Source organism: Melanerpes formicivorus, unplaced genomic scaffold (genome assembly GCF_026170545.1).
Source record: "Melanerpes formicivorus ecotype bairdi unplaced genomic scaffold, bMelFor1.0.p_v2 SCAF_98, whole genome shotgun sequence".
Lineage (NCBI taxonomy): Eukaryota > Metazoa > Chordata > Aves > Piciformes > Picidae > Melanerpes > Melanerpes formicivorus.
The window spans coordinates 568086-689981 of record NW_027142450.1 but is presented as its reverse complement, the minus strand read 5'-3'; the positions used below and the strand labels follow the sequence as shown (position 1 = coordinate 689981).

The window sequence follows — 121896 nt, the reverse complement described above, 5'->3', positions numbered from 1 at the left end:
GGTACTGTTTTCTCATCCACACATTCTGTCTGTGGACGACTAACAGGATGTCCTTTGTCTGGTTTCCTAACTTAATATAAGTTTAATGAAGGCATCCTGAGATACTACAACATACATGAAAACAAGGGTTTACACACCAAGAAAATGGAACTCCCAGGTATGTTAAGAACAAGACCTTCACAAGGTAGGCTTTGCTACAAGCACCACATAAACAGCTTGAAGGGCTCTCTACACCTAGCTCAAGTGAGAGTTAGAAGAATGAATCAGTGCAAGTTTCACTTCACAAATAATCCCTGGATCCTCCCTGAAGGGAACACAGCTGTTTTGCTTATCCACCCTATTCCTTGACATGGAGTCAGGGGACTTGATAGAGTATCCACTGAATTCACTAGGAACGTTCTCTTCTGGAAAAGTATTTTCCTAGGGAAAACAGGTTCAAATACAACACAAAACACAGAGATTAATACTACATTTGTTTGAAAACTAACTTTTTATATTACAGATTAAGTTAATATACTCCAGCAGTTTGTGTTTTAAATAAAATAGATTTATTATAGACAGCAGTATTTACAGAAAGAAAAGTATTTACAGAAGTAATTTTGGTTTTAGGTTTAATCTCATTGGAGTAAAAAAAAAATCTGCATGAAGTTTCTACCCACAGGAGATGTCATTTTCGGTAAGAAGTCAGCCTCTTTAAAGGATTATTGGAGACAAACCTTACCAGGGTCAAGTTATGACTCAGTGAGGAAACGCAACAGGCTGCTTATCTGCATTAGATTGTAACAAGACTGCAAAACCTCAGGGAGCCCCTTCCAAGTCCAGACCCTATTCTTCAAGGAAGAATGGAAGGGAATCAGTGAGCACCTTCCATCAAATCTGCCTCAGACACAGGACCAGGATAGCATACAGCATATTCTGATAGACCTCCAAAGTTCTTCTTGCTAAACTTTGGGGACTCTGACCCAAGCTTAGGATCCCATTGTACAGCTACTGTATAGATACACAAAGGCTGCCACACAGCCTAACAGCCACAGCAGACCATGGTGGAAGAGACTGATTTTATAACAAGGGGGAGTAACAAGGGAGACCCCTCATCACACAGAGGTGAGACCCTGAGCTGGAAGTCAAGTTTGTTGATTCCCAGACAAATATTGACTTATGTGTTCCCTCGGATTGGTTAGCAAGTCCCAGGGAGACTTAAAAGGAGGTCTCTGCATTTGGTAAGGCTGCATAAAAAGAAACAGGGTAAGAGTACTCCCAGGTAATGTATGAGCTGCAGGTGGTAGAAGCCTCTGCCCTTAACTCTAGGCAAACTCCCATCCTGAAAGGTAGGGGGTGTACATCCCCATTGGATCATGCAGTCAAAAATAAGTAAGGTTGTGTTACTAGGAGACCTGCACCCAGTCCTGGATTGAGGCAGGATTATCATGCATGTTAAGTATTGGAAATTCTGAGCCTTGATATACAGAATGAAACCTTAATGTGAACAGTCAGTGTTCCTGTTTTTATTGATTTCTTCTGCTGTAGAGGTAGTCAAACAGCTCTCCATGCAGGCAGCATATCCTCCAGAAGTTCACAGTCGTTTGAAAGCCAGCCTTGAACACCTTTCCACACAGCCATGGTGAGGACACAAAGGTGTGAAGCACAGCTGATTTTTCTGTCTCTTCTGCCCTGTGAACTGAAAGGCCATCTCCCTTTGTATCTTCAGTAGTGAATGGGGAATTGAATCCAAGTGCATGTCAAATACGGACAAAAAACAGGTCTTGCTAATGACAACCACAGCTTGTTGCCACCATGTCTTTATAATGTTTAAGGACCACATTCTCTTTGTCATCAAAATAGAGAAGATTGAGGGACTTCAATTCATCAGGCACACAGCAGGGCGTGCTGACATCTTGGGACAGTTTAAGCGTATGGACTATAGACTGAACTGTAGCATGGTTTGTTGCATTGAGATTTTCTCCCAAGGGGAAAATACAGGAGCCTCTGCAATAAAATGCATTGTATCCACTGGGGTGAATAATCCATCCTGACCAGCCAATAGCACGGAAGTCAACATAGAGTTCCCTTCGATGGCATGACGTTACCTGGCCTTTGGCAGAAGGGATTACAGCAGCTCGAGGTCTCCTGCTCACGCTTGTATTGCTGCTTCTGATGATCCGAGTTTCAGCACCATTTTTGGCAGGGTTCATTTCTAGTTCTGAAAGAAAGTGCCACGTTAATATTTCTCAAAAAAAAAAAATTAATTTCACGAGCATTCTGTCTGAAAGACTAATCCACAAATCTACACCCATGTCTTCAGAGTAGATTTTAAAATGGCACTGAAACTGTGAAAGTGCCAGAAGGGGTGTGTATTCAGTTGCCATTTTAGCCATGTTTTAAAACATGCTAAACCTTGTGTTTCACTTTTTGGCCTGAAAGGCCCCAGCTCAGCTGAAATATGAAGTAATAGCTCGATGATGATAAAACACATTCTGTTCACAGGCCCTTTTCAAGGCTGAATCTAATCAGAATGGTATGAAGGATCTTTATATGGCCACTCGTATGCCACACATCACACTGAGCAGCACTAGCACATAGTGGAGATCAGTCTCTTCCTCTCTCTAGTATTTTCCTCTCAGAAACACTCTTGCAAAGCAGAGTGTGCTCCTCTAAAGTAATATTTGTAAAAATATTTTACAATGTTTGGATATGAAAAAATTCTACCAGGATTATGGAACCCTGCCAGAGTAAAGCTTACTGATGACAGGCCTGCTTTTTAAAAGCATCTTCTGAGAAGCCTTGATAAACGTGCACTGAGACCACAGGATCCATGAACAGAGGCTGAAAACCACTGAAACATAGGATGGTAGAAGAACAATCACTGGCCACAAAACAGTAGGCAGGTCTAGGGACTTTCTTCATCGAGAATGGGTATCAATTTCTCGGACTTGCCATACAGAACTTGACGTTCATTAAATTGGGATTTAATATTTCATTAGATATTTTTTTTCTTTCAAAACCAAACAGGCTAACCTATATTTTTTTAATAACTTCCATCACCTAGTTCTTAATCTCGATTCAAGATTTCTAACGTGCAAATCCAAAATAATTTTTGCCTCTCATGCCAGCTTTTGCTGTTTATATTTATCAGGCTCTAAAATCCAGCCTCAGTTGGTTTTACTATAAGACCGGTAAGAGAGGTGAAGACACTGTGTTTTGCAATTTAAGGGGTAAGGGCGTTGTCTGTGATGAACGCAGCCTTTAGTCACAATGCTAATTAGTCACTGAAGTTAAACAGGTGCTTAAAAACCAATCCAAGGACAGAGAGGTTTAATCATCTTGTTTAACAGCGTCTTCCATTCTTGAAAACTACACTTAATAACTCTACTTTACAAGCACTTTCACAAGGTTTTACAGGTGACTGAGGTTTTTTCAGCCTAAACCTTATCTACGACTTTCATGTAAACTTCACCACCACAAAAATAATATAAACAGTGGTTGAAAAAAAGAAAGAACTCTCAACCCTTTACGAACAAAGCAAACCAGACTCCCCCTAGGCTCCATGAATAGTTCCTGTAAACACCATTTTTCTGAGGAAAGAGGCAACTTAAGGTGCTGGGTGACCTCCTAGCAAGAACTCTCAAACCGACAAAGCTGAATTTCAAACCTGCTCAACAATGCGAGTAAATGCTTATATTAGATACATACGAGGCAACAGAAGGTAACAGAAGATGAACAGGGAGTTCATATTCTAAAACACAACTATTGCTCTCATGTGAACTTACTTGTGGAAGAGAGTACAAAGCTGGAAGATCTCCGTTTGTTACTCTTGGTGAAGAGGACAAGGAGAGCATTTCTACCCTCCTGCAAAGCACCGTGGCTCTTAGCAAACGTAATCAGGTTGTGCTCAATTCTGTTGTCGAATACACGTGTTGTAGTTATCAAAAAGCCATGATTGGAGCTGCCATTCCCGACCCACTTGGAAACCTGGTAATGAGAGGGAAATGAAAAACTGTTGTTTTGATATTGCATTACAATTAAGCAATGTTTCTATTTGGAAAAGAGAGCAGGCAGCAAGCCACGAGAGCATAAGAACCTATATTAACATAGAGAAGAGGTAGCTGTATAGCTGAGACTCAATTGAGTTTAATATTTAAAACAGTAAATCACCATTTTAAAAAAGCAAATACCATATGCAAGCCCCAAAGAGATATTTACAGGAAGATAATAAATTTCAGAGAATTTACTAGGAATGGATTATTCTAAAAGTTAAATTAATATTAAAATAAACCCTGACTTTTATCTGAAATTTACTTTTCATAACAATCTTACAATAATATGAACTCTCCAGCCTTTCCATACCATTAGAGCTCATTGAAATCTACCAAACATAGCATTTCAAGAGATTAATTCACAATCAAGTAAATTTTCTTTATCTACTTGCTACAGTTACAGACCAATAGATAAGGCCAGGCCATTCTCCAGTAGAGCTATCCTGACTTACGATGCAGCTCAAACAATCAACCAAGCTGCTCAGACTGATAATAAATCTCAGACAATGGTAAACATTGTCTGAGAGCACAGATTTAAACCCAAGAAACTGTTTTAAACCACATTTGCCTTTTTTGCCATGGAAAGGCATTCATATACTGTTACTATTTGAAGGACATCTTCAAAACAAATCATGACAAATTCCAGAAACACAATGTCAAAGTACACTGCACACCTGCTCTACAGTAATATCACTAGAATTAAAAGCAGAAACAAAAACCTAGCACACAATCAATATCATCTCCTTTAGCAGCCTAAAGGACTAACACATTTTAATCACAGTGACATACTTGGCCTGATGTCCCTTCTAGCCACTAGGTTTGCTAGCAGCTTATAAATGCTTTCCTTTAATTCAGAGAGCACTAGGTGTACTTGTAAGTGTAGAGCAAAAGCTTCTCCCTCTACTGTCCTTCAAGTTTGAACTGACCACAAAACCCAAGTCACCATTGAAGTTATGAGCTGTCATCTTAAGAGATTTACAATTAACGTCAGAATTCTCTGCTTACTGTCTGTGTGACATTGAACACTTCCCAGCCTTCTGTGTACAAGGACAATAATCTTGATGCAATGAGATGCTTCTGTCGCGGCTTACTTCCACTCTCCAAGACCTCATACACCTCCACCTTGATGGGAGCAACACAACAAAACAGTTAAGAAATAAAATCAAAACTTTTTTTTTCCTCTGAAAGAAAAAGTAATTTGAAGACTATGTACATTTCTGCCACATCATAGCTGTAAAACTGTATTATCTTTCTAACTCAGGCAAAAATAAATTTTTGGATAGCTTCACAGAAAAACAAGTACCACTACATACATCTACATGTCCTCCGAAGCAGGGTACTGCATAGCTTGATACTATAGAACAACATTCACATCAGCCCTTTTCTGTCTAGCTGTAACATGACACCGTGGAAGTCTTCTGTTGTTCCACATCTGTGTCTTCACGTTTACAAAGTCCATTCCCTTCCTTATGCCGTAAGGACTGATACACTCAACGTCAGAATCCACACCTTTCCACAACTGCTCTTATTAATTTTTTTAAGCGGCTCAAGCAGATAAATTTCGATTCGAATTTCAAAGCATTTCAAACCCCAGAAAAGTATGGTATGAGATAGGCTCATTGCCATAACGCACAAAGGCCATCATACTGCCAAAGCCTTGCATCTACTTCCGTGCATACTGGAGGCAAAGAAAAAGTGAGAACAAAAATCAAATAACACAAAAAATAAATCGTGTTTATATGGTAAGTGGTTCTACTCCCCATTTTCACAATTAATGATGAAACACAAGTAAGTGTTTAAGTGGTAGACTATTTCCTCACTTACTCTGCAAAAGTGTTTCACGTCAGACCTGCTAGACGCATGTGTCCTCTTCAGTTTGAAGACCCTGAACTCAGCTTTCAGCATTTGTTCACCCTTCTCCATCGCACTGATATCGAAGTAGAAGTAGTTCTGGTCCACGTGAACTGGAAAAGAGGCATCTTTAGGAACAAGGCGACAACCCGCAAAATCAGCTGTACACCCGCGCTTTCCATAGCGGTGGGGTTTGCGCAAATTTGCCGGTGGGGACGCGGGGCGGGAGGTGAAAGGGCTCCCGCAACCGCTCCCCGGCTCGGGAAATGCCGCCGCTGCGCTGCTGCGGGGAATTCACCTCTTGGCTCGGCTTCCACCGTCCCGGGCCCCAGCCTACCTCGGTCTTCGAAGCTGCGCACGACGTCCCCCTCCAGCAGCCCCGGATCGCGGGTGATGCCGTTGGCGTAGGCCACCTTGTTGAAGAGATCCACCATGAACTGCGGCGGCTTCTTGTGGGGCAGGAAGTCAGGCGGCAGCTCCTCGACGTCGAAGACCTCCCGCAGCCGCTGCAAGGCTGCTGCCAGGACCTCGTCTTGAGGGCCTGGGAGTAGGGGCAGGGTGCTCGCCGCCGGCAGGCTCAGCAGCCTGGCGAGACCTAGCCAGAGCCAGAGCCAGCAGGCTTCCATGGGTGACGAAGCTGGCTTAGGAAGACCACCTCGAGTACCCCGTGTCGCTTGACGACCGTGATAGTAGCAGGATGAGGGGACAGCGGTCCTTCCGCCGGCCCCGGCCCGCCAGTGCTGCAGGTGGCGAAGCGAGTGTGTGATTATTCACCTTGACGGGGTGCTCAGCGCGGACGGCCGCTGCCCCCAGGGGTAGGCGGCCGCGCCTCGCCCGGGCCATTAAGGCCCCTTAAAGGCGTCAATGAAGCATTGCCGCTCGCTAGTTGACAGCAGAGGGCTGCCGGCCGGGGCCCGGGGGAACGGCTGTTAGTTTCAGGGGAAGCCAAGTGTATTGAAAAAAACCTCTGCACCTGTGAAAATCTTAGTTTTTAAATTTTATTTAAATCTGAACCCAGATGCTGTTTCTTGTCAGTGTCAGAACACCAAACCATGCACTTGAAAATTCACATTAGCCTCTAATTCCGGCCCTGCAACTGCCCAGAGTGAGGGTTTAGGGACAGAGTCCGGGTGTCTGTTACTGCAGTGCAGGAAGAGCAGTCGAGCTTCAAAATAACTACAGATGGGGGGAGGCACGCACATTCTGGAAAAGCTATTCTAAGGCTTAAATAATTCTCAAACGGAAACAGCTTTTAATAGTGTGGCTCTTTTAACCCCCCTTTGATTGAGTTCCACCTCCACTCCGAAACAAAACAGAAAACCTAAACCGCACCCAGAACCTAAGCATCCTGCATACATGTCCTTTTTAAGGCGGTCTGGCAACTTAATGAAAAGCAATTGTACGTTCCTGATGGTTCAGGCAGCAGTGCCTGTGGTGCACGTGCCACACACAGGCCTATGTTTCAAGTGGGAAAGCAACGGGAGGTGGTTTGTGGGGCAGAGTGGTGAGAGACTACAGCTCCATACAATACCAAATCAGCCATTTGAAGAGAGAAAAAACAAGGTTTAATGTGAATTGTACAAACAGCTCTTACTCTGGAAGCACTCACCTTTTGCTTAAGTTCCTAGGCACTTGGCTACGTGACTCCTCAGCTCCAGAACCCCTCCTACTGTCACGTGTTCCAGCCTTTTTTTGGTACTCACTTATGAAAAACCCAAACCGAACCAACCAAGCAAAACACCTGCAAACAAGCAAACAGAAAATAAACACCCACAAACAAATCACCAGAAACCCAAACTTTGGATCGTTATTAGTATTTACTATTTCTTTTTTTTTCTTTTTTTTTTTTTTTTTTTTCACCAGGAGACAAACTGGTGACAAAAGATACTCACAGGAGCCTGATGATTCAGTTTGCCACACGAGATGCAGAGGATGAAAATGAACGGCAGTGATGGATTAATCTGACCACTATAAAGAGTACTATTGCTTCACATAAAGCTACAGCAAATTTCTCAAAATTCTCCAGTTGTCCTCTAAATACTGTAGGTATCTCAGTTGATGGCTTAGAGCAGTGCTGTCCACTCAACTATCTCTGCCTGAGAGCGTTGAAAGAGACTTTCTCAGTCATCCTAAAAGCTTTGCTTCCTCGCCGGAGCTTCTTCACATGCTTATCCTCACAAACCCCACCCTGCCCTTGGGCCTCTTCATTTTCTTCTGGTATCCTCCCTAAGCATTTACCTCAATTTTTACTCTCATGGTGCTGCTTTCAGACATTAATGTCTGGAAACACATAGCTAGGGTTCCCAAACAACCTTAACTCTGCCCTAGAGGCAAAGACTTATGAAAAATCCTCTCTGTTTAATATAAGCTGGGACCACAAACAACGAAATGCCTCAATCATAGTAACACAACTACAGAAATTCTAGCTTACAGTTAGCCAAACGTAACCCACTGAGTGCTGTGTTCTTTTATTTTCATATTTCTGATTAGGCAAACAACATAATGAAAACCTCGCTCCCTATTCTTTTGTAAGACTCTGTGACTCATCACTTATGTAAGCCTTATGCAGAAGTTGGTCATAGCTCCACTGATGATACTATGTACTGGTTTGCAATTAGTGCAAGGCTTCAACCTCCCTGTTCTATACAATAAAAATAAGTTCTCTCAACTTACATGTTGTGAGAAATGTGGCTTTGGGAGCCCAGGAAAAAACAGGGAATCTGTAGGGAACTATGACAGATGGTTAACAACTTAAAAATGTAGGTGGATTCTCTGAAGAGTTCAGCATTGGCATTGCTTTTCTTTTTCCCTCTCTCAAATGACATCTTGGAACATCTGAAGTGTTCGAAATCAGCTGGCTTTCAGGTATATCTTATGGGTGATAACAGTGGGATTTATTATATGGCCTGCTACATCATCTTTGATACCATTGTAAATAATAAAGGAGAGGTACTGAAAAAGCTTGGTTACCACATGGTATCATCAGAGAAGACAAATCAAAATTTGCTTTTGAGCTTTCACTGCATATTTCAGAACCTTAGTTTGGACTTAAATGCATATCTAGTCCTGCCATTTGGAAATGAAGAGCTCAGCTCAGAATATATTCTCCCTCTTCTATTAATTTCCTGCTAGCACAAACAATAAGAAACTAATGAATAGAGCAGGCTGGGACCTACTTCTTTCTCAACACAGCTGCCTGACACTTCTTCATACATTCTCTGCGTAGGGTAGTTCCTAGCTTAGTGTCTTGTAACAGAGCTCTTCCTTCTGGGGAAAAAAAAAAGGAAGAAGAAAAAAAGAGCTTTTTTGCTCCCTGAACCCAACAATGATGCACTGCAGTCTTCATGTGGCTTTTGCAGGCACGGAGCACTCATTTCGTAGCAGCTGTCTTAGGCCCCTTTAAAAAAAGAGACATGACCCTTGCATGAAAGATGTCAGACTTCTCTTTACCTCTAATGATAGCAGAGGCAACAAAACCAGTTACCAACAAAAGTGAATCATTACTAAGGAAAGCTTAATCTTCTAAATCTCAGCTGAAAGGAAAGAACTATATCACATCAGTGATGCCATGTGAAGTAGTAGTGCTGACATCACCCTAGAGCCTAGAATAACAATCCCTTGAGGATTGGGTAGATGGAGAGAGGCACCGAGTTCATAAACATATTCAGCATTTAGCTTGAATGTTGGAGCAGGGAAACTCTAAATGGTCCTAAGTAGCAGAGAGTGGTTTTACCATGTATCTTTTTATATAAATACCTCTCCCAGAGGAGACAGACTCCCAAGTGCAGACTTGCAGCATGTCCCAACTTGTGCCCTACTCAGGCCCTTCAAAATCTGAGCTCGCAGCATTTTTTAATGATATTTTTGTATAAACTACCGTTGCTGAATTAATGATCTAGACAATAAGATGTCAGATTATTTCTGGTTTACCAACTAGGGCTTCTTTGTATGATGCTATAATTTCCTGAAGGACTTAAAAGATTTCATGCCTTCCCTGAAAGACTAAATCAAATGGGGAAACCAACACAGCAAGAAGTATAGTACTGCATCCAGAGTCACACAGAAATTTATAGCAGGAGAATCCAAGTGTCCCTGCTCCTAAAAGACCAAACAGGCAGATCACTCTAAACCATCTCAGTAACTATGCTACCTAACTTAATTCCTTCCTAATGTTTCCTCATGGTTTAAGTAATTTCTGTGCCATACACTGGGAGTAAGCCGAGTTTAGATAAAGCTGCCATGGGGTCTCTTCACATCTAATCTTTTCATCATCTTTGTGTGTAATTAGAGAAAGCACAGCCACCATCAGCACAAGAGACATCGTCCTTTCTAGTGGAACTACTGAGATATGGCTGTTTCTCAACACCTCACAACAGCTTAAAATGTTATTGTTAGATTTGACATAAGAATCACAGCAGTATGCAAAAAGAATGCAAGTTAGGTATTATCCCACCAATTTTATTACTAATCTATCCAGTTTCTTGTAAAAATAAGTATTTTGTTGGAGAAGAGCATTTCCAAAGAATATCAGTCAAGATACTGCTTTCTCTAAGACCATTTTGTCAAATTAATTGCTTCAATTACTGTTTCCTGTGACAGCTTTCCCTGAAGGATACATCCTGTACCTACTTTAATACTACTTTTCTAGTTCTGTGATGCCTGCCTGGATAACTTTGAGAAAGTATGGGGGATCATTATAGGTAGGGAGGTTTTTTATCTTTTTGTTTTGGTAGATCTCAATGTGCAACATTTTAAAAGCTACTGGAAAATTCCCTCCCCACAGGATTCCTCTCTGATTTTCACAGTTACACAGTTTACCGAACAGATTTTGTGATATGTCCTTAGTCTTTACATAGGCGAAACACTGTCCCTTTGTGAGGAGCTTTTTCCTTACATACCAGTGAAGAGGCATTTTGGGCCCCGCAGTATTCATTGTATACCAAACTGAGTTGACTGGCAGATGTGAAAAAAAAAGTCCTGATTCAGTTGCATAATTAAGCAAGTGCACTTCATATGTAACTGTGACTGGGGAAACAAGACAGAAAGGTATTTTTGGATGGCTACTAAAATCATTGCCATCGTCTACCTCCATAATTTTTGAAAAGCATATATAAAACTGTTATCTGAAATTCAGCCCAAAAATGGAGCCTATGAGATCATTCTTTGTGGAAAATCAACCAAAATCAATCCATGCTACAGGCTATTGCTTTTTAGGAAGACATCTCACCTCCAACTGTCTTTTCCATGAAGCAGTACCAATATGCATGCATGAACTGGAGAAAGGCAAACGTTCTGTGGCTGTTTCAATCACATTTGTACAGCAGCCCAGAAACACACTTTTGGGCTCTGATGAAGGCTAGTGTCAGAAGGCTAGCTCCTTGAGGGACAGTATAAGCCCATCCATGTCAGTGGGCATTTACAACAGCTGAGGAACTGGAAACTTCTTAGTCCTAATAGCTCAAAGAAGGGAATTCCTGCAAGATTCGAAGGGAGGATGTAGCCAGGTGGGGTTTGGTCTCTTCTCCCGGGCGGCCAGCACCAGAACAAGAGGGAGAAGTTCTTCATAGAAAGAGTGATTTGCCATTGGAATGTGCTGCCCAGGGAGATGGTGGAGTCCCCATCACTGGGGGTGTTTAGGAAGAGACTGGATGGGGTGCTTAGTGCCATGGTTAGGTTGATTAGATGGTGTTGGATGATAGGTTTGACTCGATAATCTCAAAGGTCTTTTTTAACCTGGTTAATTCTATTCTGTTCTATTTTATGAAGAATAAAATCCCAAGTCCTTTTGAAAGTCTGGACACACAAAGTGACTACTACAAACTGGAGCACTGCATACTTGGGAAAGTGAGAAGGCTACAATATGAGCTTTAAAAACTATTACATATAGTTTACCTTTAAATAAATGGTAAACTACATAAAGTCAGGAATTGTTTCAGATATTCTTTGAAGATGTGAAAGGAATTCACTTTACACAAGTAAGGCCAAAAAATGAAATAAAGAGAATCAAATAATGCTTTATGGAATAAAAATAGGATCATTGTGAAATAACTCTTCTGCTTCAAAATGTATAGTAGCTGTATTATATTACAGAACAACTTTTAGCTATAAATCAGCCTGTAGACCTTCAATCACATACACTTTGGAGATCAAATACTTAAAAATATTATTTTGCATATTTTGCTAATATATATTCTGTTTTTTAAACACTGTGAACAAAAGCTAGCACTGGAAAACATCTAGTCACTAGGATGCAGAATTTGAAGTTGCATGGAAAATGGAAAAGTACTTAAAACAATAACATGACTCATTCAGTAAAAGCCATGCTATGCAGGAAAGGATGGCCCTCCCCAACATATTTTCCTTCCCACCCTCAAAGAAGAGTCTACAACAGACTTTTGAGTTTGCTTTTTTAATAAGTCCACAAAAGTCAAGGATTTATCAAAAGCACATGCAAGTCTATTTACATAAACAGATCATTGAGAAGCTGCGAACTTCCATTAGTACAGGACCTTTGTCTTTAAGATTGGAAGCAGTATCTAAAACAGGACACCAGAACTGATCCCTGAAGTGGCAACAGCAGCTTTGCTGACAGTTGAGTTCCTGGTGTGTACCTGAGGCATAGGGATGCATGGGAGCATGACACCCAAAGCCAATTAGAATTCCTTGTAGCTTTGGGGAGAACAGCAAAATTGGTTTGTTTTCATTCCTTTTTGATCCATTTTAAGTTCCTATCAACTGATCTACAGTTTTTGAAGTGTTTTGTAATTGCAGCCCATATTCTTGGTTTCATCTTTCTCCTGAGAGAAGGAATGTATGTGAATATAAGTGGGATCAGGAAAAGAAGTGTGAGGAAGAGGTGCAATGGTCCCACCTTAAAATGCCATGAGGGAAAAAAAAATCATGTTCTTGGGCTGTATGCCCTCTCCAACTCCAGTGTGTGAAAAGCCAGCTGACCGGTTATTAAAACAGTGAGGGACCACTTTTGGAAAATCTCTACAGATTCTTTAGCACTGAGCAAAAACAAGAGGAAAGAACACTGGAAGGATCTTAGAAACTTTCTTTATGAGATTAAATTAACAGTGTGTATTCTTGCTCCACCATACATGTGCCAATATTTGTACTTTCACTTGAAGTAAACAGGACACTTTGCACTGAAAAACTAAAAGTAGCTCAGCTTTCCCTTTTCTCTGTTGCTTAAGAGACAGGAAAGGCATTAGGTGTTACGATTTAACTGTTCCTCGTTTAAGCCATACAGCAATTTAATGATGCTACCAGAATGTGCATGAATGTGTTTTTTCTCAAAATCTATCAGTTTTTACTCCCTTAAGATTTCAATATACAGTACACTTTATAGAGAGACCCAATGTACTACTTGGGTTTGATACAAATAGTCCAGTCCTTCCTTCTGTGGAAGAAAATAGGTATTAGAACTTGTGTGACTGTCAGGAAGACCAAGGTTTTCCTTATCCACAGAATAGGTATGACTTGTAACTTCTGCATATGCTCCAATTATGTCTCTGGCCAAGAGTGATTACGTTTAGTAAATTACAGTGAAACCATCCCCCCTCTGACCAATAAACACCTCAGTCTCTGCCAAGGTATTTAAGTGCTAACAGGGAACTGGAAAGTTTTTGACATAAATTACAGTGAGACCCATGAACGTTTCATGGGATTTTAATTATCAGTTTACACTCTGTGACAAACATAAATTACTATCACCTCAGTAGTAAGAAATATCTTACCACACAATTGCCAGTGGTGTATGGGACTGTAACTGAATTGATGATTAAAGTGTAAATGTTTTTTTCAGTAATATAATAAGTTTTCCATAATAATCAACTGTCAGTCATCTCAATATGCTGCCAGACTTTCCCTTTTTTGTTATTAAACCTCCGTGGCAGTAGAATTATTTTCCAAGTTAATTAGTGATCTAAGTTACAGTATATATGCTAGATACTGGCAACAATGAAAGCACCAACATTAAAACAAAATTCTCACGGCTGAGGGGAGTGTCACACAATGGTTTTGCTGTACTTGTTGGTACAAGTGAATACTGACCACTAACCATTTAAAACATTTTTTTGTTTTAAGTGGCACACCGTGTGCCCCATGACTATTCAAGGATCATACAAAAAAACTGAGGGAGAAGTTCTTGTAATTTCATAGAAATCAAATAAAAAAAAATCTTACAACCCACGGCAACATCCATGGTTCTTATTGCAATAAAAAGTCAGAATGTACTCTTCATCCCATTTATATTAGAATTTCTTCTAAAAGAAAAGGTGCTGACATTTTGGGTTGTTTCATCTGTGAGGTAGATGGCACTTTCATATAAATAGTGTAAGTCAGAAATTAAGTTGGCTCTGAGCTTGCAACAAGCACTGCACACCACTGACTGCTCAAGTCAGTTATGAATATGAAATAATTCCTCATTTTAAACAGCAAGTCTTTGAAAGGAGAGTAGTGGTTGAGTGCACAGACAGGTGCCTTCCCTTGACAAAGGTCAGCGGAATTCTGGCTTCAGCCTCCAGACACCTTCACCATTCGGACTCCTGTGGAAGGTGCAGAGATTACGGAGCAGTTCTCTAAAGATGCAGGAGTGCGCTGCAGGCAGTTTGGACTCAAACTCATGCAGCAGTTCCTGAGTGCTTGCCTCGCCGTTCCCGCGGGCCTGGAACGCGATGAAGTTACGCACGCTCACAAGCAGCTCATCATATTCTGTTGAACATGGGGCTACGGTGGATGCTTGCTGATGATTCTCATCTCCCTCGTTCCCTGTCTGCCGCGGTAAAAGAAGGTGATTTCTTGCTCTCATCTTAGCTAATAAAGATGAGGAGTCCAGTGCACTGGATGACGATTCTCCAGATTTTCCATCAAAGTGCCCATTGGAACTACCCTTCTTTACATTTTCTTTCTTTACTGTATCTGCATCCTGCAAATAAACACACAGACTATGGACAAAGTTGTTTAGACTCAAACAACAAATCTGAACACTCAGAAGTTAGTCATCTGTAATACAAAATAAAGAGATAACTTCTTCTGGCCTCAACTTCAGAACTTCAGAAGCAAAAGTAAAGCTTTGCTGATTTTGAGACAGGTAGTCAGACCATGTTGCAATTTGTGACTGTTTTGTCTAATTAGACTTCAGTGACTACTCTGTCAAAACATAAAAGGTCTAATTAATGTTTAACTAAAAACCTCTGAAATTCTACATAATTGTATAACAAACGGGCATGATACATCTACAGTATAAATCAGATTTGTTGCACAAATCAGAGCATTTCACATATATCAGCTATTACAAGAGAAGTGTTAGTTTGTGTCTCTTACCTTGCACTTCTTTGCAGGTGATGCACAAGTAGAAGGTGAAGAAAGCAGCCTGGAGTTTCTTTTTTGACCAAATCGACTCCTAGAAACCCACAAAAGAATTAACACTATAAAACATCCTTCTCAAAATGATTAGGGTAGCTTTGCCAAAAACACTGACTGGGTTTACATTTTAGGGTTCTCAAGAGCCCTCTGCCAAACTCTCTCTCCTCTACTGTGCAACAATAATGCTTTCTTCGTACTTCGGAATGGACTTCGTTGGCTTGTAATATGTCCTCACATCTTGATTAAATATAAACTGAAATTCCACTTTGATATACTGTGATATACTTTGATTACTGTGAATATCAAGTGCCAAAAAATGATAAACCCATAGCATTATAAGGAACTCTTGTTTTTGGAAAAGCAGTGTGAGGACTGAACTTACTTTATCCCTGACGGTGCACCTGAAAGACCACTCACGCCTGTCCATGTTGGCACACCAGAAGCAGCTCCTAAACACCGCTGTCGAGAGATTTTTAAGGCTCTTAAGGCATCCTGGGCCACTCTGCTTGCTTCTGCTTCCACCAGCACATGATCTGAACTGGAAGCTTCCATGATGACATCATGCTTCATAACACTATGCACCCCTAAAACACAGATGATACATAAGAAGGTAAAAGAGGACATCTGTTAGCTTACGTGGTTATCTGTAGAATTAAATATTCACTGTTTCAGTGAATGCCAAAATCACATTTTTCCCTTTTCAGGTTGATTACATTCAGTACTTCAGTACTGTAATTTCTAATAGAGAATTCCCTTCTAGCAAACAATCAATTTGACAGCAAACCACTTCTGTTGTGCTGACTGGGTCATTATTCAGAACAGACTTGGCAATTATGTATGTAAATTGATCACTTCTATTGGTAAGGGCAGGGTAGACAGAAGTGAAACCCTTGTGTAAATTAAAGTTTGTTACATCCTTATTTCTAAAAGAAACACTGCACTGCTTTTATATCCAGAATTGTTTCTGGAAGGCTGAAGATTTCTCTGAAATGTTTGTGCCAAGGCAATTAGCACATTCATAACTGAAGCATTTCAATGATGCTTCATTTTAATGTTTCACCACAGTAACAGAACAGATAAATCACATTTTGTATTGTAGCACCAGAATAACATTTGCCTAAGTTTGATACAGCTTTGTTTCAATGCCTGACACAGCTAAGCAGCCAAGTATCAATGGTTACCTGATTTTTTGAAAAGCTTCTCCAAGACATAATCATCATTTTGCTTTGAGTCCTCCTCCTTCTCATCACTGTTCTCCCTTTGGTATCGCTTTTGTTTCACTAGATGAGGAATGCGTTCTCCTTCAAATTTGGCATCTTTGTGATGTTTCTTCTTAGACTTATCTTTGTGGCTCTCACGTGACAGCATATCCACCCTGTGCTTTGTTTTTGAGGTACATTTAGAATGATTATCTAATTGCCCATCTTCAGTTTTAGCAGCTTGCTTTTCCGAAGAGCCATCAGCACCACATGTAAGGCTAGAATCTCTCTTGATATTTGCATTAGCTGCTTCATGTACTTCTTCAGCCACTGTGGCATTCACACATTTGGCATACTCTGAAGACCCTGCATCACCTGGCAATGACTGGGCCAAAGATTTCCCAGCTCTTTCCAAGCTTTCCTCCTTGCTTTTATCCAATGAGTTTATATCAATAGAAGCTGGTGTATTATCTTTTGTATAGCTATTTTGGTCAAAGGCTTCCAAATTTCCTTTGGTTTCCTCACTTGCCTCTATCTCTTTAGTAGAAGAATTTGTCATGTGTGTGGTTGAGTAGGAACTGGATGACTTGCTGCACTTAGGTGAGCTGCTTTCTGTAAGATCACCTTCAGAAGTGACATTATCAGGTGGCTTTTCAAGCTTTCGTTTCAATTGGCGTTTTGGGACTTGAACATCTGAACCAGTACCTGAGGCATGAATGAAATTAGTACCCATTTATCAAGCACTTCAAGCTTTTTTCTTCTTTTAAACAAACAGAAAAATGTGTACCTGCAAAAATTGCACTTGTTTCTGTCCCCTGAGACACATCTGGGCTGCTCAGAGTAAAAAGCTCATAAAGATCATTGGACTTGAAAAAACGCCTCTGTTTAGGGTCCTTCAACACTCTGTTTGTTAAAAACTGTTTGAAGATTTGTCTAAAAGAAGAAAAGAGACATACTTTGTGCATGCAACAGATGTCTACCTATGTTAAAATACTGAATACAGTACTTTTTTTTCTACAGAAAGTAAGTACAAATGTTACCCTGCCAAACAAGTAGGGGGAAGATGATGTTATTTTCCAAAAGACAACCTTGAGTTAGTAACTTTCAATCAACTCCATAACACAACAGGTAGCTACCATCCTGTGGCATCTCTTAACTAAGCAATAAATAACTTGACAGATAGAATTTTTTTTTTTGGTCCATTAAAATGGAAAAGATAGAATATATTACAATGAAATGATCAGAAAGCTCCTGAAAGAAAAGCACAATTCATGTCAAACTGCTAACATTTTGACAGTTTGTTTAGTTGGAGGAATCAAAAGCAGTGGAGTAGCTCAGTGTTACGGTGATAACTGGATGAAATCACTGGACAAGAAGATGAGACTCATGGCTGAGAAAGAGGATAAGAAGTGTCCCTTTGCAGAGGACTGAAAGGAACAAATCTGGGGGAGAGCTAAACTGAAAGAAGTCTCCTAGGATTGGTACATCTACTTCTGTGCCATGTTTGTACTACACAGAAGTTCTAGGCACTGTTTTCCTGTACAAAACCCACATCCCTAAATTATGATGGAAATCGGTTCTCAAGAAGCGCTTTTATCTTGGTTTTGGCTGTGCAGGCATTAAGCAGGGAAACTTTTTTTAAACCCAATTGACAAAAAAATAAGTTTAAACATAGGTCCCAGATACTGTAGTATAGCCATGAGAAGACTTTAAAGCTTTTAAGAATTAGCTAAGCTTCACAGCTTCTTGCAAGGCTGATCACATGTTTGTAGGGAAGAAAATACAGGAAGAGAGAAAAGTCAACTTGCTTAAAGTTTGAAGTGTAGTGGCACTGTTCTAGAAATAACTGAATTTTTGATGGCTGTCCTGACCCTTAGAGCCCACTTCCTTGATGTGGTCAGTGCTATTTAAATACTCAAGTATGCCAGAGGGACACCAGCCAACCAGCAGCGGATGCTTTGTGTCCATGTGGTAAAACAGATTAAACAAAGGCACTTAGTAAGTGTGGGTATTTCATTATTTAGAGCTTTTCATTCATCTGTGTTTTCAAAGAGGGTATTCCAGTTCTAAAAAATAATGCATAGAGAGAGGATTCCCATGTACATTCATTTGGAATTCATGAGAGTGGGGCTAACTACTGAGAACTGACAGAGAAAGCAAACCAAAAATGTTTCATTGATTTCAAAATACAGCCACTTTAAGACTTTAGCTACATTTTGGAATAAATAACATGAATATGACTGGTAGTTTGGGGGATTTAATTCTCTCACTTTGGAATGACTTGGGAATAAAGTCAAATTGGGTTTGCGGAATAGTAAACGGACGCGTGTACCACATACATCTCTATATATCCTAAAGGCAGTGTAGAGAGCTTGCTGATTGCCATTTGCATTTCAGGATTGTTGAGTCTTATCTTCTGAGTAAGGTGCTCATTTTTTCTATCTGTACGGCTCATACTCTCTCATTTACAGTGAATTCTAGATGGAATGGGTACTGAGCATCTGGGTCTTTGAACTAGAGCAGCCCTGCAGCTGGGAATCTAATTAGAAGGCCTGTTTATCAGCAGAAGTTTTAGAAAGTTTTCTGTGACGTGCTCTCAAGGCTGAGGGTTACAGGTTATGCAGGCAGAGGCACAGGTGTGTCACTGTTACATCACTGCAGATTGGCTAAAAACATTTTCTTGGTTGTATTCAAGCAATTGTTCTGACTGACCTGTGGTAGATTTTCTCTTCGATAGTACCTGCAGTGAGAAGTCTATACACAGTCACCTGTTTCTTTTGGCCTATTCTCCAAGCACGTTCTCGAGCCTGGAACACAGAAGGTTTGGTTATCACACATCAGTCTTAGACATATGTTTGACAGAGCCATCAATAGTGCTGTTTCAAGCCTAGTTTGGACATTGAACAGACAGTTCAAGAAGTTACACAGCTGTGGTATTTCTACAGCACTTGGACAAATTAGCTGGAGAAGGAGACAATTTAGAAAGTTTACATGTGTAAAAAGATAAATCTCCAATTGTACCGAGAAATCTATGCAAAAAAATTCTCAAAACAAAAGAATTGTTAAAATTTGAACTCATATCTAGGATATGTACTTCATATAGACTTATTCCAAAAGGGATCTATTTCACAGAAGATCTTTAATATACAAATTTCCTTTGAACTTTTCTTTTTTTTTTTAACCAAAAGCTTTCCTAGAAACATCTGGAACCCACTGTTAAAAAACAAACCACTCTACATTATACTACACACTTCCAAAATAGTTCTTATCTCTCAAAGATGTAAGCCTCATATACTGTTAGTGGATCTGATAAACCAGACTCTCACTGCACCATCAGATAAAGCACAATTTCATCAGAAGCTTGCATCAGAAATAGTATGGCCAGCAGGAGCAGGGAAGTCATTGTGCCCCTGTACTTAGCACTGGTTAGGCCACACCTTGAGTACTGTGTCCAGTTCTGGGCCCCTCAGTTTAAGGAGGACATTGAGACACTTGAATGTGTCCAGAGAAGCGCAACAAGACTGGTGAGAGGCCTCGAGCACAAGCCCTATGAGGAGATGCCAAGGGAACTGGGATTGTTTAGCTGGTGGAAGAGGAGGCTCAGGGGAGACCTTACTGCTCTCTACGACTACCTGAAGGGAGGTTGTAGACAGATGGGGGTTGGTCTCTTCTCCCAGGCAAGCAGCACTAGAACAGTAGGACACAGTCTCAAGCTGCACCAAGGGAAGTTTAGGCTCGAGGTGAGGAGAAAGTTCTTCAAAGATAGTTTTTAGCCATTGGAATGGGCTGCCTAGGGAAGTGGTAGAGTCACTGTCCCTGGTGGTGTTCAAGAGGGGATTGGACATGGCACTTGGTGCCATGGTTTAGTGGTCATGAGGTCTGTGGTGACAGGTTGGACTTGATGATCTTTGAGGTCTTTTCCAACCTTATTGATTCTATGATTCATAAAGGTACTTAAACAGCTTAGCAGCAGTTTATAAGCTTCTTCTAGCTACGTACCATTATTTAGTGACAAAACCAATTTAAACAATACTTGTCCTCCTTCTCCTACCCTGCATTGCTATCATGAACAGTCATGTCTGTTCAAGAGCTCACACAACTCTACTCTCTCTTCAGCAATGTCTAGTTGATTTATATGAAAAAAAACCAAACAACACAAAAACCTTACAAAACCCAGGCCATTTCATCTGTCTGCTTGGCTACACTCTAAGCAGGCTATATGAATCAACAATACTGCAGAGTGGTAAGGTATAACAGCATAAAGGGGATGTGGTGGGAGCCTCTTAGATTGGCTTCACCACAAGAGTAATCATAATGTGGAACCACACCCTAAGCACCTATTTCTGGGAACAGCGACTTAGGGAATAGTGACATAGTGGTTTAACAGTAGTTGAGGAGATAAATGTCACTCTGTCTTCAGCTCTATTTCAACTTAGCTGGTAAATAGAATGTAATGAACCAAGCTCACCTGTGTGTCAGTACTGGGATTCCAGTCAGGATCATAAATAATTACCCGGTCAGCACCAGTCAAGTTAACCCCAATGCCACCAACACGAGTTGTTAGAAGAAAAATAAATATGGATTTGTCCTATAACATAAGAGAGAATTTAAAGCAAAAAATTTAAAACCCAAGAATTGACAAAGTACAACACACCTTTTTTTTTTACTTTAATTTTAAATTTCCTGGATTCTTCTATCAGAATTTTTTGCTGGGTTCTACACATTGGCCACAACAACCCCATGCAGTGCTACAGGCTGGGGTCAGAGTGGCTGGAGAGCAGCCAGACAGAGAGGGAACACACTTTTGTGCTCCGATGAAGGCTAGTGTCAGAAGGCTAGCTCCTTGAGGAACAGTATAAGCCCATCCATGTCAGTGGGCATTTACAACAGCTGAGGAACTGGAAACTTCTTAGTCCTAATAGCTCAAAGAAGGGAATTCCTGCAAGATTCGAAGGGAGGATGTAGCCAGGCAGGGGTTGGTCTCTTCTCCCGGGCGGCCAGCACCAGAACAAGAGGGAGAAGTTCTTCATAGAAAGAGTGATTTGCCATTGGAATGGGCTGCCCAGGGAGGTGGTGGAGTCACCATCACTGGAGGTGTTTAGGAAGAGACTGGATGGGGCGCTTGATGCCATGTTTTAGTTGATTAGATGGTGTTGGGAGATAGGTTGGACTCGATGATCTCAAAGGTCTTTTCCAATCTGGTTAATTCCATTCCACTCCATTCCATTCCACTCCATTCCATTCCACTCCATTCCATTCCACTCCATTCTTAGCAGAAAACTCAAGTGTGAAAAAAAGATCATAATTTTCCCCTTCTCACAAAGAAAGTGACTGTATTCCCCAGTTTTGTGTCTCAAATCTGAATCAGTATCCTTAATAACAGACCTAAAAGGAGTGCAAGAACTCAATAATAGGCATTAGCATGTAGGGTGCAACATCTCACCTCATTGTATCTTGTTATAAGGGGCTGCCTGGAGGCTATTGTTGTGGTACCATCCATCCTGAGGTAGGAATAGTTTCTGTCTCTCACAAAGACTTCAAGTATCTGCAGCATCTGTTGTGAAATCCAGACATGACGAGTGGGCAACTGTCTGATCAAGTCATAAGAATTTGATACTAACTGCAGTGCCAGTCAAACAAACAAGATGATGACCGAAAACTGGTTAAGATTAAATGAGTAGAAAATTCATTATTTTACTGCTGAATGCATGAGTGGAATGTTTGTGATTGTTTTGGAAATACAGAGCCATGGTCTCCAGACAACTAACCAGGTAAATGGTGCATCATTCCAAGGGAATTTACAGAAACAAGACAAAATTGTGAATACTTAAGGAAAACAAAGGAAGGTCATTGTCTGTGATACAGGCCCAAGCACACAATTCTGAGGATTAGATATGCAGGTGCACCAAACAGAGCAAGCAACTGACTACCAATTCTATCCTGAAACTACACAGTATGGACAATGTATGTATCACCACTGTTTCAGCCTGGCATTACATAGGCACAACCGGTATAACCTTTCAGCCAGTGAATTTGGGCAGCACTGTTACAGTGCCATGTCATCCTAGTACAGCTTAGTGAACCTGAGAACTGGTCTCCAATTATTCCCAAAACAGTAATTTTTTTAAAGCTTTGTTTGTTTGTTTTCAAGATGATGTTAACTTTCTGAGAAGGACTACAGAAAAAGTGGTTCTAATTACAAGTCTTGTTGAGACACAGACACGCATTTTTAGTTTTCACAATAACTAAACCTGAAAGCAATTAGCTCATCTTACCTGTCTTGACTGAGTAAAAAACAACACTCTGTGACCTTGCTTGTGCCATATTTTCAGCAAGGATTCTACCACTATCATTTTTCCAGAACGTTTCCAATACCCAAATTGATCTGTTTCCTCCACCTCAGCATCTGGTACACCTTTCAAAATCTTGGGACCACCAGAGAAGAGGTCAGGGTGGTTGCAAATCTTTCTCAAAGCTACCAGTCCTGAGAAAATCTAAAGAATACAGAAGAAAAATATTTGTATTTTATTGGCAAATAATTGTATCTATATAGGTTGTGGTTGAGAAAAATAACCAGCAATGGATGAATCCAGTCATCACTAAGAAGTTAATTTGCAATGTGTTTTGCTCTTTAGGGAAGCCAATAGATGCTAATACTCATTGCATGGAAAATTTTAGGGAAAAATGGTGCAAGAGAAGATCAATGAAATGTTATATTATTGTGAGCCTGTTCTGGTGACAGTGTTAAGAGAGTTCTGCAGCAATTAAATTTCCACATTGTCAAAACCAGTTCCTAGATGTAACTCACAGTCAATTTTTTTCCTATTTAAAAGGAAATTATTGTGTCCTTCCTTCCAGCTCCTGCCATGTTTGTAGAAACTTACGATGGACCTTGAGGACAGCAAGAATACCCAGCAGAATGTGTGGTAACAAAGAACAGGCAAGTAAACATATTTGAACAAACATGTGAAGCTGAAAATTACCACTCTGAATGCCATGTTAAAAGGGTTCTGTTCAGTTGTTAATTAAAAAAAATAAATTACAACTGTTACTTATTCTTCTGACATAATGGACACTCATATGAATGAACTAACTTGAAACAGCAAATCTTCTACCACTACAAGTTGGAGTGCTCAGAATTTATGGTTTGTTTGTACAATGGGATTTTTGTTTTTCATCTGGGATTCATTGCTGTAATCACAAAACATCTAATAAAAGCATTGACATTTATTGGTCAGAATTTTAAGAATGCTAGCAAATATGATAACCCATTCTGTAACATAAATTTGTGCAGATGGTCTTGTACAAGCTGTCTCTTGAAGACCAACCTCCTTAGAATAATTGTCATCGGGATAACTAAAACTGCTAGGCACTTGAAAAATCTTGGCCACTATAACTTTGTTAAGATCTGAATAAATTAAAAAGTCAAAACAGTGATAAGGTGAAATTCTTCACAGAAACAGTGATTGACCATTGGAATGGGCTGCCCAGGGAGGTGGTGGAGTCACCATCACTGGAGGTGTTTAAGACACTGGATGGAGTGCTTGGTGCTATGGTTTAGTTGATTAGATAGTGTTGGGTGATAGGTTGGACTCAATAATCTCAAAGGTCTTTTCCAAACTGGTTAATTCTATTCTATTCTAATATCTGCTTTCTATGGTACTGCAACACATGTGGCTCTGCTGACTACATAACTAACTGGAGCTACTGGGGGTAAGGGGAGAAGGGATTTCACAGTACAGAAGACAAGGAAATAACGGTAAAATTACACATTATAACCAAGACATACAGTTTTTCCTCTTACAAACAATAGGTCTGTATCCTGCAGCTAATATGTGAGTGACAAACGTCCATTCGACTTTTGTGTGTATGCAGTGGACCAGATTAATGCACTGTAGGAGTCACAGGGAATAGACCTCCTCACACAGAGGAGGTCAGAGGCAAAAGATGTTGAAGCGACTAGTAAGACATAACAAGGATGCTTGCTATTTGCTGTGCTCTATGTTAAAACTGTGTGAAATCATCAACTGTTCTCATACCTGAATGGTACTCTTAGGACAAATTACTCTTTTCCTTTGGTTCACTTTTGCAACAGGCTAACAGCCTGCATAGTTAACTACAGCAGGTCATACAAGCCGTAACTTGTTACCAAGAACACAAACACACTGCAAAGCCTATTCCCTTGCTACTTTTATCTGGCCATGCCACTATGCATGGAACACTAACTTTACATATCCCATGGAACTTTTCTGAAAAAAAAAGAAAAAAAAAATAGAAAAACAGAGCAGACATCCATAAAACCAGAACGGAGATCAGCTTATTTGCTTCCCTTTCTGCTCAGAATCCAGACTGCAGAATGCAAAGATCAGTCCATGATTTATCCATCAAACTCCATCTGTATTAACCTTTAATAATGCCAACCTGCATTTCTCCATCGAGAATCTGGTAAACTTCTTTAGAGTTGATGAAATTTTGATAGACTTGACGCTGCTCATCTGTCAAACGGCAAAAGAGGACCTACCAAAACAAACAAAACAAATTGCTCAAGGCCAAGCTATAAACTCCCAAGTATGTTTTACAATGTGCTACAAAGAATCTTCAGAGATCTTTGACAAACTTTATTAGAATAGAATAAGAATAAGAATGGAAGACTTATTGCCATCTACAGCTACCTGAAGGGAGGTTGTGGCCAGGAGGGGGTTGGTCTGTTCTCCCAGGCAACCAGCACCAGAACAAGAATGCAGTCTCAAGCTGCACCAGGGGAGGTTTAGGCTGGATGTTAGGAAGAAATTCTTCACAGAAAGAGTGAATGGCCATTGGAATGTGCTACCCAGGGAGGTGGTGTAGTCACCATCACTGGAGGTGTTTAAGAAGAGACTGGATGGGGCGCTTGGTGCTATGGTTTAGTCAATTAGATGGTGTTGTATTGTATTGTATTGTATTGTATTGTATTCTATTCTATTCTGTTCTAAAGTAAAAAGATACTGCATAGAAATTACTAGGAAACAAAGAAGCCCAGAAATGTTATAGAATGAACCTAATCATTAGGATGGGATTTCATGAGTTTTTCTGTGTTCTTTCCTTGTAATTATTCCTCCCCGCCCCCCAAATTGCTTTAGTTTTGGAAATGCTGCCGTTTTCTAGTTTTAATGAGGTAACTGTGCAATGTTAGCATTCTCTTAAAGCTATGTTTATAGCAAACACTTTCCATTGTGTATCTGTTATGTCCCTTAAAGCTTGCAAATTCTTATTACTTCATGGAAAGGTTAGCACACATAATTTGTTCTCTCATTAGCCTTTGAAAGTAATGATTTTTGAGATGGTCTTATGGGCTTAAATAGAACAAACACACATTCCTTGCACCATGCAAAGAAGCCAACATTGTGCCGTAAGTCAAACTTACGTAGTGCCCTGTGACTGACAAGAACAAAAATCAAGTTTGTTTAATCTGTTTATGTTTGTGTTCTTTAAAGTAGCCCAGACTCATTAAAGTATTTAGAAATCATAAATTTGATTGGAAAAAGACAATAGAGTGCAGTGCAGAAACTGAGTATGGCCCACTCATTTACTAAGCACCTTGCAACACTGTCTTAAAAAGGCTAGCATGTCTACTTCACATTCAGAGGGAGGAGACAGGAAGGAAAATAATGAGAAGACTAGTAAACCTGAAACACTGAAAGCAAAGGAATCTAATACTTACCACAGTATCTAATAAGGAATCTAATAATTACCACAAGGAATTTCGGTTGTTTTCATAATCTTTTCCATCTCCTCTACTTTGAATCTAAGTATTTCCTCTTTGTAGAACAAACAGATTTTAGATCAAATGATAGTATTTTGGGAGTTTATAAGAATGTACAGGCCCAGGTATCTTGCAATATGAACAACTGCCATCAAGTACTTATCTACTATTTGCTGCCCAAATGGACCTTTTTAAAGCAGGAAGTAATGTAAAAATGTTCAGGAGATGTACACCACAGGAAACACTCCACAGACAATTCATTTGTATGCACCTGAGATATCTAGGAGGACAGTATTAAGCAGACCTGGCTACACTTCACAGATCCTTTGTTTTTTAGATGAGAGTGTAATTGTAGAGACCCTGAAAGAATATGACTATTTAATACTCAGAACCCATGGGGAAAACAACATGCAACTTGAAAGCTCTACATCTTCTCTTTAGTTAAAATAGCATTTAATCTGTTATTAGCAGAAATTTTTTCCAAATGTCCATGAAGACCGGATTTTGGGGAGGGAGAGGGTTCAGATTTAATAGTAAAGATAAACAAACCTGTTCATTTTTATCTGGAAGTGAAACACTCATTTTCACATCCGCCTTCATTCGTCTCAGCAAATAGGGGTTTATAGTGTCCCGTAACACACAGGCACATTTGTATGCAGTTTTGACCTGAAAAAGCAAAAGTTGTATTTCAGTTCTTGCTATTAATTTCAGCAACAAGCAAAATTCTATAATTAGTAATAATAAAATCCTGCCAAAATGAGATGGTTTCATGATTTATATGGACCTACAGTTACATATTCAACATAACATGAAATGCAGTAAAATTCATGTTAGCAACAGTAATATTGAACAAGTAAATCTTCCTCAGATACCATTGTTTATCTTTCCCAATTTAGTGGACTTAAAAAGAGACCATTATTTATCTTTGCCAATTCAATGGACTTAAAAAGAGACCAGAAATGAGAATCTTCTTTTAGAAGCCAGTCCAGGAAGTGAGTATAAATTTGCACAGAATCAAAATCCTCGTGGAAAAACTTCTAACACATACAGTGAAGATCAAAAAAGGAGCCTGCAGCAATGGTAGTTACTAGACAATAAGTGAAGATTAGAGCCCAATGGGAATATTATTAAGAAAAAAAAAATCAGTACAAGAAAATCCTCATGATCACAGAAACTAATGGTCACTCTGGCCTTAAGTGGAACATATGGTTCTATAATGGGTAATGGATGTGTGAGACGGGTATTAACTGCACATAATGGCTAAAAATACCTTAATTTCTCTTAAAGCAAAGCATATAATAAATTATTGATATGTAAAAAACAAATTGCCTGTCCAATTTAGTAACTTACTAAGCTTTAGACAATGGAAGAACTTAAAACTAGAAGAAAAATAAACTTTAGAAATATATGTAGGTAAAACATTGGAAAGAATATTTATAAAGATACAAGTTTGATAGCATTTATATGAAATTTAGGCTGCAGATTATGCAGATAATTGATCTATCAGCTAATTTAAAAGATATTTAAGAAGTCATAAATACTGAGGACTACAACTAAAGACTAATAGAAATATTCAAAATAATATTCCAACAGTTTTTGCTTTCAAAGTTAAATGATTTATCAACTTTCAGACTTCCAATATCTACTTTAGCTTTCTAAAAGGAAAACAGTTTTCAGTTTTGTTTTAAGGATTCCTCTATTGCTTGATACCAAACAGAAAAATACAAGATCAGTCACCTCCTACCCCAATTTGCTCATGTTTACATCAAGCAATACTTCTAATGATTTAAACTTCAGGGCTTCTGAGAAGAAAACTTTGCATTTAAGCTATACCCTTGTATAAATGAAACAGTCTAATTTAGTCAAATGCTTCTTTTCACACACAGCAGTAAAGCACATAGGCAACTCTCTTTGGGGTTTTTGTCTTGAATATACAGCATGAAGTATATTGAAAGTCAGTTTAGAAACAATGTAACAGTTTTCTTCAAGCAAAGTGATATTTTTGATGCATTTACCTGGACAGGAGAGGCATTTGCATATCCTCCCATGGTTATTGGAACAGAAAATTGCTCCATGAACACAGGTAGTGTTCCCAATTTCCCTGGGAACACAAAGTCAAAGAGGGACCAGAGCTCCTTTAGGTTATTTTGCATAGGGGAGCCAGACAAGATAATTCGATGGGGTGTACGGAACTATTAATAAAAAGAACACAAAACCAAAAGAAAGTTATTTTCATGGTTCGTGGTGTAACTTGCCTCCTGCCTCAGGGGATATTCAATTTCACCACCAATGAATTCTCATTTTAAAATATGTGGCCATATATTACTGAAATAGACAGCTGTCTGCAATATATTGCCCATAAACTGTTAACAGACAATGAACACCAGCAAACTAACACTTTATCCCCCTAATGGTTAATTACTGCACAATTTAAAAGTTCTGATTTTGTTTCTGTACCATCTCTCTGTAAATTTCCTGCTGTAAACTCATCTTAAAAATGTTAAATAAATGAAACAGTCAAATACAGACCATTGTGGCTTATGCTTTTATTCTTTATTAATGGTCAAACATATTTTTTTATGATAAAGTAATACAGCCTATTAGATTTTGGAACCTCTACCTAGAGTGGTGGAAATGTTTATAGTTGTTTTTTTTTCAATGAAGTACCTGCTTGCATGCAAGCGTGACTGCAGCATTTGGATTTCGGATTTTGTGACCCTCGTCCAGAATCACATAGTGCCAGTCGTAGCTGTGGATGTTATCCTGCATCAGTCGGATGTAGGAATAAGACGTGATTAAAATTCCATGGCACGCAGCAATTTCATGAATTAGTTTCGTCTAAAAGGAAGAAACGCATGTTGTCAGTAACCATGAGACAGACAACTGCGACCTGCTGAACGACAGCCTTGCTGTCCAAGGTACATGTAAAAAGTTTTGGAAAAGCAGGTATGTTTTCTTCGCAAAGTAAATGATAAGTACAGGCGAGGTTTTGATTATATCATTCTCAGCTCATCTGTAAAAGGATAAAGCACTTGAAAACTGTGTTGTAATAGAAGTGTGGGCATAAGGAAACACTGATTGAATTGTGGTGGTGTCTTTTTTTTTGGTGGTGTTCTTTTTTCCCCTTCCCCCTACCCCCCCCCCCCAATGTTTTTTGTTGTTGCTTTGGTCTTTTTTTAATGTAGTACAATGAAACAACATTTTTTTACAGTAACCAGTTTCTTCAAGTTTTCCTATATTCACCACACACACTCAGCTTTGTGTACTACTAGAATATTAAAGGAAAATTAAACACATTAAAAATGAGGGGGAAGACAAAAATCTATTTGGTTTATCCTAAATTCTGGCCAACCTTTCTCCTTAATAGAATTAATTAATTTCTTACTAATCTTCAAATTCTCTGCTTCTCTTGTAAGCTATATACTTTCCCAAGTTTTTACTAGCTTTTATAGCTGTAAATTATGTTGAGCAGGTGCAGTCTATAAAACACATTCCACAGCATCACAGTATATACGACTCATCTTTCTTGCATTTATCATACATATAAATATAGAAGACTTAAACAGGAGATGATGGGCTGGGAAGCAATTCTGGATGAAACAGACATACCCCATGGAAAAGAAAAAAATGTAGGACCACCACAGAATTTGTTAAAGACAAAACTCTTGTTACTAGAAGTGCCTTTAAGAATGTAACAACAAAAAAAACCCCCAAACCTCAACAACAGAGTGCAAAGAGAAACAAACCTAGTGAAAACAAAATGGACAAATCTATCTCAAAGACTCAGATAGTGTTAAAAGTCTACAACCTCTTACTATAAAATTTCTTACACTCCCCCCACCCCAAGATTCAAAAAGCTGTGCTGCACTCAAGAATTTCTACTTTCTGATTATTACCCCCTGATAAAACCATGACACATTATTTAATGTTGACATCATGATTCTCAAGAGAACATGTAATCTTTAGAACAATTTGTATTACAGAGAAAGTAAGATTTCTAGGCAGGCGTGGACATCCAAACCTTAATTTTATGTGGTACATTACCCATAGTCTACAACCCTGTCCTAGAGTCTCAGCAATGGCCTATCAAAGAATATTGTAGACATCACTACCCAAACACTTAAGACAAATCATCTCGGGCGATTTCAAATTAAAAGCTTGTAAAATATGTAACCTCTCCTAGTTTTTGCAATTAATAGGGTATGTCTGCAATTAGCCTGACTTACAGAATGCTACACTGTTGTCATTAAAAGATGTTTTGTGAAAGTGCTGCTGTTATTATGGAGGCTCAAGAGACCAATCCCTCCTAGAGGGCAAACAGTGGACTAGTAGAAAACAACAGCCATAAATCACGTTGTCAGGTAGCAGAGAGAACAGAAGTGAAACACAGGCACATGAAGGCCATTCACTGTAAACACACCATAGCAGAATTCTAGTCAGGATTTACTGAACCTGTAATTAATTAAAGTTTCCTTCAAGCTAAATTTTTAATAAAAAGGATTTGTGCTGACAATGAAGAAATACACCACCACAATTTTATCAACTCACACAACAGATATTAACTCTCATTTTACTGCATTGGATACTTTCTCAGCGGTTGCCTTCATTTTAATTGCAGCTCTTGCAATAATTCAAAATATTTTAAAATGTGGTAACAGATTTAATATTGGATGCACACTGTTGGCTGTGGCATTTCTGAATTTATGTTATTTTATCATAGATTCTTCAAGTCATAACTCCTGTTTAGTTTGATTCAGGCATAGTTTTGTTTTTTTTTGTTTGGTTGGTTTTTTTTCCCTTTCTTCCCTCAGGAAATACTCTCTAATGAAGTATTTCAGGACATGCACTATTAAACTGAAATAACCAAACCAAACCAAACCCCAAAGTGGTTAAGAAACACAAATCCTACTAATGCCAGAAGATTACACAGCAGTTACCTGGCTTTGAAATTTAAAACTCAGGCCTTTAAAATATGCTAATGAATAGACAAATATGTGAGTAGCCTGAGTAATTCTGATCTTGTAGTTCTGTTCAGCACAGTATTTCAGGTCTTTACAATTCAAGGGCAGTATTTTCCCCATACTTAGGGTATGTTGATTGTGTTGCCTTGTCTTCACTGGGATACTGCAATATACAAAGACTGGAAGATTTTTGGTAAGTATGGAGAAAATATTTATGATTTATTCTAATGATGCACCTCTAAGTGAAAGTGTAAGTTCCTGCTAGTACCTTGCTAAACTTACAATTTTGTTCCTAAAAGTACAAAAGCATGACAGTTTTGACTGATGCTTACAGAAATGAGGTTTATTTTTATTAGCAGAGACTTAAAAAAAATTTAATAGGACCTGAATTATTCTGTATTATATATTACAAATGGTAATTTTCTGAACAGAAATGTGTGTTAAGACTGAACTTGAAGAATTAGACTAGTGACAACTATAAAATTCTCTGAACACCTTCAAGGCAAGTGTGAACTTGAGAGGTAATGTCTAGTCACACAACCACATATCACTTGTGAATTGAAAATGCATTCTTCAGCAGGCTTATCACTTCTCATAACTATCCATTAAGCCCAGAGATCCATAAATCCAACCTATAAAACCTCTTTATTATTTCCCCACCCCCAACAAAACAATATAAATGGCACCAGGAAGAGGCTTCAAAAGAACACATTACAATGTTTAATAATGTAAAACTTGCAATAAAAAGAGCTAAAGTACTTACTACATATTTAACAAGAATGCTACTTCTGTAGTGTGATACCGAGTTTGGTCCTGAAGTCAGAAATAGTGCTTTTGGATAAAACAGAGGTTCCATATGCACTCATGCCAATACCTGCAACCTCTGCAGCTTATTTGCTTTACACACAGAGATTGAATAGTCTATTGTAAGGATAAAAGGTCAAAGAGCTTCAGTGTATAAAGTCATCTTCAAATAGGTGGTTTCACAGGTGCAAGTATCATGAACTGAGTATTACTTCTGAGGGCTGTGTTCAGCATTTGACCAGAAAAAGGGAAGGTAGTTATAACTTTAAAAATAGCATATTATTAGTACCAGAAAAGATTGTTAAGCATAATTATACCTGCTCTAAAGAGCAAGAAATGAAAGTTTCTGCCTTGATCTCAAAAAATAACACCTGTCTTCCATATGCAATATTTTAAACCAGGATAATCAAAGTTTGTGTTGCCTCTCACGTTGTGTGATTTACAAACGCTCATGTGTCATCTTTTCAAAGAACAGAACAAACGCTTTCTACAGCAGGCTTTTTTCTTATGCTTACAGAGCTCTCTCTTGTCACTTATCTTCTGTTCTATGCCATAAATAAGCCAGTATTTGATAAACTGCATTAGATTTCTTATTTATTTTCTCCCATGCTTGGAGGTCTCAGCACTTGATCCTTACAAGTCACTTCAAGCTACATCAGATTAGTGTAAACCATAGTACGGGTTATCAAACACTGGAACAAGATGCCCAGAGAGGTGGCCGAATCACCATCCATGGAAGTATTTGAAAGACTCATAAATGTGGTGCCAAGAGATGTGGTTTAGCACCATGCTTGGCAGATTTAGATAATGGTTGGACTTGATGATCATAAAGGTCTTTTCCAACCAAAACAATTCTATCATCCTTTGATTTTATGTTAATATCATAAGACGGTACCGCAGGACATATTTAACCACAAATGGTTAAATATGTGCAAACTGAAAGCTGACTTCACAGGTGAAGACAACCACTTAAAACTGGTTTTTTTCCCCCACTGCTTCCAATTTAAGCACATCTATCGTTATAGAAGCAGCAAATAACAATAATACCACCTCCCCCCCCCCATGTTTTACATATCATCCAAATGATTCTCATTTACTTTCTGATAAACTGTGATATGCTAACAGAACAGCAGCCAAATTCTGGAACTCTCAGTTCAATTCCAAACAGGTTTGTGCAATATTAAGATCACAGGTGCACAGCAACTTGGCTTTTTGCCATGTAACATTAACCTCAAAGAACAAATGTATGTTCTTATGCAGTCTAACATCAATTTTCTTTTTTATTTCTTAAAGCTTATGCCTTGTGCTGGAGCATATGGGTAGCCTGGTCCCTCAATGAGTAATATAAAGTTAATATGTGCAAAAACAGTTTTCTGTAATGCCATAGGTTATCAGGAGATGGAATTGTCACGAGATCAGCACTAACATATTCACAGAAAAAATGTATAATGAAAAGAAATTCTCAGCAAGAGTAAACCACCTGGCCTATACTTTATATGATATATTCGGTGTACAGATGTAATTTAAGATAATAAATTAGTAGTAACCTTTTCTTGCAGGTTTAAGAACAAGAATGGGAAAGTTTTGTGTTTGTTTTGTTGTTGTTTTTTTCTATAATCATAAGCATGCTATTCTCTAATTAAGAGGTATCTAGGGAAAAAAAGTGAATGAGGTGAAGACTACACCAGCAATGACATGTTTAAAGAATCCTGTTACAGCTCTCAAAACAATGAGGCATTAGGCAGAATTAGAGAACTGAGCCTACCTAAAGTGATCATATGTTATCCAAATTGCTTAATTTTAAGTTGTTGAGTAGGCATTTCTGGGAGAACAATAGAAAGTTGAAGTCCTGAAAGCCTGACTGTTCCTGTAGATGGAAAAAATTCAGCCATTCTGTCAAGTGCATTAATTAACAAATACCCCCAAATAAGCTCACGTGATTTAATTTAGGAAGACATGAGAACATGTTATTGAGGGCAACAGACTTTTAGGGTTTGAAAACATACCAAGTTAATTGAACAACAGGAAGCTATTAGCACATTAGAGCCTGCCATGCCCCTTTTGCCATGTACTGTGACTGTGTCAATTACCTCTGAATACATTTAATCAAGTGCAATTAAGCACCATATTATTATAATGTTATTACAAGAAATTCAATAAATATTTAAAGAGAAGTTTAAAAATGCTTTACTGAATCCTGAAAATCCATTTAAGCTAAGGGAAAACAAAAACCTAAATTTTCTTTGCTTTCTTCCTGCAACGTACCAAAGATGGAAACTTCAAATGTCAGACTTATCAACTTAAGAAAGGGAATAAGAACACACATATTAATATATTGGCCATGAACATTAAGTCAGAAAAGGCACTGCTTGAAAAAAAAGAAAATTAACAAAGTAACACTGTCACTGAAGGTGGTATCAACTGACACACTGACCAACTGAAGAAAAATTGCCTGTGTAAACAAAACATATTTAATATTAGAGCAATGACACTGATGCATGGAAGTGTAAGGAAAGAATGCAATGTACTAGAAGCATATTATCATGTATACAAACAATCTAGTTATGAACTTCTAGCATGGGCTACAGTACAAGCAAAGATCAAGCAAGAGGCATGTTACTATGTTTAATGTGTCCAGGCAGTTTTAGTCTATATCATCATAATACAAATTTAATCCCTCTCATCCCCTTTTTATTCAGTTCCCTAACAAATCTACAGAAGACACTGAACTTTTTCTTCTTTTAAAACAATCATAAAAAGAGCACAATCTTGCACAGAGACATTCAGTAACAGAAGATTATTATTTTTTAGCTAGGACACCAAAAAAGAAAAGGAAAAAAAAAAAAGGGGAAAAAAGGAGAAGCTTCTGGAATTACAAAATAGATGTCAACCGTTACCTTCTTGTTGGTGTAAGAACCAGTTTCATGGAGAATGGCGACTCTAAATGGAGGCCACCATGTGTGGAACTCTTTTACCCACTGATGCATCACAGTAGTTGGACAAACAATCACTGTTGGACCCAATCCCTGGTACCTAAAATGAAGAATTCCAGAAAAAAAACAACAACAACCTTTAACATGAAATAAGTGCTCTATATAAAGTGGCTCATTAAATTACACATACCTAAATGACACATTTTATAGTTCAAGTGGATTATGAGAGCTATGGAAATTAATTGGAACTTTGTTTTCCGGAAGTCTGCCTTATAAAGGAAGAGGAAAAAGGTACTGCTATGAGAACCCATCCACTGAACAGTTAGTGGATGCATCTATCAAGACAAACACAAAAATAGAAAAGCTGCAAACAATAAGGCATGAGGGAACTTCCTCCTGTGGTAATACAAATCAGGTTTGGATGACTGCTACTTCTATAAGAGAACAGAAATCATTAACCAACAACTACTTTATTACTTCTATTAAAAAGAATGTGTAGCTAGAGTATCACAAATGGATTTTCACACAGGTGTTCTGCTTCTTGTTGGTAATATACTGCACAATTACCACCATAATTTACAGATAAAACAAGGGCTCTAATGCAGCAGAATATATCATTCATGCAAGTTAAGGTCTGAGCTAGGCTTAAACTGCCTTGTAAGTTTCTTAATCATATGATTGTTTCCAAGAATTACCAAGGATGTTTGAAACAAAGTCTTCTGTAGCTCAAGTTCAGAGCTACTCTTAAGGTTAAGAACAGGAAAAAAAAAAAAAAGAACAAAAATGTCTGGCGCACAGTCAAACAAGAAATATTACCATCACAAACACACACAATCATATGGGAAATATACTAAGCAACAGTTACTAGTAGGTAGTTTTTCGAATACCTACTCTCTGAAAAACAGAGCAAAAGGACTTTGCAAAGAAAAGCGGTAACTCCAGTTTTCACACAGTGACCTGTGTCTGGTTCACTATGCCCTATTCACAGAATCACAGAATCACCCAGGTTGGAAGAGACCTCAAAGATCATCAAGTCCAACCTGTCACCACAGACCCCATGACTAAACCAAGGCACCAATTCAACTGGTAATAAATAAAACAACTCAAAAGATCACAGTAGACATTTAAGATCATATATGCACATAGCAATAAAGGATTTCCCAGACACCAGCCAGGGTATCTTCTTTGTGACATTAAGAATTAATATTCTTTATTAAAAACTTATATACATGCAGAATAACAACCTAGATGATGCTTGTCTCTTTCATTGAGAAAAAAAGTACTATATAACAGCCATGCACAGGCCATTTAAAAAGCCCCAGCAGTCCAAGGGGAAGTAAGAAGTTGGAGATGCAAAAAAAAAATAGCTTCAACTATGCTAGAAATCAAAATAACTATTACTACTGCTCTTAAAAATATCTACAGAAAGAATGTCAGCTTTCCCAGAATATACTCATTTTGTCATCTTCATGGGTAGTGATAAACTACCTGTTTATTCTCCTCGTCTGTAAACAAGATCACTTATTAGGTTTATCCTGTTTCTTTGTTTTTTCCCCTCTGAGCTTGTACAGAGTTCACACTTCCTTTGATCATTTTCCTGAAAACCCATCCCCTCAACTCAGTTGTGTGAAGCCTCTTCTGTGTCTATCCACCTTCCACTAGCCAACATTTTATTCTCCTCTTGAGAGTTTTTATTTCCTTATATAAAAGAGTAATCTAACTTCTCCCAGTCTGTAGTGTTTCACAAAATTAGACAAATCACACACTTCTGGTTTCTGCACTTATGAGGCATCCTTCCTTCTCCAAATCACTGCAACAGATTTGCTCTGCTGCCCATCCAATCTATATTTGCTTTCCTTGAAAAAAGTGACACAAATAATATTCCAAACCAAAGACTTACTGGTGCCTCGTACCAGGATACTAGTACTGCCTTACTCCCTACACCAAGTATATTGTTATAATGTGTTCTGTCCCTTTTTCACAGTTGCATTACACTACTAGCTTATGGTAAATATCATACATGATCAATATGCCCAAATCTCTTTCTTCTTCTGTGCGTCTGGTTTATAAAACCCAAATTCACAGCAGGTATCCTTTATTAGTTCCTATTTAATTGGATGTGATTAGAATTGCAAATAAGATCTATTCCTGCAACTTACTATCAAGGAAGCTGTAGTCATGCTGTATTTATAATCTTCAAGTACTCAAAAATTTAGCAGAGGAAAACACGTTGGATTAAAACTAACTCTGCTCCCAAGACCTGGCAAATTATGCCTTCAAAATGAAACTAAACCCTAGTGAAAATAAAAGAATACACCAGTCAGAGCAACACAAATTTTCTGGGGCAATGGACTTTTATTTATGTAAACACCATGGAAATTGATCCCACTGCCAGTCATAGTAGATACTGATCCTCTGTGTTTAATGTGTATGGTTATATCTCAGCATCTTGAAGAGCATGGATGAGTAAATAATCACTATATAAACTTTATGACACAGCTTTTCCTCTGGTCTCTCAGATCTACAAAGTCTGCAGTAAAAGGTAACATTGTTAAACAAATTACGCATTTGGAAACAAGAAAAACTTGTCAACTCTCAAAGGAGAAGGTCAACAGAGTTCAACCTAGATACAGTCTAGTTTAGAGATGGGCTACTTGAAGTTTGCTCTTGCTGTGTTTTTTCTTGTGAAGGAACCATTGGTTTGAAAGTTGTGCCTTGTTCCAGTTATCTCAGCTTGTCTAACACAAGACTTCGCCCCTCTAGCTTCCTTTATATCCTTACATCAACATTATATTCTTACATGCAGTATTTCTGATATCTCAGCATGACATTTGGGTTTCCCCAGCTATATGGCCAAGTAACTGTTAGAAAGGAGACATTTTAATGTTTTTTTTTTTTAATAGCTACATTCTATATAACAAGTAGTTCTTTAGCTAGACTTCAGGCTCTTTTAAACACAGCAGAATGATGGCATCAGAAGTGGTTTACAAGAAGAAATTTCTATTTTGTTGATATTCAAAATATTTAGCTTTATTTTCTATCACTGAAATTTTATGCAAAAGTAGTCTTTAAGGGGAGTAGAAATTGTCTCCTTCCACGGAGTTACTATAATGATGGACTTAGTGACGTGCATCGGTGAAAAAAACAGAAACTGAGCAAATAATTTGCTATACATAAAGAACACTGTGAGTGCAATTGTATTTTGACCTTTTCAAAGTTTTATTGTAGTTTCACCACACTATTGCACAGTTACAGCTTAAGACCTAAGATAATGTCAAAGAGATGTTCTTGAAGGATTTCCATCAACTCAGTGGTCCACCAATGGGGGCAGGGAATACACCTACACAAAATATAGATGTGTGGTAGCACCCTTAAATCAGGCAGCCATACCAAAGTTAATCAGCTGCTCCCAGTGATAGAGGACCTGGAGTTTTTTACATAAATGCTACAGTAGAAAGCAACTGGAGAAAAGACTTTCGTATTCTCTCCTGTAAACATTATTCATGTACATGCTGAACATAGTTTAAATATGCCTCTACATAAAGTTAATGATTTTTGTTTAGTACAGTACTATGATATTTACTTAATGGGATGCAGAAATTTACCTCAGTTAAACAGGCCAGCAGAACTAGAAAAATCAGACAGTATTCATGCATGCATTTGTAAATCCAAAAAAATACCTTTCCAGGAATTTCATCTATGAAGAAGGAATTTTAAAGCATTGTTCAGTATCAATAAAGCATAAAAGATCTTGTAAGAAAGGGCAGTAACTCTGACAGTTTTGAAAAGCAACAACAGCAACAAACAAAAGCAAATGGGAATGCCTCTGTGTAAGTTACTGGTTTTACTATTACTACTATTTTTTTGGCATGGGTAATTCCCCTGCTGATCAGAAACTCTAACTTTCACTGCAAATCAGCTTGCTACTTTCTGTAAAGCATTTACCTGGTGGCTTGCCAGAACAAATATTTTAATGTAAAATTTAATAAATGGAATGAAGGTATTGCATCCAATTTAAAATTCCATATTGTGTAAACTATTGATATTAACGTAATTGAGTTTGTAAACAATCCATTTGTGGAAGCTAACCTTAGACACTGTATTGACCCAAAATATCTAGTGTGGCTCATCTGCAAAATGAGGCATCAATGCCTGGAATTCATTAAAAGTGTTACATGTTTAATTTTTCCTGCCCTACAGCTCCATTGTCTCGTAAAATTTTTCCTTTGATGTCCCCCACTAAAAGAATTAAAGGAATATTGTAATTGAAATGTCATTAATAATTCACAGGACCCTCCTCCACCAGCAATACATCTGATGAAATATTAATTGAGCTCCACAGACTGACAGTCTGCAGAGGAGCACTTGCCTGTAATTTGAACCACGAGTCCTGATCTTGCTGTAGCTCAGACCTGCCAAGAAGGCAATTATCTGGATGGTCTTGCCCAATCCCATCTCATCTCCCAGAATTCCTCCTGCCTGCTGGCAATGCAATTCCCAGAGCCACCTAACACCTGTCTGCTGGTACCTAAAACAAGGAAAAAGAAGATGGCAAATGTTTGATAATACAGATCATAACAGAAAGTACTTATGAATTAATCATTTGGCAAGGACAGACCAGGACATTATACTAGTTACAGTAACATGCTGGATGTGTGTTTTACACGAGTGCTGTATTTTCTACGTCATACATTTTTGATGCACTCACACATTACATGTGACTTTCATCCTTTATGAAACACTAGAACATTTCTAATAAAACTGACAGTCACAGTAATTAGAGAGTATTTTATTTCATGTATATTTTGAGTGTTAAAAGCAGCTTGGAAGGCTACTCTAATGAGGCATTATCTTTTGAAAGTAGACTACACACAGTAAATGTTATTATTTAGAATATACACCTTGATCTGAAGGAAAACCTTGACTTGTAAGGGGTACAGCCTTTATACTCCACTGTGAAAACAGATCACATCTGCCAAAGCATGCTTTCTTTTTAGGCAAATTCATTTAATAACACCCAGTCTCTTTCAGTGAGGAAAAAAGCCAACCAAGGCAAAATGTTTTGGAAAGCAAAACAATAGAAACTATTCCAGTGAATGGAATGCAGCACGGCATTATTACATGATTGGATCAGAGCAGTTTCTACTCCAGTCATTCAGAGGAAATTTTGTAAGCAACAATGCAATATACATTCCAGTTAAAAAATGGGGACTAGAGAGCAAGATTTACAATGAAGCTCAAAAGGTGGAGATAAGATGCTGGACTTTCAAATGGCTTTAGGATATGGTTTTTTATATTGATAAGAAATAGTGAAATCATTAGGAATAATATGCCATGTGTGTGGGTTAAATTGAAAACAGCAGAGGAATAAATGATGAAACAGTGTATTTAAAGTATAATAATAAATAAAAAAGAATACATGTTTCAGCGTTTCTGTGCCTTGTAACTTAGCCAGTATAATTTTTCTGGATGGCATGCATTCCTGGAGTGCAGAGCACAAATAAGAGCAAAACAGAAGTACTACTTTTCAGTAGAACAGGGATTGGTCATTTCAGGGCATTATCTTGCATGCATTCCAAGAGCATTCTTTGAAAAAGTCATATTTAGGACTACTGACAGCTAATGGCACTGGTACTATGAAAAACTACTAAAAATGCTAAACAGAGACAAACAAATCACTTGAGTAGTTAGAAAAAGATGATTAAAGAACATGTCTAATGGTTCAGACATTATCTGATTGTGTCTCAAATGCTTTATATCAAGAAGCCCTTAAAACTCCCTTTTATTAGAAATTAATTCATCTTACAAATGCAGCAATATAAAAACAACTATGACATGGCTTGTCGGATTAGTTATAATTGGTTTAAGATGCTACCATTACCATTTTATGAAGATGAAACATATTCTGATGGCAATATTAAGGAATTGGAGATACTCTAGTTCCAGTCAGAAGTGGCTCCCCCACACTACTGTTCAGCATCTTTTCAGAAGACAACCATTCAAGAACTTTATGGCATTGTTTTGTATTATTTCTTGGGATTACATCCAGTGCTTAACAGGCAGCTACATTTATAAGAATCTTTCTCCATCTCTCCCCTTCTCCTGAGCAAGCTTTGTAGTACAGAATTAAATGTGAAATATTCTACTCCAAGGTTATCTAAAAATGGGAAAGACGCAGGTGCTTTCTCTGTATAATCATACAAACATGAAATAATTGCAATTATGAAAAGGTCAAAGCAAAACCAAACCCCACCAGTAATTTTTTATGGTTATATGGAGAGATAATAAATTATCTTTAATCTTATCCTTTCATTGCACTGATTTTCATTTTATTTTATTTTTTTTACTCCAAAAATACTGTAGAAGTAAAATAAAAATGTCACCTGGTCTTGCAGAATAGCTAGGTTTGGATTGTATTTCACACGAGTAATCATGCTGTGACCCACCCCTCAAAATTCACCAGAGTTCAGCTGCATTGTTGCTGAGAAAACATCACATTTTGATGTATCGGAGAAGTCACAGACTGAAAACAAATAATGAAGGAATATGGTCCCTTGTATATACAGTGTTCTCTCAAGCTATGTGCATACAGCTTAATGCAGTGTTTGAAAGTCAGTCTTGATCACTCTGGTTTTGTTCCATGGAAGCATCAGTGGTGTTCTTACTGAATGTTCCTCAAAGCAAACAAGTATATAGGGAAGAAACAGATGGTCCAATTAAGCAAGCTTACTGACAGACAAACATAAGGGTCTACTATTTCTAGTGTGAGCTGACTTCCTTGGAATTCAATTCAACCACACAGGAAGATCACTTACAGCATACTGGTATACACCTTGGGTCAATACACTTCCATGTTTTGCACTAAACTTGTTCAGAGCTCAATGTTTAATGCCTATTGACTATGGGCTTTCCTGCATTGGAGATTTCAGCATTTAAGTTACAAGATGAATCATTAAAGTCAATTGATCTTTCTAACCACTTAAGTTTTGTCAACTGACTCATGCTTGCAGGGATACCCTTCATTAGTGAGGCTGGTATCTCTAAAGATTAATTTTTAGTCATCTGCTTTATTTCAATTCCCTTCAAGTTGCTCAGACCACACATCCGTCCTCTGGATGATTACTTCTGCAGTGCCTTTGCATAAACAACTGGAGACCACATATTGGCTGGGTATTGTCCTGGCAACCAAGTCATTAATTCAATTCCATTTTAGAGCTAGTGTTTTCCTTCTGAGGAACTGCAGGACAACAGTAATAATTTCTTTGAGGTTAAGACTAAGTGGTTTAGTTGGAAGGGGATACCATGCACATCCATTACCTACTCGGGCTTCCTACTCACTAATCACGAGATTTTATAGAGTTAGCATTTAAAGAGTAGATATTTTTCCTGCTGCATGGAATGTTACTGACAAAAACTCAGGCCTACTATGCATGGAACTTAAGGGAGAGATTAGGGGTGAAGATAATGTAGGTGCTAGCTTGTTTTGTCTGTGTTTTGTAAATAGCTTATTAAGATGAACTTGAAAGTGTGACTGGGAGCCATGGTCTAAAAAAAAGAAAGCAGTCATGTCCAAGTCTGCAATGCACTAAGTAACTAAACTGTGAGTTGCAGAGTGTTTTCCACCTGCTAAAGAAATGAAGAATTCACATTCTATCTTTTACGACTCTATTGTGCAAAATGTTTAATAGTATTTTATAACGTATTGTAAGTAGTTACTTTGAGCAGACTTTGAGTAGCAATTTCAGTAAGAAGTCATGTTATTTTTTTATTGGCAGAAAATCTCCACCCTATCACAGAAACACCCATGTTTCTTCTTCTCATTTATCACAACTTGCCAACACAACTTCTTCACAATACAGTTATTCAACCACTCCATATCTGAATTAAAAGCAAGCACTGATTAATAAAAGAAATAATTTATAGAAACAGATAAGCAAAGCTTTTTAATTTGTAGTTTAGCTAAACAGGCATTCACAGTATTCACATCAGCCAGTTGTATTTTCATGTAACTGCCTTTTGTATTTGTAATAAATTAGTTTCTTTAAAGTTTGATCCTGAAGTTTTTCTTTTTGAAGAAACAATCCTATAGAAACAACTGGAGTAGAAGCTGAGGCATCATTCACTGAAGTAAGAGTTATGGCAAAGGGCATCCGGAAATCACCATGACTATTACTACTAATACTATTAACAGCATACAACATCATAATATTAAACTTAACTACACAATACATACTTAAAAAGCTTTTTGAAGAGAAATCCTGGTACTTTGAAACCCTCTTCAAATTCAGTGTCACTTTCTTCAGAAAGTTCCTCAGCTGTTTGATGTTCTTTCTCCTTCAGTCGTTCTTTTTGCCACCTCCTAGAGTAACAAAAAGAGTCAACATTCAGTTACTGCATAGAAAAGAGACTACACAAACTACACTGAATTTGCCATCAGGTAAAAACCCAACAAAAATGCATTCTCTGACAGCAGGATTTAAACAGGAATCATTTGGAGGAGAAAATTATGCAGGTAAACATTCAAAATACCTGACATATTAAAAGGTATATGCACTCCTGCCTATTTAGTTACAAGCCTTCAGAATTCATAGGTAGTTACAATTTTCTGTAGAAAAAATATAATGGAATCAAGAGCTAACAGCACCAAAAAAAAACCCCAAACCCAATGGTTACCTTAAATTTCTAAATCTCCATTAAAAATAACAAATATATAAATAATATTTAGGTATTCCAAAGCTTAATTAATGTAATCATAAATATATAAATACATGTCATGGAATGAAAGGCAGAAAATTCTGGCCAATACAAACTAAGTTAAACCCCTAGCACTGCAATCCACTGTATTAAGTAACAAACAGCCTCTTGAGTGAGATGCTGGAAAACTCATCTGCCCAGTCTTTTAAGTTTACATTGACAAATTTCTAGAACAGTCCTGGATGGAGGAAAAATTAACAGGATATAAGAATGTTCCACTATACCCCCAGTTTCTGAATGAAAAATATTACAGGCAAGTTAATATTCATTTACCCATTCTTAAGTTGCCTTTGTAGCAGCACACAAACCAAAACAAACCCCAAACCAAACACCAAAAAACCCCCACAACAAATCAAAAGGGCAGGATAATGGCTTCGCGCTATGTATTGTAAGAAAAAAGATTACTGAACTATTTAAAAAGGGAGGAAATACACATTCAATACTTTATTTCCAGCCTTACTATGCCCAATCCAGTGTGCTTTAAGTTTATGTGCTGAGTGCCTTATGTTTTCAGAACTACTAGCCCAATTTTATCCAGATCAGGAAAAAGAAGCATAATCATAAAAATGTTATTTAAATCTGGCCCAAAGTTGACAATGTCAGGTATGGAAACATAAAATGTGTCATTGTCTTTACACCAGGCAAATAGAGTGAGTTAGAAACACAGTTTTTCTCAAACAACTGCCCATAAGACAGCAAATCATCCCTGGCACTTCCAACCTGGCAAGGAAACCAGAAGACACTGTAAAACATCTGAAGTGCTGCTCAAAGTCTTTAGGACTTCAGGCATGCTGCCATCTAGCTTAATCACGTTAAGGACAGACATGGTTGACACAATGTAACTCCACCCAGCCTGATATAAGAAGTTCCTGTGGTCCCCTTGTATGTTTTAATTACATAAGTAGTTCTGGAGGCAATTAAACCAATGATGCCTACCTTCCTAAAGGCATTATTTTGCATTCTCTGGCATGAAATAAACTGAGACCACTTAAAAGAAACTCTTCTTGTGGTTAGGTCATTCAAAATCATCTTCCATGGGATCTGCAAGCTTGTAACACGACTCAAGCACAAGCTGCATTTTCTCTAGAGGCACTATTAGTAAGAGTTTCTCTGGTCTTCCTGACTACTGATTTTAGTGAAACTTGTAGGAAACTTAGACTTGAAGGTTTCTTGGTCTCTGGAAAAATTGTTTAATAAAAGTTTGGTTAGGAACTACAGGGAAGAAATTCAACACTTTATGTAGTTCATAACTATTCATCCAACCATGTAACCTTTCTCACAAGAGAAAGATAATTATGGCATATTTCTAGATCAGCTTTCCACTAGTATTTTTTTGAGAAAATACAGTCTGCCTTTATGGAACCAGTCACAAACTTAAAATTTAGTACTGTTTTATTATGTGAAAATGAACACCACCATCTCTGATATACACAAGTTACAACAGTTTCCAAAAATGACGGTACTGAAAAACTGAGTAAGATAATACAATGCTGGATAGGTTTAGAATATATTCACTGACATATACTCTGATCTGTTACAACAGGAAATCTTCAGAAGCAAAAATAATGATGAAGAGAAAAAGCAGCTTATGCAGGAGAAAAACCCCAAGGACAAAGATAGTTAAGTTTTCTGATTAAAAACTGATGTGTTGCTAGGTTTATTATCAGACTGTTCTTACACCATTATATGAAATTATCATAGAATGGTCTGAGTTGGAAGGGACCTCCAAAGGTCATCCAGTCCAACTCCCCTCTGCAGTAAGCAGGGGCATCCTCAACTAGATCAGGCTGTCCAGAGCCCTGGTGAGCCCCACCTCCCTGGGCAACCTGTTCCAGTGTTCCACCACCCCATAGCAAATAGCCTGTTCTTAATATCCAATCTAAATCTGCTCTTTAGTTTGCCCCTCGTCCTGTCACTGCAGGCTTTTGTAAACAGCTTCCCTCCACCCTTCTTGTAGGCCCCCTCCAGGCACTGGAAGGCTGCTATTAGGTCTCCTCGGAGCCTCCTCTTCTCCAGGCTGAACCACCCCAGCACATTCAGCCTGTCTTCATAGCAGAGGTGCTCCAACCCCCTGATAATTTTCACTCCAACAGTTCCTTCCTATATTGAGGCCTTCAGATCTGGACACAGTACTCCTTAAGCAGTAAAGGGTACTTACTAAAAATATATTAAGTGCTGAAGTTTTCTCCACAGGTATTTTTATATATCTCTCCGAACACAGGAATGGAAATTTCTGTTTTAGACTCTACTCTTGTTAAATGTTTGATTTCAGAAAACACCGTTCATGCACTGGAAACTAGAAGGCAGATATGATACATTCTAGAGGCACAGTGTAAAACTGCACTTATTTTTGTCCAGTGTTGTGCTATCTGCCACAGATGGCAAACTAGCCTTCTGAGTTCTAGAAAAAGATTAACAATTCAAACTAACAAATGCCAACAGTCATTGCTTCAGACTGTGTCATTACTGGAACTGTGACATGTCAGAACTTTATTATTTTATCTGACTGGATTATGAGAAGACTCAAACCAAGGAAGAAAGCTACTTGCCCCACTAAAATAAAAACAATTGTACATTACAAAGCTTCTGAACCAGCAGTTTGGTAAAGAGTCCATATTAAAGTTGAGGACGGCAATAATTTGCACAGTAGTTTGCTTCTAATTCGATATTCCAACATCAATTGACAGTAGCCAACACTGGAGCTTCAGGCTCCCCTGGGAAGAAACAGATTGCCCTCTAGTGTACATGAGAAAAAGTGATCCAAAACCAAACAAGCAACATTTCTGACATTAGTTTGTAGCTGCCCAGGAATTGAGGCACTTCACCCCAATATAACTACTGTAATTTCTGCAAGAAAATTAAAATATTAGATCTGTAGATGTATATCTACAATTTGAACCAATAAATATCATACTTAATTGTCTTAAAGAAAAGTTTATTTTATGAACATGGTATCTGTTCCTTTACTGAAGTGTATAGTTACACAAGGCTCTAGAACTACATCTCTTGCAAAGATCTGGAGGTTCTTTTCCTCTCAAATACAAGTTTAAAGGAAAAGTAGCAAGTTTTGGTTACCATTACCAACTTTCAAAGTCTGAGGAAGCTAATCAGTTTCTGAAAGACTTTCAGACACTGCATGAAGATATTCTACATTAAAACTTCTTTCTTTTATTTTAAAAAGTGTAAAGATGTACAATGGCAGAAGCAATGGCAGGACAACCACTATTTGCTACATCACACCTGCCAGTTATCAGTTTGGTCTTGTACCTTTCCCAGAAGTCAAACTTTGGAAGGAGAAACAGTAATATGTTAATATTTGACTTAACTACACAGTAACATATTAACCATTTGATCAATATATTCCTTACCCACTTCAGTTGAACATCATTCATGTGCTTAAACAATCAGAAGATACAGGTTTTATAATATTGGCAAACCATCTTGAAAAGAAAAGCCTGACCTTTAAGAATTCTGTTTAATGTTGTTCATGGTCACTGACATGAATACAATTTTATCCTGAAAGTGCAGTATGAAAGCCATATATCATACAATTAGATCTTCCTCAATATAAGGATGCATTCAGATACTCAGCCCATTTCCCACTTACTGCAATACCCTAGAAAGAAATTCTGCATCCAAAACTGTAATGAGCACAATTTAAAAAACAAAATAATAAGAATTCCAACCAACAAACCAGTCATGAGCCAAGCTGAATGTTTAATATAGCTTGCACTTGAGAAGCACAATATGTTTTCTATTTTATATAGCTAAGAATCCCTTACAGATTATTCTAATTTGCTAAATTGAAGCATTCAGCATTACTTTTCTGATTTAACTTTTTATGGCCTATATGGGTGAATTTAATTGGTACATCCTAACAGATGAAATACATGCAGTTAGTACCGCAAGTCTCCATAAGAAAATTAAGAGTGATGTAGATAATTACACACTTGAGTTTAGACTGAAAGGTGTACTCAGCGAGTGAGCCAAAATATATCTTCATTTGCGTCTTGGCTTTGTCATTTTAAAGAGCAGTTAGGATGCTCTAAGAAAGTGTCTTTCAGGAAAGGTAATGTTTAATCCTTTTTTAATTTATAACTCTGAACCATCAAGAGATTCAGTGACAGATACTTCACACAGAGCTAGTGCATGAAACCCGATCTGAGAAAAACAACTTATTTGTAAGCAAAATTTTTGTTTGATTCTTTATATCAACTGCTTTGTGCACTGATAACCATGATTTCCAGCTACTCAGCTGCTTGGATGTCACTTGGGAGACATGGATAGAAGCAGCTTTCCTAGCCTTCCCGCTGAGCACTTGACAACAATTGAAGAACTCAAGCAACCGTACTCCACGAACTACACGGAACACACAAGAGAACACAGATACAGCATTTATCTCCTACAGCATGACATGTAATTCCTTCCTTGAAGCAGCAGGCAGATGCATACTGACAACTGCTATGGGAATAGTGACCTTATAAGGCTGTGATTTTTTTGTGTGATGATAATAATGTAATGCATTAAGTACGTATATTATAAACAGTAAAAATTGCTTGGATATACTTTTGCATTGCATTTTAACACATGCAAATGGAAACTTTCATACACATGCAAAACAGTCCCAATAAACTGCAGTTTCCACATCTGCAAAGTCCTGAGAATAATACAAGAGAACCATGCAGTTTTCTTGTTGAGAACAAAGAAAAAGATTTATTTCCTATGCATTTAAACTGCATAAAAGAAACTGAAAACAGGGGCATTTTCAGTCATTCCACAGATCTCAAAGAAACTGGCTCAGCCATGACCTGAGAAAGCAAAGACCCATGCAAGGAAAAAAGAACTGAAGCTACTGAGAGCATGAGATGAATTCTGTATATTTAAGTGGCACTTTTTTTCCATGTTCTGCTGGTCACATCTTACTTTGAGTGACCAGGCTGACCACTGAAAATCATCCGTAGAAGGACAGAGTCAGGTACTCTCCTGGCTGCCCTGTCTACTGCAGATAGCACCAGCTCCTGTTCTGAAAACAGTTTCCTGTTCCAGAGATGCTTTGCAGCCCTGCAGTTAGCGAAATTATCATGCTTTAACAACACCATTGTAGTTTCCCCTTGACACAGACCAATCTCTCCAAGTCCCATCTCTGAAAAGTTTTAATGTTAAGGAAACTAATTTTCAATCTTTAAGAATATAGGACTGCATTGGTGCCAAGCACAAGACTAGATGTTCAGAAGATTAAAGTAATCCTAAAGGATTTTCCCCTGCTTCTCTGAGGTAAAATATACTATAATCTCACCCATTTGTTTGCATTCACAAGTAAAACTGACATGAAACAAGATATAAATGCAAGCAAATGACAGCATTTCTATAGCATTCTTAATATGTTTCTTAATTCACTACATTTTATTTTCTTATGGCATTTCCCATAATGAAGATTACCTGGGGGGTACCAGCATAAACACATCAATGTGGACAGCTGCAGCTTAACAGTCACAATAACTGTAGCTATGAAATTTTTAAGGGATGTAGTGTTTTGGTAGCAATTACAGTTACTGATATTTCTAAAATTCATTTAGGCTTTTATTGTAACTTTAGTAACCAAAAGAAATGTAGTCTGTGATATGACTTTGCTAAGGATAAATTGTCACAATCTTAACATTATTAAAAAACGTGTTTGAATGAATTTGAACTGCGAGTCATATTAAAACTTTCAATCAAAATAAATTACTCTTGATGAAAACACTGAATTAAAAATGATTTAATATTGGTCTAATTTAAATGTGAAAAGTATAGTTTTATTCAATGAAATAGTAAATATTTTACCCATTAAGTACAATTAATTTTTGTTAATGCAACCAATAAAAAAAGTCTTTCTTTTTGACCCTTTGGACACTGCTTACATAAGCCTCTTGCTGAGCTCTTCTATTCAAGCAAAAAAAAACTATGTTTTCACCCTGAAAAGCAGCATCCTGGCACTGCAAACCTATTGCCTCATACTGGCTGCTTATCTGCCTTTGTAATACAGGATGTGAAAGTGAAGCTGGACTCTTCCTACCTAAGCTTTTGTTACCAGTAATTCTACAACTGTGAGAACCTCTGCTATCAGGAGGCATCTCTTCATTCACAGCAACTCAGGTTCTCAGCACAGGGGAGGACGGTGTTTATGTCTCTACCTGATTCTCTCTCTCATACAGTTTCATTTAAATCCATAAGATTTTATATTTTCATAGAAGTGTAAAGTTTGTCTCTCCCATGTATTAATCAAGTCCCTGTGCTAGGACTTATCACTACATCAATCATACTTCACTGACTGCCATCATATATATTCTTCCTTCCATTCCAGAGCAACTGTTTTCAAGCTGGAATCCATGATTTTCTAAAGGACTATAGAACTACTTGAAGGTAGCTAAAAAGCAAGCATGCTATCAGCAAGCTGAAGTTCATTATACAAAGCTCAGTCCTTATACTAGATGCAAGAAAATATGCCAGTGGTTAGGGAATGATTAAAACAAAACTATTTTAGTGATCTTGATCTTCTGACTCCCAGTATGCCCAGAAATGTTTTTCACTGGTACGTTAAACTGTTAAAACACTGACCAGACATGTTACATGTCACTTCTGCAGATTCAAAATGTTTTCCAGGCAGGTGTGAAAACAGAGACATTGCTCAGTTTCAGGAGCTCAACAGCTGTACTACCAGTGGGAAAAAACCCCACAAACACAAGCCAAAACCAAGCAAAACTCACTCAACAGCACACTGCAGCTACAGAGAGATCATCCACATACAGGTTATAGAAATTTCATAAATCATGGATTAGCACAACATATTTCAGCTGCCATTAAAAAAACCACACCAAAACCGAAAACCAAACAACTAAGCTGTGTTCTTAACTTCATTTCCTCACTTAACACCAGATTTTCCATAGAAACCTTACTCAGTTTATAACCTTAGGTAATCATCATAACAGAAAACATCACTACTACCACCACTGTCACTATCTCTTTAGATAATGGTGTTTTTTATCCCTCACTTTCATCATGAACAGAAAGAAAAAAAATCAGCAAACAGAGTAGTTCTTAAACCTCACTAACAGCAATATAAGTGTCCAATCTTCATTATTTGTATCTTCTACTAGAAGTTGGACAAGAGATATTGCATGCTAATGATCTAGGTATTGTCCTTTCCAGTGTAAATTATTTACAAGTTTAAATTAAAAAGATTTTTAATAATGATTTTTCAAATAAACCTGTTAGCCATATAAACTCTATGTAATTACCTTGTATTTCAATAAACTAACAGATTATGCAAAACCCCTATGCAACTATAGTTTACTCAAATGATTTCCTCTTGACGAGCAGTTAATTACTTAAAGCAAAAAACTCAGCATCTCACCCCATTCCAAACCAAAGATTTCTCTCTCAGTGGAAAATTGCCATTCCTCTGAAGAGAGAGGACATTGTATGCCTGCACGGTAACTTTGCCTATCAGACAGAACACATCATCTTTTTACATTTTGAAAGGTATGGAATGGGCTGCCCAGGGAGGTGGTAGAGTCACTGGAAGTGTTTAGGAAGAGACTGGATGGGGTGCTTGGTGCCATGGCTTAGTTGATTAGATAGAGTTGGATGATAGGTTGGATTTGATTTCAAAGGTCTTTTCCAGCCTGGTTAATTCTATTCTATGTATGATCTACAGACAAAGGCAACAACTTAAGTACAATGTTGCCAAGTAATATGTTGTTTTATATACATACATTTTGGGCACATTCACAGTTCTACAAACAACAAGCACCTACTGATACTCACATAACATTATTGAAGGACCTACAACAAGCAGAAAAATCTACGAGCACATTCCTTGTAATTAGCAGGCATGCCAGGTTATGATCCTTCTGACTGTCTCCTTTTCCTTACTTCAGTTCCTAGCAGTGTATTATGGACATTGACCTTTGCATGTTCAACATCATTTGTTAATGTTTCTAATAATGTCTAGGACTAACCTTAGTCTCTGTTTATAATAGCCTTCATCTCCATCATCTCTCCATCTCTTTACTTTGCGCTTCCCCAATGCATGCTCCTCTTCTTCCTCAGAGCTTGGAAAGAAGTCAGCATCATCTTCAGCTTCTTCAACACCTCTCTTTGCTGAGTGTTTTCTTTTTCTTGACAAATTCCCGAGTTCATAATCAGAATCATTCTCAGCATGAGAAGATGCTTGCTCTTCCTCCTCTTCTGCTGCTTCTGGATCAAAGAGCTCCTCATCAGGTACATACTCAGACTCTTCACTATCATCCTCCTGCCGACACCTGAACTTCCTGACCTCAAAATATTTCTTTTCTTTTGGGATCTCTGCCTTTGATTTGATCTGAAGAGCATGCTTCTGAAGCTTTCTCATGTGTTTTTTTAGGCGCTTATCTGTTTTTGACAAGGCTTTACCCCCTTTTTCCTTTTCAGTCGATGCAGGAGCTACACGCTTCACATTTTTAGCTTGTGCTTTCTTCTTTGCCCCTTTGCGAAGGGATAACTTTTTTCTTTCAGATGACAGCTTGGCTTGGTCAGCTAAGTACTTCTCAAAATCAGATGCTTCATTTAGCATTAATTGTCGCACCTTCTTCTCTGGCTTCTGAGGTATTTTAGTCCCAAATGGTGTCATCTGGCCAGTGCGAATAAGCTCTTCCCACTCTGTTTCCTGAACAGGCATAAGCATGCTGCCAAGACACGATGGACCAGGTTCTACAACAAAAATCAGAACATCCAGCATGCCTTTAAAACCTTCAGAATAGCTCAAAACATGGGAACAAGGGTGTGTTGAGAGTCCCCCTTCTAAGATTTATATGCACTCAGTTCAGTTTGCACATTCAATTTAAAAGCATTACACACGATACTTGGAAGTTCAAAAAAGGCAAAACTCACACTGAAGTGAAAGTTGCAGCCTGACTTTTTTGGTCTTCTAACTACTCCTCAGACTTCATATAGGAAATATTACACATACTATCAAAATGCAAATACTTTTGAAACAACAAAGGAGCAATAACAACTACAAAATTACACACCCCCATGGCACATGAACTCTAATGTGCCCCCTAGGTTTTCAATTCCAAACAGGTCACCATGTTCAGTGCAAGAAACTACAGCATTCCCACGTGCAGCAACATTGTCCCTTTCTGTGTTATTACTGCTTTTTAAATCCTCATAAGCTTGAAATTTGACATTTCCAGTACTAGGACAGACACAAATATTACAGAACACACAAAAGAGTGTCTTTCCATGTTTCAACCTCCCCCTCTTCAAACAACAAAACAAAATCCATCTTCCTACTCTAAAATACTAATTAGGATTATGACTTTAAAAGCCAGATTAGCTGCACAGCACCTTTTCCTAAAAGCACACTTTGGCTGAACTGCATGCACAGTTACTATGCTTCTTAATACAAATTATAATTGGTATTTGAAACCAAAGAGGGAGACAAAAGCTCTTGAATTCAGGAAGCTATAGGTGAGTTTCAACCTGAAATTTATTAAGGTCCAAAATTTCACAGTAACTGTACCAGAATTACCAGCATGGCACACAATTGTGTGTGGTCATATTTAAAGCAATGTATTGATCACCAAAACACGTTTAATGAGTACTGATGATGTATTTGACACAAAACTCCTCCCTCTCCACCCCCTCAATTTCTCAAACTACTGAAACTATTCAACACTAGTTCTTCTGTCTTGGGCTCCATTCACCTCATAGCTACATTTCATCACACTGGGTACTTGAGGTTTTTCTGCATGAACCCGTTCAAAGGCAAAGGTTGAAAGGTATTTTTCTACTAAGAGAAGTCTACTGAGATTTTGACCCCTGTAAGTTTTGTTGAATCAGGACAGAAGCATGAGCTCCATGAGATGTGGACTCTACTCCAGCCACACCTTCAATGTATAAATAGCACAAGGAGTTTACACCTCTGCAAACAATGTAACCCCAAAGTGACATGCAGATGTCAATGAGGTCCAAATTTGCCCTGCAGAATGCCAGATTAGTGACTGTGGCCAAGACAGCCAAGCTGGAGCTACAAAAGCCAATCTCAGGCTGCAGGCAGCAGTGAGAGAGAACATCTAGTGAAACACTGAAAGAACAAATACCCTGTTTTGGAAGAAGCCTTATTGGTTTTCTTTTTTTTGCAATTGCATTGCAGCCTGAAAGAAAGAAGCAGTTCCCCTTTCCATTTCTAGTGATACTTCCCAACAGTAAGAAAAACACAATTTTGTTACTGCTGATTGATAACATCCAGCATATAAAATGTAATTCAATCAGATGTTAGCAATCTTTATCAAATTAGCTGTGAAAAAATGTTAGGATTTCCAATTTATTAAGCCCAACACTCTAATGTGCCTCAGCTATCCCTACTGAGCTGAACATGGAATTAATATCCATTTTCTAAAACTTCCCACGTGAATATGCCAAGAGCTGCAATTCTGCAGGTGCAGAGAATAAATGTTCTTAGCTCTCTTTTTGAAAACAAACCACTGAAATTAATTTGCTTATTGGCAAAGATCTTGCAAACCAGCTTTGAACAAAAAAGGCATTACATCAAAGTACAACAGAACTTTCAGCCTTTTCCCATACCTTCATCTTCCTCGAATTCAATCTCATTTACTTTGTCAAGAATCTCTGTTCCACCAAGAAATGACTGCAGACGCTTTTGTTTTGCTTTGATCTTCTTTAGCTGTTGCTCCTTGAATGACAAGTAGATACATATGGTTTGTAAACTTGGTATCCTTTTAAAAAAGGCTTAAATTACTACACTATCTTTTCAGTATCTCATATTCAAATCTTCACAACATTGCACTTGAGACAAGAAATGGTTGGACTTGATGATCTTAAAAGGCCTTTTCCAACCACAACTATTCTAAGAAAAGTACAAAAACACATCACTACAACACAAGTTTTGGAAGGTTTTTGTTAGAAATTGAAATTGCCAATTGGTCCATCATCCTAATATACCGTTAATGCAAGAATGGTCACAGCTAGTTTAGCAGCAAAAACTATGAAGTGGAATGACTTAAAAAAATAAAAAAAGAATCTCAATCTTACAGGTGCTCTAACAAGTATAGTTCATTACTGCTATGAAAATAACTCATAGCTGGCTCTTCTGTTACACCTTCTACCTGATTGTTATATCCTCAACTGTGTATTTACTGGTGATGTTGTGATTCACTGGTATTGCTAACTTTCATTAATGAAATGAAAAATGCCACACAGTGAAACAAAGACAGAGGCAATGTAACTTCCCACATTTGTAACTCTGTTCTTTGACAAGTCTCCCTCACCCAGAGAGGCAAGCACTTTGGTAAAAATCGAGTTCATGCCAAAACGTGCAATTGTTTTTTTTTCATCTTTTTGGTGAAGGTGGTTTCATTCACCTGCCAATGTCTTCAGGCAGCACTTTTCAAACCACAAAAGGTACCATATTCAGGTGTGGTGCAACATATTATTTCCTATTTATGCACTATTATCCTTGCTCACAGAGAATTGTGCATCATAAAACACTCACTGTACTGCAGCTCTAAGAAAATACTTGCACCAGTCATTAACTGCCCATCTGTCTCAATAATGGGAGAATTCCATCATCTTTGACCACTTGGGTGTTTTTTGAAAAGGCACTTCTCCACATAGAAAGCAGCTCAAATCCAGGACTATCTTTCTCCAAACACCCTTCAAAACACTCTTGAAGTTATTAGGACCACTTTTACAGATTGCAGATTTCATATAGGGATTTATTCTTACACTTCATGGTTTAAAAAACATCTGAATGAGTCAGTGGCAAATGGCCTGAGATTAGGAAGTGTCAGAGGGGAAAGGGCAGTATATTTTCAGTCAGGTTTATCATTAAATATTCAGGTGAACTTCTATCAATGTACTACCATTCTGACCAGCAGAAGTTTTCTTTCTCTCCAGTGTCCTCTGTCCTATTTACAGCTGTATAGACCTATTGCTTGCATTACCCTGATGCCTGCCAAACTGCTATGCACCTTTAACTTACTACTAAGGCAGTAGTACTTACTACTGAAAAAAAAGCTGGAACAGTTTCTGACAAATCAGCAAGTTAAAATGGCTCACAGAAAGGAATGACATGTACTGGTACAAGATAGATACAGACAATGAAAGAAGATGAAGGAAAGGAAGGTAGGGAATGAAGATCATGAGCGCTGAGATTTAGGTCAGCTATTGAATCACATGCTAACGATGCTTGCTAATTCTCCCAATACTACTGGGAGGGATTGAATAAAATTAATGCACATCAGTCTTCTGAGTAGGTTCTGGAACTTCTGTTTTATAGCTTATAAACTTAGAATTGGAAAAAAAATAAATTAATCCCTCACTTTCATATCTTTACCTAAGTTATTTAGAATTTTTGTCTGAAAATGAAACCATTTAAAAGGGAAGAAACAACAATTGTAGACTGACTCTGAACTATATAAACAAGAATTACGTAATCAAAACCTTAAGACAAAGTACAAGCTACCTACTGTCAGCAGAAATACAATATAATCACCTTGTTATATTTTTGCCGTTTTACAGAATCTAGTTTTCTGTTTATGTCTTTGTTGTTGGCAGCTTGAGGGGAGAGCTGCTCAATAATTTTGTTTATTTGTTTCAGAGAAGTTGTACACGATCTGAAAAAAAAACCCAAGAAGATACTAGTCAACTCCAGGAAGCAAAATAACACATTCTCAACAATTTAGAAATCCCAAGAGACTTACTTAAGATTAAAAAAGGTCTAAAGTAAGTTTTTAAATAAGGAGCTTGTATTTAAACAACACTGAAATACTAAGCACTTCAGAAAGTTGTACATCGTAAAATATTTGTAAACAAAGTTTTGCTGATACCAAAGTTCCACAGGCAAGGAAACTGAACAAACCACTGCAATATTCAGTACTGATGGTTGCAATAACCAAGTGATAGTGCTTGCTTCTATTACTCAAGATAGACAAAACACACATGAAAAATGTTTCATTTTCTAGAGCTGTTTGATGCCATTATATAAGGAAGCTCGACCCTTTTAGCTTTATAATGTCTTTTACAAAAAGAACAGACTACAAGGTATGAATACAGTTCCAGGAAGACAGACTAAATAAGATCAAAGAATTAACGGAGCATCAACATTAAACTTTCCTTACTCACACACTACTGTTTTTCCTGCTTCCATATACAATATGAAATGCAGGTCGAAACACATACTGTAACCTAATATGATCTGTATCTGCTGTTGGATTTGTTCGCAAGGATAAAGGCGCTGCCCCACCATCAGAAGCAACAGGTCTATGTTAATTCTGATAGCAGACCATTTCATACGGATATGCAACTAAGTATCTCAAAGCATTAAAAAAAAAGACAAAACCTCCCCTCTTTACAACACCTGCAAAGCAGCCATTATTCCCCTCCTATGCAAAGACATGCACTATGTAAGTATCCTCAGTTGTCGGGGGGAAATTGGGCTATGTTTCCCTCCAGCTTTAATCTGGATTCTACCACTGCTCTTCCACAAGACTTATTCTATTAGCTCTCCAGCTATCACTGCCACATTCTGTTTCAATGCTTTTCAACGATCTGTTCCAACTTTCTTAGTCTTCTGTTCTGTTACTTTGAAACAGTTCTTCTTGCATGTGTCCTACCTTTCAGCTCTTACTTCCTTGGCCTCAGGGGTTTTTGACACAAATTGCTACTTCCCTTTTCTACAAGGCTTTGTTTAACCAGACAGTGTAACTTAAACCAGGATTCAACTTGAACCATTTTTTATTCTCCTTCTGTTCAAATTTGTGTGTCTATTACAGAATCATGCAGCTTCTACTATGAACTCCATGCCAAAAGAACCCCAAATCTTGCTTCATTTTACCTCTAGTCACACATTCACTGTTACAGAACTTTAAGTTACTCTATTACCAACTCTACTTCCATCTTTACTTTCATCAGTCAGTCCCTCTGCTCAACAACCCAGCTATACCTCTGCTAATTTTTCCAAAGGCCAACTCTCAGACTTGCACATTACATTTCACACAGATTGCCATTTGGATCCCCTCAGGCAAATCTCATCTTACAACTTTTAAATGGAAGGTGAAAATACAGGGGAATGAAAAATCATAGCTGTTTCATAAAGACAACCAGGAAAACATCAACTAATTGCCAGTACTGTGCACCACTCTCTTGGTAGCCACATAATCTAACTGCAATGGTTACACTGCAACATTCTTCCTTGCAATGACCATTGTACTTATCATGTCTTTCTGCTGCATAACAGCTGAAATTAGCTTCTAGTTCACTTCTCCACACCCAAACTGAAAAACCAACAAAATGCATAAACTTCAGCATACGCATAACAAGAAAGCTATGCAGAAGCTCCTGTTGGCAATAATAGGCCCACGGCACTTGAGCACTAAAAACCATCATTACTGCAACATCTATCTGCAGTTGTTCACAGAGCAGCTCTACAATGAGGCTAGAAACAGAAAGGGAGATCTGAGAGCAAAATTCAAGACTAATGGCTACTCAAAAACTTCTACTATCAATATACCATGTTGATTAAACATTTTTTTATGATGTCATTAAGTATTTCATACAAATGCTTGTAACAAAGCTGTTTTTCATAGTTGTACACTCATGATATGGGGTCACCAAGTTACAGAACACACACAACCAGAAGCAGATAATCCCATGAAGCATACAGAATTGAAGCAGCACTACTTCTGACTATTACTTTGAATAAGAGAGTATGATGCAGTTCTCCATTGCCCATAAACCAGACATGCATGTTGGCAGTGTAGGAAACAAAACAGAAAAAGGAGAGGCACTGTCCTCTACTGCCTTGATGCATGACTGGACTAAACAAATATGAGCAATGAAGCAATGCTCTGATGTGAAAAACATTTTTTTGTGTTTTAAAAAGGTGAGTGACTCAGAAGAGTACACACCATCTCGTGTTTCAAAACATCCTTTCATCTTCCAGCTTCCAAAAACATGAAACACTGACCTTCTTTAGATAGTCAAGTAACAGAAAGGCACAGTAAAAAAGGACACAACTTACCTTAAATCATCCAGCACTGACTGATATTCTTTCTCTGCATCTGCTTTTTTTGTTGCTTTCTGAGCTTCGTTAATTGCATTATCTACTTGCTGAAGAACTCCTTGCTCCAATACATCCTGGTCATAGACATCGACTCCTAAACCTTTCAGCTCAGCAGCCTGTGCATTATGTGAGACGGACTGAATCTGTTGCCTGTCAATCTGTAAAAGGGGTTGTCCTCTTCTGGGCATCTCCAAAGGGACAGCCATGAAAGTGGATGACTGGCTGGTAGAGCTGGGAACTTTATTATCCAGGTCACTGTTACAAACGTCATTTTCTTGTTCATTTTCCAATTCCTCAGCATTATGCAGGCAATTATTACTTGAAGTAGTAAGAGGATCTTGTTCTTGGATATTGTCTGGCAGGTGGCTGTTGTCTGTCGGCATCCTCTGCTCAAACGCAACAAAGAACCACATTATCCTAAGATCATTCACAAAGTTCCTCATGAAGAACGTGCCCCAATAAAAGTAATCAAAACAATGAACAGGTTTCTGTACAAGAAAGTCTTGTTTCCAAACTCCTAGTAGTCTGCTCCTCCATGAGTCCTCCCCGAAAAAGCTTCTCCACACTAACTCCTCCCACAATCAAAAGGAGAAAGTGCCCAAACTTTCCAAAAGGAACTATATGGAATACTCCTAGAAAATCCTGCTATCAGACAAATAAAACAACCCGTAAAAATTACTCTTTTTGCCAAAGCATAAGCTTAGTCTTGTGTGTGGTCATGCTACAGAAGACTACAACATAACAAAACCATATGCAGCATAACACATCCAAACATCAACAAACAGAAGTGTTTGAAACAGAGTATATTTTAACCAGTGAATGCATTGATGAGAACAGTTGGCTGTTTGTTAGTTCAGCTTTGAAGTGGTGCACGAAAGCCTCTTGGCCAGGAAATAAACACTGGATTGACTTACCAAGGCAATAAAGACTGGACTGACTTACCAAGGCAAGCCTAGCACTGGTATTGCTTGGAGCTCTCAGCGTGGGACTGTCTTTTAAAAGGACGAATTTTTTACCAGTTTCAGGGAGAAACAAGGGTTATTAAATTGCAGGAAGGCATTAAGAAGGCAAGTGGGCTTCATTAGCAACCCCTCCGAGTATGGCAGCCCGTAGTTCTCAGTTCCAGCTCATGCGTCTCTTCAATCAGCTCCGACCGCACGCAACGGGTTTGTCCCTGTGTTCAGGCAACGGTTACTATGACAACCCCACACCGGACAGTTCCCCTCGAGGGACCCCGGACCCCATTCAGCCCCCACCTACGCCAGCCCCCGAATTCCCGTGCTTCACCACCTCTCACTGCGAGCAAGCCAGAGCCTGCCGGGCCAAGTCAGGACCGCAGCCGAAAGCTGTCTCTCGCGGATGGCAGCAAGGCCTGGCCGGGTCGGAAAAGCACCGTCTACCCACGGCCTCTGCCTGGTAGCCCTGGGTTACAGTCGGGGGGCGGGAGAGGCCGCTAAGCGGTCCCCGATGCCGACGCAGAACTCACCTCCCTGCCCGGCTCCCGGAAGGCCACGGCGCGCCTCGCCACCCCCCTGCGCCGAGGCACAAGCGTCACTTCCTCAGGGTCGCTGGCTTCAGGGTTGCGCACGCGTGGCAGGGAGGTGGCGCGCAGTGAAGCGTTCTCGGCTGTCGTCCCACGCCTGTGCTGAGAGAAGCTGCGCCCAGCTGTTTCGATATCGCCGACAGCCGCTGGCTTTTTCCGTCAGCTTGTCAGGCTGCCCTGTAAATGCGTTTTTACCTGACATAAACCCGGCGTATGGACCCAGTGTGGGCTGGTTGCTACGACACACCGGTCACCTGTGGATGGTTAGCGTAGCACATTGGTTACTCCGAGCTGGCCACCCTGCAGAGAGTTGACGCTTGTGGAACAAATGCCTAGAGACCAGAGGAACTACTTACAGGGGCCATTTCAGGAGTTCGGTTTTCTGTCCTGCCATACTTCAACACCAAGTGACTGTCCTTTGAAAGGCTGGGGAAAGAAAACATGCTATAGTGGTTGCAAGTTGTCACTGAGCAAATAGTTTGCACTAAGGTTCCTTCAAGGGAAAAAAGGTGCTCTGCAGCTTGGAATTTAGCAGAAGGGCTGCATTATACACAGCAAGTGGGACAAGCGGTCTGATAAGGGCTACAGGTCTTCTGCCTGCTGGGATCTGTAACAGCACTTTAAGTTTTCTGCATTCTTTTTTGTTTTGTCCCTAATTCTGTGGTAGTGACAAAAGCAGAAAACTAGATGTTTGCCATGGGTCCTTTTGCTTTCTCTACCTTTCCCCCCATCCTAGTGGCAGGAGAGTCACAAAATACATCTGTGCAGCAGAACTGAATTTATTGGCTGACAGCCTTGAGCCGACTGCAAGAGGTTAAATACATAGCAGAATACATTTGGAAATATGTTGTTAATTAAATGGTGCAGCAAATAGGGTTTAATTCTTTGCTTTGGGGTATAAATTGTGATTCAGTTTGACCATGGAGCTGCTTTCTTCAATTGCCTTTCAATTGTCCTACTCTCTGTATTCTTAATGTCATCTCTTTTTTCTAGTGAACAAGATGCAGATTGAAAAAAACCATATTACTATTTTGTAAATTATGTAGGGTTGAAGCCAAGGCATATTTAGGTAAGCACAAAGGCATGATACCTCATGCTTCTCACTCTTAATTTCAACAAAACACTACTGACCAGCAATACATTTATAGTGCACCTTTGATTTGAAGAAATCCCTGATACTACTGCTTAGTTACCCTGGATGTAGAAAATTGTGATTGTAGCTGTGCAGAAATGTCACAGTTGTTTAACTGAAGAATAGCAGAGGTAAGTAGATGCAGTGTTTAATCATGAGACTTTAAGGATATGGGTTAGGGTGTGTGGGAAGAGAAGATAACTTATAATGCATTTGGGGCTTTGTCTTTACACCTTTAAATATTTGTACACATTGATGTGATCTCTTCCTTTTTCTTTATATTATACAGATCCAGCTCTTTTCAGTCTTTCCTCAGAAGGGAGGTGGTCCAGTCCTGACTCATCTTACTGACCTGGACTCTGTCTAGTAGCCCCATATCTCTTCTGTACTAGAAAAGTACTAGTTTCTTTAGGCATCTGTTGTCTGACATTTTCTCAACTGTATTCCTACAGAGAAAATTCCTACAGTAAAGCACTGTTGATAAATTATATACTCAGCGATTCAAGGCTTTCAAACATCATTAAATTTTTCTTTTGCCAATTTTTGGTCATACTTAACACACCCACAGAGTCCCTATGCATTTGCTCCAAGAGTAGGAGTTCTGTTACTTTTTCTCATAAATCTTCACCACTGGTAGTTTTCATAAAATACTGTATCCTACCAAGCTCTCCATGTTGCCAGCTCTCAATGACACAGTGTACCACTTCCTTTAACACTTACTGGTGTGAATATTAATGAATAATTCTCAAAGTTGTTGATTCCTTTATTCTGGGTTTACTCTGAATTACAATTTTAGGTCCTTGCCAGAAGTTGTTATTTTTCTTCCATTCCCATGCTCCCTTCTTCCCTCAGTGTCTAGAAATCTTAAGAAAATACAGAATGGGTTCTCTAAGGTCTGTAAGACCAACATCTGAATGGTCAGCGGGCAAATAAAATGGTGTCTATTTGATAGACTCTTGTTTGTTCCCTTTGCTCTGAAATATGCTATTATTGCAAATACCTTTTACTTTGTATTTAATGACTAGAGTGAGGAGGCTTTTTTTTTTAGCCTTTGTTACCATGTTCTAAGCACAAGGAGTGATGTTTTGTAATTAGTGAAGCAACTGAACATGTAGAGTGCAAAGTCTATCAACAGAATGAGAAAAGCAGCAACAAGGGGGCATTTAAGGACAGAACAACATCAAGCTGTTGTCAAAACTAAACTACTGTATGGAGGGATAAGCCCAGTTTTCCAGAAGCTGATTAATGAGGGGGTAATTTGTTCTGGAAGAAAAAAAAAAAAAGATCTTTATATTATTTGCTAAGGGAAAAGTTTTCAAATCAAAGGCTGCTTCTTTCCCAAGTTTAAGGGGAAAAGGAGTAAAGATTTTCCCATATGTTAACAGACATGTGGGTTAAGAGATTACTAATATGGGAGATGATCAGTAGTACTAAGTTCAAAAGAGGCTATAATCCAACATTAAATAATATTGCTTCAAGGCAGGTACTTGCAGAACAAAGCAGTCACACTGCTACCCTGACTGTGACTGATCCCCGATAGAGCTCACTCATGAAGTTCACTATTGTGCTTTTCATATGATGAGATACATGGGACTGAAGATGATCTTTGTAGAATTGTTCTTAAACTGTGACATGGAAATGTGGCAGGCCCTTCAATCAGAGATGGCCAATATCTGAGAGACACCATACACACTGGGAATGATCTATAAATAATAAATACATTGTATGAACTGTCTGTTGCAAACTGGGTCAGGGTCCAAAGTGGTGTGAATGAAAGGTGTTTGACTCAAGTGTGCTGAAGCCAGATCTCCTAGCATTTGAAAATCAATGTGGCTCCATTAAAGTTATATCAGAAGTAGATTATATAGGTCAAGAATAGGTGGCCTATTTTTGATGCAGTTGCATCAGATGCAGTCTTTCTTTACTTCTGTCTCAACACATGGTTTTGCCCAAGCAGGTGAGATCTATGGTTTTGATCAGTTCTCTGCCTTGGCTGCTGCCTGGAACTGTCCATTACAAAGGCTGTAAAAAGTACAGAAACTGCATTATAAACCAGAATGACCTGAAAGTTAAGTTTTCACACAGAAAATTAACCTCTGATGAACTGAAAGTTCCATTCTGCTGTTAGCTACACACATGGGGCTTCTGATCTTTTCACATAGCATGCGTGCATATCTGTTTCTCTGTATTTTACTGAAGTATTTAATTGCACTGACCTTCAATTTATTTTATTTTATTTTATTTTTCTACTTGCAATTTATTTTAATATTTTTTTTCTACTTGTAGATGGCTCCTAGCTGCCATGCAGCTACTTTGTGGTTTCCTGGGCAGAACAAGTTCTGCTTGTTTGGTTAGGGTTTTTTTTTATGCTTTAATGTAGGCAAATTCTTCACTCCCCTTGTATGCAAGCATTAGTGATGAGACCAAATTCTTGCTGGAACCGGTTCTGGTAACTTTTGACATTTGGCATGTATGCTCTTTTACTTGAACTAGCAAGTCTGAGGAGTTAGACTGCATGGATGTCTTCCCTTTCTATCAGCCTTGCAGGATTACTGGGAAGTATCCTGGCAGAGCATGCAAAGTGGCAGCTCAGAGCTCAACTGTTGATTCTGGAGGGCTGCGGGGAAACACAAACAGTCTTCCAAGGAATCTCAAGTAGAATAACAGCTTGGAAAGAAAACAGTTTGTTTCTGTGTCTCTCAATTGGATCATGAAAAATCAGATTCTGTAAGTTGTCAGGGATGAGGGGGAAAGGGGCAGTGGTTTAATTTTTAGTCCATAATTTTTATTAGTTTTCTACGCTACAAAGTTATTCCAAGAGTCACAGTGTGGAAATCCTGTGATGAATACATTGCAGTGGTGTAGCAAATGTATCCAGTAATAGCCTGCCATGTATAAATCTCCATTTCATAGCAGGAGATGGTCCTCTCAAGTCCTGTAGTGGCCTGGTTGTGCTGTTAAGGGCATGCCCTGCTGAGAGTTGGCCAAATCTTCGGTCTTGTTTTTTTCAATTTGGCCTTTCCTCCACAGATTTTAGTACACATTTTGCCAAACTGTAAGCTAAGGAAAGACTTTGTGACACAACATATTTATGGATTTTGTTCTGAAGAAGTCCTGTACATGAGCTATGACTAATTGCAACGGAGCAACCACACAGAAAAGCATGGACTGACCAGCTAAGAAAAAAATAAATTTGCAACATTACATTTTTAGAGTTAAGTGACCCCAGGATTTGAAGATCTTCTTCAAACTCTCATCACACAGTTACTTAGATGCATTAAGGTGACCTGAGATGGCTGAGCCTGAGGCTTATGACTGTTTATTTATGAAGCAGTCCCAGTGGATGCAGTGCTATGCTGAATATTTAAAGATGCTTCTTGTCCCAAAGTGCTTAGGTTAAGGTTTTCATTTCTTCATAGATTCATAGAGCTTAAGGCCAAACAGGACCATTAGGCCATTTTTTTTATGACCTCCTGTGTGACACACAGCAAAAATTTGCACTCAGAAACTCTTACGCCAGGCCTGTTTCGTGGAGCTGAGGGAGTACAGATGGCTTGGCAAGACATCACATTTTGATTTAAATATATAGAACAGTAGAAAATCCATTCCATGACTTGGCAGATTGTTCTAGGGAGTAATCATCCTTGCTATGAAAAAATGTTTCAAGTAGCCTGAAACACACTTTTTTCACCCCCTTTTTCTTCGGGAAAAAAAACCGAAACCCACAAACCAACAATAACAACAACAACAACAACAACAAAAGCCCAATTCAGTAAGGGACTGCCCTGTTACAGAAGGGAAGGACTCCAGTGGAATTTTGGAAGAAACCTCAAATGCTTCAATGTGCTATGGCTGCTGCTAGAAATGCTGCTTTTGTGTCTGAGCTGATCACCTGGGTGCATTTGTCCTGCCTGAGGGGAGCTTTAAAGTTGAAAGTCCCAGCATTATGCTGGAGGACTCAGGTATGGAGTTCCTAGTGCCCACAGACAACACTGATCCATTCAAAAAAGCATAGCAGTGGCAGAATTTAGTGCATATCATTTTAGCATTTCTAGTTCTCGGTCCTTTCCTGATGAAGTCTCAGCTGTGGGTCTGAGCCAACACTCTAGGAGATTTATGTGCTGTTGATGAAAATGCTGCACACTAAGGCATGCTGACGCTTCTAAAAAAATGCTAAAGCTGTGAAGTTGTGATGAAAATAGATAATAAATGATTTAGGGGCTGTATTACTTCTCAGGAGGGCACAGAACTGCTGGCAGCATTGGCAGAAATGGGATTCCATCCATAGTAATAAAGCATCTGTATCTCTTTGTACCAATGAGTTGAGTGGCCTCAGAGCCATAGCAGTGTAATAAAGCTAATACACCACCTTAAGGGAGATACTAAACTCTTTGAAAATAATTGTGTAGTTGGCAAGCAATAGCTTTTACTCTTTATATTGCAAAGAAATAAAACTGTTTTTTTCCTCTCCCCTTCTCCCTGTCATGGTGCATTTAAGAAATGAGATGCAGACATCTACTCCTAATGCACTATTAGGTTGGAAAAATTGTGATTGCAAATGGGAACGAATTGCAGAAGTGAAGATTTCTGCCACTGCTTTATTGTGGTTAGATTTCTCACTTTTTTGTATTTAGGACAAATATTACCAGACAAACGTCATATGTTCTTGACAGTACCAGATTTTTAGGAAGGTTCCATGCTCGTGCTTATTTGTGTTGCATGTTTCTCCAGGGTGAGAAAGAAGATTTTCTAGTTGCTTCTGCTACAGCTTGTAGGGAACTGTTCCTGAGAATGCAACAAGATGTCACATGGGTCTTTGCTATCTGTCCTTCGTGGCTGTGTGTACACTTTTGGAGTCCCTGTCTTTAAAGCAGACAAATAGATACTAATTTTAACTACTGAGTAAACATGTAATAGGATGTTGCCAGAGCAGTCGCATCAATCTCCTGCAGGTGAAGATGGAAGTTGAACTTGGAAGTTCATTGAGTCTTTGAAAACCAGCCTTTCACATTTTCTGTGCTTCAGAGGGAAGCTAATAGTGAAGCTCTGGTACCCCAGAACCAGAATCTGCTGCTGCCATTTTACCCAGACAGCTGTGGGCTGCTACTTTCTCACCTGCTGACAATTTGTGCTAGGTCTCTTTGCAGTGACTAGCATGTCATGACTGGCAGAGTCATGATAAGATCACATTTGACCTGTCAGAGTGTCAGAAAGAGAAGCAGAAAGAGTACCTGAAAATCTCTCATCTCCTCAAAACTGGGCTGACAGAGACAGACCCGGCAGAGGCCACCTACCTGCTTTGTCACTAGAGGGAGACATTGCCTAAAAGAAATCACAAGAGCTTCTAAAATATCACTATTTAAAAAAGATTTATGTGTCTTGGAGGGGAACAATACACTGATTTATTTTTAAAGCCTCTGTTTTTATTGGAATAAATTGTTGGAGGCATTTGTTGTCCAGAATTCTCTTGAACAGAGTGAAATTCAGCCTTCTTGATGAGACAGGCAGATTCAGCTTGCACTGCTCTGCTTTGTCTTAGCTAGCCTCTCCTGGGACAACCTTTTGCACAGGGCCTGGAGGTAGTTCAGCCTCTATAAATAGCTCATTGCTGAATTCTTGTTTTGATTTTGAAGGCTGTGCTGAAGGATAAAGAGTGGTGTCGGTTTAGTTCACTTTAGACTGACATGCTCAGATTTCCCTGTCTCTGGCCTCTGTGCTCAAAGCAGAGGCCAAGAAGATGGAATGTCAGTGCCTCACTGTATTTATTTCTCCCCAATTGCAAACTTATGAGCAAAATAATAGGGATTGACTTAATGATGGTTGTGGTCCCTGAGGAAGCTTTCCCTCTACCCCTTTATCCCATTAGCTCTTTCTGTTGCAGTTTGGATCCTGTGCTATATAAAGGGTAGATAATGTATAGCTCTCTCATTCATGGATGGACTGCTTCCATGTTTGTAAATTGCATTTTGCTAGTTGCAGAAAAAGGCCATAGAAAAATGTGAACTGTTATTTGAGGGCTCCACAGCAGCTGACAGTAACCTAGAATTATATAACACATATATTGTACTGAGCAGAGAATTGGAAGTTACATTTTTAAAGTAGGGACCAAGTAGCTGAAAATTCCATCAAAGGGGAGAGGGAGTATGATTACATGTTCTTTCCCCTACTCCTCATTATCAGCTGGTTCATGAAGAAGGGACCTGGGGTAGGAGAAAGGGTCCAGGAGCTCTGGGTATCCTGCTCAAATCTGTCAATGAGCTCTGTTCAGTGGAGTTCCTTATTTATTCTTCTCCTAGACCTGAATCTGTCTTGCCTGAGCTGGTGAGCACAGATATACCTGCAGAGAAAGTGAGAAAAATGAGCTTGGAGGAGTCATTTCCAGTCAGGGTGGGGGGGATAAAATATTGCTGAACGAGCAAGTGGAAGGATGTGCAGATGGGGACAGAAACAGATGTGAGAAGGGAATGTGTAGAAGAGGACAGGAGAGAAAATATCAGATGTGAGGAGTGAGGGAGTGAGGGAAGGACTGTTATGAAATCTGGGGACCAGAATTAATTGTGGTTTGGGGCAGTCAAGAGGTACACGTGTAGCTGTTTTGAGTGGACTTAAATTTTTGAATTTAAATGAAGTGTAGCATTCATGCTCTAAGATCACTGTGGTGAAGGTCTTGGGAGATAGAAGGTCTGTTGTCAGAAGGTGCAAGCTACAGACAATTACAAATGGATGTCAGGAATTTAGAAGAAGAATAACACGCTTACGTTACAGCTATCAGTACCTTGTTTGGAGTAATTTAATCTGTTCTGTGAATTTATCTTTTAACTAGATCCAGGCAGTACCTTTTGTCCTTTTGGCAACATTTAAAATGTCCTAAGTCTTCACTGAGGTGGGACTTGGTCCACTGCTTCTAATAAAGGAACTTTCACACTATCTGTCTGCAGATTCATTCTGTTGAATCCCTTGGACACCTCATCATCTGTGACTCTCACCAAAGGCCTTGGGATGTGTTTTGTTAAACAGCTAAAAGAAAATTGTATTGGGAAAGCTGCTGATGTGGTTCCTTTTGCCTTTCAGAACATAGTCCTGCAGATCTGTAGTTATTATAGTAGATTTCTGTTTAGAGGAAGGAAGATTTCTCAAGGTGCTGTTTAAGGATTCCTGGTTTGTGCTGCAAATTGTTAATCAGTCCATGACAGCATAAATAAAATTAAAGGGTTTAATTAAAACTAATGAATGAGTGAATGGAGAATACACAGCGTGTTCCACTTGCAGAGCACTGGTGCTGTGAATAATTAAAATGTCACAAAGTAGGAGATGTCTTAGTAAAAATGTTGGAGCTGCAAAAATATAGGCCCCTGAACTTCTGTAGTTTGGGAATTTTTTTGTCTCTAAATTGGTTAAAATCAGTTTATGTAAGTTAAGGGAAAGATACAAAAGTGTACATGATGCAGATTTTTATGAGGATTGAGTAAAAGTTGGAAGCTTGATGCCAATCAAACCCTGCTGCATTTTGGATCAGTTCGCATATCTCTGAAGATCTAACCATTTTCATAAAACCATATAATCAGGGGATTAGTTTCTTCTTTTGACTCATCTGTGACTGTATTCTTGCAAAATAAATCTCTTATTACAGGCTATTACATTATTCTTACTTGTTAATGTTCTGTCTACTCAAAGCACAAGCGTTCTTTTGATTTAAACCCAAACCTCAACCACAGCCTGTGTTTGGCTCAGGTTTGGTATATGGCAAGCTAAAAGCCAAGAGAACAATTTTAACTATACTGTTTTAAACAGATCCAAGGGACATGAGGTGGGATTTAGAAAGATGAGACCAGTGGGATGATCAGACTGTTACAATGTTTGAATGTAGAGATTAGACACAGAATATCAGTTCTAGGAATAATAAGGACACATCTTCCATCTTGCTGCTTTATACTGGCTTGCTATTGTCTGTGGTACAATGTGTTTGATACCACCATTCTGTGACCTATACCATGACTGGCATTCCTTCTCAGCTATGGACTTTTCCCCAGATCTCCTGACCCTATGACATCTTCTGAGGCAACAAGCCTGTTAGAGGATGAAATAGGATATAGATAAATGTCCTGGCTATTGACATCACCAATGAAATAGTAATGCTTCACAGCCTACTTTCTGTGTCATAATGATTCAAGGTGAAAATCAGTGAGAAACCCTAACTGCATGCTTTGGGAGGTTTAAAAGGTACCATATCTCAAACAAGTGCCTCTAGAGGCCATGATCTAATGCTACACAGCACTGGATGCAAGTTAGAGTGGGGTGAAGAGGTGAAGATCATCTATGAGGTAAATGGCTATGCTGTTGTATAATCCTTGGTCAGTATCCTATAATTTCTTAAGATGGCTGAGTAAATAAATCTACCTTGAGAATTAGTATCAGTTTAGCCCAGTAGGTTAAGATTAGAAGAACAGTGCAACTTTCAAGTGGCACCATGGAATCTTCCATGTCCAGAGTGGGTATACAAAGCCTCACTACTTATGCTATACAAAATGTATTTCCTTTCAATTCTTGGCTGTCTGTTTAGTGGAAGACAAGACTAGATTATGATAATGACCCCTCAGAGTCTTAAACATTTATGAAGGAATGAGTAGACTTTGCCAGGAATGCAAATGATTTCTTAATGTTACCTTAAATAACATTTAAAACTATGGCATAACCCTAAGATACTTGCCATTGGATTAGTGCCTTGGCAGTACAAATGATGTGGAAAAAAAGTATCTTGAAAATACATGTCTTTCAGGATGGAATGTGGAGATTTTAGGCATGAAGTTTTCTCTTTCTGTGTATGTTTTTGCCTGTTTTTTGCCAAAATTAAAATATTTTGGAAGCAAAACATGGAGAGTTTACCTAAGAAAAAACATAATTTTTCCTTCACCCCACTTAAATTAATAACCAAAAATTCGAGCTAATTAGGTATGGTCAATTCCTCATATAAATTATGCTGATTTATGTGAATTCTTAGACTTTAATGGCTACATTAATAATTAACTACAAATTAAAAATAAACACAAGTGCAATTGAGAAAATATCTTCACAGTAGTTACTTTATGACTCAGTTTCAATGAAAGAGTTTGGTACTCATTTTCAAATCAACCAGGGCTTGTATGCTGCTTCTGGTGACATCACTGTAAATACAGGGTGATGTTCTTGCAAAATCAGTGGCATGACTCCAGATTTACACAGGCCTAGCCAAAAGCAAAATAGAGTCCATCAACTAAAGCATTTCCTTATCTTCAGAGGGAATTGGTTTCATCTCTAATAAAAGTATCTCAGGGCAGCTTAGGCTAAACCTAGTTATTTGGCTTCATAGAGACTCTTTGTGTGAAGGAATCTTTTTAGATTTGAGCCTAAAAGGTTGAAATCCATAAGCAGCCTTCCATAGACTTCACTGGAGCAGATCCAGACTGGAGCCTCTGCTAAGAGGCTTTTTCATTACGGCAAGATGCAGCTCACATTTTAAAAATGTGTCAAGCTTGTCATAAGCATGTATAACCCCCCTTATATTTCCTAAATTCCAGAAGCTGCCAAATCCTATTACAATGTAGCTTGCAAGATGGGGAGATTAATTGTCTAGGATTTTGTCCATGTTGGTCTGTGTTTGCAAAGGATAGTTCTGGTTAGCTGTATTCTCTTGCTGTATCTATCAGCCCAGTATTTTTTTTCAGACATGGATCAATCAGTTACTTGTGAAGTGATCAGAAGCCAAAACTTCAGATTGAGATTAGTTTTTTAATAGTCCCATGTTTTTAACTTAGACTTCATAAGTTTAATGCTTGCTACATGGTAGGTTATATGATGTGTACTTCTAGGATGTAGGAACTCTGGTTTATCTTTTGCCATGTTGTTAAGTATGGCAAAGCAGAGCAATATTTTTGTTTATGTATATACAAAATGTATTGCTATGCTTTCTGTCAGGGCAGATAGTAGGAACTGTGAAGTAGTAAGCTCTGTGTTAAAATATGTCTTTGCTGAATCTGTTCAGGATGTCAACACACCTACGCTGTTAGACCTTGTTGCAAGACTAATGTAAAGTAGATCTAGGATTGGCTCTGTAAGAGCCCCAGATTTTTATCTGATAGGCTGTTTGCATACCCCCATCTTGGGGTAGGCTGCTGACATCAATATGACTTTGCCAGCATTCAGTGTGCTCTCAAGTTGATGAACAGGCTGATCTAACAGATCTAGGAGCTCATAGCCCCTTTGTCAAAAGGAAGCATGCAAGAATTTTTTCAACATATCCATGCAGCTATGTAGATAAGAGGGGATTTTTTCTTTGATTGAATGGGCTCCACCCTAGTCCTTTCACTGTTAGGGAAACCTTTGTCTCCTGAACATTTTGGCTGAGGATGCACTATTTTACAGTCCTTCTCCCTGTGGAGTAGATGGCGACAGCATTATTTTAGAACCAGAAGTATTATGAATAAACCTCTATTAGAATAAACCAAACCAGGTTGGAAGAGATCTTCAAGGTCATCGTGTCCAACCCATCAACCAATCTAACCCACCCAAACAGCTAACTCATGGCACCAAGCACCCCATCAAGTCTCCTCCTGAACACCTTCAATGGTGGTGACTCCACCACCTCCCCGGGCAGCCCATTCCATAGCGCAATCACTCTTTCTGTATAGAACTTCTTCCTAACATCCAACCTGAACCTCCCCTGGCGCAGCCTGAGACTGTGTCCTCTTGTTCTGGTACTGGGTGCCTGGGAGAAGAGACCATCATCCGCCTGTCTACAACCTCCCTTCAGGTAGTTGTAGAGAGTGATAAAGTCACCCCTGAGTCTCCTCTTCTCCAGGCTGAGCAACCCCAGCTCCCTCAGTCTTTCCTCATAAGGCTTGTGTTCCAAACCCCTCACCAACTTTGTTGCTCTTCTCTATACTCGTTCCAGCAAGTCAACATCCTTCCTAAACTGAGGGGCCCAGAACTGGACACAGTACTCGAGGTGTGGCCTAACCAGTGCAGTGTACAGGGGCAGAATGACCTCCCTGCTGTATGATAGCATCAAACCCCCAAACTTTATACTAAATATCAAAGAACTTTATGACAACTAAATTTATTACAGCTAAGTCACCCTACAGAGACATCAGAAGCCCTGTAGCATGCAGCACACACAACTAAGATATACCCAAACCTGGGAGAATACTGTGTAAAAAAGAATCTTGGATTGTTGTATATGGATGACAAACTAAAAGAGCAGTAAGGAAAGTAAAACATTGGGGCAGAGATATGGAGGGTCTCAGAACTTTCCTTCCCTAGTATGTAACCCCTTGGCAGGGGGTTTGGACTAGATGATCTTTTGAGGTCCTTTCCAGCCCCTAACATTCTGTGATTCTGTGTAATTGGAATTGCCCTTGTTGAATCGTACATGTTGCTGGTTGTAGGATTAATCTGATTTTAGAATGTTTATGCCAGCAGGCTATGGAGCCATGCAGCTGTGAATCAACTCCAATAACTAAGATAGGATCAATACCTAGTTCTATAAAGAAATCCTGTTTAAAAGGACAGGAGAACAAAGCTAGGATTAATAGAGCCTTCCAGCATACACCTCCAATTGCACGTCAGAGAGTTGTCAGTATCCCTGATACAATTTGCACTGCATCAAAAACACAAACCTCAGCAAGTACAGAAAGTGAAAGCAATTTTGGAATGATCTGTGCTGGAGTAATTCCCTCCACAATAGGTCTAAGCTAGCCCAAACTGATGCTTTTTACCGAAATGATTATAAATAGAAGCCAAAATTTTGTCAGCCCAATAGTGCAAACTTAACATATTGGCCCCATGGTGTCATTTGAAGAAAATTAATGCAGAGGGCCAAAGAGACAGAGTCTGCAATATGTAATGCTCCAGAGACATAGCTGAGATTTTGTTCCTAGTGTAGCAGAAATAAATGCTCTTGGCAAGTCATGGGGGAGAAATAAGACATATGCATAAGTAAGATTAATCAGTAAAGCCAGTGTCTATCTCATGAGTCATATCTGATATCAAAAAGGCCAAGGTTGTTGCATGTTAAAGTTGTGCTACCATAGCAAAGGAAAAAAAACCCAAACCAAATCCGAACAAATAATTTCTTGTGCAAACTGTGCTGTAGATTTGGAGGACATGCAGGCAGTAGTAAGAATGGGGGCAGGGGAAGAAGGAGGGGGGCTTCTCTTTCCTTTCTCAATGGAAAATTAGAATGGAATGGAAGGGAATGAAATGGAATGGAATGGAATGGAATGGAATGGAATGGAATAGAATAGAATAGAATAGACCAGACCAGGTTGGAAGAGACCTTCAAGATCATCGTGTCCAACCTATCACCCAACACACCTAATCAACTAAGCCATGCAACCAAGCACCCTATCAAGTCTCCTCCTGAACACCTCCAATGATGGTGACTCCACCACCTCCCTGGGCAGCCCATTCCAATGGGCAATCACTCTCTCTGTGTAGAATTTCTTCCTAACCTCCAGCCTAAACCACTCCTGATGCAGCTTGAGACTGTGACCTCTTGTTCTGGTCTCAATTAAGTATGGAATCATGGCCCAAGTAATTTAATTGACAATGCTCCTGTGGCTTTTAGTGGAATTGGGTCCTGCCCATGATTTGTACATCCTGGGTTACATTGGCAGAGATGAATTTTCTCAGGTAAACTTTCAGGGAATGAAGCAGAAGTGACAACTGGCCAAAGAGCTTGATTCTTTCTGCTGAAAATGCTAGATCTGTTAAATGAGAGGCAAGGGAATTTTTTCTCAGTGAGGGTCAATTTAGGCTTTTCCTGTGCTTTTATGAACTACAATAGTGGGACTGAATAATGAGGGGACCAGGGAAAAATAAGTGGTTGTCAGAGTACACAGCCGTGTTTCTTGGGCTGCAGATCCCTGCTCACCTTCTATTCCATGCATGTGCAGGAGTGACCTGATACAAGAAGTCCCTGTTGTGCACTAACCGGAGACTGCTTGGTGTATGCTGCTTTGTCTCCTTTTGCAGCAAACCACTCTGCTATCTGTCTGCCTTTTCTGCAAGGACAGGGAGGTGTGGAAGGAGAGTTACTGTGTTTCTGCAGCATCACTCTGTTTCACTAGACATGCTTTTGCTCTGAATCAGACAGCTCTCTACAGGCTCAGGGAGAAAGCACATCAGCAGAACCAAAAGATGGGGCAGAGATGTCTCATCTTGCTTTTTTAAAGAAGTGTGTTGAAAGCAACAAATAGAAGGACTCTTTATGTGTGAGCTGCTCTTTTCCTGCTTTTTACTTCCCCATCAGTTTTCTATATCTTACTTTAACAGCTCAGTGGACATGTCAGGCAGAAGCCACCCTCACTGTTAGTAAGGGAAGGGAGCAGTGGTTTCAGCATAGCAGAGATGACTGTCAGTTGATAGAAGAACTGCACCTCCTCCTGGATAATCATATTTTGAGTTTCTGTAAAGGTTTTGCAGCTCAGTGATGGGCCCACAAGGGCCCAAGACTTCAAGGCACATTCTTGTTCTACTAATACTGTGTCAGTAGTTGTACAGGCAGGTTCCCCCAGGAGTGAAATGAGAAACCTTTTGTGCTGAAAACACTTGGATCTGTCCAGACGGAGCTAAAGTGGGCTCTGTAATTGAGGTTTGTAATGGGCTTATATCCTTGGGGAAATCACCACAGGGCTTGGTAAGGGGGCGAACGAAGACTGAACAGTCAGTGGCAAGTAGGGAATGGCCACACAGGTGTTAAGTACTGGGGAATCCTGGGCACCAGGGAAGGAAACTGGGCAGACTGGGGTCCATGTTTCATTTCTATGACAGAAATGGGTATGGAAAGCACTGTGAAAGAACATTTGCTGCTGCAGTTTCAAAACTGAGCTGTTAAGCTGGAGTTTCATCTTGCTTTCTTTGTTAAAATTGCTGTGCTGCTTTCCTTTGGCAGACGGAACCTACTCTTCAGGACAACTTTTCCCCTCTTGGTTAAAAATCTATTTTTCATTTACCAGTTTCCCCAGACAGGAAAACCAAGTGGTACCCTAACACAGTTTAGGAGATCAACCACTGTGCTGACAAAATAGGACTCAGTAGAATAAAATCAGAAGGGGAAAACATGCCCTGCCACACCACCAACTCACCCTTTGTGAAGCATCCAAAAGGATTTTGGGTGCTGAATGCCAGTAGGGAAGAAATCATCACCCATGGGCTCCAGCTGGATGGGGCATAGAAGGAAGGTGTAGCAAGGCTGGCTGATGAGCTGGTGGTAGCAGTGCCAGTGAGCTGAGAAGCCCTGGCCAGTTGGCCTACTGGAGCCTGGGTGCCTGCTCATGTTTTGGCTCCCCAGCATGCTTTACAAGGCACCAGCTCCCAGTTTATTGGAATATTTTGTAAGTACTGTGCCCAAAGCAGCATGCAGATACAGAGCTTTTTAAAAGCGGCATTACTTAAGTTAGCTCTTGTGTGCGTGGGAGCTGTTAGTGTAGGAATGCGCTAGCTGTTCTGCTGCTGGCTTATTCATACTAAGTGTCTTAAATAGAAAGTGCAGACAGGACTAGCTGCCAAATGCATTTCTAGATAAAAGATGTAAAGATGGAGTTAAAGGTCAGGCTGTGTATCAGTCATGTAAAGGTTAAAATCACATTGTAATTGGCCGTGGAGTTCTAGGAACTTCTGAATACAGATTATGTTGGCAAGACAACCTGTCATGTTAAGAACATGCAATTTTTACCTTCAAGTTTTAAGGATGTAAACCAAGTAAAGATGATAGATTTATATTGAAAAATGTCTGTCCCTCAGCCCTGCCTTGCGATTTGTGAGAAGAAAGCCCAGTTCATGTGGTTAATGCATGGATTTGTGTCGTAAATGGACCTGTTAGCTACCATGAACTTTATTTCTTTGTCAGTGTACAGACACTCTGTGTTTCTTGGATGCAAGGAGGGAATGAATGGATGAGTGTAGGTGCTAATAAACTTATCTGCTTCTGGAGTCCTCAGATAGTGCAAGTGTCTTGGGATAAAGCACTTGCCCTGTGTTAGAGAGTTTGGTGACTTCGGCCTTTCTGTCTTCTGATCCAGCTTTGTATTGTCTCATAGCAGAGACATCCTCTGCTCGGCAGCTGTCATAACACTTGCAAACCACCCACTCTTCACAGGAGCAATTACATGTAACCCAACCCCTTGCCGTATGTGCAAGCTGATCTCTCCCACTGCCCTAATTCAGGCTCCAGAATCCCTTTGTTTTGCAACGCTGTCACCTCTATAGCAATCACAGCCGAGCGGCTTCATTATTTTCCAATTTGTGCTGCAGGCTCTGAGACCTCAGACCTGATGGCCTGCTCCCAGAAGAATTCCACTTAAGCAGCTCAGACAGGGTTCTGTCTGCTGGAGATTCCCTTGCCTTCCTCTTTTGGAATAATTCACAGGCTGATTTATCTTTCTCCTAATTGTATCAAGTTATTTGTCAGCCATAATTTTTGCTTCTGATTTAATTGTCTCCTCTCTGCTCCACAGGAGAAATTTGCCATAGAGTTTAGCTTATTTGTGCTGATTTATTTTATGTATTTGAGCACTTGTTGCAATTTACCACAGCCTGCCTTTTCATTTCTGTGCTGCTGTATCCTGGGCTGATTTGAATGGAGATCTTGACGAAGAGCTCTGACAAAAGAGGACCCCTCTCCCTCCCATAAAAGTTTTGGATTGTTTCATCCTGCATTTTAGATCAGGAAGTTCACTATGGTGGGTACAACTTTCCACAGATGTTAGGGCTGCAGTTGTTGCCACTGCTAAGTTTACTTTGCCAGCCAGTGTTTTATTTGAGTTGAGATGTTTTGACTGACATCTGGATGTTGGTTGCTCTGGAGTTGGGTGTTTGTATCCACTCAGAATTTAGCTATGAACTGCTCACCCTACCAAAAAACAAACCAACAAAGAAAGCCAAAACTAAACAACAAAAGAACAACAAACCACTAACAGATTTCCTTCCATAAAATATATGTAGTAAATACCCAGGCCTGACCAGTGCAGCTTTTCTGTTTCTCATAAAACTTCCATTTTAGTTCAACCCAAATCACATCCTCCACTGGCTATTAATTCACTGATATCACCAATAGTTTAGTTCACAGTCATTGCCAATAACGTTTATTTTTCCACCTTTACTCTACACAGCTTCTGCAAAAAAACCTACTGAAGCTAGAAATGCTCCGAAGACCTGCACATGATCCAGCCAGTCCCTCTGTCATGCCCTGCTCAGGTAGTTCAGAGTTCACAGTCAGGATATGAACTGCTGGCCTTGATTTAGGAAACTGAATTTGGGTTACCTACAGCAGTGCCTTTGCTGTGGAGTTCTACTCCTCTCGTATAAGTACCACAACCAGGTCACTCTGACCTTTGCTTTAGATAGATACCAAGCATGACCTTTCAACCTATTTGACTTCTAAGAGCTCTTCCAGGGGAGCACCAAGGGAGCATGGTGGTGACCTCTGTTGTTGGACCCAGACCTGGCCAGCTTCACTGGGTGCAAGGACAGCATTAACTTCATTTTTATGCCTTCCTGGTGTTTCTAATAAATGTAAGTGGCAGTTAGGCAAAAATTAGTGAAAAGCTGCTTAAGAATTTTTTCCTGCTCCTCTGGCCAAAAGCACTAGCTAACTTTAATAAAAGTGTTCCCCAAGGAGTTGTGCTTTGCAGTTAAAAGTAGGAGTCATTGACCAATCCTTGAAATCTAAGCTTAGGCATCTAAATAGAGGCAGTCTAAAGATAAGGCCAAATTGGAATCGAAATCCTCAGAAACAGAATTCTGTGGTCAAAAATACACTTTCTGCCAACAGCCATCTATAGGACTGCTGACAGTGTCACAAAAATATGGGCACTGATGTAAGCTAGCCCTTTCCTGTCTCTTCTGTATTTTTCACAATCATAGAATAGTTTGGGTTGGAAGAGAACTTAAAGATTGTATAGTTCTAGCCGCCTTGCCGTGGGCAGGGACATCTTCCACTGGACCACCCCATCCAACCTGACCTTCAACACTTCAAGGAAGGGGCATGTACAACCTCTCTGGGCAGCCCTTTCCAGCACCTCATTGCCCTCATAATGCATTGAGACACACACAAAAAAAGCTGATATGTACTTGAGGGCGTGTGCATCAGGGGAAAGAGACCAAGTGGCTGATGAATTTGTTCAGACACAGTGGCCACGTGCCAGTTTGACATTGGTTTCACAGGTCTGGGATACTGCAGATACTGGCTGCTCTCTGGAATGGACCTTCAGTGGAGGGGTCAGTGGTTGTCTAATGCCAGAATCAGAAAGTGGATGTGCATTTGGCTTCGAGTTACAAAAAGTAGAGAAGCAATACATTTTTTCTTGGCCAATAGGTGGTGCTCTGCAGCTGATTTTCTGTCGAGTGGGAGTTTGGTAACAATTTGACGCCAACCCTTTCCTGTTGTTAACTCCAGTAAAGTTTTTCAGAACTGGGTTGAACTACCCAATTATTAAACTCAGCACAGGAGTTGGAAATTCTGTTCAGAGCACACTTAACCTGACTGACTAGGCAGATATTTTCCCATTTGCAATTAAAGTTTTGTTCAAAAGATTCTGTTCAAACTTAAAACAATGGTTAAACAACAAAAAACATTATCCCTCTTGTACAGTGTGTTGCTGGCAGCCTGACAAGCTTATGGCTCTTAAATACACAATAATGACCTAGTACCAAATAGGAACAGAGAATGTTCTTGCATATACTATCAACTAGGAACACAGCATGCTCTTAAACTCCCTGAAGACTTGAATAGTTAGATTGTGACAAACTAATACAATGAGGTGGTAGGTAAAGCAGGGCAGAATAGTTCCTTTCTGGCACTTGAGACCCCTTTGTAGAGGGTTACAGCTAATTTAAGCTAATTGACAGCTGTGCTGTGCTTGAACAGGGTGCTGTTGTGCACCCCTCTGCTACTGACTGGGCATTTGCACGCTCCCTGTGTGAGCAGTGCTGGTGCTGTGGCTGTTGGATGAGGTAGGTCAGCTAAGTGTAAACTAGGTAGATCAACAAGTGTGTCCAGTCTGTCTCACAGCCACACAGTTGTTTGGCCTAAGCAATAAAGAAGAATTTTGCTGCTGAACTTTCCTGGGTTTGCCATCAGCAGCCTGGGCTAACACTGCTGTTAGGGAACTGCTGCACACTTTTACCTAATTTTATGAAGTCTTTTCTAACAGTATTTTGGTTAGCCCACTTTTGCTGAAAGGTAGTATATGTGTCTCCTGCTCTTGCTCCTCGCTATGACATCTCACCCCCTTTCTTCTGCTAATGCTGCTGTTTGTTGGATTAATCTGTGACCTGATTCAGTTCACTAATGTAGGTGAAAACTTTCAGTGGAGAAGGTCAGCAAGACCCTTTCATGTTTTCAGCCACAGTGAGCCTGGATATCAATTTAGTTTGCTGAGGGAACTGTAGCCAGACCCTTCAGGAATCTGATCTTGCTTACAGTGAGGTTGATAGTAATATTCTACCTGACATGGACACTGCAGAAGCGGTTTCTGAGCTCAAGTGTTGTATGTGGTTGTATAGATCAGCCCAAGCATAGGTTTTGTTTCTCTGTGGCATTAAGCATACCAATATATGCCTCAAACAGCTACCTGTTGTCTGCATTTGTCACCTTTAGGAAAGCAATATTTTAAAGGACTCACAGCTGCTTACAGGAAGGCAGTATATCACAGGGGAGAGATGTGTTGCATCAGAGACAATGCTCTGCAAATGCTACATCTGAGATTAACTTTCCAGCTGTCTCTTGATTTACTTATAATCAAGGGCATGTGAGCTGCAGCTTCCTTCCTTTACTCTTCTTTGTCAAAAGAACCTGTTTAATGCAAAGCTAGGAAGTATGACCTGAACATTTCTCTATGCTTTGTTGGTGGTTTATATGGAGAGCACTAGCCTGGGTCACTTTATTGGAGGTGGGGAGCACATTCTTCTGTGTTAGCTTAGGAGAAAGTATCCAATCTGTTCAAGCTGGCAGGATTTTTTATTAACTCCCCTTCCCCCTAAAGTGTTATCATGACAATCTAATGCATTTTTATGGCTATGAAATCTTCCCCTGATTACTGAGCTGAGGGAAACATGAGAGCAGTTTGTTCAGGTTAATAACCAGGACACCTAACTTGAAATAAGTTGGAATGCAAATGATTGTAAACCAGATGCAGAGAGAACAGTTTCAATCTGTTGGAGAAGTGCTTCATGTTCTTTATGCACATTTTTCTTCAAAACAAATACTATACTGAGAGTTCACTCCACAGTGCTTTGTTCTTCCACTGTGACAGCACAGGTGCTGCTGACCACAGAAAAGTCTTGCTTTGAACAGCATGTGTGGCTGCAAATGAAGATAGTTGGATTGTACCTTTGTAACTCTGGACTGGGCTTCTCAAGTGGCTGTTTTGACTTTGTCAGATGCACACAGACCGTTGCCCTTTTGTTGTTGTTGCTGTTTGCTTATTTGTTTTGTTGTTTTGTTTGGATTTGTTTTGTTTAACTTAATGGCCAATATGTTCTTAGCAAGACTATCTTGGGTTTTGCAAAACTTTGTTTCTGGTTCTTAGAGCCTATGTCAACTGATAAACTCCGAGGAGGCATGTAGATTTATACCTTTGTTTCCATCTGTCTGCAAAAGTAATAGATCACAATAAAATAAAATTGTTTCTCTTGTTTGGTTGGTTGAGGTTTTTTTTTTTTTTCCTGTGTGTTTTGTTTTCTTTTGTTTTTCCCTCCCAAGATATTGTCTACTTGTTTTCACACCCAGAAAGTCTATGTCCACTTCATTCTCCAGTGATGCCCCTCAAGCAATTTAAATGATTCAAAGACCAAGAACATAAATTTATTAAGCTGAAAAGGGGAAATCCACTATGCTCTCAAATCCTGCTTGTGCTATTATTTCCATATTAGGGAGCATCAGTCACATGCCTTGAAAGAATCTAAAGCGCAGAGACTTGCTAATGGCAAATCCTGCTCTTAGCACAACTGGCACATTAGTGGTTCTGTTAACTGTCATTGTGGATTGGTCTGAGACACAAGGTTGGTCATTATCTAGATTTGAGAGAGTTTATGGAGGCTCAGATCATCTGTTCGGAAACAGATGTTAGCAACAGTGTGTAGACCCAGAAGCTATATGGTGTTGACAGCTGACTTGGAGTTGCATCTAACAGCATCATTTTGCAAAGTGTTGGATCTGTGCCAGAAAGGGAACCCCAGCTCTTGTTGTCTTAGCAGCTATGTATGACCACTGCTTAGCTCTGTATATTTTTGCTGTTACCTTACAAGTTCACTGGTGCTGCTGTTCTTTGTCAGAAAGTTTAATACATCCCAGAGCACCCAATCAGTGTCTGGGTACTGGAGGCTGTGTCCCCACTTTACAGTGTTTAGTTTTCTGAAGCTGAGTGGGTGGCAACCATAAGAAAGAGGCTTCACTAAAATCAGAGTGGTTTAATTTTTCTCTGACATATTTCTTTCTCTTAACAGAGTTTAAAAGCTCCTTTTACTGAAGGGTAGTTATGAGGCATAGGGGTACCTTGGTCTTTCTATAAACCCCAGTCATGACAGACCTTCACAAGAGGGCTGACACAGTTAGGCTAAGAAGGATACACAACTCTACCTTCCAGAGAGCTGTATATAAGCAATAGCAGTAGATGCTTTTAAGAGTAGCATTTTATTTTCTGCTACCTCCTCATCACTGAGGGTAATGTTGTATGTACTTGTCTTGCTAACCCAACCACAGCTTGTCCTGGTGCAATCTGGCCAGCACAGAGAACCCCTGGTCTCCATGGACTCTGCTAGTTTAGACTCTGTCTCAGCACCTGAGGGTTTATTGCCACCATCAGATTCAGGCGTTTTGTTTAATCATCAAGATTTTTTACTATCCAGGTGGGAATGGCCAGAATTACTTGGCTGCTATAGACCATCTATCTGCCAATTATTTGGATGAATTATAGATATTAGCAGGCCTGAAAAATCAATGTTTAGGCAGAGCTTGCTTTCTTCCAGCTTATTAAGCCATTTAACATTGCATTACTCTCCAGCTCACATAAGATATATGATAATCTGACCATCTCCATTTGTCAAGAGCTAAGCCTTTACTGAAACACAAACCAGCCATGGCTTAGTTACCATTAGAGGTGTAGGCTGTTATGTTTATTTAACAGAAGGAATGTAAATCTAGGCGGAGGAGCTTTAGAAATGCTATGGGAAAACAACTTTTATAGTAAGGCCACCTTCTACTGTACACTTGGCTAAAGCAGTGGCTCAAGAAGTATGTATCAAGCAGAAGGAACTGACTGTTCCTCAGATTCTGAGAAGTCCCAAATGCTCCAGGCAAGGCTGTGAGTAGAAGTGTGACCCTTTCACTCACATAGTGGCTCTTCTTCCTGCTCCCTGCACAGCAGAGTTTGAATGCAGAGACAGGGAGAGTGGGAAGTGAAGGAGGCAGAGCATTTATTTGTGGGTGTTTTGCGTGGTTAGAGAGACTCTGCAGAGTCTGTGTAATGGCTAGGGAATGATTCATGCTCTGGAAATGGTTCTTTTCAGAAAGCTTCAAGAATCACAGATTCTGCTGTGGTCCTGAAGATTTGTTTCCTGAAATTATATTTTCCCTGCTTCATCCACCCGAGAAAGAAGAAAGGAAGAAAACCAAAAGGTTTCTAATATTGTTGAGAAGCTGCTCACAGACATAAGAAATTAAATCCATTAGTGGCCTTGTCTATTCTGATAAGGATGACCTTGCTTATGTGGCAGTTTCGTGTGGCTCATTTGATGAAATTGTTACTCTCTTTTCTTTTGGTCTGGCTTGGCTGGGGCATTCTGAACAGCTAAACAACCAAGCTCATTCACTCAGTAGCATTTGCTGTAGTTTTGCTTCACAGTTGTTTACAAAACATTTTGCATGTGACTTCATGTTTAATGCAGAGTTGTAAGCAGAAGAAAACCACAAGTGAACTGCACTTGAGAGTGAACTGGGACAAGAGCTGTGTCCAGGGAAAGAGGTCTGATACTGACTTCGGTGACACAGGCAGACTATGTAGTGCCTTGAACTGATAGGGGAGGCTGTGCTCTCCTTCTTCAGTATGGTGACTTAGTCTAGTGCTATACACAAAAACCATCAGGGGAATATAAAGAAATATTCAGTCATACTTCCTAAGTTTGTGTTAAAGATGTTATTTCAATAGGGAATGCTGAAGGATGGTGCAGTCCATGCTGTCTCTGATAACAGATATATTAAAAGACAGCTGAGGGGCTAGTGCCCATTGGAGGATGTGGGGATATGAGTATCTGAGTGGATGCTGGGAATTTTTGAAGTGAGATGTTTCTTCTTGACTCCCTTCATGCTTCCCAGCTCTTCTGAGAGTCAGTTCTACTGACATGTTTTTTTCCAATGGAAAATCTAAAGTTCAAGAAAACTATAATTTTCAATCAGTACAATACTGAATAGGTACCACACTAGCCCTTCTTGACCCACTAGAGCTAGGGTCAGAGTTGGATCACTATGAAATTTTTGGCTCAAGTTCAGCTTTTCTCTTTCTTTTCTGAAAGGGAAACAGGTCATTGTTCAGGCGACAGTGCCTAAGTTACCAACCCTGACTTTTTACATTCAATTCAGCACCTGAAAGCATAGCCTGATCTAGCCCCATGGTGACTGGGAGAGAAATAATGCAGATCTAAATACATCTAAATCTAAATACAGATGATGATGTCTCATGCTTCAATGTGCAGTTTTCCTGCTACAACGGAAATACTCTGTAGGGACAAGCTGTGTAATTTTAATGTAAGATTCATCAGTGCCTTTTTCTCCTTTTCACTGATACATTCTTCACCTTCAGAAACACCATACAGTTGCAGTTTGCTCCTCAAATTCATGCTACAGTTGGTTCATCACAAGTCCCCAAACCTGCAGTACATCATTATCTCTGGCAGCATGCGGGTAAACATCCTCTGTGAAACTAAAGCATAAAGCTGAAGGAAACGCCTTGCAATTTTGTTGCTGGGGGAACCAGAGAGCTGTTTAATCTTCCATTTCCTAAATGCAGAGGTGGTCAGCTGTGACCCAGACTTATTGTAATCTGGAAGATTTGAGATTGTTTACTAAGTCTAGTGTCTGAACTGGAAGTGAAAGAAATGCAATGAAAACTGAGTCTTCATGGGCTTCAGCTTGAGCAGAGTTATGACAGCTGAGCTGGAGATCCTAGATCAGAAGATACCATAGGGGAATGTAGCACTTTTCTGCAATTGACTTCGTATCCACAGGTTGATCTCTGGAAGAGGACATCAGCTAAGGTGTATATGGTCTCTGTGAATACAGAACAATGTCGGAGAGATCAGGCAGGCCTGGAATAAATGTTGGCAGAGTGTTGGTAGTGTGATTACTTCTTTTTCATTCATTGGGCTAGGTATCCTGAATGATTTGGCTTTACAGTGTGATGTTGCCATGACTGAGCTGTGTATGATGTTTGAAAACAAGATACAGTTTTGAGCAAGAAAGCAGGGCAAGTGTTAGGGGGATGGAGCCAGGCTCTTCTCAGTGATGTTCAGTGATAGGACAAGGGGCAATGGGTGCAAGCTGGAGTATAGGGGATTCCACATGAACGTAAGGAAAAACTTTTTCACTGAGAGGGTGACAGAGCACTGGAACAAGCTGCCCAGAGAGGTTGTGGAGTCTCCTTCAGTGGAGACATTAAAACCCACCTGTATGTGTTCCTGTGTGATCTATGCTAGGCAATCCTGCTCAGATATTGGGGCTGGACTAGATGGTCTTTCGAGGTCCCTTCCAACCCCTAATATTCTGTGATTCTGTCACGCAGTTTAGGCCTACTTCTACTAAACCGGTACTTGTTTCTATTGCCACTAGCCATGTTCATAGCTGCCTAGGCACTGAGCAACTGCCCAAGACTTAACAGAGGTTGCAGAGGTCAGAAGCCATTGGGAAAGCTCCAAGGTTTTCCTGAGCAGGGCTGTGAGGTCCAGGCATGCACCCACTCACGCACACATGCTGGCCAGCATGCTACAGTGTTTCCCAAAGGGCTGTGAAAAAAATAACTTGAAAAAGGAAACTGTGCTGTTGAGAATATTTTGAGAATGCAAAATAAACTCTGGTCCAAGAAAAGGTATTACTTTGGAAGTAAGCCAGAAGGCAAATACAGCCATGACCTGCAATGACCACAGCTTCTCTCTTTTGATCCTGTCTAGCTTCTAGTCTCCCTAGGGAGTGCAGTGTTGGTTAAAGAGAAGGCCAGCAGTTTTCGCCCTTTTTTATCTTTACAGTGAAAAGATCAGATTGTCAAGGCACTGGAATTGAACTGTGCATTGGTTTGGTGAATAGATAGTCTGGCAAAATAATCCCATCCTGCACTTTCAGGCTTTCTTGAGAAGAAGAGGAGGAGGAATGCTCCAGAAAAATGTGCTCTCTGAACAAGAGCAAACTATATAAAACCTGTCTCTTCTCCAGATACAAATTCATTATCCTTACTCAAGGATATGGTTATTTTAATAAGGAAGAGGCATTTTAATTGGATTTTGTCAAAGCAGTTACCTTTAAGATTCACAAAAAGTGGAAGTGTTACAGGATTCATTCAGGAATTTTTCTAAGCAGTAGGTCAGTTTGTAAATATTGGGTAAGTATCTTCAATCTGCTCAGGCTACTAGAGTCAAACCAACAATGTGTCCTTGCAAACAAACCGATGCAAAATTCTTCATGCTCATTGGGATTCTCCCTCTTGATTTAACAAGTCTTAAACAAAATCTTAACTCCTTTTAATTAAGGATGGGAAAAAAAAAAAAACAAAAACAACCAAAACCCCACCAAAATATAAAACACACAAATGAAAACCATCAACTTGATGCAAAACTGCAGCACTGTGGTATACATGTCTCAGCCACATGAATTAGAATCATAGAATTGTTAGGGTTGGAAGGGACCTCAGGGATCACCTAGTTCCAACCTCCCTGCCATGGGCAGGGACACCTTACACTAGATCAGGTTGCTCAGACCTACATCCAGCCTGGCCTTAAAAACTTCCAGGGATGAGGCTTCTACCACCTCCTTGGGCAACCTGTTCCAGCATCTCACCACCCTTGTGGTGAAGAATTTCTTCCTGACATCCAATCTGAATCTACCCATTTTATTTTTGTTCCATTCCCCCTAGTCCTACCATTATCTGACACCCTAAAAAGTCCATCATCAGCTTTCTTGTAGGCCCCTTTCAGGTACAGAAAGGCCACAATAAGGTCTTCTCAGAGCCTTCTCTTCAGACTGAATAGCACCAACTCTCTCAATCTGTCTTCACAGGAGAGGTTCTCCAGCCCTCTCTCTGCAGAGATTGCATCTGAAGTCATAAGTAGTATTTTTGGAGAGTAGAGGTCTTCCAAGTATAATGCTGCATATTCTGTCTGGTTGAGATTCTCCTTTTCAACTCTTCTGGGTGACTTTCACTGAAGAATGGCCAACCTGCGTAAAGGTTAGCACTGCTTTCAGTGGTGCCCACTAATCAGTGCTCCATCTTCCAAGGCTTTTTGATTTGACTCTGTGATGCTCCATCTCTGAAAGAGGTGGAGATAGCTTTTCAGAAAACCTGGATTTAGGCTTGCACATCTCAGCTGTGACTGGCCTTTGCTAATCCAGACAGATTGCAGCAGCAGGACAGGTCTTGAACAGAGAGGGACTGCTGTAGTTACAAAGGCTGAAAGAAATAATTTAATGAGTATGAATTAGTTGTTTTGGTAAGACACCTTTGAAAAAATAATCTCATCATGAGCAGTTTCACCTCAGTGACAGCACAGGTGGGTCAGGCAGAGTGTTTTGCAATTTGTGTTCTGGGAGTGAATGACTTTTCAGAGCCCTGACAAACAGCGCACACCCAACTTTATTGGAACTAATTAGCTGCCAATGGAGGAGTGTGTTCAAAATGATGTATTCCTCTCACTGAGCCCAAAGAGCTGGCCCTTGTTTCACATCTGTGGCTGATTAAGTCTCTTAAACTTTAAGGCAGCTGTCTTACAGGTTCATTTTCTTAGGAACTCAGGAAATTACTCGGGAAAGCCACTGACACTACCTACCACTTACTGCCAGATCTCTTTCATTCCTCATGTGAAGAAGCCTATTACTAGGAACTGCTGGCATGCAGCATCGTCAATGGCAGCCTAGCAATTAGACTGGAATTCGTAATGAATGATTGCAATAGTCCCTAAATGTTACCAACTGATGTGTATTCTCACAGCTTATGGACCATTCCCCAAAGACTGTGGCCCTTCCTTCCCACTGACAAATAATAAGGGATTCTACAAATTACACTGAGATCACAACAGGATTGATTAGGTGTAAGGGAGAATATATGAAGGAGGATGTAAAGTGATACTTGGTTGCAGATCATTAGTATATGATTGTTGTAAACACTGGCTCAAAATATTGGCATTTTTCTTGCTCCATGGAGCAGCCTTCAAAGTACTGCAAAAATGTCTTTTTCACTTTTTATTCTACTTTAATCTAGAAAAAGATAAGTGACTTGGAACAACTGAAACTCATTCCTCATGTGGTTATTTTCCTGATAAAAATTAATTGAAGGAAAAATGGCAATTTCTTAAGTTGCTTGCCAACTACTATACAGCAATTACTTCTAAAGGGCATGCAGCTCACCAGAGTCAGCTTGAATGTGAATTTAGGGCTTTTGATGCCGTTGGTTGACTCCTCCTTTAATTCTCAACATACTGGTTTGGGCTATGATCTCATCAAATCTCAGAGTTAAGCAAGAGTCAATCATTCCAAAACTTGGATAAGGAGCAGGCGAGAAGAGGTGTTTCAGGAAATGGGATTGGTTTGTTGAGATAATATATGAAACTGATGTTACAGCAAAGTTCTACAATCATCAAGCTACTGAAGTTGCTTTGGTGGAGATATAAACACCAAAGTCCTGCTTTTCTGGTAAAAGTTTTTTAGTTTTGTTGTTGTTGTTTTTTTCCCAAAGCATAGCCTTGGTTGCTTGAACATCCTTGCCAAATAAATTCTGGTGACTTTTCTCATGATTTTTCCTCTTAATTTCTGCTCTTTGATTCTGAAGACAAACAGATCACAGACCGAAATATGTTTTATGAAACATTGAACAAGGGGTTCAGAAAAAGAAATTAGTAAGAATCAAGGGATGGTGAAAATCCATAGAGCCACTCCTGAGTCTGTGCTGGTCACAAACTGTCCACACACAGGGTTTGGGTTGGTTATAAAATGTATAATTCTGTGTAGTCATATGTATGTGCTGGCATGTAAGTAGTAGGTCTTCTGAGTACTTCTGAGTTATCTGGAATGCAAGAATGTGTAGTCCACAAGATAGACAACAGAATTAAGTTTTTTTAAATGGTATTTTTGTTGTTGTTTCATCATATAAGAACCTACCATTAAGTGAGTAGAAGTGACAAGGCTATAAAGAAGAGAAAGGTCTAGTGTGAAAAAATAAGAAGGTGACCCTAAATATAAGATCTGTACGAGCAAGTTCCTGAAATCACCATCACTGTGAAGAACAGAGTCAAAGCAAGGAGTGGGGGAAGAACCTGATTCAAGGAAAGGGTAAGGAATAGCATTAGGAAATATATTCCAGCATAAAATGAAGACTCAAATAAATACCACAATTTTCCTAGAAAGTTACAGAGATACTGTATGTTGCACTTTGGGACATAATAAATAATTAAGAGTTTTCATGTCTTAAATTTCCTTCCTCAAATTCATTGCATCTGTTGTCCCTTCTCTCAATAATAGCGTTTGATCTTGCTCTCAAAATAGATCAAGAATTTTCAATAATTGGTGGAGAATGGTGTACTAATACATGTTTCAAAAGTTAAAAGAGGGCACTCTGGGGAAGTGCAGATAGATGAAACTTTTTAATCTAACTCTGAGTGACAAGTGTTTGTAAAATATATATGAGAGGAGGATAAAAGTAAATCTGCAATTTGTTCCATGAAAATTTAAAGCTTGTACTGTGATGCTGGGATCTAGCCGTGTGCCAGAGAGTGTGGGATGAGTCTGTGGCTAGCACCTGCTTGCAAGAAAGTACCTGAGAAGAAAATTCAGTAATTCAAAAGCTTTATGTTTTGTTGACTGAAAGATAGCATTCAGCTCATGGATATCATCTAGGAATAACTGTGGGCCACCATACCTTGTGGTGCTGAAGGAGCTGGCTTTGCCAATTTCCCTTAGCATGATCAGATCTGAAGAGGGATTTGGGGGGACCTTTGCTGAAGAGAGAGGTGAAGGTTTCAGGCCACAAAAAGCAGGCAAGACCCCCCCACCTGTCAGATGACACTTCTAGGGTGTACTGAACAGAGGAAGGCAAGCCAATGTGTGCAAAGAAGAGGTCCTGAAGAAAGTGGTGGTGTTAGTCCACATGTGTGTAACAGGTGCTAAAACCAATCATGACTCCACTCTTTTGATTTAAAGTGTTCGTTTACATCCTCCTCTTAATTCTAAAGTGGTACTAGGGGCAGGACCAGGAATAGCTCCTCCTGCCCTACCTGTATGGAACCCTGTATTACCTGCACATTGGCTATGTATATAGTTATAGTCAATGTTTACAGTCAGGAGACTCCTATGTTCCTAGCTGACTGTGACTGGAAGTGGTGAGCACTACTGGGGTTTCAATAAAGGGAGAAACATCTGCAAAAGAGAGGAATTTGTGGGTCCAGTACCAGTTGTCTGGTTTTTAAAGCTTTCCAAGATTTCCTAGAAGCAAGAGAGCTGTAATCAACCAAGCCCAAGCAGTGGATAAATGCACGGCAGTGTTTGGGTTGGTTTTGTTTTGTTTTTCTTTTTAATTTTAAAATTATTTGTTGGAGGGACAGACTAAATTAAATCAAATTGCCAATAGACCACAGGGGAGCTCTAAGAGATCTTTTTTAAACTGAGTGCATAAACTTTAGCTGACATTGGTTGGGTGACTTTGGAGTCGTTAATCTTTGTTACTGTTTATTTTTCATAGCTGTCACTCGCTGTACTTCTAATTATTGGTTTAGTTAGTGGAGTCGTCAAGTGTCCTGTTGGCTCAAAGGCTGGTGCTTGGAAACCTGAAGTTGACTGGCTGGGTTGTGACAAGTGCATATCACTCGAATCTCTACAAACTCCTCTGCAGGATTTGCAATAGCCTTGACAATTATTTGGCTAGCTGAAAAAGAGACAGTACCAAAATTAATAAAACGTGTTCCAGTAAAGCAATTTCCTTTGCCTTTCCCTGTCCTACTTTCCTACTTTATTTCACCTTTTGTCCCCACAGAAGTTAATTTTAAAATTAAAGAATGCATGCTACATGATACAGCCTTGGGTTTTTATGTGAGCCTAGAGCTGAAATCAGAGAGGCAGTGGGAATTCAGTTTGACCTCAGCACTTGCCAAGCATGTAACAAGCACGTAGATGCTTCACAGTCACCAAGGTGAGCTGAAGAGGAACTGTGACATCACAGATGGAGCAAGTGTTGCTGAGTGGACCTTAATCCACCAGCTAAGTGATATGTGAGCTGCCCTTCCTTTGCAGGCTTTGCACCTTGCATTGCAGGACTATCCAGATAACACTGCTTTTTCATAGTTTGTTTTTAAGCTGCATGTAAAAGATGTATTTCAGATTCCTTTCAGAGTTCCCTTCAAGGCAGCAATTTTATCTAAAATGTCTTTTACCTACCCTTGAAGACTTGCTGCTTATGGGAAGGTGGAAGAGGAAGTGGGATTGTAATACAGCTAACTTTTAAAGGTATAGCCTAAAACTGCCACAGGGATATAGGGAGAGTGAGTTGCAGGGTTCTTCATGGGCTGATTCCTGCATTCCTGACTAAATTCCAAATACTCAGCAGGGCTGAAGAGTGGAGATGATGCTGACTTCACATATAGGGATTCAGCAAACCTCCCCTGACTGTGCTGGATGATGGTGACAAAGAGTAAAGGATTTTGGAACTCAGATGGTCACTGGTTCATAGCTTAAAAGTGACCTTGATGTTGATCTCAGTAATCGTGGATGTGCTGTTGATTGAGGAGCTCTGCCTTTGGTAGAAGTTGGTACATAAAGTACCTGCATGTTGACTTTTGCAAAAGCTATGAAGTCCAAGTCTTACACGTTTTCTGTCTGTTTTGATGCTGTGCTGCTAAATTTAGGATGTTCCTACCAGTCCAGGAATTAGTGCTTGTGTACTAGTGTGACAGGCATTTCATCATTATGTGAGGCTGTTATGACTGGAAGAAGGCAGAGCCAGAGATGTAAATCTGAATGAATATCTCAGCCACAGGCAGTGGGTTGGCTAGTGGCCACAAATAGAGGTCAGATTCTGGACCTGGATATCTTTGCATGTATCAGTGTAATACATCAAATGCCTTTAGATACTCAATGTACTAATATGTCTGGATGCAAATGAATTCTTAACTGTTTGTACCTCAATTCTTGGCCACAGCATAATGTTTGCTAAGCTTGGTCCATCATACTGAAATTGCTTGGTTGTCTGTCCAGATACAGCTGTCATCCCCCATCTGATGAAGTATCCCCTCACATTAGAAAGCAAATGAATTTGATGTCTTGCGTAAATGTAATCTGCTATTTTTGCATTTCACTCCAAGCTAAGCCACTGGCTTCAGTAAATTATCACCTACTGCTGGTACAGGAGTCTACCAAAGAGGCCTTTACTAGAAACATCTAGAGTTCCAACAGCAAATGTCTGCACTCAGCTTACAATCCTGAGCATCTAGTCTTAGGTCAAGCTAGATACTATCTATTTTGCTTCTTTTGCCCTGGATGCATGAAGTAGGTTTGCTAGTTGTTATTCTTCAACACTATCAAAGCTATTGGAGATTCTCAAGGAATCAGAGGGAAGGCCAACAGAATTTTGCATATCTGCAAAGAACTTTTAGCTGAGATTAGTTATTTTGCTTACTTATGCATGGAACAAACATGGCCCTAGGCAAGCTGTGATGAAGAGCAGGTTGAACAAACAACTAATGCTGATAATATTGACCCAGAGCTCCATTTAGCTTTGCAGATCCCTTTAAAAGGAAGCAACCAAAAGAAAAAGCTATGAGATTCTGAGGGCTGCTTGTTTGTGTTTTCACATGCTGCTGAGCTGGGGAGGTGAAAATACCCATCAGTTTGATTTCCTCTTTCTCATGCATTGGTCAGTCGTTGAAGGCATTGCATTTTCAGTGCTGGAAGGGCAATGTTGAAACATACCTTTTAAAGATCATGGAGAACATTCTGCTAGAAGAAAGATTTACATGCGTTTTAAAGGTTTTGTTTGGTTGGTTGGTTTGGTTTTGTTTGGTTTGGTTTTAGCTTGGTTTGGTCTGTTTTTGCCAGCTCACTTTTCTTAGCTTTGTTTTAAGGCTTTTTTTTTTTTTTTTTTAAATAACTTGATCATTCCTACATGTAATTGTCATTCATCACCTGTGATTCACAAATTGTCTTGCAGGTAATTTTCCAGTCTGAAATCTGCAAAGTGGATTTTGCAAAGCTTTTGCAGCATGGTGATGCTTTCTAGGCAATGGTAGATAATTGCAATTTCCAGGTTAGACTGCTGTTATTATTCCCATATGTGCCAGTTCTCTAGTTGCCTAAATATAGCCATTGGTGAGAGGTTCAAGGCTTTCAGGGCAGAAGGTCAGCTTGAAAGGAACTTAGAGTTGTAAAGTAAGCAATTTCTGGATTTTGAACCTTATCAGCTCTCACTTTGAGTGTGACGGGGAAGGTTTTAAGCTGCTTTTGTCAAGCTTCGGAGATAAAACTGGCATTTCTGGGCTCTTTCTCATAGAAACAAAGTGCTGAGGTCTGAATCAGTTTGGGTCACAAGTTTCATTTGTGTGAATTTGCTCTACTCTATTGATATTGGTAGATCTTACATGATTTGCCCTGTATAGATCCTGGCATCATCAATAGACGTGTTTTAACTCTAAATGGGAAATGTGAGAAATACAGCCAACTCCTCGTCTTGTCATGTGGGGAAAGAGCAAGTGAAGAGATAGTGCATTTGGAGCCATGACATTTCATTCTTCATCTGAAGAAACAAATGTAGACTGATGTGGAGTCAGCAGCAGTAGAACTAGGGATTTCAGTGAGGCTGAAGGAAAGCTGCTCCCAATCTGATGAACTGCAGCTTGATCTCATGTCACACTTCAATATTTATATACTGAAGGCTCTTTGTTTATTGGAAAATACTGTCCTTTTCCCATCACGACTGTCATGTAGCCACATGTGCTAGCTTGGCTTGCATGTCTACATATCATAAAGATTATTCATATTGTAGTTTGATATTCTGGAACTTAATAAAAAGGGATGTGCAACAAACAGCAATGTAGGAAAAGTGGATTGTGATCTTATTATCAAAAAAGGCAGTGAGCATGTGGAAAAGTCCCTAGTCTTAGCCAAAGACCTTATTCTGATTCCTACATTAAAAGTGCACTGACTTTGTCATTGTTGTGCCCCTACTCTTTAATTTTACACTTTCTTGTTTCATCCACTTTTCAGTGTCTTTCTTCTTTTCTCATTTGTAGAGGGGCATTCTCTAATTTATTTTACAATCTTTTCTTGTAGAACTGTAACTGGTCCTCTCTCTACCTGACCCTTTCTACCTGACCCTCTCTACCTGACCACTTCCTCTTGCATTTCCCTGTGAAGCAAGGTAACTTTTTATGTATAAACCAGAAAGAGTTAGCCAGAAGTATCTGGCAGAATCACTTTCAGTCAAGAGGTTATGATGAACATTCTGTTTTCTATAGAAAGCACATTTTTCATATACTCTAAAAAATTCAATTATTCAAGGATCTGACTTCTCTCCAAAAATCAATTCTGACAAAATTTTCAACCAGCCCTTATTTTGCTTCACCAGAAGATTTTAACGAGACTTATTTTTTCCTTATCAGGGTGTTGTTTCTCCACCTTTCTTTTGTTATAGCCCCTTAAGCAAAATAAGATCCCTGCAAACATTTGAGTACTAGATGAACTTTCCAACCTATGGTATTTAGGTGGATTAAAAATAAGGTGCAATAAGTTTGCCAGTGCCCTATTTTTAACAATTCTGGCCTAGACGCTTCCTTTATAGGTCAGTAAAAGCCTTGTTACATGTTTGTAGAGTCAGCAGAAAAAGCTGGCTTTCTTCATACCCCGAATCAGTCCTGAAACTCTCTGAAGTCGCTGAGATAAAGACCAGGCCCTGTGAGAGAGCACACACACACACAAAAAATCACTAAATGCACAGTTCTGGCTGTTGGATACATCAAAATCTTTTGAAGCAGATAGAGGGAAAAAAATAGAACCCTGTGCCTCCATCCAGACTACACCAGACAGCTCAGCATTGCTGTCAGCTTTAACTGCTGACGTGAGGGATGAATTCTGGTGTGTCCACATCACATCACAATATGCAACAGCCATGTCTGAAGCCTAGTCAGTGAGACCACCTGAGAAATGTAGCAGGCAGGGAAGGAGCAAAGGCTGTATGGCTTTTCCTCCACAACAGAGGACAAGGTTCCTCCACCCCTTCTCTCAGCTGTGGGGTGTCAAAAGGTGTCTAGATATGCAAGTACTTTTAGGTCTTTTACTTCCTGCTAGCTGATATCTAAGGACTACAGGTTTGACCATGGTGTGGAATATGCCAGTAATACTTGCAGGGTATTGTGTAGTTTTCAATCTGTCCCCCTTTATCTTGCCTCAACAGCCTAATCTGGTTTCACCATATTTCTTTTTGCAGCCTAGGCTTTTTCTCACTTGCAGGGTATTGTTGGTGAGGGGAGCTGGGAGACAATCAAGTAGGAGAATATGACCCAAACCTGGGAAATGGATGTAGTCTGTTTTAAACAGACCTATTCCCTGGGAGAAGAGGGATGCCTAGTCAGTAAAAACAGTTCCTAGGGTACACAGGATGAAAAGAATTTCTCTATGAGAAGATTTCTGGTAATTTAATTACAATTACTACTAACTACCATCCAGTGATGCTAGCGGAAATGATTGCAGTTTTCAGCTAACTTGCTGTGAAGACTGAATGGGGCATGAGGGTAAATTAAATATACTCTGCCTTAGTGATTAGCATTTGTGCTCAGCTTTGCAGCCTTTAATGGGAGCTCTGTGGCTGCATGCTCTCTGGTAGCACTGGTTTCCATGACAGCTTATGTGTCAACTATTTTTCACACATGCTTTATGACTTATTGTACAGCACGTGTTGTTTAGTTTCACAGCCCATGGTACATTCTTCAGGAAACCTGTCACTCTCTAATGTCTACATTGCAAGGAACAATTGCCTGCCTCCTGTAAGGAATGAGAGAACAATGAGCAACCCATATAAGAAAGGTGGAGAAAGCACACTAGTATGTTAAAAATTTGGATCTGTCATATCAGAATACAGCTGGCAGGAGTGACAGACTCAGGAACATCTGTGAGGACTTGGACTGAAAGGAGCTGATTATTAGCAATGTTTTTTTTTTGTCACTTTGCAAACTCACCAGTGCTAGATTTTCAATTTGCATCACATTCTCCAAACCCCTTGTCAAGTGCTGCCTGAGGCCTCTCTCTCATGTGTATGCCTGCTTTGTTCCCATGCCCCAGATGTCCTGTATGAAAAGCTCCTCACTTGTGCCAGGAAGACATTTCTAAAAATACCAAGAGAGAACTGTGCCAGGCTGGGCACTTCTATGCAAGACTGCACTGAGTCAGTCGTGCTACCTCAGTTGAGTTCTCACCATATTTGTGCCAGGAAAACCTCTTCTGGGAGTAAGATGCCCAGCCTTGTTCCCCTTCCCTCTAGCACATGGGCGTCTTGGAGAAACAGTGGCTGCAGCTCCTTTTGGGGGGTAGCCCTGCTGAGACCCTCTCACTGTTAAATGACAGCAGATGGGGCAAGGTGGGACCATGTGGCTGCATCTCTGACTGAGGCATCCTTGGAGACTGAGTCTGAAAGGGTGTAGGCTACTCTGCTTCATCACAGCTGAGAGTGTTGGTAAGTTGCTCTCTGAGAAGGATGTACCAGAAGACAGAGGTCAATGAGAATTTGCTTGCACAGAATCTGAGGAAAGTCAAGGGTCAAGCCTGCAACAGTGCATTGAGCCCAGGGTGGGTGTACGTGCTCTGCCTGAAATAGAGCAGCCAGAATTGGAAATGGTCCTTTGGCCAAGTCCCTCAGAAAGGAGCTTTCCAAAACGACATGTGCTCACTGTAAGGCGGCGGTGGCCCTTGCTGGGTTGGAAGAGAAAGCCTGCCACCGCCTACTGCCTCTCTCTGAGTAACGCCCAACAATTAATGCTGCAGCAGGAAATAGGTGGGAGATTAACAAAGGGTTTGTTGCTGAGCGGATTGTCTGGCCCCGTCAAAAGGAGCTGTAATTCCCACCCAGTCTGATTATTTCTGCCTGGACTAGCACTGTTGCTTGCTTCCCCATTCAAATAAGGCTAACACCTTCAAAAATTCGGAACTTGCTAGAGACTTGGAGTCTGCTGGAGACAGTGGTTCCCACCTCCCCTGAGGTTTTGTGTACAGTGCTGAGAGTTGGCGAGGTTTGAGGGTGGAAGGGATGCTGGACTTTAGACTGTGAATGCAATAGAAAGATAACTGATGGAGAGCAGCATTCCAGGCTGGGATAGGCTCATTTGTCATCTGCCAGGTACCTGTTAGATTTTGCAGTCCCTGAGAGAATTTTTTCAAAAGTGAGATTTCTGGTGTCTGAAGACCAGCAGAGTTTGATGCAGGAAGTTTTGTAAACCTCACTAACCTCAGTTAATCTGAAGAACAGACATCATGACATAAACCACTTAAAACCCCAGAGCCAGTCAAGAACTGTTTCACCCTCAAAACTGTGTCTTCTGCCCTGGCACTGATAAAGCCTCAATTTTGTGTTATCCAACTTCCATGTTGTCAGACTTGCTGCTGGCTCAGCTTCAGAGGAAAGATGCAAACTGTTTGTGGTTAAGCATGATTGATGAGACGTCCTGGGTCTTCCAGGGAACCTGCACCTTGTCCTGGCCCTGACTCCACCAGGCACCCATGCTCTTCTGGTAAATTTTTTGTCCCTATTGTGGAGAGCCTGTGGGGAAAGAGTCTTACAGGCACTGGAATTTATGTATAACTTGTCCTAAAGCCTCTTAAAATGTGAAGTGTGTACTGCCTGGCAGCTACATCATGGAGATTATATCCTGGCATGCTGGTGTGAAAGTCAAACACTTTCTCTGCTTGGGGTACCTGAAAAGGTAGTGAGCCACATGGGTGCCAGGGCAGGATGGTGAGTGAGGATGTTGTTGGTGGCACTGCTGGAAAAACATGATATTACCTCACACCTACCCACACAACATGCTCAGGCCTGCAAAGAGAAGGACAGATCACAGAATAGAGTGGCATGCTGTAAGTCTGTGGCTTTGGGGCAAAGCAGCATCATGAGGCAGAGTTTGAGAGAGCAGTGATACTAGAGGAACAAGGACTGCTTATAGGAATGCATGCCTGGGATGGAGGCAGGTGTAAAATGGAGGACCGTGATGAGGTGTGGATGGTGGCAAATGCATGGGGGCTCTTTGGAAATACTTTGTGAAAGTGGAATGGGCTGGTGCATGGGAATGGAGCAGGTGCTGCTTGTGCGTGTAGGGGGCTTCTAAGCAGGAGTAAACTGGGATGAATTGTTCACCAGAGCTGGGCTGAGGCCAGCTGGCAGCAGGATGGGCATGCAGCTGCACTGGGATAGGGAAGCACAGTGGCTGTAGAGCGGGAGGGAGACTGTGAGCTTGGGGAGCTGCGGGTCTGCAAGGAGCAGTTAGTAGCAATAGCATGGGAGCAGGTCTGAGTCCTTCTCCTTGTGCTTCACTTCCCTGTTTCTTATCCTTAAGATAAATACACAAACTGTATGTAGCAGACCCCCCCTGAAGAGCTGGGCCAGAGAAGTTCTGTTCACTGTCACTGCACTCAGGCTGGGAGCCCAAAATCATGTGTGGCTTGCAGCTCCACCCAGACAGAGCTGTTTATTTTTGAAGCAGCTGTGAGATGCTGTGAGAGAGGTGGGTAAAATTCATATGGGATTGTTTTTAATACTCTGTGTCTAGAGGGAAATTCAGAGTTCTGTTTGATTATAGCTGCTTTTTCCATCCCAAATGTGTCTGCTTGCATTGAATGAAATACCTGCCATTTTCTGTACCTCCCTATCCATTTCCACTCTCCCCTTTTGGTTGCCCCCTAAAATGCTCAGCTTGGGGCCAAGATCCTGTGGCAGATGATGCACTGTGCCTAGTCAGCAAGAAGACCAAGCCCTGCTCATCTCCATACTCTTGTGATCTATCTTTATGGCTTGCTCCCCATCTTCTGTGCAGGATGAAATCTACCTTCTAGCAGGCAATTTATCATTGCACTTGGTGACAACACAAAGCTCTTTGTTGAAGTGTCTGAGGGTGTCCAATGGCCAAGATACTGGTTTACACAAAGCTTGGGGAGTTAAGCTGTATCACTGCCTTTATACTAGGCTGTAGCTTTGCTGTGGACCCTCTGCCAGGCTCCAGAGTGAGTCAGTAAATGTGGAGTCAGCAAGCAGGCTAGACTGGGTGATGGAGGACCTACACTTACCTCCTCATTCTGCCTCTAGCCTGTGTGTGACTTGGATTGCCTCATTTTGGCTACTCTCGGTCTTTACTTCCTGGCCTGCAAAGTGAGGCTGACAATACTGCCCTGCCTCTTAGGGATGCTGAGGAGATAAAGGCATTAATGTTAGCGTTGGTTGCTTTCTATTGCTTGCTGTTCCTTGCTATACTTGCTCTTAAGGAGACGAGTTAAATAGCAGTTGTGGGCTGATGGGCAGCCAGATTTCCCTCTCACTCACACCTCTACCTTCTGAAACCACTTGGGTGCCTGATATTTGTAAGCACTTAAGTGTGTGTGTGTGTTTTTTCATGATGCTACAGCATCTTTCTTACTGGATTCAAAGCAGATGTTGAGATGACAGTTTGATCTCCTTCTGCTCTGGCTGAGCTGAGTGGGTGGAATCTGGGCTGTAGCTCACAGTGGAGTGTCCAGCCAAGAATCTCCAGGCCTTTCTCTGACATTAACAGGACACCCTGAAAGTTTGGGAAATTTTGTTATGTCAATGTGCAGCTGGAGAAGCCAAAGCACATGAAAGCGAGCCGGCTTTCTCAGCATAGGACAAGCTGGAGCATGGAGTCTGTAAGGCTCTCTTCCCGGGCCAGGCCACTAGATGGAGACATCCTTACCAGATCTCTGGAAAGAGAGGTACTCCTGAAAATCAGTTTCCCAGTGGTTTCTCAGGGACCTGCCAGTGAAAGCATTGACATTCTTCCCAGTGGTTTCACAGCTAATCAGATCAGGACAGTTATATGGGAAGGGGCTTCTTGGTTTAGTGACAGGATATGAGGATTAGCTTTTAGAAGAATTGCATATTTTGAGCCCTCTCTCTTTACTGAGTACCCTCCCAGCCATGCTGGGGAGAAGTCCCTCAGATCCATTTGGAGATTTCAGAGATCCCTAACACCTTGCTCTCTACTGCACAAGGATGCTCTGCCAGCTCTGCAAATCGCAGGGAGCCCAGAGGTGACTACACCTACAACTACACTTCATGAAACTCTAATTTAGCACACACTCTGTGGCATAGTAGTGGTGATATCCCCAGAGCAGCTCATTTTCAGCCACCTTTGGCAGTTTGCTTTTCTCTGCCTCACCACCAAGAATCATAGATATGCATTAGCCTCTGTCCAGATACTTAATTTTGCTTAGACAAGAATCATTCAGTTTGGAGAGGGTAAAAAAGAAGGCAAGAAACTGTGACTTCAGCTGCGCTTGGTGGCTATTTTATCTCACTAATGTACATTTGACTTTACTTTCCTCTGCTTTCTAGACTTGTTCTTCAACTAGAAGGATATTACTGACTTTGACTTGAATCTAGTTCTCCCCTTTCCCCCCCCCCTTTTTTTTTTTTCCTAAGTCCAGACAATAAGCTTAGACATGAGCTCTGAGTCAGTGTCCAGTCACACGCTGGTATGTCTGTCCCTAGTGTTCTGCAGAGCTTCAGACTGAGATGGCTGATTTTGTGCTGAATCACTACAAGAGGATCTGCAGCTCCTTTGAGGAGCAAATTCTCTCCTCTTGAAATGCTCTGCCTCTTGAAGCCCAATATGAAGCAGTGGCAAATACGCAAGTTCTTTCTGTTCTTATGGAAGATGATTTTTATAGAATCATAGAATGGTTTGGGTTGGAAGGGATTTCAAAGATCATCTATTTCCAAAGCCCCTGCCATGGGCAGGGACACATTGCACTAGACTAGGTTGCTCACTGAATCACAAATATTAGAAATAGAGAGAATGCCAGTTAGCTAACCCCACCAGCTGCTGGCCTGCAGCATGCTGGTATCCAGTTCTGAGAACAACTAATCCCACAGAGGAGGGATTGCAACAAGTGTATGACTTCCAGTACCTGATTTGTCCACATACCCAGTGCCTATATACCCACTCTCTGTGATTTATTTCACAGAAATCAGGAAAATAATAATTAAAAAAGCAGTTCAGGATGCAGGCAATTGCCTGGGACTGCATACAAACATGCCCACCACCAGACTCAATGCAGCCTGCTCACTGGTACAAAGTCAAAAGCTGTGTCTAACATAGGAAGCAAATGAGAGATGGACAAGTTTGTGAAGGTGCTGGTTTAGGGAATACAAGCACTCAGGAAAGTCTGGTTTAAGTTTAGTTTTGCTCTTAAAGCAGAGAGAAAGTTGTATGAAAGCAATGTCTGAGAGTTGAGATTAGGGAGCAGGGAAATGCAGCCAATATTCCTAGCTGGAAGTGAATGGGTCTTAGTGGAGGCACACAAAATGTCTCACAGGGTTGGGTAACTGCCAGAATGGAGCTTGCTTTCACTAGTGCATGTTAGAGGAAGATAATTCAACATCATTGATATACCTGGAAGTGAAGGAGATCTCAACATCAAGTCTTCCCTACTGGTTACCTTTTTTTCTGTATTCTTATGAAGATATGGATTTAGCAAAGGAGAAAATGTGGCTCAAGGGACTGCAGCTCCACTCACCCCACCCTCAGCTCTCATTGCTGGAATGCTCATACTGGAATACAGGCTATATACTGGCATACCTTTTCCATGTCTAACTAAAGATGAAAAACATACTCAAAATGTCTATACATCTCCTTTCTTGGAAATGGCATGCAATTTGCAGCCTTAAAAAAATAGCTGGAAAGTTACTAGGGGTTTTCTTCTTATTATTATTTTTTTTTCCTTTCCTGTTGACCATGCCCATTGGCTAAAGTCCATCAAATAATAAATGAGGTGATGAATGCAGCTGGAGTTCAGCTCTAGGAGTGAAGTTGCCCCATGTTTGCCTTTGAGTCCTAGGGGTACTTGCATGTCTGTAGGAGAAGTAATATTCTACAGAAAGAGTAATATCTCCCCAGCTTCTGAGGGAACTCAAAGTGCTTTGAAGCATGAAAATAAAAGAAAACTATTATGTTCAGGAATTGCTATCACCATGTTGAAGTCCAGTCCCATCTCTGAGCTGGGTAGCCTGTTTACTATCAAGGTTGTGCAGCAAACCAGGGTACAAAGGGAACTGAATCACCAGCGGGAGTGTGGAAGGGCTTAGACAGCACTTCCCTAATTGTTACGTGGTCAGGATATCAGTGTTTGTGTCATGCTTCTCACATGTGTCAAAAGATCACCAGCAGCACAGGTACTTATTGGCCAAAAGAAGATACTTGGCCAAAAGAAGATGCTTCCTGATGTTGGAGGATCACGTAAGTCTGAGAGGAATAAGGTTTTGCTCTTGATTTGTGTAAACCAGAAATTATTTAGGAATACAGATTTGTTGTTATATCACACTCCTCAGATCTCTCCACATCCATGTTAAACATTTCCAGATATGGGGTCACTTGGGAGACATAAATAGATGTGATCACACAGTGGTCCTGCTGCAGGAAGGCCATAATTTTAAAAAAAAATCTCTCTTCTTAATAGGACTATCAAACCTCTGAGTTACTCATCAAAATCCCATCAAACTCTGAGTTACTGCCAGTCTCCTCCAATTTCCTTGCACTAAGCTCAAAATCCATGAAGAAAGTATACTAGAACCTCATAGTATGTCAGTGTGTTCTTAATGTCTTGTCTGTTAAGGAAGGAACTAATATCTACAGAAAAAGACTTTATGACTGAGGCTTTAGAAGTGAGGAAGAAATCATGTTCAGGCTAAAAGGAGAACTGGGAGCCCTAAGTTCAGTACTCTGTTACTGATTTTTGAGGTGGCTTTGAGCAAATTCCTGCCTTTCATTGTGCTGGGCAGAGAGGGACCTGGGGTACTGGTTGATGGTAGGCTGAACATGAGCCTGCAGTGTGCCCAGGCAGCCAAGAGGGCCAATGGCATCCTGGCCTGTATCAGCAACAATGTGGCCAGCAGGAGCAGGGAGGTCATTCTGCCCCTGTACACTGCACTGGTTAGGCCACACTTTGAGTACTGTGTCCAGCTCTGGGCCCCTCAATTTAGGAAGGATGTTGACTTGCTGGCACATGTCCAGAGAAGGGCAATGCAGTTGGTAAGGGGTTTGGAACACAAGCCCTATGAGGAGAGACTGAGGGAGCTGGGGTTGCTTAGCCTGGAGAAGAGAAGGCTCAGGGGTGACCTTTTTGCTCTCTATAACTGCCTGAAGGGAGGTTGTAGCCAGGTGGGGGCTGGTCTCTTCTCCCAGGCAACCAGCACCAGAACAAGAGGACACAGTCTCAAGCTGCACCAGGGGAGGTTTAGGCTGGAGGTTAGGCAGAAATTCTACACAGAGAGAGTGATTGCCCATTGGAATGTGCTGCCCAGGGAGGTGGTGGAGTCACCATCATTGGAGGTGTTTAGGAGGAGACTTGATAGGGTGCTTGGTTGCATGGTTTAGTTGATTAGGTGGTGTTGGAAGATAGGTTGGATGCGATGATCCTGAAGGTCTCTTCCAGCCTGGTTTATTCTATTCTATTCTCGTGTGTCCCCCCAGTCCCAAAATACTACTGACAAGTTCTAAAATGTTTTAAGCTGAATTCAGGTATGATCCGAGTGTTCTTGTTCACTCTCTGGTGGCACCAGAGTTTCTGAACAATCTCTTAATATAAACACCCATCAAGCTGAAGAAAATCCCTCACTATTTTCCCACTGAGTAATAAACCATTACACTTGTTGGGGGTTTAAGGTAAAAATTAATGATTTCCTTCCTGTTCTGAAGGAGGTCCTACTTCCGGAATCTGGGAAATTCTTTTCTTAAACATTCCATGTAAATATAATTCTTTTAAAAAAATAACAGCCATGGCTTAAGTCATCATCAGCACAATGGTTATTGTATATAAAAGAATCGGGGCAATATTTTATAACTAGGTAAGTGCTATATTTAAGAAACTGAATAAATTATGTTCAAATTTGCTGATGTTAAAAATGCCAAGAGCCCTTGGGGAGGGTGAAGAGGGTGTGCTAAGGGCCATGAGTGACTGAGGAGCAGTCTCCTGGAAGTATTGCAATACAATATGGAACACATTTTATTAAAAAATAATTAAAAAATGAACATTGTTTCATTGTTTCCTGCACTTGTGATCTCAAAGTCTTATATTGTCCTGATCTGTACTCTAGTCCCAAAAGACTTTCAAAGATCCTTCATAGGAAGAAAACTTTTACTTATTGTTTGCATTATTATCAAGGGATCTGGGGTATGAGAAGGATATTGCTGGTAATAGATTTTCTGGAAGCTCCACCTGGTTTTTCTCACCACCTCTGTGGTGGGGAAAGCCCTCTTCTTTTGAAAGACTGGGCACCTTACATAAGATGTCAGCATGGAAAAGCTGACGGAATGTCAAAGTTGTAGCATTCATGATGAAGGAGAGACCACACTGTGAGGTCTGATTTCAGCTTCATGGTTAGGCAGGGCTGAGTTTTGCCCTCAGAGAACAACCAAACCTTGCCCAGGAGAATGGAAATGAAGACCTACAGTCAAATGTCTCTGTGAGGAGGGGAGTGTTTCACAAGTCTTCAGGGGCCCTTCAGCTGTGACCCATTGTGGGTATGTGTGGTGCAGACATTCGTAGTACAGACTGGCTTTGTGGCTTAAGTTGGTTTGAAACCTTGTGGTTTTGTTTCTGGAGAGCTATACAATCACTGAAGCTGGCCACAATAGCTGATGTTAATTCAGCATTGTCTGTGAACAAAGGGATCCCAGTGGAACGAGACTATAACTCCCAGAGGACCTGCTGCTTGTGTGACTTTGCAGTGGTGTGGCACAGCAGGACTACTGGGACTGCTAGGCTGCCTGCCAGAACTCAGTGGATCAGCAAACCCTAGATGAGTGTCTCCATTGACAGCTGAAATGCTGTGGCATGTCTTCTAGTGGTATGAATGACTCCTCTGTGTGAGCCCAAAGCATGCCACAGGCTTTGTTCTGCCTACGGAAGATACAGCCTTTGCTTGAAACTTTGCCTCATAGCTGTAGGACACACTGCCATCTGAAAGTACACTGCAAATGAGGTACTCAACTGTCTGTTCAGCTTGAGCATCACAGCTCAGTCTTTCCCGTGGACTTGAACTACATTAAAGAGTGGTGCCAGAACTGTCTCTGTCCTGTTCTGTTCAGCATATATGTCTCTCGTGTCTCACAGAGGTATGCGTGTGTACCATGGCTTAAAAGACTCTTCCTTACAAAGATGCTTTGGGTTTATTTCATTTCTAATCAGTCAGCTGCAAAAGCAGTGGTTGGGATCGTAATCATAAAGCATCAGTGGAATTAAGCTGTTAGAAACAATTCATTCTTTAAATATAAAGCTCATACTCATCTGATGTACATTTGGCATCACTTCTTGAAAGGATGAACTTTGCCCCAAAATTGTGAACAAGACTAGGGCATATGAAATTTTCAGTTTGGAGTGAGTCCAATCTAGGCTATAACCAAATAAGAAATACTTTGTTGTACGAGTAACTCTTACTCACCCGAGGAGCTCTGTTCATTTCAGTGGCATCGCTAATGTGATTATGGGCTGCAAAATTGAGTGTCATGTATATGATTTGTATTTTGTGGAGGGAAGCCCCTGGAAAAATTTATTCTTCTTTAACTTCACTTAAGTCTGGCAAGATCATCTGGCAAGACCAGACCACAGAGGGAATTGGTGAAATAATTGTGGGCAATCCCTACCACACATTGTTGCATGTTAACAAGACAATGCTACACGCATCACCAATCTTTGGGTGGTGGGTTGGAAAGGAGCCTGGAAAAAATAATCAGGGATTTCAGTTAGGAGGCACTTAACATGGGAAAAATAATAGGGCTCTAGCTTATGTAATAATATATAGTAATTTTGAATTAAGGCTGATAGATGTTATATGACTTAAGATCTATAATTCTTCAGTGTTTCCAGCCAATTAGCAGGTCTACTGTAAATCATAACACAACTGCAAGAAAAGACACCCTCCAGGCTGCAGCAGTAGCAGCCCCACACAGAAGAGCAGCATTTCACTCCTCTGCGGTTGCTCCTGAGCGGCATTGACATACATTTTTTGGTGGAAGATACAGGACAAGGAGGGTGTCCCTGTCACTTCTCTGAGCCACCAGTTGCCATTCCTGCTGGCATATCAAGCTTGTGCTTGCTCTTCTTCCAGCTCAAGCACTGCTGACTTTTCATCTGGGAGACCTCAGCCTCTGAGCAAAGCTGAAGAGCTTGAGGGTATTGAGTCATGGGCACCCAAGGGTGTAGCTGGAATGAGTGGTGAAACTGCTGTCCTCAGCTGTTTGTGTCATCCCTCTCTTGGAGGTTGTTTCCAGCACATCTGGAAAAGCCTTTAAGACATCAGGCAGTAAAATATCATGGTTCAGGAACAGTTTTGTGAGCAGTTAAGCCACCCATGCTGCAGTGGCAGCAATCTCTGAGAGAATGAGGGGGTGGAAACATGGGGAAGAGTAACTCAATCAGCCACCCCAATCTGCTGCTGCTTTTAAGTGAGGTCCTCCCAGCTCTCACCTCATGCATCAAGTACAATGAGGGATGCAAAGGGATCTCCCTAATGTTACTTTATGCAAGCTTAAGCTCAAATGGTGAAACATCTAGAGGCTGTGGGTAAGAGCATCCTTTAAAGTCTGGTTGGTTGAGATGAAGGTGAGTAGGAACTTGCAGCAGATATTTTGCATTGTGAGACATTAGAAAGGCACTGGCTGTCGGTTTTTGGAAGTAAAAGCAGGTTTTTGCTTAGCATTAAGGTCATCTAAAATAGTTCTATACTGGCATAAAATTCAGATGACCAGACTCTTCCCTCCTCCTGCCTAACTGTAAACTTCAATGACTAAACCACAGGAATCTTACTAGACAAATCTTGGAGAACAAAGTCTGGGAAAGGCAAAGAACATGGAGCATAAGTCTAAAAATTAATTAAACCCACAGAACTGTTTGTTTGTAGATGGATTTGGCATGGATCTGTTGCATGCCAAATCACCCTGTAATGCACCTCCCTGAGTCGCCTCTCTGCAAGTGGCTGTGGAGATGAGCAAAGGGGAAAGGTTCATGAGGAACTGCATAATGATGTGGACATATGTAATCAGGAGGTAAGTCTTTCCTTCTGCCTCCTGAAGGTACAACAGGAAAACTATGACTCCAGATTGTCTCTTGCCCATTAATACAAAAGTGTCATTCTTTCCTGTAGCAGTTCAGCTTTACAGGTGTCTGACCTGAGGCAGTCTTGATCCAAATTGCCACGATATAGATTTCACATGAGAATGTAGCTATAAAAAAGTATTGACTTAAAGGCACTGGTGAAAGTAAATTAAAATGGCATTCTTACACAAACACAACAGAGCAGCCCCGTGGAACATTTCATTCTTGTCCTCTATTTGCTTAGGATAATAGGAATATTATGGAGAGCAGATTGTCTCCCCATCATCATGTTGTGTCTGCATTTCTGTTATAAACCCCATTTTGACCTTCCCTCTTTGAGGCTGTAATTTCATGAGTGCTGGATTAAGTTCCCCTGGCTTAATGCCACTCTTTTCTGTCCCCAAAGTGTATTCCATCTCCCTTTCCTTTGTACTACCACAGCTCTTTGGATGTCCCCATGGAGGAGTGACTGGGGAAGTGAACAGTATTAAACATCATATAATTTTTCCTGGGCTAAACCCCTCCTCTCTGATTTCACCAAAGCTTTTTTCTATCCAAGTTCAACATCTTGGATAGGCATTGTGCAAAAATTGGATGTTTTCTCTCAAGGGAGCTCTTCATATATCACTATTCATTTTCATTCCAAGTTGGGAGAAAGAGACCAAATAACTAATTTGATTCCCATTGAAATTACTGCGAGGAAAAATGTGGAATCAAAAATCTCAGAGTGGATGAGGGATGCAGTCTGTAGAGCATTCAGGTGTGCTGCACCCCACTTTGTGCAATAGCTAGGAGGTGCCAGGGCCAAAGGCAAAGGAACATTAAACTGACTAGGAGTCGAATGCTTCTGCTTGATTTTATCTTAAGGATCCCCAAAATGTAGCAGTCAGCTCTTGGTTAACTGCCTGTGGAATAGCTAGGTTGAAAAAGAACCTTCTTTTAAATTGTATCACGCATACAGCTGGATCTGGAAATGAAGTTTGTGGCTTTTCCTTGGCCACCAAGAAGCCTTTCTGCTGTGAAGTACATTGGGGTGATTAATTGCAAAATTGTTCAATCTGTCTTCTGATAACCTACAGCTGTAGTGCTTTTTTTGCAGCACTGCTAAGTATCATTGTTCCTGTCTACTCTTTTTTAAAAGCCTCACCTATGGGAATGGGGTGACTGTGACACTTTCAAGTCTCCTTAAAACACAAAACCAAGCCATGATAATACATTAATAGAATATGAGTGAAAGTCCAAAATGGGAACTTAAACATTTGTGCCAGAAGGAAGATGGATATTTAATTGGTTTTAGATGTCCTAGTTTTTGGAGGGTGGAGCAGAAGGCATATCTCATTCTGATTTTGATCATCAGGAACATCAGTAATAATTCCTGATCCAAGAAGGATAATTTGACTTAGTAGTTATCGGAATAAAGATTCAGATATACACAGGAGTCAGTGTGTGTGATAGTATAGCAGCGCACACCAACTCAACTGTAGTGTCTGTGTCTTTAGTCCTAACGTGGAAAATGTGATATCATTTCAGTTAGCTTAGGCCCCAGAGAAAGAGGATATTGAGCTAAAATTAACAGATTTGTAGCTCATGGCCAGAAGGGACCATTATGATAATCGATCTGACCTCATGCATAACAAAGGTCACAGAAACTCACCCACAAATTCCTTCAACCCAGCTACAAATTGTACTTATTTTTTTTAGATATACATCATCTATTTAAATGCATCATGTGATGAAGAATTTACCATGTTACTTTTTTCTGCTTGAGTATCTCTCTGGTAAAATCTGCACACTCTTAATGGAAGAATTAAGTTTATTGTATGTTACTTTTGATTATCTAAAAAAACAAAAGAATTTTCAGCTAGAAATGTTTAGCTGTGTTTTTTCACATTTATGTATGGGTCATAACATATTTTTCTCTGACACTGGAAATATTTATGGTTGCATCATGCTTGCACCAAAAAAACATTTTTTGCTGTGGTTAATGGAGAAGGTATAGCAGATTATCAGTGGTCAAGTTTGATGCTAGAAGTGCAGTAAGCGTATAGTTATCCCTGGTAACTAATATGACCACAATGTGTGAATTTCTGAGCCATTTCATTGGAACTTCATAATGAAATTGTCTGCAAGAGGAAAGTGAAATGGGGAAAGAAATCACCCTTTCTGGGGATGTCAGGTTCACATACCAAAGGTAAACTTGTGCTGCCAATAAATGCAAGTGTATTGTACGATAAGTGACAATTGTGAAAGTATGAGAAATCACAAATTGTAGCAAAACCTGAATCCCAACCCTAGCCCCCAAAGTTAAGTATGAAAAGATGGCGTAGGTTGAAATGACAGAATCCCTGCAGCTGGATCAATGTCCTGTTTTTAATGGGAAATGGTCAGTTGGCTGAAACACCATGGTGGATGCACCTGCTTAGGTTGTGGCTTTTCTGTGGACTCATAGGGTGACCTTGAGCACAGTGGTCAGTCAGGGTGCTGCTTTGGTGACAGCACACCTTCTGCATCATACACCAAGCTTTGGTTTAAGCACTTGAGATAGCTTGAATAACTGTGGCTCAGGAAGGAGTAACAGGATTAACAGACCTGCCATGAAAGCTCATTGTTCAATGAGCCCTGAAAGCACACTGGTAACCTGGAGCCATCAGTGTTTGGCCAGAGTTACATTGCTGGTCATTCCTGAGCTGACCAAAGCAGGGTCAAGTCTGTCTTTCTTTCACAGTAACAGAAGAGACTGCGACATGTTCATTGGCTAGCACTTTCAGCTGAGGCTGTAGACATAAACCTAATCTGTGTAATAACAGTTCAGACTATGAATTCATTGATGTCTGTGAGTCAGTGCTGAAAAGAGAGAGTTTCACCTTCCTAATGACTTGTCTCCTCTCCCGAGGCTGAGAGGGTAGCAGGAGCTCATACCAGTGAAACCTCATTTTTGACCACAGGACATCAACTGTGCCATCTCCCATCCCTGCAAAATAACATAGGCACTGGAAAATGACCAAACATTAAACAGCATCACACTGCTGGAAGCCTTTTCCCGCTCCCAATTTTATGACCTTAATTAACACAGGCCAATCCATAAATCAGATCAACACCAGGAGATAACAATGAATCATGTGGAAGGCAGCTTTAATAGGAGCCTAATCCCCCAAAGAAGTGGACAGTGATGGCATTTTAAGTGCATGTGTGAGGTTGAAAGGGAACAGATGTCCAACTGGGGCTGCTGCAGGCAAGGGTAAGTCTGCAGGGCTGCTGGATTTCCAGAGAGACCTGTTCTGACATCTTAATGGCAAGAGTGTCTGGCTGCAGCCAGTAGAGTGGTGATAAATACACCTTCCCTCCCTGGGTGATTGCTGGGCAAGATGGGGATGCTTTCAGGTTTGGCATGCCTGGCAGAATGCCGTCACCACCTTGCTGAGGTGCTGAGCAGGTCGGGGCAAGAGGGAAAGAAAGCTGTAGGAGTGACTGCCTGGAAAGCATGAGAAATTGAAGGGGAAATATAGATGGAATTTCAGACTTTCCCACCACAGCTTCAACTGGTAACTTGCCAGCAGCCCAGTGCAGAGTGCACACAGAGGAACAGACAGAGGCAGCCTTCTTTAGTACAGCTGGGGAATGACAGCTGGGATGGCAGGTCCCAGGACTGGCTAGCCCTTAATGACAAGCTCCCCACATGTGGAGTGGCAGGTCTTCCTGCAGGGCTTTTCTTGGCTGTTCCATCTGAGAGAGCCATCAGTCTATAGCTAGGATATCAGGGCTGCTTTCCATTTCCTGCTCCAAAACTTGAGTATCTGATGGTTAAGTGTAGTTCTGCTTTGAAAAATGAAGCAGGAAAAACTGTGCTTTGGTTAGTGCAGCACAGAAAGCCCAGTTCACACGAACTCCCTTTACCAAGAAGGAAATATATTCTTATCCAGCCACTTGCCCTGTGTATCCAAATGGAATCTGACCGTCAAACTAGATGTCTTGCACAAAAAGATTACCTTAATCTTAGCAGACAGATCTTGTGCCACTGCCTAGGCAGGAACAGACTTCAGCTTGCCTGCTCTTGGGCTAGCTAATGCATGAGGACAATTATTTCACGTTTGGTTCTGTGGGGCTAAGTGGAACAGGGAAGTTGGAATGTATTCTGGAGTGAACTGTGGCAGCTCTGATTTTCTCAAGAGACAGATAAGATTTTGCAGGGAGTCATCACCCTGTTAATGAAGAAAAATTGATGGGCCTGAAGAGGGACCACAGAGTGGAAACTCCTCCATTTCCAGAACTCTAAGACCCTTCTGTGTGATCCTTCACACAGACACCTCTGTCCCTCTAAGTGACATGAGGAGCCTCTCCCTTGTAATCAGCATTTCGGTGCTCTGTTCGGCAGATTTGGAGGGTGTCCAGTTCTTGCTTTTTCTGAGCCCTAGTCAATGATGGACTAGGGCAATAGAAAGGAACCTTTATTACAGCTGGGGACCACTCCAGTACTCCATCAAGGCCTTCTTAGTATTCAGCATATCTGCAGCATTTAGTGTACTTCTCCACCATGATACTGCTGGGGGAAGGAGGGGTGAGAAAGAGAGAGGATTTGCTACAATATATCATGAGAGCACTGAGCTATGACATTCTTGGATCTTCACAAGAGATTGCTGTGAACTCATTCTATGAAACATCTTTGACTTCATTGGTGAATAAATCTCACTGACAGCTGAAGGATGAATATCACTTAGGACTGGAGCTGCAAGTGCCAATGATGCCATTACTGAATTTAGTATTTCCTGAGTTTAGTAAACAGGTGCACTGTGAAAAAAAAAAAAAAAAAAAAAAAGAAAGAAGATATATTTTAATTCCATCAAAATTCAGATCTGTCTGCTACAAGGTTGCTCTTGGATTAGTTTGCTCGTATTAAACCCTGTCACCTTCTTTTTTTTTTTTCCAGTGTAGGTAATTTTAAAGGAAAATGTCCATTTTGAAAACAAATTCTGACCCAAATATAATTTTAAAAGCCAATATGAAATGTTTCAGCATTTTCAAAATGAGATCTTTCATTAAAACAAAATCATTGGAATTTAGTTTTTATTCCACACACACACACCCCCACACCCCCCCCCAATCAAATCTATTTAACTTAGTTTTGCCAGTAGTCTAGAATAAGAGAGAGAGATGTGATGTAGAGCTTGGCTTTGAAGTCTCTGTTACCAGTATATGTAAATGCATATAGACTTGATGTGTATGTGTATTTTGGATTGCCAGTTTGTTGTTTTATGAGGGTTCAGGGAGATAACAAATTCAATAAGGAAGCTAAAACCTCAATGAAAGTTTCAGCCACTTGTTCCCTCATGAAGACCTCACTGTATTCTATCTAGTGAATGCTTGGCATCATAAATCATTGCACAATCTGCCAGCCAAATTAGCTAATAGCCAAATCATCAGAAGACAAAGCCATGCTACTGTCCCTGCATGCCATCTATTTGAGCATCAGAGGCAGCTGGGTCCCCCCACCCTGGGAATCATGGAGACCAGGAGTGCAAGGTGCCAAATGTCTCTGGTTGAAACTCTACCCTGTAGGCCTGCACTTCAACCCACAGAAGGATTTGCATGGCCAAGGTTCTTACACTTTGTCCATTTAGACAATCTCCTAATGTTGCCCTGGGGTGCTGCGTACCTCACAGAGGGATATTGCTACAGGGGTGGGTGGGCAGTGCTCTCATTTTTCTTTTTACCCTTGTTCCTGTGGTTTATCTCCAAGGACTGCCTGTGTTTCTACCCTAAAGCAGCCTTCAAGTACACAGTATTTAGGAAGAGGGTAAAGGACCTGTTTTGGTTTATAGCACATAACTTCTGTTCCTCCCCAGACTCTCATAAACAAATTTCTCATTGAATTCCTCCCAAAATAGATCCTGCTCTCTTAGCTACCCAAAAGCAATCTCTTCATTTGTTTCTTCTCCTTGGAGTGTGGGCTTTCTTTCAGTACAGCTCCATGGGTAGCAGAAAAGGTCATAGAGTACTTGCAATGCCTTGCCAACCAAAACTGGATTTATTACAGATCAAATTACGAGTTGCCTGAGTGACTTGAAAGTTCAGGGACAGGAACTTTATGAACACTTGGCAAAAGCACGCAGGAGGGTCTCCTCATCTGCAGTTCTGATCAGGAAAGGACTACCAGATTTTTTTTTTTAAATAACAACTGTAAGAATTAGTGTGAAGAGGAAAGACTTATGTGGGAACATTTATAAATGGGCTTGATTTGAAGGGATACATTCACGATGCTTCAAACCTGGCGCTGGGTTTATTTCCAAGCTTTTCTCACCCACTGCTGGTAGTTTTGCTTAGTGAGGATCACACTGCAATATGTGTTTGAGGGGTTTTTTCTTACTTCAGCCCCATAAATGGTATAAAATCTGAGGCACTCACTAAGGCTCTGTAGTCATGAAAGAGACCAGCTTCTCTGGAAAGCCGTCAGAGATGTCCAGCTATCAGTTATTTGAATAGACTCTGGAGAAAGTATTTCTGTCCTCTGACTCTCAGGAGACCTGTGATATTTACTTCAGATATGACATTTTGATCTTAAGTGGTATACTTAAGGAGAAGTTCTGCCATACCTTAAAGTTCCAACAGTGCCTGATATAGCTAGATGGGAGATTCACCATTTGTAGAGCTAATTTATCCTTTCCCCATGCCTTTTTATAGGCTGTGCTTTCATAGTTTATAATATTTTGAAGTTCATCCATCTCAGGCAGTAGGAGGGTCAGACAGGACTCAAGCAAGGAAGTGAGTACTGAGGCTGGATCCATTTCCTTTGTGCCTATCCAGAATGGCAAAGGGGGGGAGCAGATGATGAGGAAAGAACAAACATTTTATGATGGCTTGAGTTCTTGCCATCTACCCTTGCTGAAAGGGTACTTAAGGACATGTCCTGGGTCTGTCAAGGAAGCAGGGTATGAGTAGCTAAAATTCAGATCACTCCAAAAGTCCCTAGGTGGAGGATGGTGGCCTGGAGGTTCCATCAATGGGGTGAGAGGGTGGGAGGAGTTCACCTTCCCATCAGACACACTGGAAAAAAGCCATGGTAGCTCTTGTTGATCAAAGTAGCTGATTGGTCTGAAAGCCAGCAAGAAGGTGAAAGGCTAAGGCCCATGGGACCTTCAAGAATATATTTCTCTTGTAAACCCATGAGGATCTGTTATTTCAGTCCTGCAACTTTGCAGTGTAAAGCATAATCTAAACAGAAATGTGCAGTCGATAGCCTTACATTAGTTTGAATTGGGGTGGGGAGTGCTGACTGAAGTTCTCCATAAAACCAAAGGGTAGGGTTGGGTAGCAGATGATATGCTCACATTGCTTATTTAAAGAATCTCTCTTATGAAGCATTACATAAATGCAGTGCTGGCCAGGTCTCCATGGTGTGCTGCAGGAGGCTGCTTTAGCCCTTCAAGATAAACCACAGCCTGCATGGGTGCAATGTTCTGCGACATACCTTTGCAACTACAGGAACTCTGAGTTTTACTGCTCTCTGCTCCAATGCTGCCTTTCCTCTCCAGCCAAATGTCCTGTTAACTTCAGAAAAAGACCCTCCAACCATTTATACTACATCATTTCCCATTATCAACAAGAATAATTCATTACTGTATTAGGAGGAAAAATACAAACAGCAGATAAATCTGCCACTCTGAAATGTTTCTAAGGTAACAAATCCAAGATTAATTTAGTTCCTAGGCCATTTTTTTTCCTTTTTTAAGAAGAAAGGAAAAAAGAACACTTTATTTACAAAAGAGGCCTTTGATGTAGGGCATACATTTATTATAAGTGTATTTTTTCCAACGGCAATGGGATTTTCAACAGCAGTAGGATATGTTTTAATAATTAAAGGGATTTAGCTTCTCTGCACAAACAGCTTCTGTTCTCACTTACAGACTACAAATCACACATAGCTTCAGTGTTGTTTCTTGTATTAGCCTGGTGTAAAAGCAAGGTTTTGCTGAGACTTGCACCAGGCCCTTTGTGGTTTTGATTTGTGGCCATTTCTGGTTACTTTCCAGTGTTAATTCTAGCAAAAATCTTGCAGCGCCAAGGGGAGCCAAGCCTGCTGGAGCTTCTGTGCCACTGTGCACAGTACAGATGCTGGGATAAGCAACAAAGCTAAACTCTCTTGGTTTTTTTAATGAGGGTTCTAATCTGCAGAAGAGGATCAAGCTCAGAATGTGAGCCTGGCATTTCTCTCTGGCCATATACAGATTTTGGTTCACGTTTGGAGAGGATGTTTGTAATGCACAGATCTTTGGGCAGGCACACTCCAAAACTGGGGGTTTGATTCAGGTGTGAATGTGAACACGCAGTTCAGGCAGACATCATCACTGCTTCTCTCTGTGAAAGACACTTTGTTCATCTGACATTTCCTGGCTCTTTTCAAACATCAGACAGAGATCTTTCTTGTATTTGCCTTCTGAGTTCATCAACAGCAGCCCCAGGAAGATGATATCCTATCTCACCTCAGCTGTGGGAGCATGTGAGCTGAAGTCAGTTGTTCATGGCATCATTCTGCGTATGTGGATTCATGGCTTAAAACTAATCTTTCATTTATTTGTCATTATCACATCATACCAAAATGGTTCTCAGTCAAGAAATAGGTCCTAATTTTGCTTGGCATGGAATGGCCACAATGCATTAAAAGTCCCCAGGAAAAGCTGCTACTGAAGAGAAAGTGGGTTGTCTGAGAGGATATACTATTAGTGCTACCACCATGAGCCTGCCTTTCTTCAGAATCTGACTGGTCACTTGGCTGCTTCCTTCTGCTTTTGTGTGGGAATGCAAAATGGCAGGTGTGGAGGATTCTCTCATCCTTTTGGAACCAACATATTTCTCCTTGCCCAAAGGCTTGTGTGAAGTGGCAAGGCTTCTCTATGTGGGAAACTGAGACATCACCTTTCTTCAGGGAAGTGCTTACCTGTATGCACAAATCAAGGCTGAAATAATTGAAAACCTGATAATTTTTGTCATAAACAAAGCTGAGCTCACAGCAACATCATCTAGGTGCCAGTGTGTTCTTTGAGGACTGCTGCTGGCTTTTGCTCAAATAGGTAAGAAATAGAAAGAGATCATAAGTTCTGTCAAATACTTTGTCCTGTCTTCTCTTTCTGCTCGTGATCAGTGTGAAACGCTGTGAAAAGGTCCTAAGAAATCATAGAAAAAATCTTGGTGGACAACAGTGGAAAAAAATTGCCAGAGCTTGTACTATTCTAATCTCTGTTAAGTAGTGCCTGGATAATTCCCCAAGGCAGAGTCAGGCTTATATCTCTTCTGCACTATGAAGTGATTTCCAACTAATCTGACTGTGATTGTTCCCGTGATTTTTGTGTGTGTATCTGACTCTTGATTCCCACTCCCAAGGATCCTGTGGAAATGAGTTCCAGAGGATAATGATGTGTTTGGTAACGAAACTTATGCCACGGGAAGACATGACATTAGGTCACTGGCACATCCATCCAAGATATTCCTACCATTTAATTTCCTTCATAAATAAGTCTTAACACAGGTAGCAACCACAGATTCTAGAGTTCAGGAATTTACATTCCTGAGAGAATTACCTGGCAGGTCAGCTGTGAAAGGAGATGGATTATAAATGGGACATTAAAAAAAATTTTCTCTGCAAATGGGCATTTGCACAGTCCTCTGTCTCCCTGTACTCCTCAGAAAAGAACCAAACCAACAAACCCAAACAACCCCCCAAGCCCTCCAACAAAAACCAAACATAAAAAAAAAACCCAAAACCCCAAACCCCAAAACAACAGAACTTCTACCAGCTAGGAGACAATTGTAATGTGGCTTCTTGTGCCAAAGGGCACCCCAAGGAGAATGAAGAATGGTGTGTGAAACTGTTTGAGTCTTCAGTGCAGTGTTTTCCTTTCCAGCCCTATCATACAGGAAGACTTGAGGGATTGCAAATATCAGAGCAGTGAGGGGAGGTAGGTAACGAATGGTGGCATGACCTTATGCAGGAGCCCAATTAAGTGACATTTACAATCTCTGTCCATTCAATCAGGGGTACAGAGAACAGCTGTTCTTAAGAAAGCTCCATCTGATTTCATGTTCTCTCTGTCCTCTTCTTTGAGCCCGTGGTTCTGCTTCTCCAACGTGATAGCTTTAAAAATAAGGCTTTTGTGTAGCCTTTGCTTATATATAGATTTATTCAGGGATCTCAGGCGGAACCTCTCAGTGTTGCTACTGACTCCTAGGTAGTAAAAAACACCTCCCTCAACAGTTTTGCAGTGCTACAGCACTGCCATGACTTTCATTGAGTAGCATCTGGTCTTAAGCTAGGGGAGTTAAAGACTGACATTTGTGCTGCACTGGTAATTTGGCATTTAACCTCAACTCTGGCTGTTTTCATGTGAACTGCTCCATTTAGGTCTTTGTTGTTTTGTGCTTTTGACTTTTTATAACAGTGGAGAAAATACCTGGACTCTCTTTCTCACCCAAATCATAACAGATGGGTCACTACGTGGTGATTCTCATGTTCAGCAGGAAGATCCTGTGCATTTGATCCAGCTCTGATTTCCTTGCTGTAGAGACCAACACATTCAGAGTGAGACAGCCTCAAATGGCAAGGCTGGTCTTACTAGTTGGAGCAGCGGTGGAGCAAGTGTTGGGCTGTAAATAACATGGACTGGAGCTGCCAGGGGTCTCACAGGCACAGTGGCCATTATTATGCCTATAGTGAAACTGCTGTCAGCTCTTTTCTGCTGAGCAGAATATGATGTGAGCCAACACAAATGGCTCTCACATGTTTTCATTGATGCAAATGAGGCATTCAAGTATAAAACTAGGCAGTTGCAAGCTGATCAGCTTGAGAGCTGAGGCAGAAAGCTTTGGATAAGGATAATAACTTTGGACAAAGTAATGTGTACCTCACTGATGAGCCCTAGCAAGGCTCTGACTGATTTATGAAAGAGATCTTGAAAATATCTTCTGTAGGCAGAGCTGATTAGAAAATCCTTTAAAATGAGGGTAAAAGACTTTTATTGAAAATAAGTATTTTTCAGCAGAATGTAATAGAGTGTAATTGCAGGGTTTGTTTCTCTTGAACAGATATTTTCTTGGAAATAATTTCATTTCCATGTGGAAGTGTTATTTCTACTCAGAAAGTAACACTCACACATCAATCCACTCCTCTGTTCCAACTGGCAAAGCTAGAATAATAATAGCAAAAATAAAAAGGCAGATTTTTAACTGATAAATGCTTAAGGACAGAGGATGGGAAACAAAGTGAGTCTTTGTTTTATCACACTTCTCCCTGACCATGCCTATTTTTTTTCTAATTTTCCTGCAGGGAAGCCATTCTTTCTTGATGAAGTAATCTGAAATGATGATTTCTTGATTCCCCCCCCACACACCCCACCCCAGAGAACAGAATTCTCTTAATAGGATCTGAGAGATTCAGCTTCATATTCTGCACCTCTTAGGATAAGTTCCACTCCAGACCTGACTAAGGTATATTTTCTCACTGGAGTTCTTCCATTCGGTCGTCTTAGAAATGATCATCAGGCATTTGTCAAACAGATGCTATGTTAAACTGCTTGGCTAGTCAAGGGATCAGAATTTGTGAAGTGAGGTTTTTCATGCTAAAAAAATGGGAAGAGAGGAAAAGTTAGGTGTTTCAAAGAACAGGAAACTGCTCTAAATAGTACAGAGGTGATTTATGCAGGCAATGGGTTCAGAGATGCTGTCTCTCACAAAGTCAGTTCAACTCTATCCTGCAAGCAGGCTGGCTATTCCTTAGTGGGTTAACCCCACTAACCCCTGAATTAACAGATACATGATTTCAGGATTAGCTAGCTAGTGTAGATGCTGCATGAGCTATGGGATGTGAGGTATCTGTCTACCCAATCCATTTCCATGAGACACAGTCAATAATACCTTTTCTTTTCCAGCCCAATGGAAGATCTCTTCTCAATGACCTCTCATTTTGCTACTACACCTTGCTCATGCACTGTGCTCAGACCTTCTTTGCATATATTCTATGTTACACATGTTGGCACTGTTTTTATGCCAGCCTTCCTCCATTAGTCTGGGTAATTAATAGCACAGTGAGTTCAGGCTGCTGTACATCTAACACACTATTGAACTGATTAATCATTTAGAGCTATTAAAAACAGTGTGTCTCTTTTCCACCATGGCACTTTTTGGTTTCAGAGATCTGCCTCAAACTCTGAAAACTTAAACCACATTTTTCTCTGAAAGGGGAACACTTTCTTTTTTGTCAGTAAAAAACTACTCCTTCCCTCCCCCCACCTCTGACACTATCAATTATGCATTAAGAAGAATGTGTCCAGCAGATCCAAGGAGGTCCTCCTTCCCTTCTACTTTGCCCTAGTGAGATCATGTTTGGAGTACTGTGTCCGGTTCAAGAGGGACAGGGATAGTATCATAGTATAGTATCAGTCAGGGTTGGAAGGGACCACAAGGATCAGCTAGTTCCAACCCCCCTGCCATGGGCAGGGACACCCCACACTAGATCAGGCTGGCCAGAGCCTCATCCAGCTTGGTCTTAAATTCACATTTTCCTTTTCTTTAGTGCATTTAGTGTCACAAAGATTTGGTTTCAAGTGTTACCCCAAAAGACCAAGCACCAAAACACCAAACAACTGAACCTTGCAGGGAACATACTAGAGAGTCCAAGAGAGGCCTACAAGGATGGTTAAGGGACTGGAATATCTGTCTTACAAGGAAAGGCTGAGGGACTGGGGGCTGTTTAGTTAGTGAGAAGACTGAGAGGGGATCTTATTAATGTTTGCAAATATCTGAAGGGTGGGTGTCAAGAAGAAGAGACCAGTCTCTTTTTAGTGGTATCCTGTGACAGGATGAAGGGCAAGAGATACAAACTGAACACAGGAAGTTTCACCTCAACATGAAGAAGAACTTTTCTATAAGAGTAATGGAGCACTTGAATGGGATGCCCAGAGAGGTTTGTGGACTCTCCTTCTCTAGAGAATTTCAAGACCTGTTTGGACACCTTCCTGTGTGACCTGCCCTAGATGATCCTACTTTGGCAGAGGGATTGGATTGAATAATCTCCGGACATCTCTTTTAGCCTCTACCATTTCATGATCCTATAATTCTCTCACACCTGTCTCTTTCTACCAACTTCTCCAATCAATACATTTTAGCAAACATTTTCAGTTTGCTAAACTACAACCTTTTGAAGAAAAAAACCCATGGAGTAATAGATGTGACATTTTCTAAAAATGTTGTTTAATTGCTAATTTCCAAAATAAAGCACAGTAACAGCTGTCCTGCTGTACTTGTTTACAGATCTCTTACATAAGGAAATGTCAGAAAGAAAGTGAGACTAGTTTAGTGGACTAGGATGCAGAACTCTTGAAGTGAAAATCTCTCTGTGTCTCAGTGTTGCAAAACTCACATTTGGCATATTATAAATTTGGAATGGAATTTTAGCATCTGTCTACTCCAGTCCCTACAGAAACCAGACCATTAAAGCACTTGGGGAAATCTTTTGTATAAATTCAGGAAGAAGAGATGAGTCTAACATTTCTCCATACTTAGAAGGTTTTAGTTACAAGCTAAAATTACCCATGGACCACTTGAAAGAGCCATTTTTGCCTCTACTGTCCAATTGCCCTCAGCACATGCTCATCTTAACTCTTGTTTATGTCTCAGTGTGACTGTTGTGGTTCCTGAAAAGCTCCTCACCCTCAGTAGAAAGGTGATAGAAGAGTATCAGGAGATGACACAAAGGCAGCTCCATGTTATATATGTGTACACTGTGGTTCTGAAATTACACTCAAATTCCTTTCTCCCTCAGGGCAAAATCATAAGATGTGCAATAAAATATTGCTGCAAATATGTCTGCCTGAATATGTGTCTGCCCAAATTCATAGTTCTCACTGTGACATGTGAAATGGCTAATTAGAACTTCATGACATCAAAATTGATATAACTCACATCCTTGGGCTAACTCTGTAGAATATTGAAGCATTTTATAATTCTCCCTGTATTGCTTCCTCTGCTTCCATGCTGCTTGTAGGATCTGTGGACAATCATTGCCAAGGGATGAATCAGCACTTGTCTTCAGCCAGAGTCCTAGGATGGTTCATGCTGCCTATTACCTTCAGATGGTCTTGAATTCGCCAGTGACCCCAGCCAACCCTGTAGCTGCTAGTGAAAAGAGCTGCCTCCTCACTTTGGAGCCATGCTCCTTTATTTGATAATTTAAACGTGACAAAAAAAGTTTTTTCTTCAAATGCTGTCTGTGACCTCCATTGTATTTGGTCATGGGCCACATTCTGATCTGGGAGCATAGTGCAATTCCTGTTTATGGCAGGTGGGTACTGGCTATGTGATCATAAATAATTATGCTTCGTGGCTGTGATCATATGACTGGTTTTACTTTGTTTTTCTCATCTGTCTCAGGGCCTGACTGGAGGAGAAGACAACAAATGTTGGATCTGTAATATGCATCCAAGGAAGAGTTTTAGTTCTTCCTTTTTGTTCTGCTGGAGACTTTTGCTTATTTGGGTTTGATTAAAAATAAAACTTTCTTTCCTCACAATTTTAATAATGAAACTAGATTTGGAGAAGGCTTTTATTATCCTGGTGTTCTAGAAGCTGCTGAACATTTTGGTCAAATTTTCAAGTTATTTCAGGGAAGTATCAGAGGCTGGAAGATCTCAGTCATTACAATTATTTTTTTCAGGAACCATTGTATATTTTATTGGAAATTTACACCTAGAGGTCTTCTGACCAGAATTTACTTGCATGCATTTAGTGGATACAAGGGAATTTTTCATCTGTATTTATAGCCTTGTTCTGAAACATAGTTTACTCTCCATCAACAAGGTCACACTGGATTATACATCTGAGGCAACATAAGAGCTCACCCAAGAGATCCT

General features: G+C 40.2%; 2 protein-coding genes across 6 annotated transcripts; both read right to left on the bottom strand.

The window, feature by feature from the left end:
- Window positions 1–564: 564 nt before the first annotated feature.
- On the bottom strand, window positions 565–6520 carry LOC137455396 (bone morphogenetic protein 7-like). The gene is made up of 5 exons (XM_068166153.1): window positions 6223–6520; window positions 5859–5998; window positions 5040–5156; window positions 3768–3969; window positions 565–2200 (listed from the first exon to the last, which is right to left on the bottom strand). Exons 1-5 carry the CDS (start codon window positions 6509–6511, stop codon window positions 1767–1769), a joined length of 1182 nt encoding a protein of 393 aa, XP_068022254.1. The 5' UTR covers window positions 6512–6520; the 3' UTR covers window positions 565–1766.
- Window positions 6521–12284: 5764 nt separating this feature from the next.
- Window positions 12285–60320, bottom strand: ERCC6 (ERCC excision repair 6, chromatin remodeling factor). 5 transcript variants are annotated; one of them, XM_068166159.1, is made up of 22 exons: window positions 60243–60320; window positions 59699–59930; window positions 58715–59145; window positions 56189–56309; window positions 54259–54367; window positions 51651–52380; window positions 43130–43255; window positions 39266–39424; window positions 34861–34996; window positions 28866–29036; window positions 28214–28390; window positions 26748–26864; window positions 24878–24973; window positions 22732–22950; window positions 21900–22010; window positions 20925–21044; window positions 19169–19263; window positions 17244–17389; window positions 16439–17161; window positions 15640–15841; window positions 15216–15294; window positions 12285–14817 (listed from the first exon to the last, which is right to left on the bottom strand). In XM_068166159.1, the coding sequence occupies exons 3-22, from the start codon at window positions 59137–59139 to the stop codon at window positions 14389–14391; spliced, it is 4491 nt and encodes a 1496-aa protein (XP_068022260.1). In that variant the 5' UTR covers window positions 59140–59145; window positions 59699–59930; window positions 60243–60320; the 3' UTR covers window positions 12285–14388. The 5 variants fall into 5 exon arrangements, with proteins under 5 accessions (XP_068022260.1, XP_068022257.1, XP_068022259.1 ...); XM_068166156.1 differs by having other exon boundaries at window positions 58715–59142; XM_068166158.1 differs by lacking the exon at window positions 60243–60320 and adding an exon at window positions 60047–60174 and having other exon boundaries at window positions 58715–59142.
- Between the last annotated feature and the right edge of the window lie 61576 nt (window positions 60321–121896).

Excerpts from the sequence above, each read along its gene's own strand:
- LOC137455396 (XM_068166153.1), bottom strand. The coding sequence starts at position 6,511 with ATGGAAGCCTGCTGGCTCTGGCTCTGGCTAGGTCTCGCCAGGCTGCTG. Across the intron at positions 3,970-5,039 it reads TGTTCAATGTCACACAGACA|GTTTCCAAGTGGGTCGGGAA; the intron begins GTAAGCAGAGAA and ends TCTCATTACCAG. Across the intron at positions 2,201-3,767 it reads CTTTGTACTCTCTTCCACAA|AACTAGAAATGAACCCTGCC; the intron begins GTAAGTTCACAT and ends ACTTTCTTTCAG.
- ERCC6 (XM_068166155.1), bottom strand. The coding sequence starts at position 59,199 with ATGAGGAACTTTGTGAATGATCTTAGGATAATGTGGTTCTTTGTTGCG. Across the intron at positions 56,310-58,714 it reads TCAGTGCTGGATGATTTAAG|ATCGTGTACAACTTCTCTGA; the intron begins GTAAGTTGTGTC and ends TTTTTTTTTCAG. Across the intron at positions 28,391-28,865 it reads TCACGCTTGCATGCAAGCAG|TTCCGTACACCCCATCGAAT; the intron begins GTACTTCATTGA and ends TTTTATTAATAG.